The sequence below is a fragment of the Gymnogyps californianus genome, chromosome 1 (genome assembly GCF_018139145.2).
Source record: "Gymnogyps californianus isolate 813 chromosome 1, ASM1813914v2, whole genome shotgun sequence".
Classification (NCBI taxonomy): Eukaryota; Metazoa; Chordata; class Aves; order Accipitriformes; family Cathartidae; genus Gymnogyps; species Gymnogyps californianus.
In genome coordinates, this window is record NC_059471.1 from 125461177 (window position 1) to 125601292 (window position 140116).

The following is a 140116-nucleotide window of genomic DNA, read 5'->3' on the forward strand; positions in this document are numbered from 1 at the left end:
GCTATGCAGTACCTTTCAACATTTGGCTCTACATAACCCTTCTCCTTATTAGTCTGAATTCTTATTTTATTAGGAAAGAAAACGTGCTTCAACTTTAGAAAGAACAAAGAAGGCATAAGCATGTGCCCTCTCCAATCCATGGGAAATATTCCCATTGCACTAAACCAGCGGTCCCACAAACTAGTCAGGTTCTAAAAAATCATTACTGTGAGTATAAAACCAGCAATGCCATACACAGGTGAGCAATTCCACTCTGTTCATAGGATAGCTTCCTATGAAAGGATAGCTCAAGAAAATACATCTTTACTCCTATTCCAGCCATGCCTGGGCCTGTACAGGCCTTCACTCACACGACTCTGCAGTCTCAAGCAGCTGCATTGACGAAACCGGGTTATTTGATACCAGTACGCAGAAATGTTTTAGGGGCGCAAGGACAGCAGCCCCCTCTCCCAAAGCCGCACCGGACGGGCTGCAGCGCCCGAGCGCTCCCTCCACCGATGCCTCTCCCAGCCGCAGCTCCCACACCGGGCGGGCAGCCTGGCGCCAACCCAGCTCCGGGGGCACCCAGCCGAGAGGGTTACGGGGTGCTTACACCCTTACACCTACCCACGGCACCCAGCCGGGGCGAACTCTCCTGTGCAGAGACAGGCATATATCCACGTGTATCAACATATATTTATACAACGCGCGGAACGGCCCGGCCCCGCCCCGCCCCGCCCCGGCCCCCGCTCCGCCCGGCCCGGCCGCGGCCCGCCCCGCCGGCAGTGCGGCGCTGGTGCCCAGCATGGCGGCGGCCGCGCAGCTGCTCCGCGGGGTTGCCCGGGCCGCCTGCGGGCCGCCCGCTCTCGCCGCCGCGGCAGGGCGGCGGGCGCTGGGCTCCGCGCCGCCGCGGGGGGCGGCAGGCTGGGGGGGCGGCGGGCCCCGCTGGCGGCGGTGGGGGCGCTGGCCGGGCTGGGGCTGGGGCTGTGGCGGCGGCAGCAGCAGGCCGCGATGGCGGCGTCCGAGGAGGACGAGGAAGAGAAGGAGGAGGAGGAGCAGCGACAGCGGTTCATGGCGCCGCCGGTGAGCGGGCTGCGGGAGCTGCGGCGGCGGCGGCGGGAGCTGCGGAGCCGCATGGAGCTGCTCATCATGGAGACGCAAGGGGAGGTGTGCCGCGCCCTGGCCGCGCTGGACCCCGGCGCCACCTTCGCCGTCGACACCTGGGAGAGGAAGGAAGGTACGGGGGGCGGGGGGGGGCACGGGGGTCGCCCCGGGCACGGGCACCCCGGGCTCGGTCACCCCGGGGGGCGGCGGCCCCGGCGCGGGGTGACCCTGGCGTTGGCAGGCGGAGGCGGCATCAGCTGCGTGCTGCAGGACGGCGAGGTCTTCGAGAAGGCGGGTGTGAACGTGTCCGTCGTGTTCGGGCTCCTGTCCGAGGAAGCAGCGCGGCAGATGAGAAGCAGGGGGAAGTCTCTGAAGGCCAAAGACGGTAAGGTGTCCGGCGGGGAGGTGGGGTAGGTGACCGGGACACATTCACCCGAGTGTTCCCGTGCGGGTGCTCTGAAAGCAGTCTGGCCTTTGAGCAGAACGTGAGGAAGGCCGGACTGATCGACGCTCGAGGGAAGGTTTCATTTGTATCATGGTGGTTTCTAACCAGTAAGCCTGGCAGGTGGACTTTCATATCCCTAAAAAGCTAGGTATTGGAGTGCCTCTCCATCTGTCTTGCTGCTTTAAGCAATGTACTGTAGGTGCAGGTTGTTTCTCAGTAACGACGCTGTAGCTCAACAGGGAAACAGCACAGGAGTTATGTACCAAAGAGGTGGAGGGAGAGAACCAAAAAGACCTTAAGGCTTCAACCTTTGAAGAGAGATCCAATCCTAAGAGGATTCAACCCACGTTTGCGTAGCAAAGGGTAATTGTGAGGACTGGGGGTGGTGGACGGCCTTAGCAGTGCCTTACGTTTTAAGTGGTCTTCATCTAACGGGTGCTCTAACGTATTGTTGCATTTTAGGACAAATACAAGAAGCAAGCATTTAGTTAGGTGCACAGAAGTGCGTGGATGAGAAGTATATTGCACATTGATTAATAATTATGGTGATCCAACATGAGAAATTTTCTTGTAGTGGAACAGTAGCTTGGAACCTAAGGAAAACAGTGATGTTCCTTAAATGATAATAAATGAAGTTATTTGAAAAACTGAAGGTTTTTTTCTGTGCATCTTTTTATCTAGGGAAACTGCCTTTTTGCGCCATGGGTGTGAGCTCTGTTATCCATCCGAAGAACCCTCATGTTCCAACCATGCACTTCAACTACAGATACTTTGAAATTGAGGAAGCAGACGGTAAGAACTATAATCCAGTGAAGTCCATATGAAATGTATGACTCCGTACAAAGGAAGTGTGAACACATGGCTAGGGTGAGAGGCTGAGAACCGATCCAGGTTTGTTCCCAGCTGTGCCAAGAGTCTGTTGCGTAGCACTGGATCTCTTAATCTCTGGGCCTTTGTTTGTGCGTTTGTAAAATCGGTGTGATGTGTGCATCTGGTACAGTAAAGGTGTTTGCAGTTTACTTTTTGCAGCGTACACCAGGGCTTTCAGATTTAAGTTAAAATGTAGGAGGTTATAAATATACGTGGAACATATTCAAAGAAGCAATTCTAGAATTTAGCAGAAGAAAGGTCTGTGAAGGACTGATAAGCATTCTGGTCAGGATGTACCTTTGTCTCAGAAGCTGGGGGGACGTCCTGTCAGAAACTTCACTCTCTACGTGCACTGTGCCTTTTTTCCTCTGAGTTTCTGCAACTTGCCGCTGTCGGAAGTGGGACTCCAGGCTAGGTGGTCTAACACTGAGAGCCCGTCTGTACCTTGTGACAGTGTATGTACTGTCAGAAGCTCAAAGAGAGTTTTCTTTCAGTTATTTTGCCAGAGCATTATGGATCATTTCTAGTCAGTTACCTCCCTGGATTTAATAATGATGTTCCCTTTCTTTGGCATGGAGTAAAATGTTTCTGGATTCTTGAATAGGGGTTGCCAGCCCATCTTGTGAAATTGATGTCCTGTAGTCAGGGTCAGCGGTCCAAAATACTGAACAAATGGTTTTCACTGCTTTGAAATTTGTTTCACGTTTTCCTGAAGTCACTGGTCATCACACTACCTCAAACTCAAATTTTTCATGATTGAGGTTTAGGGACACGACTGAATAATGATTTTGTTTTGTATTGTAAAAGTAGTTGTTAGTTCTTGGTGAACCACTAGCAACATACTGCTGTTTGGAAGTTTAAAAGAAAAATGTTGCTGCTTGCCCCTCTCCTATAGGAACTAAACAGTGGTGGTTTGGTGGTGGGACTGACCTCACTCCAACTTACTTGAATGAAGAGGATGCCGTTCATTTTCACAAGACTCTGAAAGAAGCCTGTGACAAGCATGATCTGAAGCTGTATCCCAAGTACAAGAAATGGTATGTGGCGAGAGATGCGCTTGGGTTCCTTTTGTGGGAGCAGAAGGCGGCACTGGATATTGCCAGTTAAGTGTACTCTAGGAACAGTAAGTTCTGCTGCCTTTTGAAAAGTATCAGCAAACCCTCATGAAAATCAGCAGATGCGTATCAGGACAAAACGTAGTCTAAAACAATCTCTTATTTACAGAGGCCTGAGTTTTTCAGATGAGAAGGCTGACAACTAGGATCATAAGTCTAGAGCCCGAATAAAAACCAAGCTGACTCTACGACATTTTGTAAGCCACAGACTTCACTAGGCAACTTAAAAATTCCTTTTACCCTCTAGTGTTAAACTAGGACAAGACTTTAGCCCCGTGGACTTGCACAAATTCTGCTTGCAGTGAACTCTTGGTAAATGTGCATGACTTTAGTGTGAGCTCTTGGGCCAGCGCTGCAGTTTTGAAAATCCCACTCCAGTTTTTCTGCCTTCAGTCTGGCCTTCGTGACCTTTATTTTTCTTTTGCCAGGTAGGTAAAGGAGCTTGTCCTTAATGTAGAAGCTTCATAATTTTGATGGCGCTGTACTTTTTTTTTCCAGTGACACATTCACTGAGAGTTCAACAGCATATTCTCTAAAGATGCAAACTTTCAATGTTCTTGAGCTGAGAGATACAAGTGGTGGGATCCTTCACTGTTCAGCGGGGGCTTGCTGCTCTGTGTCTGATAATCCTATCTGCTACAAGCTGTGGTATCCAGGAAGGAGGGTTACCCTTTTGTAAGCTACCAGGTCTTGTCTGAGGACAGGAGATAAAGTGCGTGTTGCAGCTCGGGTGGCAACTACTTAGAAGAGAAGCACATCTTACAACCTTAAGACTACAGTCTTGTTCTCTGAGGAATTTTTGCATGGTAGTTCAGAGTGTCTGCCTTAATGGTCAGGTTGGTTGCAGAACAAGTAGGCTAGCAATGCCAGCTGCAGGGGGTCAGAGAGAATGACGCCTGTTCTTAGTCTGAGGGCAGCTAAAGGGAGGAGTAATTGTATCCCATGGACAAAGGCAGTTTTCTCAGTCCCAGCATGAGTGTTTCCTGTAAGCAGCAGCTGTGTAGGGGCGTGCGGTTCTCACTGCCGGAGCAGTGTGAATCTCCTCTGAGCTTCTACTAATTAGTGTTGCCCCTTTTCCCACCTTTCTCAAACATAAAAGCTCTTGTTAGTTTACCACACTGTCTTCCTGATCTAGCTTAAAGACTTTTGTCAGGCTTGTTCTCTTTTGCATTTCTGATTCAGCCTTTTTTCCTAACTCTTCCTGCTGCCTTAAAATAAAAAAGCTGATCATCCCAGTGAATAAAAAAATAGCTTAGGTTATCTGTTACATCTCCATGTCTCTCCTGCTATGGCCGTGCCATTTATATTGCTTGAGAACAGTGACTGTGGATGGATACATGTATGGAAAACTAGTCCTAAAGGAAGGCAAGGCTTACTTGCTGTTGATGGTTTCTGCTTCCTACTTCCCTTCCATTTCTCCCCCACGTGAAGATTTGCAGGGCGTTGGCTGCCCAAGCAAGCAACTATAAGCAAGACAGGGTGTGGATACAATGAATCAGCTAATTGATAGTAACTGCACACCTACATACTCCAGTAAATACAAAAGAGATTAATTGCCTCCCTATTGTAGGATAAGCTGCACTTACTCCTTCATAAACTTGAACGAGCCATGAAAAGCCACTGCTAGAATGACTCCATCTCCCAAGTTTATTAAAAAGCCTTTTTCCAAGGAAGGCTGCCTCACTTTTGATTTTTCCTCAAGTGACAGTGGCTTTCTTATCTGGTCTTGGGTTTTCAGATTCTTTTAGTTTTGATGCAGACAATCAATTCTTTTACTAGAATGGCAAAAAGAATAAAGAGATTCTCTTCCACATGTATTTTGAGTTCATCTGAAAGCTGTACAAATAATTTGGGATCTACATATAATTCTGGGAAGGAAATCTAGAAAGAGCTCTTAGGGTAAAGGTTTGAAACCAGATGTCCCTCCTCCGCGTAGGTAGAGGATATGGATTGGATCAGTCCACATGGAAGTATCTGCCATGTGGTGTTTGTGTTACATGTTCAGTGACTATGTGGTGATATGTAGCTTTGTAGAGACCATTTAATCAGAGCTTTTACCATACATGAACGCAGGAGTGCTTTCCAGATGGTGTTGTACCATCCTGGCTCTCGGCAGTCAGTGAAACAGCGGGACGCCCAGCGCTGCAGGAATGGACTTCTCGTCAATATTTCACTAGTGCCATCCTGTGCCACGTAACTGTTTGGAGTTCTGCTCATCTCTTTAAATATTGTGGACCATATTAATAATCATCTGCTGCTGCTTCTAGGTGCGATGACTACTTCTATATCAAGCACCGTGGCGAGCGAAGAGGGATTGGAGGCATATTCTTTGACGACGTGGACTCTCCCTCCAAGGAGGAAGTATTCCAGTTTGTGAAGAGTTGTGCCAAAGCTGTTGTGCCTTGTTACATTCCCATTGTGAAAAAGCACTGCCATGACTCCTTCACACCGGAGGAAAAGCTATGGCAGCAGCTTCGGAGAGGACGGTGAGTACTGAAGGAGCAAAAGAATACGCGGGAGGTGGATTACGCTGGCGAGAAAAAAATTAGCTAGTTCTTCATGGTTGCAGGTTTATGTCCTGTTGTGGTGTAGGCTAAGTTTGCGTGAGTGCTCTAAAGCTCACCAGAGAATTTCAAGTTTTGTGTGCACAGAACTAATTTTGAAATCCAACACTAGATTGCTGAGGAGGGTGCAAAGAAGGTACTAGCACACCCTCATTGTATCTCCCACTCTTCCATGTTGCAGCACAAGCAACCCATACAAAATGCCACAGTTTCTCTCCAGCTCCTTCAAAAACCAAGAGCAGCTGCTGCTTTGTAACAGGCAAAGGGGTGCGTGTGTTCTTGGAGTCCTGAATGCTGCCCACCCCTGCAGCCCAATGATAGGGGATATAGAACTGCCCTGTGACATGAGGAGCATAAGGGTGAGGGAGTCATGCTTCCCATTCAGTAATGAAGCTAAACCCCAGAAAGTCACGAAATAACTGTACCCAAGAGTACTTTCAGCTTCTTACATACATATTTTATTCCATCTGATCTTGGCATTGAAATGAGGATGCAGTGAACTCTTTGTAAAGCAATAAAGATACAGAGGGGTTTTGTTTTTCTGGCGTGGTCCAAAGTCACTGTAACTTAAGAGACTTTGAAGGATGCTTATTAAGGTGAACAACTGTTAATGCTGCAAAAGTTTAAGTACATTGGTAGATACAGTTGTACTCCTTTCTCTATGTCCTATGATTGTGTAAGCATATGGAGAAATGAGAATACATGCGCTTTGTGCAGAAGTAGGGAGTCTTTAGTTTCTGCCTCTTCTGCAGAGAAATCTGTGAGAGTGGCATAGAGAGGGTGTAAGCATTCAAGTTTAGATCGCTGGCCTGCAGCCGTTACTCACATCAGCATATATGCTTAATTTGGTGGGACTGTTCCTGGAGCATTGGGCTTTCAGGATCCAGTCTGTGGATGGGATTTAGCAAACCTGCTAAGGTTATAAGGGGGAATAGCTTCTTTAAGCTGCAGCCAGGACCAGCTCATGAGGCCTGCTTATTTCCCTGGATCTGTTTCCAGGTTATTGGGCTAGGTAAAGCTCTCCATTTCTGCAAATAGAGAAGAGCTCCTCCCTTCCTGTACCTCTGTTAAGTACTAATACCTCAGTACTGGTTATTAAGATAACCCCTGCTGAATTGTCACTGCTCTGTTCCTATGCTGGGGGCAGAAAACCATCTATTCCGGCACTTACAAGTCCAAGCCAGCACTCTGAAGCTGTCTGACTTCTGCTGCTTTCCAGATCTCCCCAAGAAACAGAAAATCTTGTTCTGACCTTGCTGCTTATGTGTCCTTCAGCATGGAGGACTGCACAGTAGAGTTTTTCCTGTGGTCATTTCCAGTTCCTTTAAGGTTCTTTTTAATGTCTGACATCACCACACAGGAGAGTACTAGCATAATCAAGCTAAACTTGGTGTCGAGCTTGCTAGCAGGGTTGAGGCCTCGGAGAAGTAAGCTAGTATAGCACCATGCAGAATGCTCTCCTTTGAATAGTTTGTCTGCTCTAGTCTGTTAGCTAAGGTCATTACTTCCTATGCTTTGTGGAGTGGCAAGGTCACACCTGCACTCCTATGCAGAGGATGCTAGAGAACAGTTGGCCCCAAAACAGGGTTCATTCTGACACCCAACACAGCAGAAAGACAGGCTGGTTTTGTTTGATGTCTGCTAGTTGAAGAAGGCACAACCAACTTCTGATAATAAACTTGTTTTTCTGTTGCATCTCTTCACTCCCCATAGGTATGTAGAGTTCAACTTGGTTTATGACAGAGGTACAAAGTTTGGCCTCCTGACACCAGGATCAAGAATTGAAAGCATTCTTATGTCTCTGCCACTGACTGCAAGGTAAGGGCATAGCTATGTGGAGTTGCAGGTAGGCACTGTTCTTATTAAAATACTTTATAGGATTAAATCAAAGGTCTGTCCTGGTGTCCACTCTCTTAGTAGTGGTTAGTTCATGCCTGATACAAGAACTGGCCAAATACATGCAGATGCTTCTCTGGTCTGCTACACTTGCCCCGTTGCCAGTAATGTGTGGCCTAGATATTTTCTGACAAAAAAAAAAAAGGTATTTTTTGTGCTTAGTACCTCTTGATAGATTTCCCCTCCTCGCTCCATGGGTTTTTGTTTAGTAGCTCTTTGAAATCATGTGAGCTTCTGGCAGTCCTGACAAGCCTGTGGCCAGCAGTTCCACAGTTTAACTATGTGTTGTATGAAAAAGTGCCTCTGTTTTCTACTTGCACCTGATGACTTCATTCGACTTTTCAGTGAGTAACCAGATTTTCTTCCTGTTCGTTTTTTCCATAACAGTTCTTATTTTATGGGCTTCTGGTTTTTTCATTGTCTGTTTTCCAGGCTGACCAGTCCTGCTCTTTTTAGTCTTTGTACAGCTGTTCCATACCTTTGATCACATTTGCCACTTTCTCTAGGCTTAAGTTTTCTATGCCCTTTCTGAACTGGGGATAAGGAACAGACAACATAAGCTACATATGTGTACCCAAGATGCAGGTGTGCTGCTGACTCCTACAGTGGTATAATGATGTCTTAGTTCATTATTCCTTTCATAATCCTAATATGCTGTTTGCTGGTTTTGACTGCTGCTAAGCATTGAGCTGGTTTTTTCATAGAATTGTTATGATGCCAAGATCTTTTCTGGGCAATAAAAGTTAACTCAGTCTCTCAATGTGTATGTAACTTTTTTTCTGTGTGCATCACTTCAGATCAGTCAACAGTGAATTTTGCCTACCATTTTATTGCTCAGTTGCTTGGCTCGATACTAACTCTTTTCAACTGCCTTTTTAGGTTTTAATCTATCTACCTTGCTTAATCTTGCAGTATCAGCAAACTCTGTCATTTACTGCTTACTGCCCTTTTTAGGTTGCTTTTAGATACACTGAGTAGCACAGGCCCTATCATAAATTTCATAAACTTCATTAGTGACCTCCCTCCACAAGGAAAACTGACCTTTGCCTGCTACCCCTTAACCGTGAAGGCAGTCCTGTTCTCACCATACAGCTTCATCCTGCTGCCAGCACTAGATGTGTTCCTGAGCTGGTGGTGTAGCACAGTCCTATCTTTTGATTTCATTGCTGGGATGATCTGGTTTTGCTTGTTTTTGTCAATGTAAATAGCTCGCTTCACAGCATGAATGGGTCCTTCCTGGGGAAAAAAAAATGGAAAAAGGTACCCATCCCTTTGTGACTGCTGACACTTCCTCTGTCATGCCTCTTTTAATTGCCTTTTCAATAAAAAGTGGTCTCTCATCACCTTTGTTTGTTAAACCAAGATTCAACAAGGACGTTGTAGGGCTTCCAGTCCAGCTTCTGGAAAAACTAGGTCTCGTGTCCTCACTGTCAAAATTGTCTGGGTTCCTTTTTTGCTTGTCTTCCTTGTGATACTAGTCTGTCACAAGAGACTGCTACAAGATCTTTGCAAATAAACCTGCATGCATTGTGGGGTAGGGGCCATTACTCTTTGCTTTTTCTTTGTTCTTCCAGCCTTTCCAGAAGTTGGGAAAAAGATCGAACTAACATTTCTCCTGTCTGTTCTGGTGGTGTTATTTGTTTTTACTGAACTTAATGATTTGTAGCCATATCTGTCACCTGATCTGAGAGTATCAACTGCGTATGCAGATATCACCTTTGCATCCTCAGAAAAGGCAACTCAAGTCCAAACACTGCCTCGTGCAGGAGAGGTGGCAGCCAGTTGGGCAGTCTGAGTGAATTTCCCCTCTCCCTGCAGGTGGGAGTACATGCACACCCCTCCAGAGAGCTCGAAAGAAGCAGAAATCCTGGAGGTTCTGCGCAATCCCAAAGACTGGGTGCACTGACACACATCGTGAACAAGATGGATTGCTTACACTGAGCCATTATGAAAGAACAGGAACGCCTGCAAACCAGCTGATTCAAACTGCTGTTGCATGGCGGTTTAGTATAGCTATTTATACTCTTACCTGGTGCCTTAATAATGCTGTAGACTTGTTATAACTTGCAAATATGTGAACTCATTCTTTAAGATTGATCAGCTAGTGTTATCACCCCTTATTGATGTTGCCTTGTAAAGGACTGGCGATACCCTCACAGGACTACTGTGCATGCTTAAGAACTTCCTCAACTGATTTGTTTGACTGCAAAATGGCAAACCACTGTGAACATTTCTCCCAGTGGAATGAAAGCATTATCTGTGCCTAAATAGCACTGCTTACTCTTAGAAGATGTTGGGATGTTCTAGAAATATTTTTTTAAAGAATAAAGGGAATATTTGGTATGATTTTAAACCTCAAACTCTGCTTTCAGTAAGTTGTGAAAAAGGTGGTACTTAATCACATGTATTTTGATGCTGTCCACATTGACTTGGGGGGGGGAAATGTTTAAAGATGTGCTGCAGTAGCATGACTCGACTGATCAGTAACTGGGAGATCCTGGGTTGGGGTCCCAGTCTCACCTGACGAGAGTGGAAGGCTGGCTGTCTGTTTTCAGGAGAAAATCTTTCAGCACTGTGCATCTCAGCTGTGATCAAGACAAGGCAGCAACCTGCCTCAGGCCAGCGCCTTTGCCAGGGAGGTCAGGGACAGCTCATGAAGCTGTTGGGTGTTGTCGCGAGGTCCTCCGGATAGCATTTCACGCTGCTCCTAGCCCCAGGCTGATTGTTCTTTCTTCCCCCGGCACGAACCCGTTGAGGAAAAAGCAAGGGGCGGTGTGTCCCGTTCCCCCCTGCGCGAGGAAAAGGCAGTGCTACCTCCCCGTCGGGGAATCGAACCCCGGTCTCCCGCGTGACAGGCGGGGATACTCACCACTATACTAACGAGGAGTGGGGTAACGTTGGGTCACCTTCCCGCCGTGACATGGTACGACATCACCGCTGGCACGTTTCCAGCCTGTGGGTGGCGGCTGCCTGCGCGGCCGCGCAGGGTCGGGAGAGGCACAACGCCAGGCCGGCTCACACTGGCTGCCCTCTGATCGCCGAAGTCAAGCTTCCCCTTGGGGGCTACCGTGTTAACTTCCGTGCTACACTTCCTCCTCTAAAAAAAGAAAAACAGAACATTCAAGTAAAAGCCGGCGATCTTCTCACCTATACGGGAAAAAGCAACTGGCCCGTACGGGGATCGAACCCGCGACCTTGGCGTTATTAGCACCACGCTCTAACCAACTGAGCTAACCGGCCGGTCCGTATGACGCCTTGCGCGTGCACGCAGCTCACGCGCTCCCACGGACCCGCCGCCGGTGGAACCGCTGCCGAGAGCTGCTGCCGCGGGCGCCGCACCCGCTCTTTTTAAAGACCGCGTCGGCGGGTCGTTTCAGGGAGTTCTGGCAGAGCAGCACGGGTATGAACCGGGGTGACGAGAATTGCTAAAATGGAGACTTTCAAAACTCTTTTTTCCCTGTGCCCCCCTCCTCCGGTCCGCGGGCGGCGTTTACCGGCGGCACGGAACGGCTGGACAGGGCGGCACACGGACAGGCGCCTCCGGGCGGGGGGCAGCCTCACCAAAACGAGCCGCCACTCCTTCCCCTTCCGCTCCCCAAGCGGCTCCCTGCCGCGGGAGCACGCACGCCGCCGCCACCGCTCCGGAGCAGTTCCCGACCGCCTCCCTCCTTCACGCCCTCGTCGCGGACTGGGCTCCGGCGAGAGGAGGAGGAGGAGGAGGAACGCTCCCCGGGGGTAAAAGAAGACGCCTCCTCCCCGTCGGGGAATCGAACCCCGGTCTCCCGCGTGACAGGCGGGGATACTCACCACTATACTAACGAGGAGCGGGGTGCAGGCAGTGCCCCCCCGCCGAGCCCCAAGAGCCGCCTGCGGGACCCCCGCCCGCCCTCGGGGCGATCGCGCTGTGAGCAGAGCGGGGATACAAGGCACTCGTTCGGGCCCCAGTACAAGCTAGAGGCTACGCGAGGGCGGTGAGGTGTCCCTCCGCCAAACCTGCTGCTCTGACCTGCCCAGGGAGCAGGCGGGAAGGACGTGCCGCAAGCCAGGGGAGTAGCCTGGGCCTGCGGCTGGCGGGTGTGCGTGCAGGCGCGCGTGCGCTGTGTGTGCGCACACGCTGTGGGGTGAACCCCAAGGCTCTCCCCGAAATTGCAGTAGCTAGTCTGAAGGAAAATGCAGCGCGAAGGGAAGACAGGCTCATTTCCTGAACCTATGATGAGTCCTGTTTTCTACGGTGGTGAAACCACCTGTCCTCAGAGGAAAGTGTGAACCCTTTTCCCCAGCTGGAAAGCAAATTAGATCACTTGTAAAATCAAGGCAGTATGTAAAAAAATGCAGAAAATACATAGGAATTAAATACCTCTGAGCCTGTGAAAAAGTTGTAAAGGAGGACATCATCGAAGTCCAAGTCCTTTGCTTCACAAACTGTCAGTGTGAGTGCTGAGTTCCTCGGTTATCTTCTCCTTTGCCATTTCATTTGCGACTAACACCACCTATCATAAAATACATTAATAAAAAGAACATATTGGGAAGCAAAAAAAAAAAAGGTAGCGGCTGCACAGAGAAGGCATACAAATGTGTCATGATAATGCAAGAGGTTTCTCCAAACCAGGCAACATTTAACACAGACATTCCTGCGCACTCTGCATAAAAGATCGCAAAGCTGTCACTAGAAGACTGACAAATGCATGGTATGAGGAGACGGTCATAGATCCGGTGTAAAAAAATCTGGAGTTAGTAAGGAACAGGACAGGAGACATCTGATGCAACAAAGAGCAGAAAGACCCAAACGTGCATGAAGAAGGAAGAAACAGAAACCCACACGATAAAGGCTTCTAAGTTGAAAAAGCATAATTTATCAGTGAGATACAGAGGCTTAAAAAAAATAATTGTGGGCAGTCCACATAATATAATTATTTAGTTTGTGGAAGAATCTGCAAAAAGCCATACACCTAAGAAAAGCAAACCTGACGTGCTCCAAATTCGATAGGCGGTGTTTTCCTTTTGTGGCCCCCCAGCAGCATTGCTAGGTCACTAACATGGTGGGACTCCAAGACTGTAGGTTTTCGTCCATCAAAGAGATCACAGTCCTCAGGAAGCCGATCAAAAGAGTCTGGGAAATACTACTGAAGAAATACAACCACTCCAGATGCCAGCTGAAGAGTACCTGTCATAAGCAGCATACAGATTTTAAACTCCAGTCTGTATCATGCTCTCTCGCAAACACCCTTCTAAAGGATTTTGTTAGAATTTTGAGATCAAGAAACATCATAACAAAAAATGCTAGTCAGGGAAGAGAGAAGCTGTAAGGTCTACTTTATGTTCTCCTATTGTGAGTAGACCTCATCTCCCTGTAAACTAATTTCAGAATAATGAATTAATTAAATTCAAAGCACAGAACAGCACAGCTCTACACTTTTGCATCCTTTTGTCCTGATGCTGACAGCCAAATAAGTTTGAACACTTGGAGTCATCACACTGAATTTTTTGTGCATATTCTGGTGGTTCTTGACTGCAAAACACAACAGTAAAAATAAGTGAAAGCACATTGTTCCAGTAATATCAGCTGCAGAAACAGGGAAGTGAACGAAGAGTGAGAGAGAGCAAAAATTGTATGTTAGCATCAAACACGTTTTTTTTCACAACAATTAAGTTCTGTGAAGGGGAGAAATGGGAAGCCACTGTACCTTTCAAAGACGAGAGCAGTGTCAGAAATCCCTGAGCCACGTCTTCCTTCAATACATTTTTATGATGTGCTCCATTTTCAAACCTGCAGAAGGGGCTGAACTGTTGAAGAACATCCAGGAGAGAATCTGTATCACCTATGCTTCCATTTTCCACTGGAAAAACATACACTCTTTACCATAGTACACTAGGCTGAAAATTGTAATAGTTCCCAAGTTGATCTGCATGCAGACAGGACACTGCTGCCTCGCAGTCAAACTGTTGCTCAGGATTTTTAGGGTAGATGACTAAGAACAGTAACATTTTCAGCATACAATTTTAATCAGATGCCCTGAGCTTGTCTGAATCCTCACTGACATTTAAGAAATACAGCCATAAAATAATTTGTCCTCTTAAAAACAGAAACAAAAAAACCCAAACAAAAACCCCCACACAAACCAACATGACACCCACAAGCTTAACAGACACTTAGAAAATTGACAATGGCAGATTTTAAATTATGTCGTAACAAATGCCCTTAAATGAAAACTGAAAGACTTAGCCTGACTTTCCCAAAAGCTTTGAGGAATTTAAGTACATCAAAGACCAAACAAAATAGTAGCTTTGCCCCTTAGTGCAGAGACAGACAGGGCTGGTCACCTTTTTAGGGACCAGGACTAATCGCAGACTTTTATCTGTAAAGCAGTGGCTTGTTCTCTAGCCTCTCTTAGTTTTGCACTAAGCCTGGAAAACTCTTGAGGGCTGTGCACTGAAAAAAAACTTGACCACAAAAGACATAGTGAGCTACCTGCAACACCAGCCAAGGCGAGTCCCACCACAGGGGGATCAGCATTAACACACTAACTGAGAACCGCTGGGATAAGACCTTCTCCACAGCAGGAGATCACTCAGTAAAGAAAGAGCAAATGGGAATTTGCATGCCAGGAGCCAGAAGACGCAACTGCAATGAAATGTAGTGCTTTCCAGTAATCTTATATGCCATATACACATGAAACCAAACACATAATCTAAAAGCTTTGCTTTTTGCTGAGTTTGATCTGCCTGTGCAGTCTTTCGCTCCATCTGTGCTCATCCTCATCTTCATCCTCGCTTATTGGCACACAAGAAGAAATGCCCATTATGTGGGCAATCATGATTCATGCATTAGCTTCCAGAATGGACAATTACAAAGAACAGATAAGTCAGAATCCTTTTGAGAACTGACAGGCTATTATAAAAAAAAGCAGACTGGAAACCAGATTATTACCTCAGTTCATGAAATTTCATGTTAGCACTGGGACAAATAAGACTTGTGTCTTTCTGCAAGACAATAGGTCCTTTGCAAACTGCCTAGGGATTTCAGCAGTAACTCGGAGTCTTTTTAAAATGCACTTTGGAATTTGCCCGTACTTTAAGAGTGTAAATAGCTTTTAGCCCTGTCCTGGTTTCAGCTGGGATAGAGTTAATTTTCTTCTTAGTAGCTGGTACAGTGCTGTGTTTTGGATTTAGTGTGAGAATAATGTTGATACCACACTGATGTTTTAGTTGCTGCTAAGTAGCGCTTATCTTAAGCCAAGGATTTTTCAGTTTCCCATGCTCTGCCAGCAAGCAGGTGCACAAGAAGCTGGGAGGGAGCATAGCTGGGGCAGCTGACCTGAACTAGCCAAAGGGGTATTCCATACCATAGAACATCATGCCCAGTACATAAACTGGAGGGAGTTGGCCAGGAGGTGTGGATTGCTGCCCAGGCAATCGGTCAGCGGGTGGTGAGCCACTGCATTGTGCATCACTGTTTTTTTTCTTTTTTTTTCTCTTCTTTTTTTGTTATATTCCTATTATTATTATTATTATTTCATTATTATTATATTTCATTATTATTATTGTTAGGATTATATTTTACTTTAGTTATTAAACCGTTCTTATCTCAACATACGAGTTTTACCTTTTTTCCCCATTCTTCTCCCCATCCCACTGGGAGCAGGTGGGAGTGAGGGAGCGGCTGCGTAGTGCTTAGCTGCTGGCTGGGCTTAAACCACGACAGGCCCTCATGTTTGGTTAGGAGAGGGTCTCTTGGCTTCAGTCCGATAGTCTACACTGCTACTCTTTTCCCTTGCCACATGCAGAGGTTAAAATTTTCCAAGCAATACAGGAGTTTTTGCTGCATATTGCCACACAGATCAAAGAAGTCTAAAACAAAGGTAAGGGAATATACGAAATTATGTGCTGTTTATAAAGAAACATTACTGAATTCAAGTGTCTTGGTTTTGCCACTGCATTTGTCTGTGAAAGCTTTTAATGACAATGTGCAATGATTTGATGTAGCTTTGGCATCAGAAAAACTTTCAGCTGACTAGCTTTGTGGTCTGCCTTTTGTGTCATCTGACTTGCTCTCAGAAGATCCTAGGAAGCCAGATTCCGTATCTGTCTTAATGGGATCCACTGTATTCAGCTGGCATGAGTTTAGGTGTCTTCCAAAGGGGCTCTTACCCTTTGCTGACAGTCTGCAAAGCTTAACCTCTATCTTTTTACACTGCCATATTATTATCCCTGATCCTTTTTTTTTAAAGTTCTTCCTAATTTATTGATCACTCAGTCCTTTGAAAATACCCTTTTCCAAGAAAATGATGAAATAATTACTTCAGTATTTAAAAAAAATGCAAGAAGCACAGTTTGTGTTGCTTCTATAATATATAGATATTGTGTGAATATAGTTAAAAATACATTTCTCTGTCTTTCAAGATGAGAAGGATGCCTAGGGAGAGGCATATATTCTTTTTGCTTTCTGGAGTAAGAAATTAGTTAAGTAACTGTCTTCTCAAATGTTGCTTGCTTCAGGAACCTACAGGTGAAAGATGGTGAATCTCTGATGACAGATATTTGTCTAAATACAATACTTAGAACTAAATATTTGAAATACATGTTGTCTTCTGCTTTCTCTAGAGTCAAATTTAATACCTTTGATCTCTTCCCTTTCTTTTTCCAGGAAAACCAATGTAACCTAACTTTGTAATATCACACATTCAGAAGAAGAACTTGGCCAAGGATGAAGAAGTAAAGGCTAAGATGAACCTTACTTTTCCCTTCTTAATTATGGTACCTTGCAGATAAGTGATCTTGTCCATATAACTAATTTTTGTACTTCAATTTAGCCACTAACTCTTCTGCCAGACTTGCAATCTTTGCAGTCTTAAGGTTGTCTCTAATTTTACATTATATTCTACTTAAAAGTTTTTTTAAAATTATTATTTACAGGGAGTCTGTCCTTTCAGACAAACGTATAGGTTTATAGGTTGGTTTTTGTCAACTACAAGAGTGATTTTTCATTTCCTTTGCAGTAATATACTCTGTTAGAAATTTTGTAGCTACTGCTGTAAGTTGTGATCCTGCCTGCTAGTTATTAGTATCACTGCTGGCTATTCACCAAGGTTTGCTATTGCTCCTTACATCAGGACAAATAATTAAATTTTAATACGCAATCTGTCAGAAATTCACTGTAGAATGCTAGTGCTTATCTTGTCAATATCACAACACTTTGCAGGATTGTGGACTGCACAGAATCGTATCAGAAAGAAATTCATACTTTTTAGATGAGTTACAATACGCAGAACTGTTTGCTCTGCAGGCCACAGACTGTATTTTATAATTAGATTACATGTGAAGGAAGAAGCTATAGATTTTAAAGGCTGAGAGGAGTGTGTTGATCATTAACAATAGTTTTGCCTCCTCCACTTTTACAAGCGAGCTCCTTTATATGAGCTTGCAGCGGTTGGTTTAGAGGACCCTCAAAGTTGCTGGTCAGAATAAGGTAGCCTGAAAGAATGCTGACTACATTGCTGATTTTCTGAAAAAGAAATGTTGGAAGATTATTTCAACCATGGATGAGGCTCAAGATTTAGTCCTAGGGCCGGGACAAACCCCAGCACCACCACAGGCAGACTCGCAGTGGGGTGTGCTGTCCTCTGGGCCAGGCAGCTACTGGCCAGCCCACACAGGGTTGGGGGAAAGGTAAATGGTGGTGGGTGGGAGGACACTCATGAGTTGCAAACTGCTGTGCTACAGTCCGCCATCTCAGACACGCTGTATAGACCCACGTCTGTAGATCAGGATGGGCGGCCACCAAGTCTCCTTGGCACAACAGGACCAACAAGCTCGGTGAGTTGTGGGACAGCTGCAGGGACCATCCTTTTCATAGAGCACGACATGGTGACCGTGCTGGTGGCCATCACAGTAGCTTTCTGATGTCACAACCTACCTCCCTGCCTCTTGTCCTGGTAGCGCCAGAGAGACTTGGAACAAGCAGGATCCAGACAAGCAGAGGTGAGTGGCTGCTGTCCTTTGGGTGGCATGCCAAAGAGGCCGTTCGCTGAACCGTGGACTGGACCATTGGGCTTGGCAGGAAAAGGCAGCGGATGAAGAAGAGGGACATCTGGGACATCATCTTTGGCATGTGAGTCATCATGTAAATGATGATGGATGGAGCAAAATGGCATATGTACATGTGAGAAACTAATTATAAATGTGCCCAAACATGCTGAAAAGTCTGTTAAGTGTGGTGGCAGATTGGTGGTGTGCACTCTTGTGCCATATAGCAAATGCCAGCTCCTTATCACACCTTTCTGCAGGTTCCTGATCCCCCACAGACTAACACTCCAGAAAATCATAAGTTATTTTAAATTGTTATGTTAATTTTTTCCCTTTTTGGTATTTGATGGAAAACCGATTACATAGTGCCAAGTTTGTGGCACAAACTGAAAAATACTTCTATTAAGGCTGAAACAGCATTTTTTCCCCTATAGTTAGGAGCCTTCAGCAACCTGACAGAGGTTAGCTGCCTTTGTAGCAGGGAAAACGCAAGCAGCTTTCCTTGAGAGATGTATTTTGAAGTTCTGAATGCAATAAGCCACCCACCAAACCACGCCCATGCCTTTCATGGATTACCAGATAGCAGTACCAAGGTAGTCAACAGGTTGCTGGGTTTGGGGGGTGGGTGTGGGTTTCCCTTTTAGCCGCACCATGCAAATCCGCTCCATGAAGCAGGGCTCACTTCAAACCTTATTTTGAAGCTCAGAGGAAAGCAAACCCGGCAGATCGCGGCCAGCAGGCAGCCACGCTTGCTGTGCCTATGGCGCCTCAGCTCAGCGCCGTTTCAAAGCCAGAAAACCTCGGCGGGACCGTTCTTCTTGCCCGCTCGGTCACGCCAGCACGGCGGGGCTCCGTGAGGCCGTCTGACTCACCCCGCCGCCATTTACCTCAGGCGCTTTCCCGCCGCTCTCGCCCTCCGGGCCGCCGCCAGGACACACTGCGCGCAGCTCGCTCCTCGTTAGTATAGTGGTGAGTATCCCCGCCTGTCACGCGGGAGACCGGGGTTCGATTCCCCGACGGGGAGGCGGCGGTGCCGTTTTGCTGCCCCGGTGCCGTCGCCGTCCTTTTCCCCGCTGGGGCGCCGCCCGCCGCCTCCCCGACGGCGGCAGGGGTGGAGGGGCGCGGCGGCAGACGGTGGCACCGTGCGCGGCGGTGGCGCCGGGCGCTGAGCGGCCGTGATCGTATAGTGGTCAGTACTCTGCGTTGTGGCCGCAGCAACCTCGGTTCGAATCCGAGTCACGGCAAGAACTCTTTTCTCCCCCCCCCCCCCCCCCCCTCGTTTTTTTTTTATTTTCCCCTTCCTGCTCCCGTCGCTGCCCGCGAGCGCCTTAGCGGCGACGGGGCGAGGTTGGTCCTCCCGGCCCGCCCCAGCCCCCGACCCCGGCCGCCTCAGGCGGCTGCTGCACCTGCCCGCGGGCGGGAGCTGGGTGTTAGGGCGAGGCCGGAGGGCAGCCCGCGGGCTGCCTGCAGTGCCCTGCCCCGCCCCGCCCGCTGCCGCGCTCCTCGGCCGCGGGGTGCGCCCGGGACACCTGCGCCGGCGCCACGCCCGGGACGTGATTTCTGACAGAAAACACTAAAAAGGGAGGAGAAAAAGAAACGCCCTAAAAGCTAGCTGGCCCGTACGGGGATCGAACCCGCGACCTTGGCGTTATTAGCACCACGCTCTAACCAACTGAGCTAACCGGCCTGCCGCGAACGTGTTTTCACGGCGTCGATCAACAGCCTATCAGCTGCCTCGCGCCCCCCCCCCCCCCCGCGCGTGGGGGCTGCCGCACGCCCCTCCCCCGGCGGGACTCCACGGCCGCTTCAGCCACCCGCGCGCATTGCCCCGCCCTCCACGGCAGCGGCGGCTCAGGGGCGGGGGGGGGCACGTGCCTGCCGCGGGGCGGCGCCGTGTTGGGAGCGCGCGCGGCGGCTTCGCTCGCGTGCGAACGCGCGAAAGGAAACGGCGGGAGGGGCGGAGCCGCTGCCGCCCGGGCGGTAAAAGGCGGGAAGCCAAAACAACCCAACAAGCAGTAGTCGTGGCCGAGTGGTTAAGGCGATGGACTAGAAATCCATTGGGGTCTCCCCGCGCAGGTTCGAATCCTGCCGACTACGGGGCGGTTGTTTTCCTGCTGCTGAACGCCCTCTCTCCCTGCAGCGCCCCACATCCGCTCCCTGCTTTTTTTCCCCCCCCCCACATCGTAAAAATTTTCACCAGTAATAAATACGGAAAACGAGAGAATTCCGAACCGCTCACCGAGAGTCCCAGCTCACATCGGGGGACGCTACCCACCTCCAAACTCCGTCTGTCCCGTCGGCAGGCAGCAGGTGAGCCCGGGAACCGGGCGCCCCCGGCAGCGCCCCCGCCTTTTTGGGCAGGGCGAGGCGGGGCTGGCCGCGGCCCGCCCGGCGCCGTGGCTTAGCTGGTTAAAGCGCCTGTCTAGTAAACAGGAGATCCTGGGTTCGAATCCCAGCGGTGCCTGGGTCCCACTTCTTTTGGGGGAGCCCGGGCGCCCGCAGGAGCCCGACCCCGGCTGAGGTAACACCGCCCGCGGCAGCCGCAGGTCTCTGGCTGGGCTCTCTCCCGCCTCCGGCCAGCTCTTCCTGTGCCCGGTGTCCCGCTGCCCGCAGCAGCCCAGCGCGGCCCGGGGAGCTCAGGTCTGCATGTGTGCCATAAGCAAGGCGAGGAGCCGCTCCTTTTCGCCATTTCTCTTGTTCCTCCCGCCGAGGCTGAGGGGTCCCCATGTAACCAACTGCCGCACCCCGGGAGCGTTTTCTAGCGCTAGACGGGCATCTCGGCCCATTTAGCTTCAGACAGGAAAACAGGCTGTCCCCTCCACCGGGGGACAATCCCTGAAGGGTACGCTCTTGGCAGCACCCCTCCTTTACCCCCTGATTCCCATCACTTTCTCACACTGGGCACCCTCCACCCCCAACAAACATTGCCGGCTTATCAAAACTACAACAGCAGCAGCTTTTTACCCTGCTTTGCTCTGTAGGTGAACCACGATAAACTGTGGGTGACTCCAAAAGGACAGTTTTAACCCCTCTGAGTTTTGTTCCCCTTCGCGTTTCAGACATTTCGGTGCTGTAGGAAGCGGCACTGTGACTTCCGCTCATCAGCGAAAAGGGGGGGGGGGGGGGGGGGCGAACACAACAAGCAGCCCCCAAAGCAAAAGACAGGCTCAAAAAAGGACAGCTGGCCCGTACGGGGATCGAACCCGCGACCTTGGCGTTATTAGCACCACGCTCTAACCAACTGAGCTAACCGGCCGCGCTGCACAGGGTTTTCCCAGCGCCCTTGATCGCGGACCCTACCCGGGACGGTGGCAGCCCCCGACCCGCCCGGCCGCGGCCCGATCCGCGACGCCAGCACCTGCGCCGAACAGGGACAACAAACGCGCGTGGACACCACGCGTGTCCCGGGAGCAACTTCCTCCTCCGCTAGCCCACTCTGCTGCGGTGCAGACATGGCGCCCCCCTCCGCGCCCACCCGCGTTCGGCGAGGCCCCACGCGGGCGCCCCGCCGCTACCCAGCCTCAAAACAGCGCCCCGGCGAGCGCAGGCAAAAAGCGAGTTGTCAGGAGTGGGATTCGAACCCACGCCTCCAGAGGAGACTGCGACCTGAACGCAGCGCCTTAGACCGCTCGGCCATCCTGACCGCTGGGCACCTCTCTCAGCCGGCCCGGTTCGGTTCTGCGGCGGAGCCGGCCCGCCCCGGCCCCGTGTATCCCGCCCGCCGGCTTGCTTTACAAGCAGGCGTGGAGCATACACGCTCTTTCCCGGCACCTGAACGAGAGAGGAAGCACCTTATGTAGGAGCCGCGGCAGAAGGGGGCAGACAGCAGAGGAAGCTGCTGCTGGAGGACAAGGGTTCGGGAAGGGCGGTGGCACACCTTCCCAGCTTTCCATTACAGCCGCCAGCGTTTGCTCTGCCTCCAGGCCCTTCAGTGTGTGAACCGCCCCATGGATACACCACCCTGTGGCGGGTTGACCCTGGCTAGATGCCAGGTGCCCACCAAAGCAGCTCGGTTCTCTCCCCCTGTCCAGTTGAGGAGGGGGAGTGAAAATAAAACGAAAGGCTTGTGGGTCGAGATAAGGACAGGGAGATCACTCACCAATTACCGTCACGGGCAAAACAGACTCGACTTGGGGAAAAATTAGTTTAATTTATTGCTAGTCAAATTAGAGCAGGATAATGAGAAATAAAACCAAATCTTAAAAACACCTTCCCCCCACCCCTCCCTTCTTCCCAGGCTTAACTCTACTCCTTATTTTCTCTACCTCCTCCCCCCTGAGCAGCACAGGGGGACGGGGAATGGGGGTTTGGGTCAGTTCATCACACGTTGTTTCTGCCGCTCCTTCCTCCTCAGGGGGAGTAGGACTCACACTCTTCCCCTGCTCCAGCGTGGGGTCCCTCCCACGGGAGACAGTCCTTCACGAACTTCTCCAATGTGAGTCCTTCCCACGGGCTACAGTTCTTCACGAAGTGCTCCAGCATGGGTCCCATCCACAGGGTGCAGTCCTTCAGGAACAGACTGCTCCAGCGTGGGTCCCCTGCGGGTCACAAGTCCTGCCAGCAAACCTGCTTCAGCGTGGGCTCCTCTCTCCACGGGTCCGCAGGTCCTGCCAGGAGCCTGCTCCAGCACGGGCTTCCCACGGGGTCACAGTGTCCTTTGGGCACCCACCTGCTCCGGCGTGGGGTCCTCCACGGGCTGCAGGTGGATATCTGCTCCACCGTAGACCTCCATGGGCTGCAGGGGGACAGCCTGCCTCACCATGGTCTTCACCACGGGCTGCAGGGGAATCTCTCTGCTCCAGCGCCTGGAGCACCTCCTCCCCCTCCTTCTTCACTGACCTCGGTGTCTGCAGAGCTGTTTCTCTCACATCTTCTCACTCCACTCTCTCTGGCTGCAACTGCTACTCCCCTGTAACTTCTTTTCCCTTTCTTAAATATGCTATCACAGAGGCACTACCACTGTTGCTGATGGGCTCAGCCTTGGCCAGCAGCGGGTCCGTCCTGGAACCCGCTGGCATTAACTTTATCAGACACAGGGGAAGCTTCTAGCAGCTTCTCACAGAAGCCACCCCTGTAGCCCCCCCCCCAAAAAAAACCTTGCCACACAAACCCAATACACACCCTTAAGCATCACTTGGCACTGTAGGACACTGTTCTGTCACACCACCAGTGACCATAGGTGAACGCTACTCTCAGGCCTCTCCAAGAGGCAGCAGGATGCTACTGAGGCTTACAGGAGACACCACGCACCGCACCACAGCCTTGCTAACTCCCACCCCTTAATTCTGAGGAGGTGGCAGTGGGGTTTGTTCTGCTTTACTTCTAATGAGTCTATAGAAGATTTCAGGACGGTCAGAGGCAAAGGGAGACCACTTTTTGACGAAGGAGTGGAAAAAGAACTGCTGATCTTCTTTATATTAAGTGTTACAGTGAAGTTTCTTTTTTGTAAAGAAACAAGGCCCTAATATTTTTGTGTTGCAGTGAGATGCAAATACCTGGTTACACATGGGCTAACATTATTTAGCAGTATTTTGAGATACATTTTTGCTCAGTTCTGAAGATAATAGTGCAAACCAAAGTCAAATCACTTCCCCCCACACTCCCCCCAAAATTCCTTTAAAAATTTGACCTTGAATACCAAAACCACATATTCTTCATTCACTTCTCTTAGCTGCATTAATTTGCTGTTTCAGAAGATGGTATCTAGAGGTACGTGCTAGACCTTCAGCTTCAGAATTTCTCTGAACTCAGCTGAAAGTCACTACATATCCCATTGATTATTTCAGTTTCCTAAGAAAGGCTGAAGCCCTTTCCTAGAGAGAATTTCATATAAATAGAAAAAGCAATTTATCGCCATAGCAATATGAGATACACCTAACGGTTATACTGCATTGAGACTACAGTTGCAATCAGCCAAAGGAAGACACACGGAATGAAAGGATAATGTGTAAGAGATCGATTTAAACTGTACTTAGTAACGCACCTTAAAGAGGGAAATTGGCTAGGCTAACAGTAGCTCCAAGGAAAGGGAGAGGAGCTCAGACCAGAGTGCACATGAACTCCAGAGAAGAAACTATAACCCAAGTTCTGCTCATGTAAACGTCCAAACCAAAATAAAGTAATTTCGAAAAGTTAGTCCATGGCTTCCTGTTTTGTGGAAGTGAACAGATGTTCTGGTATGTTTTCCAGAAAACCAGTGTAGCAAGGCAAATGAACAGCGTGCTACATTCCCCAAACTGAGATGATGGTTAAATTGCCCAAGTTGCACAGCCTTCCTTGGTTCTGAGAGCTGCTCAAGACGCTTCCACCATGGTTGAATTTATGGACATGTGCACACAAAAAATACAAATTACTATTTTTGTACCCCCTAGCCTGTTATCTGTGCAATAAATTGGAATAATTCCACAGCTTCACTTGCACATCATGTCAAGGCAGGTAAGAAAAATGACTAACACAGCCATATCATACTCCACCAGGACACTGTTGTACTAACAGAAACCACTGATCTGCAAATAGATCTCTCCTTCACTCAAAAGGCTACCAAATGCTATTATCTGATTCCATGGGGAATGACCACACAGAAACCAACATCTAGTTTCTTACCAGCAGTCGTAACTTGTCATGCTCTACCACTTAGCATTAGAAATAAACTCTTCAAAGGCCCTCGTTTGGTATGGAACTTACAGGAACTGTGCCAAATCCCAGAGAAATAGTGTAATCAACAGAAAACCAGAATATGCAGTGCATATGGCCAGGGACACAGCAGAGGGAGATGGAAGCAGGGAAGATGCACTACCAATAAAAAAATATTTGCCTAGAAACTTCACTCACCTGCACATACCACTTCTGATAGAAGAGAGAATACAAACCATTAACCAAGGACTTGCAACTCATCTACCATTAAAAAATGGAAGCATCTTCTAAGGAAGAATAGTCTATACATTAAAAGGTTTGCACCAAGGAAACCTTATACTATTTAATACTCAGAAGAAAAAAAAAAAACCCAACAGTCAGGAATTCAGGTTCTGTTTCATAGGAACGTAACAGAAATCTTCCCTGCTTGAATAAAGATTTTGAGCAGGGCAGAGAAATGCTTCTTCACTTAGATATAAAGAGTCCTCCTAAGGAACAAAAGAGAAAATGAAGTATTCCTCTAAGTCCTTCCTCAATTTTATTACTTATACATTATAAAGTTCATATAGTCTTCTTATAGCATTGTGCTCAAAAATTTTTTTTGCTTCCTTCATGCCCGCCCAACTTCACCACTCAACCTCTGAACTTTCCTACCTCACGCTTGTCTCTCTTGTTCTTGTTTCACTTATGCCTGTCCTTCTCCTGTCCTGAAAAGGAAAGTTCTCTAACTAAAAAGCATACGTAGGAAACCAAGAAACAAGCAAATGTTTGTTTTTAATATTTACTTAAAAGTGTTTTAAAACAACAGCTTAATTTATAACTTTATTAACCTTTGGATATACAATCTAATTTCAGTATTAAAAGAAATCCCTGAAGTTGGTAACTTCTCTTCCTGGAACAGTTACAAAAATGTAGTTATTTGTTCAAAATAAATGACCACCTTAAAACAGCAGTCCTTTGTTGAAGTCTGCACAGTTACTTCTAGGTATAAAATCACTTTTCATTGTGTACTGTAAAGGATAATTAGATGCCGAAGAGAATTTTGAGGTCAGCCAGAGTGAGCTTAGTGAAGGCCTCCCCTTTGCCTGACAGCACCTGCTGGGCGAGAACTTTCTTCCTCCTCTGGAGTTGTACAATCTTTTCTTCTACCGTTCCTTCACAGACAAACCTTAAAAAAAAAAAGCCACATCATCTCAACTGCTAGGAAAAAGTGTCAGCATTATATAAGCACTTCCCCAGTAAATTTCCAAAGACTTGTCTCACTTAAAAATTAACAGCCCATTATGTGACTGACAAAACATACCTGTGCACAGAAAACAGCTGTTCTCATATCCAGATATTATAACATTTCAAATAAAAGTCTGATGCACTTTAGGCCTCAACTTTGGTCATCTGAAGCAACAGTAATTCTGTGACAAAATCCTGTAATGATTGTTTGGTAACTGATGGCACCTATTATACTAAAAGCATCGTACACAAAATACTATTTTAGATTCCAGTTTCTTTGAATTTGCTGTGCATTTACAATAACTAAGCTAGCCTTTTAGTACTTACAATCACAGATGCTTTTTCTAAAAGCCAACTTTGCCACTTAGGAGAAGTGCTCTATATGTTTGTGTTAGTGATATTAGAAAGGTTCAGGCTTAGGGAGCAGCGTGAAAAATCTCCACTCAATAAGAGAAGAGAAATGGTTTGGTGCCTGAATTGTTCCCAGGAATGAACAGGACATTCCCACTAAACCACAGGTTGAAAAACAATAAACCACTGCTAGCTATCAGGGCAGCAACATGCAGGCAAGTGCCACATAGAAACATTTTCATGTGGCCTCTATCTCTGTGCCCAAATCCCAATCCCACCGTCAGATTTTGTGCCTAGCTTTAAGTAAAGAAACAAGCCTCAAACCAAGGCCTTGTCTCACCAAATAAAGCCAGACAGTACATGAGCAGCAACAGCCTCATTTACCGCTAAGGAAAATTCTGACCTGTGTATCACAACATCCTTCTGCTGCCCCACTCGGTAAATGCGGTCACATGCCTGGTCCTCAAGAGCAGGATTCCTGCAAGGTTAAAAAAAAAATAGCTTAAGGGCTTACGTTCAGGAATAATTAAAGTATCGAAGCCTCTGTGCTTGCCTCATTTGCCTGCTGCCAGAGCATCCTGTTTTCTTCCTCTGTAGAACTAAAACTGCTCCCAGGTTACCTTAGGTTTACTAGCTTGATCGCCAATATTCACCCTGACTGTATTTCCCTTTGCCCTTGGTAGAAGTATGCTACAACTCCACACAAAGTCAGCTGTATGAATTAGACCACTGCTCCATGTAGCCCCATATTTCTGGCCAATAGTACTCAGAGAAAGCTGAGTAGCTGGTGAGGAAAGAAGAGAGTGAAGCAGAAGGTAAACTCCATTGAAAGAGGCCTTCACTCAAGAATATTTACATAAGAAATGATTCTGTTTGACACATGGTTACAGGGAATACTTGTTGGCGTAACTTCCATATTGTAGAAACATCTCCTTAATGCTGCTACTCAGCAGCTGGTTTTGTACGGAAGCACATTAGTTTGCTTTGTAAGTTCCCATGAGCAACATTTAGTTAAAAAAAATTGTGATTCTGACTTTGATGAGAGACACCATAAATATTAGGAGCTCATATGCACTATTTTCATAGCCCTGTAAAACCTCAAGGTACACTAGCTATGCCTGATTACTGACAATGCTCAACACGATCGATTTGTTTCAAGACAAATTCCCTGTAGGTATTATGGTACCATTTTCATTACTGTAAGAAATTAAGCCAGGGACTGCCAAGTCCCCGGTATCCTTTTGTGATAGAGACTGCACACTTGCTTCTTTGGATTGCTGTTATCCTCCTCTATTTTTTTACCCCTACAGAACTGTATTTCATGGTGGTGAGCGCTGGATTGACAATCGGAGTGTCCTGGAAGAAGGCTGTAGTAAAAACACTTTTCCACAACTAATCACTAGCCCTTACTCTCAGGTAAACGCTTCCCTCCTGACCCAGCTGTATCAGACATCACAATACATGTGGTGAGAAAGCGAGCAGCATGCCCTACATATATCCTCCGAGATGGAACTTTTATTTCTCTTTACCAGTGCATGTCAAGGAGAAAGAGGTGGTTTCCTCCAGTCAAGTTCAGGCCAACACCTCCAGCCAGCAATGAGATCAACATTACCTTCAAAGGCCAAAAGAGAGTTAAGTTATGGAGCCTGCTTCTAGAAAATTAATGCTTCATATACTCCACATACTAATTTGAACCAAAGTATCTATCATATTTATATTACATGTGTATATTTATTATGTATTTGGGAGCTTGCCAGATGTTACTTGATGATGCACAGGAGCCTGGACATGGAAGTTATGGCTCAGATAGGCCAGCCTACCATTCCATATATATTACCCTGATACATTTTTACAGACTAGAGAAAGGACTGGAAAGTTCAGACTCTCTCCGTGTCCCACTCAAAAGACCAGCCTCTCTGATGACAGCCTGTTGCCAACAATGGGACCAATCGGCACCAACTCTGAATTAACAATTATGGTTACTTAAATACAGGCAACTGGACTGAAATGGCCTGCTAATCCTTTCACTTTGTTTCCACATAACCTAGTATTTAGAAAAAGATGAGTAGCTGGGGAGGAACGGGGATATAGCAGATGGTCAATTTAGAGATTTCTTGTACAGCAGGAAGAGACCTCAATTAAGAACAGAGACACTTGCTGTATATATTTATTAGTCAATTTCATGGTATGGTACCTTAAAACCCTGATCTTGTTTAAGGGGTCAGCTATTCATATAGCTGCCAGAAATCTTCCTTTGTTTAAGTTCAAACCTAGAAGGAGAAATATCTATTTTGTAGATAGCGGCTTGTTCAAGAAATCCAGCAAAGAAAACAAGCTAATGCACCACATTCTCCCCTTCCAGTCACAGATCCATCCACAGAGGAGACAGCCTGTACTGCCTCAATCACAGGAACATCAGTGTCCAGGTGAAAGTGTAATCGCTATGAACAATTCATTTGGATTCAGACGTCTTTAGTCACCTGGCAAGCTTCCTTCCATTGGCCAAAATTTCAGACTAGAAGCTATTTTCAAGAAGAGCCAACACACTGTAGTTCATCAGTATTTAAACACCCATACCCCCCACCTCCCCCCAACTCAAAAGTGAAAGAAGTCACAAGGTCACCTTATTTTGGATGCGTGCAAAACTATGACTTCTCTTGCCCCAGTCCCAATCTTCTTATCTTTATACCGGGGTGAGATATGCTCGTTAATTTTAGCCTCATTCACAGATTCAACTGTCATCCTCTCTTCTCAAAAAGATTAGCCTGGTAAAGAGTATCTGATGTGTTGGAAAACAGCCATAAAGTCTTACAGGCTCCTTGGCAAGCAGGTGATACACAGAAAGAAACATATTCCAATGCAGAAGCATGAGCTGGAAACAACCAACCTGCTCTGAGTAGAGCTAATTGGCCCCACATCTTCCACATTACTCTCTGTGGCAAAAACATCTTTGAGCACACTGAAGATTTGCACAACCTTTGAACTAGCTTTGGAGTCAGATGATCTCCGTACAGAAGGTTAACATCAAAAGGAGCTTTTTAGCAGCTGCCCCTGCCCATTATAAGATGTACATTTGTTTTTACAGCTACCTCTTTCCCTGCTTATCTTGGCACCTAGAGGTCCAAATGAAAGTGGTGCCAGTAAATGGAATCATGAAGTCAGCTATCACAGCTGCTCATAGCAGTGCTAGTAACTGTTTCCCTGCACTGATTGCATACCTGAGGCCCTTTGGGATTGTTATTGAACTCTTCTACCACATCCATTCTCTGTTTAGGATTGACAGAGCCATCCACTGTTGCATACTTCAGCCCTAGTCGCTGGAGGTGCACAGCCACAACTTTCAACATACTTGTCCACTGAGAGACAACAACACTGGAGAGAGAGAGAAAAGGGAGTTTAGAACAAGTTCTGTGTGTTCTGTAATAGTTTGGTTATTGCAGTGTCTCACCCAAGAGGAGACAATGATTCAGGCACTCTTCCCCACTGCAAACTGGAGCCAAGTCTCTTCCTAATTCAGAAACAGATTCAGCTGTAGGTGTAGTGGTAGAACCTGCTGTGGAAGGCTAATTAATTCTATAACTTTCACTTCTATTTTTGGATTTTACATTTACCCGCCAATCACAATTCTGAGCTTTTTCTGCAAAATTAATCAATAGCAACACCAAACTTGGATTCCCCTGGGCCTCTCACTCCCCACACTTTTTGAATAAACAGTTTGGGAAGCAATAATTTGTTCAACAGCTTTTTGGTAGGGAACAAAAGTAATGTTGGTGTTCCCATTCTTATGGTGGGAGTGCTTTTTGGAAAAGACTTTGGGAAAAAAAGCTTTCTACATACGGCACAACTCTGGAGTTGCCCAAGAACAGGACTTCCCCTTCCAACCCACCCCCAACATAACACCACAGGTGTAACTACTTTGCAGCCACACACTGTAAGTGCATTCTACATTGTTTAACAAAAACAAGCAGAAAACCCTGTAACACTGTAGTCTGGTGCAGAGCAAAGACAGACAGAACTTGCACAGTGAGAGCTGCAGGACTTCAGCAACACTTAAGTCCTCTGATCAATGCATTCCTTTATCTCAAACAGGTTCAGTTTTAACCGCTACTATATTCTCCCACTTTTTTGGGGTGGTGGGGTGGGTTGCAGAGCTGAGGGCAAGTATTTCTCAGCACAACCAAATTATTCCCAATTCTGTTTTTGGAGAAGAGTCCTCCTGGGCCTCCAGGCCTGAGATTCCTCACACATTCCCTTACATTTACGCTTACCTACACCTTAAAGTACCCTCTTTTGTCTTAGATTTTTGTTTCTCAAAATCCCTTTCAACTACTGCAGTACTGCCACCATTTTACCATACCAGGAGTTTTGTATTCAATTATTTTAAACTATTTCTGCTGCTGTCAAGAGACATGCTTCTCTCAATCACTATGACTAAAGAAAAGGACATGCTTACTAACCTTTTCTGAGACTCTGAGTGACTCTGAATAGTTTTCAGTTCAGCCAAGAGGTGAGCTATCTGCAGGGGGGGGGGAAAAAAAAGTTAGTCTGCTTGCTGTCATAACCCAGCTCATGCTTGGCTATTCTTCATTAAAATAGGAAGTGATCAAAATAACTCTTCAACTGAAATTTCTTTGATGCTCAGACTTCCAAGATATTTTAATAGTCATTAGTAAGAACACTCCCACCATGGAAAGCAGGGTTAAGAAATCAAATCATACAAGCATGCTTCACAGATTCCAACCTTCCTGTGAAAAGCCAAGTTATTGCCACCTCTCCTCTTGCTGCCATCCCATTTTTTCTAGCTCTTCACAAGCACTACGCTCTCACATGCACGCTTTTCTAAACTTCTGTGAATCAAGTGCTCAAGATTTTCACTGACAGTTTATCAGCACAGTCAGATTCTCACAGCTTTATTAGAAGTAGCCATCAACACCTGTTAAGTTGGAGCCTTCCCAGAAGGCGTTCAGCAGTGAGATCTACTCACCTGATTTCATCTAAATTGCCAGCTTCGCCTGATTTGCAATTACCAAGGTGTGACAATTCATTAACAATTTAAAAGGCAAAGTGCTGAAATCTAAGCTTCTCAAGGAAGGCAAGAAAGCCACAACCAGAATACCTTGGTGCTCTCCCTGGTGATTTCAAAGACATCTGTTTTAAAAGCTGTGCCATTGAGGTAGACTGTCGACTTGGAATCAGGAGTCTGGAGCTCAGACAGGGTCAAAGCACTAAGTTGTTCCTCAACGGAGAGGGAAAGGCCTTCACTGTTCAAATTAACTTGGTCCAGAGCCTGTGGGAAAGCAAGCAATATAATAAGGGATCAGTGTCAAGCCCGAGATCACATTCAGTACTGACACACAGTCTGCATGATGTCTGCTGAGGACAGTGGCTTTGAAGGAAGCTATGCAATATGAAGACAGAACGATTAAGAAACACTACTGGGTCAGACCAACAGTCCCTTTGGCCCTTTATTCTGCCCCAAGAAGGGGCAGCGTAGGGAAAGCATGTGAGCTCAGCCATTTTCTGTGGTCCAGCCTCCTCAGATTCCCCCTCCCATAGCACTTAATTGCAGGATTAAACATGTTACAAGATAAATCCCTGCCTGTTGCCTTAGTATCTGGATTTATTCTACAGCTGCTTTATATGACAGAGCAAAGAACTTCTGAAAGATTAGTCTACTTCATGCAAGGCAACTTCAGTCAAGGCACTTACAGAGCTCTCCAACACACAAGCCTTTGAAACAGGCTACACTTGTGGATTCGTGCACTTTTCAAGTCTAGGTTAAGATCAAGACTTCTTCTTTGCCATTAAAATTCTTTTTCTTTTTTATTATTTTTTTTTTAATCTAAATAAAGGTATTTCCAGAGACACAGCTGCCCACATAGGTCATGCTGGGGAACTCTTCAGTAGGAGGTATACCCATCTAAAACCTCTCAGGCTGTAAAACACACAGTCCTAGAAATGGCTCAGTTCATAGACCCCTAGCTAAGAGATGCAAGGGTGTTAAAGTCTGTTAACTTACACAAACACTTAAAAAAAAAAAATCACAACAAAAACCCCCACACCACTACAATACAATGCAATTACCACTTTCAGTAAGGAGAGATGGCAGCAGCACTGACGGAGCCTCAACAGCATGGACAAGACGTGGACAGTACTTGAGACCTGGGAGGCACTTTGGGAGCCTGCTAGAAATTCCTTTTGACTGACCCCAAACTCTTGTGCAACTGCCAAGGAAGGAAGACAAAACATCAAGCGCTCTTGGAGGCATTTCCAAGCACTGCCCAGCCACCTCCAGCAAGAGTTTCATCAATAAGAGACAAGAACCAACAGGCAAGCAAATACCTGATTTAACATAGGAACCCACCAAACCCCACTTAAAAAAAAAAAACAAACCCAACCCAACCAAAACAAAAAAACCCAAACACAAAAAAGAGACACCACCACAAATCAGAGTACCACATACATTATACTAATACTGACATCTCTTCTCTGAGCAATTAGACCTTTATTTCAGAAGGGAATTTTAGACTCTGGGAGGTTAAGAGATTTGCCCAGAGCTACAACAGTGAGAACAGACTTTTGGAATACTATGGTAGGATTCTTTGTAACATCAGGGTAGCATTTTCCAAAGAATTTTTAAGTCCTGACCCCATGTAGCCAGGTCTGTTCCCCCTCCTTAATTGTGCACTTAAGAGTCACTTCTACAAATGTTTTCAGGAGAGGGTGTGCTCAAACCTTTCTCAAACGGGTTACCACCAGCATACTCTCTGCCTTCATTTTTCTGCTCTTGTCTCTTTAGGTAGGATTGTAGTGTTGACCTGGAAAAACAAGACAAAGACTGTGGGATTTACAGCAGGAAAAAATCCAAGAGGGACCTGAGCTTAACAAGCAAGCTGATGACGCATTAAGGTAAGGATTAATCATTTAGTCACAAAACGATCACAAAAAAAACCCCAGTTTTGTTTAACTTGAATATGATCAAAACCAAGATCCTTTTTGGAAAACACAAGAGGAAGCAAGTCTGCTTATTGGAATACCTTGAGTATAACAGGAGCCAGGGCCCAATGGATAACATTGTTCATAACAAAAGGACATCTTTAAATGTATATTTAAAAGTAAGAAAGACTCCTTACAGCAACAGTGTTGAAAGAGACCCTAGGAGAACATAAAGTGACGCTGGCATTCATTACAGCCATCTGGAGAGGCCAGCATAATTTCCGATCGTATAAATATCACAGGGCAAAGAAGAGAAATTCTCTCCTTTACAGGTGCTGGCACATCATCATTTAAGAACTACTGTTGCAATTCCAAGTCTTCGGAGTCTTGAAATCAATGAGATTAAGTGTAAGGCTAGAATACAAAGCTCATACAAGGCACAAACATATGGGAGAAAAGAAATGAATCTGTTTCAACTATTACCACAACAAGCAATGTATTTTCAAACATGCTTGACAGATAGTCAGAAAGGGAAAAAATTAACAGGAATTTGTCCAAAAGCTCTTCTCATCTGAAGTGGATTTCTCTTTCTGATTTTTCATACCAGTAAGAAACAAAACCACAAAATACCCTATCTCTACCCACATTCATACCTGGATCTTGCAAAGAGCACGTTGTACACAGACTGCTCCTCTGCTGAAAGTTTTAACTGATGCAACTGCGTGCTACGCTGGGGCAGAGATACCTGAAGTCAAAATAGACAGGATCAGATGTATATAGTGCAAAAATCTTATACAGCATCACAAACACCAGCATTCCAAGATTTAACACAGTATTCTAAGTCTCAGAAGATAGCTGTTTCTTCATTAAAGTTATTTGTATTAATGCAACTGTGACACAGCATAGATACAGAACTCCAAGTAGCCTGGTTAACACTCAAGATAAAAATCTTTATTCCAAATCATCCAATAACAAAAGGCACAAGCAACTAAGCATGGACATGGAGGGATGCATTTATCGCATTGTAAAAGTAGCTTCTCAGTTCTCCATTCAGAATCAGACCGTACACTAAAACTACACATTGTAAAGTCTTACAGACATACCAATGACCTAATATTCAGTTTAACAGACTATTTGTAAAGAGTAATGCAGAAAGCCAATGCCCCAGCACGCACCAGGTCCATTTGGCATGCAGCATCTTTGATTCTCAAGAGATCTAGGCTAGCTCAGGCACCTAGGCTAACTTTCCACTAACTGGACATCTACTTGCAATTACTTGACATATTCTTGTCTGCATGTGATTTATAACTAAAAGATTTAATTATTCTGTATATTTCCGCTTTCTGGATAAGCAATCAAAGCATCCCACAGGCATTCTCTCCTTTTACTCAAGAGACTGCAGTGGACAGGAAAACCCACCCATTAACAAATTTATGCATGTATATAACTAACTGGCTGCTGCAAGGAAAACAACGGAATGATTATCTACTTGTGGAGGGTGAAGTTCTTACCAAGGGCTTGCCAGCTGAATCCAGCTGGTCCTTAGTTCTCCGTAATAAGAGGCTCCTGGTTAAGAGGCTTAGCCTCTCTCCTCCCTTCTTTGTGTTGTTATCTACCTGGTACTTCCACACTTTGTATTCATCAAAAGGAGAGCAACGTAGAAACCTATGACAGGGAGGAAGGAGACTTCATACCAAGGGAAGAAGAGTTCTTCAGTTACTATTGAGTGACCAGAGCCAAATTCCTTGCTATCCAAAACAAACCATTTCCAAATGCCGTAACTGCTAGGAGCAGTAAAACACTTCCAGTGTAATGGCGTCGATAACTTGTTTGCTCAAAAGTCTTACCATCACTAACACTATGAAAGCATCTTTCTGATTCTGTACCCATCACTTCATCTTAGCTCATTATGTCTCAAGCATCACAAGCAAATGAACGACATCAAGATGCAGAGGCACTTGCCAAAAAACTTATTCATTTGTTATTTCAAAATCCCATACCTCTTACTTGAAAATTAATTTCAATTATCCAAAATTAATTTCAAATGCAAGTTCTCACTGGTTCTCCAACACCCTTCATAATCTTTCCCCCCCTCAGCAATGAGGAGCACAGAGTTTAACCTGTTTATCATTTGTTTAGAGAAGCTGAAGTTTTCACCCTTTCCTTCAATGCCCTTGTAGCACAACACTCTTTAATAAGGTCCTCCCAGGCTGCCCTGGTAGGAACAGGGATTATTGCACAAAACTTCTGTTCGTTAAAACTGGTTTTGTGAATATTCATCTTGGAGCCATAGCAGATCTGAAGTAATTTCCCCTTTGTCCTCTATGGAAGCAGAACAGCTACACACAACAGTAGACACGTGGTCAGCCTTGCGCAATGCCTCAGCCACAGCCTTTGCAATCCAGTGCCTGAAGTGTTAATACAACTAGTCTCGCTACCCCACATATCTTAGAAACCTCTCAAGCTTAGAAACAACTTCAGCACTTCATCAGCAAAGAATTACTGGAATTGGGGCCCTGTCCATGTGTTCACGTGCAGCCAGCTCACCTCAGGAGAGAGTACATGTCCAGTAAGTTGTTCTGTATCGGCGTCCCAGTGACAGCCCATCTGGCACTGGCTCTCAGTTTGCACACAGCTATAGAGGTTTGAACCTTTGGGTTTTTAATATTGTGAGCTTCATCCAATATAACTCGAGCCCAAGCTACCCTGAGCAGGGGGGAACAGGGAGATGACCCACTCTGAAAGAAAAAGCAGACTATTTATAACCCAGAGCAATAACCTTGCTAGGCTCTCTAAAGAGCCACAAGCAAACATATTTTTCCAGCAAGAAGCCTTTTCCTGATATTAGTTGGCAGTAATCTGAGCTTTTACTGTCATGTAAGAGATGCTCTAAAAAAAAAAAAAGAAAAAAAAAAATCACCTCTTCAAAGCTTCCATGAAAGTTTATAAGCCGAAGAAGATAACATTTGCCTGTTCTTAATAACAATTTCTAATCTTCTGCTGTTTTTCTGGCTTTTGATATTTTATTGCCTCTTTCTTCCCAAGAGGCATTTCATATCAGCAGAATTTTGCTAGGCTGGGACCAAGGACCACATATAATTATTCTGATCTCTCTACAGTTTTATAGATGCCACCTTGAAGTTTCAGGAAATTCAAAGGCCTGTTTGCTTTAAGAGCTACAACACTATCCACCAGCAAGGGACTTCCTCTATACTGTGTAGCCAAGTTCAGTTAGCATTCAGCAATCACTTTATTATTTTCATAGGCTAGCAAATACACCGCTGTTTCTTCAAGAGTGCAGCATGTAAGCTGCCTCAGTCTCAGTTCAGACTGACCCAGAGCCTGAGCACGACAGGTTTCTGGTGGTTTAAAGTGACCTTAGTGCTTCAAGCAGCAAAGAACACCAAACAGGAGATTCTAGCGTTCCTTCACAGTCTCACCTTGAAAGGAGGGGTATGAGATTCATCATTGCACTCTTAAAATTACTTTTTAAGACATTTCAACTGTATTCAGTGTAGTGTATTCTACATTACTACAGAACAGGTTTATTGTGAATATTTTCCCCATTGTCTTTCTGCACTTCACAGCACTTTCTCTCATCACTGATTTTTACTGTGCCAAATCAACAGGGGACTTACAGGAAAAAAAAAAAATTTAACCTGCTGCTCACTGTAGCATACATAAGGTGCTACTTGAAACAATAATGGCTTGCAACACCTCAGAACAAAATGTTAAGGCAATCCTCTATCAACAATATGGCTTCTCACCCCCACATCATAGTCCTCAGCAGGGATTTCCCCCTCGTCTTTGCTTGTGGGAACCTCCTTGGAGAGAAGGCTGTAGGTTGTGACAACAACATCGTATCCAGAGAGCCTGCATAAAGGCAAAGTAGTAATCAGGAACAAGAACAAACGAGGAATTCATTTTGCAAGACAGACAAAATGCATGCTGAAGGTTTAAGAACAGCACAGTTGTACAAGCGCTGATATGCAGAGTTTTACAAAAAACTGAGCTTCATAGCAGTCAAACAGGAAGGACACATCGTCCCCATTTTATGGATACTGGGAGTAGCAAGCTCAAGAAGACAGTAACAGCCAGTGGTACAGAATGCACACCACAGGAGATGAACCCTACTTAGAATCTGGCACCTAGAAATACTGCTCAGCATGGCTTAAAGCGGTGTAGAAAATTTTCTGATCTATACATACAGCTGATAAAAAAAAAATACAACCACAAAGCACAAGCATGGAAGAAACTGCCACTGACAATCTCTGCAAGCAAGAGATGTTTTAGAGAACATACACCTTTTTTTGTTATCAGGAACAGCAACAGCCTGCACCAGAACCACTCAGCATGGGTACGGGCCATAAAGGTTTTGCTATATACACCTTCACAGCAGACATCAGCCTGACCTTCTGGATCCTCCACATTTCCGTACTTCAGGTTCTTTCATCATTCTAAAGCCACTGAATTTCAACTCAGATATACACAATCTCTTGCTAAGTAGTATTTTACTTTTCTTGGTCATATTTATGGTTTAGCACTTACACCTCTGCATGTTTATCTCTGTTTGGCCCATGGTACAAATAGACCCTCAGTTTGCCACAGCCCACACGTCTGTCAATCTCTTTCTTCCAGTGATGGATCAAGGATGCAGGACAAATTATTAAAGTGCTGTGGGAAGGGATAACAGTCGAATCTGCAGGGAAATATTGCAGACAGGTTTCAGTGTCTTCACATTAGACTACAACAAAGACAGAAGTTTTGGAAATTCACAACAATTAAGATTGGTCCACTTTTCCTGTAAGCACAGTTTGTGAAGTGGACATCTCTACGTTGCATTCTTGGGGACTATTAGTTCTGCGTGGAAAAAACTCTACTTAAACACTAATGCATCAATTCCTGTCCGCTCAGAGTTATGCTATGTATCTGTGCACTTCCTGTGGATAAGCTGGAAGGTTAGAATTCAGGAAATAACCATGATCTCTCCTGATAATACAGTACCAAATAAATTCTTCTTTCCTGTTCTAGAAGACTGAAATGTTATCATTTTGAACCACACAGGAAAAACAAACACACAGTCAGTAAACTTGGCAAGACAGGAAAAAATAGTCCAACTAGTTCCATGAGGATGGAGACAGCAACAGGTTGTGGACACAGAAACAATACTCTTCAAAAACTCTAACATCCCTTATGTCTATGGACAAGATAAAGGTAATCTTATGGGGGGGAAAAGAAAAAAAAAAAAATCAGTCACACAGAGGTGAGTAGTAATTAATTTAAGTCCTTATGCTATGAAAACTATGCATATGTTTGCATATGTTGAAAAAACTATGAAACTTTTTTCAAAACAGCATATGCTGGCTTTAACTAGTTCAGAAAGCTAATCAATAAAAAAAAAGAATCCCAAAACAATATAAAGTAATGAGCTGGGAAATCCTACACATCCAATGGAAGAACAAATGACACTATCAAGAGAAAGCCCTTGCAAGGGAGTGCAGTAAATATTAAGCCCAATGGAATTTTCCTACAGAAGGGAAGTGAGCACAGATAGAGTCTGTTGTTTAATGAGCCATTAACCTGTAATGCTTTAGGCATTTCAAATGGCACTGCATGATAATGTATGTACTGTATGATGGAAACAATTCTGTACCATTTTTGGATAGCCATATTTCTAACTTCTCCTTTCTTTTCTCTGTCTTCAGCTGCTTCTGGGCCAGAATGAGGGCAATCATGGTTAGAGTCTTCCCCAAGCCCATGTCATCCGCTGGAAAAAGACACACAGAAGTTGTGATGACCTGCAGAAACGAGCCCCCCTAGCTCAGATCTACACTGAGGTAAATACTGCAACAGAAATTGCCCTGGAGAACCCAGGAAATAAAAATACACATATGACCATTTCAGGGTATAATTTAGTAATGGGTTAATAGCTGTAATCGGTCAAAGGGCACAGAAAAACAAGCCCCTTCGACATGCCTACGAAATAACTAGTTATTGGCCTCCGAGTAAGTTACGTGCCAAATTGTTGCTGCCATAAATCCACCCCTGAAGATCCACTTTCCTGTTCTGTTGCTTACCCAGAATTCCTCCACATGGCCTCTGACTCTCTCTCCAGAGTAGCCATGCGAGCGCCTGTTTTTGGTGCAGCAGCAGTGGAACCTGAGAGGGCGAGACAGAGGATTTGAAGGAAATACCTTGCAAAGTTCAGACACTTCCGCTTCCTGTATCAAATTATCTAGTTCAACTGTCCTACTACAATCTCACTAAAAGGAGTTTGCCTACCTGTTCTTTTCCCACATGGATGGGGATACCCAAGATAAGCAACTCCTGCAGACAGGAGGGCGTCACTACCATAGATCAGTCTTGCTAATGCTTTATGCACAAACCAACCTAGTGCCTCACAGTGCTCTGAGAGCATGTAAAGGTGGCTGGTTCAGGTGGAAAATCCACCCAAGCCTACCTTGTTCACAACAGGCATCACTGTCAAGAAGAGGGATTAAGAACACTTCCCCTTGTCTCACCAAGTCTAAAACCCCTATAGACTCTTAAAAGACAAGAAGAGGGACTACGTACTATCATCATAAGACATTAAATGGCCTTCCCCAGCACTGAAAAGGTCCCAAGAGGATCTGACAAGTGACACAACATATATACATCAACACACCATCTTGTAGAGGCATGTGCCTTCCAATACCTTGCACAAAACCTCAACTATGGGTTCTGCACCACCTGATAGATAAAGAGCTGCTCTTTGGCAGATCAGAACAGACTACTCTGGAGTCCATTGGGTTGCATGAACTTGATCATCTGCAACACTTTCTAAAAACACTATTTCTTATAGCTCACTGGGAGACCTAACTGGGAGAAAAGAACAATAAGAAGGTTCTCAGTCTGTTCCTCACTAGAGAACTGCCTCTGTTCTGCTAGTCATGTTCAAACAAATGGTTGTGGGTTAGTTGCTTTGTCTGAGGCACTACTACTTCATTCAAGCACTAAATATTCTGAAGACACCACAGCAAGAGGGTAGAACATCAGTACTGGCAATCTGAAGCAACTCTCATGGATGGAAAGTAAGTAGAACATCTTCCAGCAGGACGAAAACTGCAAAGTACTTCGAAGTGTGAAAGGACAGGATGCTCTAGGGTATCACCCAGATGTTACACTTCATTCATCAGCGTGACATCCTCCATCCTTGCCAACTCACCTTCAATCCAGAGGGGTCTTCAGCTGCTCTCTGCTCTGTCGGACAGGATTCTAGAGATTTGTGAAGATGATTAATAGCCTCACTTGTGGCACTGTGTACAGCCCTGATTCGGTCTTCTGTCATTCTTCCTCCATATAGATTCCGCAGACCAGAGTTCACTGGAAAGATGCAGTATTATGCATGAGATGTGTGTACAAATCTAACTTTCCCAAGCAGATCTTTCATCTCAGAGATTGATCTCAGTGGCTACAGATGCCTGGGGGGCAGTATGCAGTTCACAGTAACAAAAAAGGTTTAGCAGTCCCACGTATATCCACAAGTTGCAGGATTATTTCAGAAATAGTCCTCACCAGTGTTCTCTTTAACAAAAAATAGTCTTTCTGTACTTACTTCCAAAACTGTGGCCGTAATATTCACTGGAACCCAAAGCAGCAGCAGCAGAGGGGTGACTGTGTAAGCCTGAAGAGGTCCTTGCAGTAGGATCCTGGAGCAGTAGCGGCGTTATCAACTTTGTACCACCTGGCCTACCAAATGGGTTAGGCAAAGATTTCTCATGGCAGCCACTGCTTGTGCTATCCTCCCCTTAAGAAGAAAGGAATTGCAGGTTGAAAAAGTTGCACAACAGACCTCAGAGCCTTGCGTTACAGTCCAGAGAAGGGCCTTTGTTTTGCCCAACCATCTGCTTGCAAAATATTATTAAGAGGTCACATGGATTTAACAGCAGGGTAGCAGGTTACCATATCACCTGAGCCACTGCAACTATGAACATGCATGCCCTTAGCCTGCTCCTACGCGACGGGCAATGCAGTTCAGCTCAAGCCTCAACATGTGGTTTATACCAACACAGTGAACTTTGCAACTGCGATCAGATTAGTGCAAACAGAAGGTCAATTCTGCACACTGTTCCCAGAGCATTTATTCCTTTTAAAGACACCTTTCTTGTCAATATTTTGGTCACAAAAACTATCAAAACATCCAAGAACAAATGGGCCAAGAACTTGTGAGCTTTTCTCTCCTTCCTGGAAAGGTCTGTCTTGCTTAAAACCAGATACGGTGTAAGACACTGGGACTGACTGTTGTGTGGTGGCCTGTGAGTTACTGCTTCCTTGCTAGAGATCTTCAGTTTCCAGAGTTGTCAAACTGGATCTTTTCATCAACACAATTGATATTATGATCACAAAGTAACTCTCTTGTTGAGGTGATTGTACAGGTAACTCAACAAAATGCCTCTCTTCCACAGGTGATTAATACTAGTTAATAGAATTAGGAAATCACTTCACAGGAATGGCACACTGGAAGCTGCTTATCTTGTATCTGGTAACTGAAACATTGAGACACAGCAGCCAAAACATGCATAAGCAGCAGGGTTCCATACTGCAACAAAGAGGAAGTTAACACTTCACTGGCAAGTTCTTAGAGAGACACCTGCCTCAATCATGTAGCCAAAGCTGGAAACAGAACTAGCCCTGGGTCCTAACCATGGGAGGAAACTCTCTTGGGAAGCCACCAAACTTCAGAGGAAATGTTTGAATTGTTCCATTCGTCCTCTCCCAGACACACACTTTGCAACTAACACGTTTAATCTTCAGTGAATCTCAGCAGACAAACTTTATATAGACCACATGCCATATATAAGTTTATGCTATTTTTCCTCAATATTAACAACTATAGTAAGCCAAACTGTTTTGCAAAGTTCTGTGGCAAAAAATTTAGCCCTACCTTTTTCAGTAGTATCTGCTGTCGAAATGTTAAGAGCACTGAGTGCAGCTTCCAAATCCTGCACTTGCTTTAACAACCGTTCCCCTTTATCTGGCAGCAGCTGAATGTTCACTGTAGCCAATGTACTCTGCAAAACAAAAAAGAATCCAAAACCTGAGTGTGCTTACCAAGCTCTCTGCCAACAGAGAACAATCAGGTCAGAAGTTTAAAACCACTAATCTTATGCCATAGTAATTTGTATTTTGATACTATCCTACAATCTCCAAAAGCATTTAAGTGCCATTGAGTGTGATTAAATGGTCTTTTAGCAGAAAATAAACTAACCATTAGTGTACTTCAGAAGAAATGGAAGGATGCAGGGCATCCTCCTTTTTATGAAACAGGATGAACAGGTAGTCAAGTGACTTGGACAATCTTAACATCTCTCAAAGCACCCCACATTCAACTGACTTGCATGTTTCTTTCTATACTAGCAGGAACGACAGTTCTGACTTTATTTCGAGGTTCTGTTCTGAGCTCTAGGCAAACACGGGTTTTTATAATAAAAACTACGGAACACAGTTATTGGCAATTATTAAAAAAAGCAAACAGACAGGTAGCTTATTTCATCTTAGTGTGAGCTTTCATGGCTAGATCACTCTTACTCCACAAGGCCAAGAGAGACCACCAGAAATAGCTACGTTATTTAAAAAGGTTAAGCTGGCTGTGCACTGTTCCATCTTATGCAAATTACTTTCTGGGTAAAGGACAGACACAACCTCAGGCAGGTCAAAACTGAGCACCCCCAAATGCAGAAGGTTGTATTACCTTAGGGGTAATTGTCTCATATGTGGCTTAAAACAACTAGCCTGTGCCTAAGCTGAATTCCCTCCCTTGCCCCATTTTCCTAAACCATCCAAATATTTTGAGTTTCTGCTGTGAGGGGATACCATATTCTGATGCGTCACGAGTAAGGGAAGTCACCCTGAACACAGAACGAAAAAAAAAAAGGAATAATAGGTGCAATAAATGACCTTCTTCTGCTTCAGCTGGACTACAAGACGGTTGTGAAGAGCTTTAGGGTCCTGGGGTCCTTCCACGTGATGCGATGCTGCAGCTCCTGGCAAAGATGTCCCCTGCATACTCTTTTCTGATTTTCCTGAAGGAATCTCTGTTGACTGCAAACCCTCAACTGATTTCTCAGGTTTACTTTTACCTGATGAGGAATAAACAAATCCTACTTCATCACTGTCACTGCCAGAGACTTCATCAGCAGGCTGTCCCAGCCCTGGCCTGATTTGTGTTTTGGGTGGCACTGCCTCTGCTCCTCCCTTCAGGGCAGGATGTTGCAATGCCGATTGTTGTACTGCTGGGGAAATGACATCTTCTTTAGACATGGGTTTAATTTCTCCATTCTTCTGACCAATGTATTCTTTCTCTCTGGTTTCTTTATCCCCACAGCTTTTTAAACTTTTCCCTCCAAGGTGCTCCTCCTCTGGAGGCTTGGTACTTGTACTTTGCTTTTCAAGACTTAGTGGAAAGAGCTTTGATCTCCCACCTGGCTCTTTCTCCACACACTCAGAAGACTTCTTGGATTCCTCGCCACTGCCACCATATTTCTCTTCCTCCCAAAGGGCGTTTTTCCCCTTCCAAGTCTCAGAAAGACCAAGTTTAGATTCAGACACTGTGCTCTCCTTAAGTTCTGGATCACTCCTATTTCCCGTGGACTGCTGCTTTTTAGTTTTTAGCCCTTCTAGGGGTTCTTCCTCTATGGAGGAATCAGAGGTTGATTTCTTTTCTTTACGTGACATCAGCACGCTCTCTTTCTCTGCTTTTACTCCTTTTGCTTTACTTTCCTCTCCATTTTCTTGCTTAATTTGTTTCCAGGATGATGGTTCACAATTCTTGTCTATCACTTTGAATGGATTTCTTTGGCTGCTTGGATTGAAGAGAGGTGCTGTTTGGGGCTGGGATTCTAAGGCTTTTGACACTTCGGTAGCTTTTGGATCCTGCAATATATACAAGTGAGTAAATGCTAACCTACAAATTATTAAAGCCTGCTAACTATACACACAACCTGATCATCTCAAGCAAGACTTCATTCTCTATGAACATCATCTTTCCTATCATTTTAACAGGATCAGGATAAACATTTTACAAGGAAAACAAAACAAATCAGAAACTGCTGGTTTTCTGCTTTCTTTGCCATTCCCATATTTTTGGGGATCAAGTCCCAACAGCATCATCCTCAAGAAAAGAGCACAGCCAGAGATCAAACCCAGGTTTCTTTTAAGACTGGAGAACAGTGATTACTTCACACAATTTAGGAGTAAGAGAAGTCTCATCTGGAGGACAGCAGGCTGATATGCTTTTCAGCTAGAAAATACAAACTCTCCCACTATGTAGTCTCAGAGGTGATTACAGTATACAGAATGAAAAGTCTTGCTGGAATAAGCTGATACTATAATACGAATGAAACATTCATACCTGCCATGGGACGCTTCCACACCATTTCTTCCCATTCAACTTACTTTTAAGGCATCGGTAAAACAACCTACCAAAGAATAAAACAAGATTTGAACTGCAGGAGCCAGTAAAGGAACTCTAAATGTTCTTTAAAAAGTACTTTGCACCAAAAACATCACAGACAAGTTCTCTTGACCTGCACTTTACATCTAGACTTCTGCACAGCAAAAGGTTATGAACATTGGCAACAAAGCTTTTTACAAAAGCATTGTTCTCTGGATAGATTCCTAGGGTTTTGGGTTGTTTGTTTTTTAATTTTAGCAATAAAAAAAGGTAACTGCTCAGGCAAAAATATTGTCTATGTTCAGAGCCTCAGAAGTGTCCTATGACTTCAGGGTGTAAGGAAACAGCTATTCTTTTAGTTACACTGCACAGGCCACCTCATCTTTAAAGCATCTCAGGAACAGAAAAGCTTTGGACGTGATTTTTTTTTTTAAACTGGCAGCCAGCCAGGACTGCTGTAAGAACTTTATCAGAATTAAAAATGGCGAATTCGATGCAACCATCATGAGTCTTGGATGAACCCAACCACAGAGCCACGCTCAATTCTGTTAAAAACAAACATTATCTGATCACTTAGGTTTATACCGCTGAATGTAATTGCTAATAAAAATAGCAAACATTCTGAAACATGCCAAGTGAAGGCCTCAAGGCTGGATGAGCCTTTTCAATTCTAGAAGGAAACTGCAAGTCAGCCGCCATGAAATAATTCCAAATATTCAAACCTGTACAACAAACCTTTGTTCCCACTTTGACGAACTTACTGGTATTCATCTCTGTCCTGCTGCTGAACCAGGACTTGCAGCTCCACCATGCATCCCTCATGGATCAAGCAGTGAGAAGCAGGAATACTGAAAAGAGGAGAGGAAAAGAAAAGAGGAAGAATAAAGACGAGATAAGCTGCCCAGGGAACAGCAACGGCAAAAACAATTACTTAGGACAAAATACTTGGAGAGTCTTCTCAAAGACGACGTGACTAAGAAAATAAAAGCTTACGACTGCTGACATAGCACTGAACTTCCCTCAAAACAGTCGTGTGTGTGTGTGTGTGTGTGTGTGTGTGTGTGTCCAGCCGCACAGCAGGGGGGAGGCCCTCCCGCCCCCCAGCCCTGCACCTACGGCGCCGGGAGGACGAAGCCGCAGGCCGCTGGGCCCTGCGCTCCGCACACGTAGAAGCTCTTCCCCTTGTTGGGGCCATCGCGGACGCCCGTCTTCAGGAAGCAGAAGGACCCTGCAGGGCGGAGAAGAGAGGAACTGGTCAGACCGGGACCGGGACCGGGACCGGGACCGGGACCGGGACATCCCCTACCCGCCGCCCCTCACCGTGCTCCGCGCACGGCACAGCCTCCATTGCCGGGCGGCAACCGCCACGCCCACTCTTGAAATCAGCCAATCCTACCCAGCGCCTGCGGGCTGTCCAATCAGGGCGGGGCAAGGGGGCGGTGGAGCCAATCGCCGCTGCCGCTGTGAATTCACTGTTCCCCACCCCCAGCTCCGCGCAGGTTCCGTTTCGAACGCCGGGGGAAAGGGCGGGAAGAGGAATGCGCGCTGCCATTGGCAGGCGCACGCCACGGGAGGGCGGTCGGCCCCAACTGGGCGTGGTCCCGGGACAGGGGGCGTGGCTTCGCCACGGCCCACCCGCCGGCGGCGCGGCGGGCTCCCCCAGTTCCCCGCTCCGCGGAGGGCTTGAGGCGGAACGTGATTAACACACGGCGCTGCTCCGGGGCCACAGCAGGTACAGCCGTGCACTGAAAGCCAGCCTGGTGGTGAGAGACCAGTGTTTCACCCAGGATGATGCCTCCCTGTACTGTGGAAACAGTTCCAGGTGCCACTGCTGCCAGGTTCATCCATTAAGTTCAATACACTTCTAAAAGTAAAATATGTTAAAATAAATTTAAGTTGAAATAACGGTAAACAAACACCACGGACCATGAGAAGCTGGAAATAGGTGTTTTTCTTTTGTATTTAAGATGGAGAATACAATTTTACAAAACGTGTGCATTTCTTAATTACTGCTTTTGTTAATGACAATTCAAGTGAGATAATGACTCTGGTAATAACAGAATTACGGAAAGGTTATAATATGTGTACAAAAATATTAACAACATTTACACTAAATAACAGATGAGTGAAATTAACGCTGACAGCCAAATTCAGTCATGGTGTAAACTGGTGCAACTCCACTGACCTGCCTGCAGGCTGAATTTGGCTCCGTACCTGTGTGAAAAACGTGCTTTTTACACAATACTAACAATTTTGTGCTTTCACATGTGCCTTGGAATTTTTCCTCCTCAGTATACACCGCTTTGGGCTAGCACCGACTTCACCACAATGCATTCATACTCACGTGTGCACTTTACACATTCAGCAACAACTCTGCTCAGCTTGTTTTGAAGCAGGAATATGAAATAAAAGAGATGCAGATAAAATACTTCAAGCCACGTGAGGCAAGTGTATACCTTAAGGAGTGCTGAGTACTATGAGCAACTGTGATTGTAATGATAATGATAGCAATAATGACCTCAGTGCAGGGTATTTCCTGGCAAATACTGGGATTTTTAATTTTTTTTATTTTTTAATGAGTGCCCACAGGTGCCAATTTATCTAACACACTAGAAACAAAAAATACAGGAATGAGGACCTCACTATTATTAGTTGTGTCATTCCTGCATCATGCAAAGAGCCGTCTTACTTGTGCTTAAGTGTTCTTGCTTTAACAGCCTGTTCTCAATCAGCAAACCGTGTACTGAATTTTAAGCATGCAGTTATATCTTACATGGAATGTAATGGGATTCAGGCTAGTTCATAAAGTCAAGCTGCTTTGTCCAGAGATGGACATAAGCTTGTGCTGAAATATATTTCTGAGTTGGGAACACACACAAATAGGATGTCTAAATACAGTACTGGACTGAGGCTCTGCCTCAAAACCAGCTTGCTTCTGTGCCTCCGAGTAAGTTGCACACAGACATAATTTAACAAGCGTACACCCATTTTTTGCCCAGATGGAAACACCCTGCCCCTGATTTCCAAACAATCCGCAGCAAACACTCATACAAACCCCTTCTGGGGAATGGTGAAGGCATGGGGGAGCAGACACAGAGCAAACAAATGCAAATCCTTGGTCCTTAAGTCCATTTGCTACTGACACCCCCCCCAAGAAATTATCCTGCTTAATTATGTCTCCCTCTCTTTGAAATAAGCAGTAAGGCAGGGCTGTAACCCCCACAAAGTAAGGAAGGGGCCAGCCCAGGAAGGCACAGAACGGTTCCTCAAGCTGGGCACGCTTGTATGATCCACCTCATCCCTCTTTTCGTAGCAAACCTTTCCACCTTTGCAGCTTGTTTCATTGCCAGCAGCTTGACTGTTGCTGAGTTCCCCTTCTTCGGCAAGCAGGGCTGATCAACCCTCTCACAAAGGCCTAACAAGGTAATGTCTCTACAGTGCTTAAGAACATGCAAAGTGCAATATAAGTGCCAAATGTTCTTATTTTAGAGATTAATGAATTAATACTCCAAGAAATACACACACTGAGGTAACTATAGCTTAAATACTATACTCCCTCATGATTAAAAAAAAAACCAAAAAACCCCCAAAAACTCATAGAACTTTTCTCTCTAGAAAAGATGAATCCTGAATATGAAGTGGTAATACCTTATTTATATTCTTTCAAGCTTACCACAGCCATAGAGTGCCCTTTTAGTAAAAGCGTAACTGGGGAAGTGAATTGAAGTTCTCAGAGAAACTAAGAACTCTGCATTGATGACTTCCTCAAATACCATCACTGTGGTATTTCCAGTACAGTTCTGCTCCCATCCATTACATCTAGAGAAGCTGGTGTCTCATAGCACAGAAGCAATCCACAATCCAGTTTCAGATCTAGCATTCTGATGGCTGAACAGCCAGAAATGTCCACTAGCAAGGGTAAGTAGGACCATAATCTGCATGAGCTCTCTGAAAAGTTAGGTTTTGCCCTTCGTGAAGTCCATGCTCCTCATTTGGGAGTCTGTGACAGTAAGGCTATATGTAGTATCTAATGCACAAGCGCCTATCAGAGCACTCCAGCTATCAAGTACAAACTGATTATCCTGGTGGCCAGAAAAGGATCAATGCACTAATGAATTAAACACTGCACATACTTTTCCTTTTTCATTCCTCTATCAGCTTTGGCCAATAACGGACCCAAGATTCAACAGACTAATGATCTGGCCGATGAAGCCAAACCCTGCATTCCTGTGCACTGTGTGATAGATTTAAGACATGGCACAAAAGAGTCAATAGCACCCTAAACAGTAAACAAATACTGCTGTAAAATGCTGACATAAGTACCAGAATTCAGCTGGTTTTCAAGTGTTGAAAAAACACTGACAACATCCAGACAAGGTATCCTGGTTCTGTTGAAACACTAACAGCTGTAGTAGGTCCCGCTTAGTGGTTTCATTCTGTTTTCTTAGTCCTGTTAAATATTCCCTTCATCGATGCTCTGCAACTTAAGTCTTTGGCTAGCATGGGGCCTGATACCACGCCGTGTGTTCATACTGCTTCCTGGCAGAGTCCGCACAGGGAACAGAGCTCCTGGTAAAGCATCTTCCCCAAACAAGCTGATTTTCACATCAGCTTCAATAGCTCTTGCTAAACTGGATGCATAACTGTCCAGAGATTTATGGACTTCGGCTTTTACATGAAGAACAGAGTTCTTTGCAGCTTCTGGGAGGGGAAAAAAAAAAAAAAAGTGCAACATATCAGAAAATTAACAATTGATCAGAACGGCTGCGCAAATGCTTGAAGACTAATATTGATCCTTTTGTAAAGATATGATCATGCCCTCTGCAAAATAACTACCCTGCAGAGCGCATTTACCAACAATACCCAGGGTTACTAAACCATTCTATGAACACAAAGCTTCAGAGTGACCTCGATAGGTCAAGCAGAGAAAGATTACCTCCAATTCAAGTGAAAAAAATAAGATCTGATGAAGCAAAGTGCTTATACATGTTTAACTTTGAATTAAGTGTATGTTGAATGACTTTCTGAATCTGAACCTGTGCATGCAGGATTTTATTGGTCTGAATTTGTACCCAACTGAAGTCAACGGCCTGATTTCTGCTTACTACCTAGAGTCCAGGATTAGGGACAATGGGAATTGTCTGGCATCAGGCAAGAATTCATGCAGAAGACAAGAACAGAACCCTCAATTTGTACTTCCTCTGCTGTAAGCAGGACTTACAGCCTTACAGGGATCCTCAGTGCATTTGGACTAAGATCTCACACTTCATTGACATGAACAGTGCAGTTTAAGAGCTATTTTACACCATGTTTTAAGCCCAAACACCAGACGTTGTGTTTATGGATTAACAGTCCCCCAATTCCAAGGGCTTCCTCCAAGTAGTGATTAAAATCAGCAGTCTGCTGTCCTTAGGCTTAAATTTGTTCCAGCCACACTGTGGGATCCACTTCCACTGCCAGTGGGGAAGTTGTAGAGCTCTCCATGCCAGGAGAGGGTGAAGACTGCAGTTGCACACAGTAGTATACTTCGTCCTAACCTTTTATTAGCTTGGATACACCTATTCTTCAGTGTTGATGTAGCTGCTTTTGTAGCATCTATATACCTCTCTACCACCAACATGTTGGGCAACACCGGTGTTCATCCTAAATATAATTCTTCAGTGAGGCTGCTGAAATAATTTAAAGTCTCAGAGATCCTGAAAACCCTGAGATATACCAGGGAGAATTGCTAAACCTGTGGGGAACTTTTTCACTAAGACCTCCCTCTTTCACTGAACTGCACAAAAAATTAGATGCCTGCCCCTACGTAATCACTCAGAAAGATAATAGGAAATGTATGGTAATGTATTTGTCCAAGGAAATAATCAGTTCATGCTGGGAACAGTGCAAGAGTGAATTTTGCCAAGATGTTTGAAAAATTCCACAGAAAGAGTCTTCTCATTATTTCAGAATCATAAAAATCAGTCAGGTTTTATTATTACTTGATTCTTAAAGGCATTCTGCTCATTTTTGTACTGTCCCCAATCATTTATTGTTTAGTAAATTCAGTTGTTATTATCAAGTCTTCCAGACCATATTATTGTAACTATCAGCTTAAACTAACTTTGCCATATTTTACAGATGATCACAGCAACTTTGCTAGCACAGAATCAAGTGAGTTGACTGAAAAAAAAAGTGCATGTGGTTCATCTACTTTCACCCATCTCTGCTCAGAAACATACTCAGTAAAGTAAGTGAAGTAAAAATTAAGTAAAAAACCTGAAACAGAATGAAATTGTATTCAGACCATTAAAGTCTGTAAATGGAAGAATTTCAAGTCTGTGAATGACAAAGTTGAGAGGAGGCAGCAAATGAGAAACACTGGGATAATGGCATCAAAGTATGAGGGCAGGAAAATGTATTCCCTGAGAAACACAAAACAGACTGCAACAGCCACCAGATGAGCAGAGTTGCAGAGAGGATACTGCTGTGCAACATAAATGATATGTATGCAGGGAATCCCGGCTTCTAACTCTTGTCCTTGTCTGTTGCTACTTGAGAACTGGAAGAAAGACCTGATCTTACTTCCTGTTATACCTGCATGAATGGTCAGGTCTGTCAAGGTGAACAGTGGTCAGATATGTTTTAAGGCAATTCTGAAGGTCCTGGGAGGCTTCCTGAGCAGGCAATATAGTTGGTTCTGAGCATTTCCACACTTACCCCTAAACCCACCTTTAATTTGCTCTACTTCATCTTCAAACGTCACTGAACTCCTCCTTCGAGGAGGACAGATGCAATGTGGGGCATGAGGGCCATCTGAGCTATAATCTTCAAGAAGCATTGCATCTGTTCCTGAAACAAAGCAAGAGTTCTCAAGCAAAACAGAGTAACACTGGGATACAATATTTAAGTGGTGGCAAAAAGTTTTCAGCCTATAGCAGTTCCTTCAAAAGGTGTCTAAACCCAGCTTTTGTGAGTAAATTTCAGCTTGAATTAAACACTGCACAGAAAAAGAATGAGGTCAGAGTTTTCATTCAAAGGATTTGGAAATCTTTTCTCATTAGCCATCTAAAACCTCAAGCAGCTCCAAAATGCTCAGCTGCAGAGCTTATAAAGTCAATAGGACAGCAGACAAAGGTGAAACCTTACCTTCAGTAAATAAAGGGTAAAGTTGAGGGCAACTTCCCCCATTTCCTGATGAAGACAAGAGGCTAACAATGGCTACCTGAGAGGCAGACGACCATAGCTGCCAAATGTCATGCTTGTAATCAGACCTGGATGGAAATCTGAACTAGAGAATTTTTCTGTTCAATTTAGTTTGTCTCTAATCGCCTATTTTGACTTTCTTGAAGTGTATATTAAGGGGAAAAATCCCTTGCTGCTTGGGAATGATTTTTGTCTGATGAGTCTTTTTGCCAGTTTAGGAGTCTTTTTTTATTTCACCTCCCTGCATTTGCTTTGCACCTTTCCAATATAAACTAGAGTTTGCAAGCACAAGGAAATTCATCTTGGCATCCCTGCGATGCTTTCACACAAAGGGCAAGACCGCAGCCTAGACCTCCCTTGCAATGCTGGTCTCTCTGCTGTGTAAGGGAGAAGAGGAGCAAGCATTTCGGGGAGATGCTAGGACAGTGCTGAGTGAGCAGTCCTCAGGGAAGCTGCTGTTGGAAGACACAGCTTGCACACATTCAATGTGTGACACTTTACTATCAGTCCATTTACTCCTGTGATGGTGACAAGAGGCCTAGGACAAAGAGCCTTCACAGGTTTCATAACTCCTCCAGATGGTGGCTTCACATCCCCCTTCACCCACTTGACTGCTTTTGATCCCCAAATTTATTCTTTTTGCAATAAGGAGGTGTTCCAGCACCCATTTTACAGAAAGTGAAAGACACCACTGGGGGTGTACCTCTAGACAACACACTGCTCCATAGGTCTAGTCTTTGCTGACAATTCATTGTGATACAGCAAAGTGATAAGCTTTTTAAGGTGAAACTTGTGTGTTATGTCATACGTCTCCCTCCAGCACACAAGGAAGAGAACAAGCTGCTGCCCTAATACACAGTCCCAAATAAGCTAACAACTTTCTGTGCTGTTCTGTGGATCAGCTGGGTTTGAGGCTGTCTACTGAAAACAGTAGACTCTTACTGATCTCCAAGGGTACCAGATCCTCCTCAGAAATGTAGTGTGCAATGGAAGGGTGGCACTAGGAAGAAAGAGACACTTTCTTCCATGGAGCAGAATTTTAGCGCGTTTTTTCAAACGCACTAGTTCAGTGCATTCTTTTTTCAAATTTTTTTCTTATTCTTACAGAGTGGATCTTCATCCCTGGAATAGCTGATCTTAAGGGAGCATTTCTAGCAATTGGGACTCAGGTCTCACTTCACATTTTGTGTACAGCTGGCACCACTTGGCTTTTTTTCCTTTCCTACTACTTCATCTGTTTTTCACAACATGAAAAGCCCAGCTTCTGTTTACCAGGGCAGATAAAGACGCAACTGCATCGCAGGCCACAGGATCATGTACTGCAGCAGGCAGCATTGAAGAGGGAGTAAGACTTCTTCCTGCTCTTTAGTTCCTAACAGTAAAGGCATCCAGTGAAACAGTATTTCACAGTGGACCACTGTATATCCATTCCCAGGCTATGGAGTGTACCCCCTCCATAACAAACAGTGGCACTTCTAACAGCATTCGGTATGTATTTAGTTTGTTCATTTGTTTAAACCGTTCAGTACCATTCCTCAAAAGATGATAACATAACATTCTCTTAACTGAGGCAGGTTTACCAGGATGCTATTACAGGTGCAGAATACCCACAACAGGCATAAAACTACCAGCGTAAAACAACTACCAAAATAAACCTCCATAAACTTCCTTTACAAATTAAGAAACAAACCTCTAACACCAAGCAAATGTTAGAAGATCACCCTCTGGTGTCTCTAGAGCAGAAATACTCTTTAAAATAACTGTAGTGCAGTTAAGGAGTGGTAGCTGAAATAACTGCCAGAAAAATCTAGCTACAGTTCTGGATAGAAAATTACCAGCAGAACTCTTTTTCCCTTTTCCAAACCACCTTCAATTGAGAGATCTTAAGTAGTGACGAAATCATAAGCTGAAACCATCCGAAGTCTTTATGTTTACACTGCAGGATGAACAAGACAAGGTCTCTTACAAACTAGGAAACAGAGAAGCACATTCTCCACAGCACTTTGCTGCTTTGTTCCTTGTGTATACAGGGAAAGTCCCTGAAGAATGACAGAAACTAAAGGAGAAGGGCACAAAAGCAGCAAGTCCTGTTCCCAGGACACATTATCAAGGGAGGGTCATCATTGCTTAGAGTAAACAGTATTTTGCAAGTAAATATATTGAGAGCAAGGAAGGAAAAAAGCAACTGCAGCAGTTTTGTTGTAACAGCTGGAACAGATGCTTCATGTCATCCATCCACCAAGAGACATCTGTGTGTGTGTGTAAATACAGACTATCGCAGAGTTCTGCCAAGTTACAAGTGCAATCTTCTGCCCAAGAAAAAAGAGCAAGAGACTTTTAGTTACCTGAATCCTGTGAGCAGCTGAAACCTGTGTCTCCTGTGCTGCTGCTGTTTCCTAATGGCCGCCCACCTGCCATGAGGGCAGTGAGATGAGGAGATAGTCCCAAATCTGCAAGAGAGTTTTGTTCTTGTTACACAATGAATGCTTAAGGGGTCTGCAATAGTAAAAACCTCTTCCAGCAATACCCACTCTACTGCCTTAGTTATTATTCTACATATAAAACTTACCTTGCTGATCCAGAGTGCACAGCATCTGGACTTCCCATCTTAGAAATCCAGCCAGCAGCTTTCAGGTATCCTTGGAGTCTTTCCACATGGCAAGCCTCCTTTCTACTTGCACCATCTCCCTCCCACTCTTTTTGCAATTGCATGTGTTTTATCAGCCAGACAGGCTGAACACAGAGGATATGCGCTCAGAGAGATGGGGATATTTGCCAGACATGTTCTAGGCAGGTAGCCACCAGCAGCTGTGACAGGCCATTAGTGTGGCAGGAAGCTCACGAGCAAGGCTGGGGCACTGAGATGCCTGGCTTCTTTCAAATCCCCAAAACAAGAAGGGAGGAGCTTCTAGGATTCTTACAAAGGTGCTGTCTTTGGATCCCACGTCAAGATTTTGTTGTGGGTTTGGTTGGGGTTTTTTTCCTCCTCCCTATCAGCCTCCAGTTAATACACCTGATAAAATTGAAGCTGTCAGCTTCTTATCGCTTGCAAAGAGAAAAATTTCCTGTCTTTTCCCTCCCACCTCAGTTCCCAATGTATTCACCCATAGCATCTCCTGGATACAGATTTGCCAAAGCTCCTGCAGCTTGTGATGTGGCTGCAGCTGCAGAACTCTTTCATTTAGATGGGAGTCTCTCCCATTGATCCCAGGTTGCAGAAAAGATAATGGATGCCTTGCTGCTCTCCCCTTCCTTCTGCATTTTAGATCTTCCTTCCCAATTAAATAACTTCAGTTCCTGCCTCTGCATTAAATGTCCCAAGGGATCCCATGAAGATGTCCTATTTTTGGAAGCTTTTGAACAGGACCAGGGAAATGATCAAAAATGAGAATTTCGTTGCATTGCTACTTTAAAAAAAAAAAAGGCAAAAAAACCAACAAACTGAGCAACTGAAGCGCTCAGCCTGCAACTTGGGGAGACTTCAAATAGTTTTACTCTTTTACATAGTTTTACTTTGTTTATGATCTTTTCTTCACAACCATTAAGCCTAAAAACCGAACTTACAGAAATAGTAACACCAGTGTAACTTTAGTGGATCTCAAAGAGTTGTAGCACAAACCCAGGAATCAAAGAACAAGTGCTGCAAAATGTACTATTGGTAGTGCTCAAATCTGGACAACACAAAACGGTAGGCACACGAAAGGAAATGCTTGAGAGAGAAGTAAATAAATTATTTTTATTAACCTCATCACTATGTCTTCTCTGGCAGAGAAAATTTTACTAGAGTAGGAGAAAGAGGTTAACTCCCACAAAAAAAAATTCTCTTTTGAAGTGTCTATGATAACCTGAACAAAAGACTGCTGAAACCTCCAGAAACATCCCACTTTGTTTACAGAGCCCTGAAACATGCCAAGCACACGCAGACATTAAGCTTTGCTCTCACTGGTATTAAGGAAGAGCGTCTTTTGCGGCCACGCACCTTACCTGTGATCCTATTGGAAATGCTGAATAACCTTGATGTCCTATGCCGCTGAACAAAGGACTCGCGATAATACCGATCCCCAAAGCACATTCCTAGTAGTTCCTTGCGCACTGTCTTGTTCCACAGCCCATAAATTAGTGGATGGCAAATGGCACTGGAAAAGGACAACCACGTAGCTAATGTCTCCAACGCAGGGGAAATACTATTTTTTCCCCAAAGTGCCTCTGATGTAATTACTACCATGTAAGGCCCCCACGTAATTACAAAAGCGCCGATGACAACCAAGATGGTTATGAAAGCTTTGCACTGGTTGGCTGAGTAGACAACCCCTTGAAAAGCGTTCCTTCGGCTGCCAGAAGAGGAAGTGGAGGTGCTGGAATTCTTCCTCCCGTTCCTCTGGGAGTCCTCCTCCACAATGACAACGCTACCACAGTGGATTTTGCGGGCCTTAATCCTTGCCACACGGAAAATGAATCCATAGCAGATCATCATGACCACGAAAGGCAGCAACGCACACCAGATCTGCCAAAAGGCAGTGTAGCCAGCCTCTTTATGCCAGGCCGCCACACACATCCACTTGAATTGGTCAAACTCCAAAGATGACCAGCCGAAAAGGGGAGGGAGGCAGCCAATAAGGGAATGTAGCCACACATACACGAGAGCTACCACTGCTCTGTTGCCTGTTATCTTCATCGGGTAAACCATTGGGTACAGGACAGCATAGTACCTGGTGGACAAGAAAAGAAAGAGTCAACAGGAGCACAAAAGACATATAATAAAAAAAGAACATATTTTAATGATGTTGATATCTAGTTCTCTTTTCTCCAAACGTCGAAGCGGGCTCAGGGGCGCTGTTTATAAAAATAATTACATGTAAAAATCCATATCGTTGCAGTCAAGATTGTAAAACTTGGCTGAAGGCACACATGCAGCTATTAAATCTGTCCCTACATGTGAATGCATGCTTAGGGTATAATCTGGAATTTTAAGTCATTACTTCTTGTTTCTCAAGTAGTATGTTATTATACCATCAATAGCTTTAAAAAACTCTAGATGCATGTCCGCATTTTGCGTTATTGATGACATCACTTTCTTCTGTTCTGTATCAAAATTTCACAAGGAGCTGAAGGAAAAATGACACTACAACGGTACACAGCATTATCCACTGCAGTACTTCTCAACTCTACGAACAGCCGAGTCACTCTATGGAATGACTAGGCAATTTGTTACGATTCATTAGAAAAGAGCTGCTTACCGGTCTATAGCTATGAGTCCAAGAGTAAGCATGCTGGCTGAGCTGATCAGCATGTAGAGCAGGGCTGAGAAGTTGCACCAAACAACTCCGAAGATCCATTCTCGCCTGATGGAGCTGGTGACAACAAAAGGTAGCACCAGTACAGAGAGTAGAAAGTTGGAGAGGGTGAGGCTGAATACAAACTTGTTGCTCAACGTGAGAAGGTAAGACTTCCGATATAGGGTGACGACAATCACCAGGTTGCCCAAACAGATGAAAATAGCAATGACGATTATAGCAATGGACTCAGTGACTCTGACAGCCCCGTCTTCCTGCGTGGTGAGGTTCCTCAGGCCCTTCACATTGCTGAGGGAGGAATTGCTGCTCATGGTCAGAGCGTGCAGAGCTGGAGCAGCCAAGACATGCTGAGCAGCTAGAAGCAGAACAACGCTCAGAAACATTCAGGCAAGATTTCTTCAAACTCTCTGCAAAGACTGGAGGCCCTTTTGCCTGCGTTAATTAAAATTTACCTGTAGGATGCAGGAAACCATTTTAGATGGGAAAGTGAAGGGGCATGAAATTGCCTATGGATGCACCAAAGAGGTCAATGACAGCGCCAAGCCTAGAACAGGGAAGAAACTGAAAGACAAAAAGACGTGGAGGGGAGAAACAAGGAAGAAAATTAGCACATTTTACTTTAAAATTTTCTGAGGATCTTACTTGTTTCTAAGCCATACTTACCAGCTGTGCATCTCACTCAGTCCCTTCATCTAGGCTGTGAAGAAACAAGAATGTCACCATCAGTCTTTGTTTCTCTCACTTTAAAAAAAAGTAACTTTTTTTAAAAAATTCTGCCTGTTTATCGTGATTGTTAGCTTGTATTCTGCCTATGCAGCATTTGCTGGTGGTCTGTGGATGCCTGGCTAGTCATACCCTGCTGACTCTTTCTTAACAGTTGCTAAGTAACATTCAAAGACTCAGGGATCATTGCACGTGCTCTCCTAAAGTCACTTCTCCATGTTCATTATCACCTTAGCTACAGCGGTAATTCTATTTTACTGCTGCTACCAAAGGACTGGGGGAACTGGCTTTCTGTACATGAGGTTCAAAAGACGCTTCCTTGCATTAAGCCAAGGTCCACCCTACAGAAATGTTTGAGAACCTTTAACCCTTGACTTCTCAGTGTTAGCATCCATCCCACTGACTCACAACCTCGTTTTGTGAAACCTCAGTATTTCTCCCAATTCCTTAGCAGCCTTCTCCCCGCTGCCTCCAATAGGCGCTCCTACCTACTTCATTCAATCCTTCACCCATCTGCAGGCCAGCATACTGAAGAAAAAATACCACTAAAAAATGCAAATATGCAAACCAGAAAACTGAAGAGTCCACCAATTAATATAAAGTTGATATTAGCATTTCTTGGAAAGCAGGGACTCAGGGAGAGTTATCTCAGCTAACTCTGTGGCTGTGCCCACCCATTGCTCCCAAACGGCCAGGAATACTCACAGAAACGCTTCCGTCTGCACGGCTGCTGTGGCCTTAGGCAGCAATGTCAGGCTGGAGAGCCACGTTTTTTCCATTTTTATCTGTGCTTTCCTAAGAGCATAATTAAAGACATTACTGGGCCACGCTTTGTAAAACATAACTTCGCTCTTCTCTAGCGAAGCTGTCTGCTGACTGTTTGCAAAAGTGCTTCTCCTCACGTCTCTCTCTAAACATGCCTCCACCACCTCTGTGAGCCTTTCCAACACTTTTTGACTGGTGCAGGTTTTGGAACGGCGGCTACCCCCGATGGGCTGCGGCCGCTCCCTCCACTAGCGACGCCCGGGCCATCTGCTGCTCCCCGTCCCCTCACGGCCCTGCTGCACCCCGGGGGGAGGAGGCGGCCTCCGGGAGAGGTGGCCCGCCCAGGGCAGGGCAGCCGGGGGCGAGGGGAGCATCCTATTCCTGCCTGGCTGCGGGCAGCCCGGCCAGCCGTGCCGGCACACACAAAGCCAGCGGTGTCGAGTTGGAGATACGGTGGGGAGGGAGGGGGGTCGCCATTTTGGCCCCGCGCTCCCTCCGAGAGCGAACAAAGGGCGGTGGCAGGGTCCTCCGCCCCGGGCATCCATCGATCCCCCCCGGCGGCGAGCGGGTCCCGCCGCCGCCCGCCCCGCCTCTGTTCCCCGCCCCGCCACGGCCGCCGGTGCCGGCACCGCACTCACCGCCCGCCGCCACCGCCGCCGGAGCGGGAGGTTTCGTGTTACAGCGCCCCGGACCTCCCACAGCCGCCGCCGCCGGCAGAGAGGCCCTGAGCCGCGGGCCGACCCTCTCCCGCCATGGCTGTGCCCCTGCCCCCTCCCCGCCGGCCCGCCCCACCGTCTCATCCCGCCGCGCCCCCTCCCCGGCCTCGCCGCCCGCCATTTTCTCTGCGGCCGCCCCCCAGCGGGCGGGCGGCCGGGCTCCCCCGCCACCCCGAGGCGGTCTCGGCCTGCGACGCGAGGGGGGTGAGCGGAGCCTCCAGAACAGCCCCGTCCCGGGCAGAGGGCTCCGCCGGCCCCGCCGCTCCACCGCCGGGGAAGAGTCCAGCCGTGCCCCGGTTGAAGGGGGGCACCGCATCTACCCCGCGGGCCCGCCCCGAGGCACAGCCGCCACTCCCCGAGACCGCAGGGCTCCTCACAGCCCTCCTTCGCTGAAAACGCAGGAATCCAGTTGAAAGGGGGGAATCCATTTTACACAGATCGGGTGAAGTGACTTGCCCCGGCACGTAGCGCAAGTCAGTCGCAGAGAGGGGCAGATCCTAATTGCTAGACTTCCTCGACCCTGAAATGCTATTAAAAATAACACAGAGCAGATTTTGGGAGGAGTTCTTCCCCCCCACCTGAAACAAGACACGGGTGAGCACAGTATAAAGGGTGAACGATAATCAAATGCCGCGCTTGTGCATCCCTGATTCCCGGCTTCCCCATATCCTGGCAAGGCCCTTGAGTGCAGAGGATGACTGCTCTGACTTGAGCTTCGCTGTGTTTTGATTGCTCTGTGGCTTGGAAGAGATGGAGTTTTTCACAACACGGGTGCCACACTCCCATGGCTGCTGTCTCAGCTTGCCCTGGTGCTGTGGCCTGTCCAACAGAAGGAGCCTCACCACGCGTCATGCCCCCATGCTAAGGGTAGTTCCTGGGGAGTTAGTCTGTCCTGTCAATGATGCAGAAAAGCAGCACAACCACCCGGCCATCAGTGCTGGAATAGTAAATTATGTGTCATTCTCAACCAGTTCCACCACTGCTTTTTTACAGGACTTTAAGCTTACCATGCCATCGCATTCTGACATTTTTAAAAGACCATCTTTGGACAGCATTCAAGAAGACATCCAACCAGCACAGGAGATTCCACGTGTATGTGTGCACCCACATGTGTAATATCTAAAACAGCGTACGGTGTCTGCATGTTGGAGCGAGGTGATGCTTGCTGAACGTGAGCATGGCCAGGGAGAACGGCCCGGGACCATCAGGGCTTTAGAGCGCCCCATGACCGCTCTTACGCATCCGTTAGCAGCACCGCCACAGGAATCCTGCGTCAGCGCACAACCGTGCCGCCCAGCGAGCTCTGCGCCTGCACCCCGTGGCAGGGCCAGAGCCGCCCTGCCGCTCTCGGGCTGGGCTCGGCGAGGTGCCACTGGGGATGCGGCTGGAGGGACGAATGCCCGCCGGGCACACCCACGTGCTGCACCGGCTGCTGCGGCCGCTGCAGCCCGGTTCCCCGGGAACAGCGGGCTCAGGTGAGCTCGCTGCCTCTTCGCGCCCAGCTGCCCACCGCGGCACCGCCGGGGAGAGGAGACCGGAGACACCCCTCTCCCGCGGCGGGCGGGAAGAGGTACGCAGCTCCCTCCTGCGCTCTCACCCCGCAGCACGACGGCTCCGGGGCGCAGAGGAGCCCGGAGCCCGCCGCCATCGCCCCCCGCTGAGCCGCGCCGCGGTCACCTCCCGGGCGGCAGCGCCGCCCGCCCCGCCGCGCGTCACCCCCTGCTGCCGCACGGCTTCCGGGCTGCGCGCGCAGGGGCGCGCCGCCGGAAGCGGAAGCCCCTTGAGGCGGCGGTTCCGGCGGCGCCGTTGTTGCTGTGAGGGGCGTGCGGGCTGCGGCGGAGAGGCGAGGCGGGGCGGGGTCCGCCGCTGCCGCCCCTTCCAGCCCCTCGCCTTCTCCTCGGCGGGGCCTTCTCCTTTGCCTCCGCCATGCACCCCGTTTTCCAGAGCAGCCGGCGCGACTTCACCTTCGGGCCGTGGAAGCTGAGCGCCGCCCGGACGCACATCATGAAGTCAGCGCAGGCCGAGAGGTGGGGCGGGCTTGGGGCCGGCCGGGGGGGGGGGGCGGCGGGGACGACACACGACGAGACGACGGTACGCCCGCGGCTCGCTGCCCCTCCCCAGGGCGCGCCGGGGCTGGGGCGCGGCGGGGAGGAGCCTCCGCGGGGCTGGGACCTCATCCCTGACAGCGAGGGGTTTGGGGCGCCTTGTCGCCTTGCACAAGAAATAGATAACGTTCCCTGGGCGAGGGAGACGCTGTTTAGTCCAGTAGCTCGGGGAGGGTTTGTTCCCTTTCTTTTTGCGAGGGTAAGCTTGACTCTTTGGCTTGAGAAACTGGGATGATTTGGGTTACAGATGGTTTCCAGAATTTTTTTTTTAATGATTGCTAACGGTTTTGGAGATCTGGACCTCTGTGAACTGAAGCCTTCTAATTAGAAGCCTGTTTTTTGTAATTACTTTTTAATGGTGATTAAGGTTCTTTTAAATGTGGTCCACAGACTCTTGTAAGCTATTTCGTGGTAATGGCTATTTTAAGATAGTGGTTTTCATTAAAAATTTATTATTTGCTCTCTCCTTGTAGTAGTAATTTCCACTGCTGTCAAACTGTTGGAGAAAATGCTCCTGTGTCAGCATCAAGTACTTAGGTCAGATTTGCTAATGTGGAACTGAACAGTTCAGCTGTGTAGGGCCATAGCTGACCTTGGTGGCAGTTGAATTTGACAGATACTTCTTGGTTTCAATTTCTGGAATACATACATGGAAATCTTGTTAGTTTTGTTAAATGTATCTTTGTTCATGTTGCTTTTAACTTTTCTGAGGCTAGTTTGTTTGATAAAGTCCCATGTCTTTAAATGTTATGCTTTTTTTATTGTAGTAAACTATGTAAATGCTAAATTTTTTAACATAACAGCATAATACTGATTTTTTTTTTAAACTGGGTATCTGCCTTAAACCAGGTAAAAACTATGTTCCTTCCTCTGTCTTTATCCTATGTTCCATGCCTAAAATAATCTTCTCAAACTGCTGACTAATGGTCCTTTAGTTTTTGCAGTTACATGTAAGAAAACCTGAATCCTGTGATGTAGTCATTTTCCAGTAATGAGGATGCAACATCCAGCTAAGCTGTACCTGTGTCCTGCAGGGGAAGGAGGGCTGTTATTAAAGTATCCCATTTTTATGGCACGTTTGTGAAGAGTTATTTTGTAGGATGCTACCTCTTAAAAATGAAGATCTTTATCCTTAAGATGAGGAGGATGTTAACTCTCTTCATTATCTGTGAACAAGAGAGAGACTTGAAGTGCCAGTCTAGAAGCCAAATTGCCTGATGTACTCATCTTCTGATCTATTCAATTTCTTTAACTAGCTATTTTAAAATAAAGTCACCTCTGTAATTTTCAGAAATTACCTTTATCTGTTTAGCTGTTTTTGAGGGACACACAGTTTTTCAGAACTTGTGGAAAAAGGCTGAGAAGTGAAGTAGCAAGAGCCACAACACAAGCTGAAAGAACACAGAGGATTTTGCAGGGTAGGGAAGAGAAGTCTAAAATTAGCTGTTTACCTGTAGGTCTTGGTACCTAGCAGGAGATCCCCAAAACAATTTCTCCACTTCAAATTTGAAGAGTCAAGAACTATCCAGTTGCAGTGCTTTTAGTCAACTTCCTTTTATAATGTATTTTCTCTTGGCATTTTGCCTTTTTTATTGCTTGGGGAACATCATTAGTATCTGCAGGAGTTTTATTTCTGGCAAACATATATCACAAAAATCCCTCGGCAACCTCTGTGGAAAGGTGAAGGATTAAATGTGCCATAGCCAAGAACTCCTTTCTGTGCTGGAGTTGGTCTTTGCAGGTCAAGGGACCTACATTTGATGAAATGGAAAAGTTCATAATGTTATTCTGCCTTCTGCAGGAAAGACATAGGATCTTATTCTCCAGGTCTACGAATTCGCTATTTTTGTTTCAGTTTGGTTAGCATAATATTCTTTTGTATGCAGGGTTACAGAAATAACCACTTTTGTTCAGGAATGCCTTATTATCAATGTGAAAGTTACGATTAGGACCCTTTTTTTTCTCCCCTCCTTACAATTAGTGTATTTCCTAAAGTTTTCTTCTATCTAGATGTCATGTATTTCTTTTTGATCTTGATCAGTAAAGTAGGTAGTGGTAGGGAGGAAAAGAAGTATATGAAACATTTTGGTAAATAAGGTCATTATGTATATATAGTGTGTGTATATATGCACATGTGTATAAATAAGTAAAAAGATTGATGTAAACCAAAATGTGAAATAGGATGGTTTGAGATTTTCTGCAGGGATCATGCTTATTTGGTTCATGCAGTACTTTGTTCATTTGGGTCTGTGGCCATGGCTGTGGCTCTCATGATTAAGGTTACAAATACTGGTATGTATTCTCTACCAGCTTGGGAAAGTAGTAGAGCGCAGTAGTGTCTTCTGCACTTTTCACATACTCTGCCAGGGTTGTTTTCAGCCCCTTTTTGTAGGCTTCTAAATTTGGAGGTATGGACCACTGTGTAGTGAATTTAAACTTGCTGACAATGAGTGCTTGTTCCTAAAACTTCCTATTGGGCACCTGCTGAAGTAGTTCATGGACTATCCAGGGATTTGCTACAACAGGTTGAAAGCCGCTACTTCATGCTTATCAGGTATTTTTCTGATTCCTCACATGTGAGACTTTTGTACGAGCCTGATGGAGAAGGAATGTTTTAGGAATACTTCTGTGGTGGAAAAGTTACTTCGGATCAATGACTCTGCAATTCACGTCAAATGATTAAACTGGGAAAACAACAGAGTTTTGCAGAACATATTGATGATGTGTCTTCTAAATTACCATGGTCTAAAGAATACTTATTCCAAAACAAGGACTGCTTTCACTGAACTGTAGCTGACTGATCTCTCTTCATGGGACTTTTATTTTTCTTTGCAGATTGGCTGATGAATTACACATGCCTTCCCTGCCAGAGATGATGTTTGGAGACAATATCCTAAGAATACAGCATGATCGTGGTTTTGGAATTGAGTTCAATGCAACAGATGCTTTAAAATGTGTCAATAATTGTCAAGGTATGATCAAAGTGGCTTGTGCAGAGGAGTGGCAAGAGAGCAGGTACAGTATTTTATCACCAGTGGGCAAGTACTGGTGTGTTGTATGTGAAACTGTCATAAAGTAGTTAAAAGAACAGACTGAACTCTTGAAGACCATGTTGCATTTGGTTCTACCGTAGATACAGTGTATGATCACAGAAGTCACTTAGCTTTTCTTTGCCGTGATCATCCTATCTGTTAAATTGGGTCAACTGTATTTTTCAGTTGCGTCTTGGCTTTCTTAAACTACAAGTTTAACATGGCTTAGCGCTGTTTCTGTTTATTCAAACTCATAGGGCCTCAAGCATTACAAGATTGTATTGTGTGGCATTTCAAAGTGCAAAATGCTGTACGTGTTCAAAATCTTAGCCTTAGGAATATAGCAGAACAATTACCATGCATGAGAACTAATTGTACTGCTTAGCATTTACCAAATTAGTTGCAGAGCACCTAGAAATAAAGCACAGAGAGAAATCAGAGCTGTCATGAAAACTAAGGCAAATAGCAGTGTTAATGATTGCTGTGTGTTATCAGCAGATTGCTTTCTGTCTACTTACAGAAAAAATGATCTTGAAATACAAATTTTTCAACAACATTGAACTAAAATCTTTGTTTTGACTCATAGGCCTGAGATAGTGTTAGCACAGGAATTCTGGTAACAGTTTTCTAATTTATTATGGAAACAGATGTTGTGAAAGAAGCAATACTGTATGATTAAGTCTTGACATTGTCATCGCAGCACAGACAATGCTGATGTTTTTCTTCTTGAAGAGTGTGGGAATCGTAATACGTAATCTTATGTGAGGTTGTAATTTTTTAAGAATTACTACAAAGCATGCTGTTTTCTCTTCTTGAGGAGTGAGACTGAGCACACTAAGGAAGTTGTCAAGCCATATGATTGGACTTACACAACAGACTACAAAGGAACATTGCTGGGAGATACTGCAACATTAAAGGTAACCATTTTCTCCTTGTTAAATGCTAATTGCATATTGTTTCAGTCAAACACACTTTTTTTTTTTTAAAAGCTATCATTTACCTTTCAATAGGCTTCTGTAAAATCTTTCATAGTTTCTGACTTCCAGGTATAGTTTGGGCTTTTCATGTCTCTCAGCATGTTATCCTAATCAAATCACGGCTTATTTTAATAATGGAGGGGTTTTTTTTAAAGCATTTTAGGATTACATGAAAGGGTGCCATTGTGTCCCTTAGTGAAGACTTACTCAGAGAGTAAAGCACATGGGAATCTTGTGAAGCCCTGAGCTCCCCACTCACAACAGAACTATCAACTGTGTAATTCTCTAGTATCTTTACTCTCTGTTGCTTGCCCATTTGTCTAAGCCGATATGTAGATCTGGCTGCTTTCAATGGCTTTGTGTTTTTCTGCAACAGTAACTCCTCATATTTAAACTCACAGGCCCTCCCTTGTCTTTATTTACTTTAAAATAAGGCTGAAGTTCCCAGAACTTCTCATTCATTTGTATGTTAAACATGAGGCTTCTTCAAATGTTTTGAAATACAGAAAGTGAGCAGAATTGTTTGTAGCTGAAACCCCACTGAGCTTGTACCCAGAGGGAAGTTTATTCAGAATTTTCCACTCTTGGTTTTTGCTTTGATCGATGTTTCCTCTTGGAAACTTTGGTTTTAATTTTAACTTTTTCTTTCAGAAATTTGGGATGTTTTAAGCTTAGTGCCCTAAAAGCTTTTTTCCTTTCTAAAGCTAGCAATTGTGGGATTTAAAAGATCAGGACAAACTTTATGTAGCTTGGCAACAAATTAATATGCTTACTGTTCTTTAGGTTGTTCCTACAACAGAACACATAAATACAGAGAAATTGAAAGCCAGGGAACAAATTATGTTTTTTGAAGAAGTACTTCTGTTTGAAGACGAACTTCATGATCATGGAGTATCAAGTTTGAGTGTAAAAATAGTGAGTACTGAGAGGTGTATACAAGATGCTTGGTGACTCGGCTAATATGTGCAAAATGCAGTCACTTTTTGTGTGTTGTTCCTTCTGGGATTTAAAGTTTAAAATGCGAAGTTCTTTATCCTCGCTCTTAGAAATATAATCTTACTGGAAACTATGTTGTCTTGAAATCTTTCTGTCAGTTGCTTCAGGGAACAATCTTTTCCCTCTTTCTGCATCCTGCCTAAGAATCTTTTGAGACACTGTCTGCCCTGCTGTCCAAAGATAGCTGTAGCGTATCAACAGCCCAAATTTTGACTGTACTACTAAAAGCTCCTCGTACTTATCTTTTGTTGTGAATATCTGATGTAGATAAGTTCATACTTCAAGTAAAACTTTGTAATATGCTGAATGGAACATCTTTATTTTTGCAGAGAGTTATGCCTTCCAGCTTTTTTGTGCTGTTGAGGTTTTTCTTGCGAGTTGATGGGGTACTTATCAGGATGAATGATACAAGGCTTCATCATGAGGTAAACCCTTATGCGCCATCATGAATATTTTACAGATGCTCCCTTGCCATGTTACTTTCAGAGAAGACCTGCTGATATTCCTGTAATTTAATACTGATGTTTGGGGGCATAGAGGTTACCTGAACTGAACTTCCAAGTGTATTTTATTGTTGTGGTGGTACTGAAGTAGCAGCCAAGTGCTGGATGCCATGGGGCTAGGTATTGTATGAGCAGAGTAGGCCACTCCTCATGTGCAGTAATCATTTAAATATATTTGACAGATGCAGATTAGAAAGGAAGTACAAGAGGAAAAATAGGCAACAGTAAATGGTGTCATATTGTTCTTATCCTCGTCTCCAAGTAAATGTTTTTTGGCTTGTCTAATATATGACTGCAAGTTTTAACTTGCAACTAACTGTCCATACTACATTGAGTTCTAGTATCTCATAAATAATACAGAATGTAACAGTTGTGGTTTGCTTATTCTGTCTAGCTGTATTCGTACTGATGTAGGAGTTCTAGCTGAGTAAAGATTAACAAGCATATTCAGTCACAGAAATTTTTTTTTCATGCACGCAGAAAGGTGATTTTTGGTAAAGAGAACATTGCTAAACATCTTTCTCTGTCTTTGTGAATTTGAACATACTTTTCTGCTCCCAGGTGAAAATCTGTGGTCAACCAAATTCAAATGCTTACTAAATTCAATGTATTTAAAATGCTCATTTTGCACTGATACTAGATGATAATTTTGTAATTAATTTTTGCCATTTTTTTCCCATTAGGCTGACAAGGCCTACATGTTGCGAGAATATACATCCAGAGAAAGCAAAATATCAAGTTTAAAGGTATTGCATTTTTTTTAATTTTTTTTTTCTGTCTGCTTTTTGAAATTGTTTTATGGTCAGCATAGAAAATACTGTGTCTCTAAGTCATTCTTTGTTAAGTTTGGAATTGATACAGAGGAAAAACCTTTCTGCTTATGCAACATTTATTTTGGTGATTTCAGGGCAGATTTGCATTTGTAAATGCTCAGATCACATGAGAAGATATGGGATTGGGTTACTTTTTGTACTTTTGAGTTAACAAGATTTTTTTATTATTTTATTTTTTCATAGAACTGTTCAGCCACAAAAATCAGGTAGTCCATGTCCCATGATGCTAAATTTCAGGGCTGGTTATATGCTTGCAAGTAGTATTATGGGGTTTAGATCTGTTTGGTAATAGACTCATTCAGTGTTTCTCAAATAAGTTTAATAGCCCACCTTTAAAACTCTAGCAATGGCTCAGAATAATTTGTGGCACATTTGGAGTTGCAGCTGTTGATTTTTATTCTTGACCCAAAATCTGGTCTTGGGTATTCTTGTTACTTTCCTTCTCCCTTATTTTTCCTTCACCTGTAAAAAGTGACTAATGTGTTACTAACCTTCTGAGGGAAGATTTTTGCAAAATGCTTTTCTTTTTCAGGAAAGGGGCACTGTATCATTTCTTAACAATACATGATCCCTATAAACAGGACTAAATCCAGACATGAGCTTTTTGATAGTTTCGTGGTTTTTGAAATATAAATTGGTGATCTAGGTTTTACTTCACTTCATGTTTAAAAATTATCATCTATGCCATTAAATAATTTTTACTGCCTGTTGTAACAGAGAGAAAATGCATATGGCTTTTCAGTTCCCTAGATCAGCTTGCATAGGTAAAGCAAAAAAGACTCCTGCTTCACTAAGGTTTGAAATAATTGAAACAGCAGTATGAGTCCTTGCATGTTAGGGGTAACCAAAATACAAGTTACATTTGAATAGCTCTGGATACACTTCTTAAAGAATGTTGTTAGAAAGTTTGAAGGTATTCTGCTCAGTATTTCCCCCCCCCATCAAATGTCTTGTATGTGGTGAAGTTAAGTTGTCTACAGGAATCTCCAGAAAAAGATATGGATTAATTTAATGAAACTACCTAATTTCTTCAAATATTAAATTAAAATCCAATGAGTTTTAGTATTTCATTTAAATGTCTGTGGTGGACTTCGTGAAACTAAGATACATGTTGAGGTATATCAGTTATCAATAGCTAAATCTGAGCAACTCCAGTGAATATATTGCAATGACTAGAAGACATTAGGCATGGGATCCCGTGTGGCCATCCTAGTCTCATCTAGAACTAGAACATCAAAAAGACTGTTTGTTATGTTCAAATGATAAATATATTTTTTAAAACATTGTAGCTGTTCATGAATGTCTCTGACTTTCTTGTGCTCTTATAATCTGCTTCTTAAAAACATTAAATACCTTTCCTTAGCCTTTTGATCCACACAAGGAGTAAAAGACTGTATGTACATTTGAAGTTATAAGGTAAATTTTAATAATCATACCTGACTTCAGGTGTTTAAATCAGGTAAATTATAGATTAATTGTCTGTAAAAGTTTGGTTTTGGCATACCTTTCCCTCCCCCCTCCTTTCACTCACTTGTTTCATGTGAAATTTTTGCTTCTTAGCATGTTCCACCTTCCCTGTTCACGGAACCTAATGAGATCTCTCAGTATCTACCCATAAAGGAGACAATCTGTGAAAAACTAGAATTCCCAGAGAAGCCGGAGCCTAAACCAGAAGCATCACTGGAAACCATGTGTGTTAAGTCTAAATAAATGTGACTTTATATGGACTTGAAGTAGACTGGAGATAATGTGATCATGTAACCATTGCCATGGGGGGCGGTTTCACTACTAGTGGAATAAAGAATTTGGCTAATTTTTCTGTAGCCCTGAGAGAAAACATTTCAAGCAGGTTTTGCTAATGGTGTTTTTTGTTTGTTTTTTTTTAACCTGTATCTGGAGTTAATGATAGACTGGTGGTGAGTTACAGGTTTCAACGGCATTGGAGAAAGACTCTCACGATTAAGAGTATGGATTCTGTTTAGTTCACCGGTTAGGCAGGAGTATTGTGTGGACCCTCCACCACAAACACTTCTATGAAGATTTTGTTATTGCTGCTTCAGATACTAAGAGACTACTGGAGTCGTAAAGTTGGCATGATTTTATTTTTATTGAGAAATCATCCACAGTAAAAAAAAAAAAAAAACCAACAGATTTTCCTCTGGATTTATTTGGGGCTGTCAGTCCTAAACTACACATTTTGCTTGGCTTCCCCTACTGTGAGCTGATAACCAACTAAGTTACTTTTTGGCGCCTCTGATCCAGACTCTAACTTAAGAATATTAATTTAATCTGAGTATAGGTTTAAGGAGGGGAAAAAAAAAAATTGCATTTGTTTGACACTATATAAAGGTAAAATTACCTTATTTGTGAGGCGTTAACTCCAGAGCAGTAGAAAAGCTGGAGGTTAACAGAGACACACACTGGTAAGTCTCTTCACAAATACTAGTTTAATCTGATGTCAGCCAGATTTCTCTAGGCAGTTCTGGAGACTGTGACTTGGGGTCTGTATGCTGCTACAGTCATGTACTATATTGGAAATGCATTGTACTGTATTGACCTTCTGTTGGACATATCGGATGGTGCCCACATATGACGGTTATACTGCCCTGACAGTCAGCTTGCTAAATTGCAGAGTGGCTTAAGGCTGGGGAAGAGAGGATGTTTAGTCTAGTCTCTAATCTCTAAAGGATGCTACTATTTGCAGTTTGAGAAACAAGATCCTATATAGCCTTAAAAGGATGCCAACATGTGTTCCAGATAGATCATTTTGGTTTATTTTTAAAATTCTTTAAGTTCTGATATTAATAGAAGTGTGATCACATGTATAGTCATGGTTTTAACTCGACACTTTGTAGATTAAATTTTAAATATTTGTATTGCTTTTGGAAATCCTAAATTATGTTAATGTGGTTTGGCCTAAGAATGGGCGAGCTAAACAGACTTGTCTAGTTTTAGTGCTCACACTCAATGAAGTGCAAGAAGCAAATGACTGTAGCAAAAAGCAGGCCTTGTGGTTTAAGGTGATGGCAGGTAAGAATGTGTACACATTCTGATGTCTTGGAGCTTTTGTTTAAAAATCTTCATATTCTACACTGTATGGCTTAATAGAAACAACCCACCTCAAAACCTGGTATTTAACCAGGTCTTTTGAGAAATAGTTTTCACTTAGAGAAGACCCTGAAGTTTTTAGAAAAAAGTCTACTGCCATCTAAGTGACTGTTTTCTTAATAAAAACAAACAACACACTTTGTTTTACTTTTATTTGAGGCAGCCTGGTCTAATGAATTGATCATAAGGTCAAAAGGCAGGAACTAACTGCAGTTTTTCCTGTGTCACTGATTTACTCTAACCAGGGGGAAGTCACTTCTCTGTGCCTCAGTTCCCTGTATGTAAAAATGAGAGTTAATACATGCCTACCTCACTGAAGATCTGTGAGGATTATTTTGTAAAAAGTTATTGACTAGAATTTTTTTTTTTTTTCCTGAATACACCTTCAGCCTTATCTTTGGAATCCTTTGGAAAGGATTACTGCAAAAAATCTTATGATCCATAGGATAAAATGAGTGAACTGAAATTAATCAGTCTCTGAAAGAAATTATTATCAGCCTGACATGATCTGGATGAGTGAGTTTATGGCCACTTCGAAATAGAGGTGAGGTCCTCTATATTCCCCATTAGAGTCCTAAATTCTGTTGGCTTTTTTCATCTTCCTGCACTTGTTTCCTAAAGATTTTAGTGTCAGGATGAAGAAGGAGCTGCAAATGAATGCAGCATGGAAGTGATCAAAATTAATTTGGTAATAGAAGATTATTTAGGTCTACTCCAGTGATAGAGGGATTTGGGCAGAGAGTGAAAAGGAAGGGAACAACAAATGGGGGTGAAGAGATATTTTGCTGGTAGAAGTAAATCACGGCACTTCTTTTACTCTAAGCATATATTATTTTACATGCCTTAAAGGCTTATAAAACCACACTTTAAAGCTGGTAGTGACTGAGAGGAGAGCTGATCAGTGCTAGCATGAAGGAAACTATATCTGCATTCGTTAATTAAAGTTGTGATTTGGGTTTGGTCAGTGATGCTAACATTAAGCTTCATTGGGCTAAAGTGTAGTGGGGGGGGGAACCCACAGAATCGACACCTAGCGTTGAAAAGGGTGCTCTGCATGTTTAGCTTATACTGTGTATTTTATCTTGTCCATCATACATACTAATTTGTGACCTGTTGATACAGTTGTCTTGAATGGACTTGAATCCTGACTATATAGATACGTGATATCCATCTATTTTGGGTGATGTGCATTTAAGTTGAACACATGTGTTGGGGAAATCACAAGAACAAGTTTAGGAAGTTACAGTTACTACAAAGTGAAACTTGGAGTGCTTTGTGACTCTCTTACACCACACAGATTATCAAGAAGCAGCAGTATAAGCTCTCTGGTACAAATTTTCCACAGAAAAGTACCACTTTGGGTACATAATTTTAGGGGGACGGAGAGGGGTGATTCTCCAGCTGTTTTGTGGCAAGTTTAATGTGTCATTTTATATTCTTTCTTGTATGTCGCTAAATAAAATGTACCAAACATTTTTATAGTTCTGTTTTTATCTGAGCAAAATAAACTGAAATAACTACTTGTGATGCTGAATTTTGCATGCTAGTAAGCTGTTGCATCCATGTGCCTCTGCCTGTCATCAGATTATTCCGGCTAGTTATGAAAATAAGGTGAGACTTTTTCAGAACAGGGGAAAAGCCACAGTAGTGGGAGCAAAATGAAATCTATATTACTATTTCTATGAGCTTCAGTATTGCCAAGTAATGGATTCAAAAGTGGTGGGAGGAGATAGGATACAACTAGAGAAGTAGAACTGGCAGAGAGTGTGGACTCTCTGAAGTCTGGAAAACGCTAGGACAGGTTAGATGTCAGCTATCGTACGCTTGGGAGAGTAAGAAATGCCTGACTCTTAGGGAAAGTGGGAGTGTTTGCTGTCTCTTAAAAAACCCAAACCAAACCTATAAATTACTATGAAGATAATCTCTCTGCCACATGAACCTGGGAATCGGCGCTAGGCTGGTCTTTCTTAATCTCACGGATTTGGAAGGGTTGCAGTACGGAAGTTCGTGCAGCGGCTCCAGGAGAGCTGTCACAGGACGGCGGGAGTGTCCGGGGGGGAGCACAGGACCAGCTACACCATTTCCAGGACCTTTCTCCCCTGAGCGTCTCTCACCCGACCCCCCGTGACGGCGGGGCACCGTCTCAGGAGATGGAGGTGCCCCGGCGGGCTGTGGCTCCGAGCGTAGGGCTCGCCGGCACAGCGCTGCTCGGGGCGCCTCCAGCCCTCCCCCCCCGCCGGGCCCCGCTGCCCCAGGCGGACTCACCGGCGCTTCGCCGCTCGTCAAGTCCGGGAGGCGTTTCTCCCCCTCACCGCGGGATGCGGTCCCGCCTTCCCCGCCCGGCGGACTACATCCCCCGGCAGCCTCCGCGCCGTCGCCGCCGGCCTTCATCTACCTGCGGCGTGCAGGTAGCCCGCGGCGGCGCGGTGCATGCCGGAGCTGGTAGTCCCTGAGGAGGGGAAGGGCAGTCCGGCCGTGCGTGGGGCAGAGCCGCTCGGGAGCGGGCCGAGGCGGGCGGCATGGACAAGCTCAAGCGGGTGCTGAGCGGCCGCGATGCGGAGGAGCCAAGCGGCCTGGCCGAGGTAACGCTCCGCTTCCCCCTGCACCTGCCTCCCTTCCGGGGGGCGGGGGGGGGGCTGAGTGCCGGGGCCCGGGCAGCGAGCGGCGGTTGGCGGGAGCGCAGCGGCGGGGGCAGGGGAACCCTGGGCCGCCCCTCAGCGCCGCCGCGGCCCCTCGGCGCGGGTCGGTCGGTCGGTCGGCGGGACTGGCCTGTGCCGCCTCAGCCCGTCGTTGGGCCTCCGGCTCCCCGGGGCGGTAGCCGGCCGGGGGCTGCCGGAGACGGCGGTTCGTCTGGAGCCGGCGTCTGGACCTTTCACTTGCACTTAAAATCCGCCGTGTTGTACCCCGCGAGCAGCCGCTGCCGGGGGTGCCGCTGCCTGGGAAAGGGGCCCTGGCTTCTGGTTTTTGTGAGAGAGGGTGACTCGGTCTCCTGGATAAACCTGGGCCGGCCGGGCACGGGAAGACTGGTTGCAGCGAGCCCGAAAATAAAGCGGGGGAACGAGAATGTGCCCGTGCGCTTGCTTGGTGTGGGCAGGGAACAGAACCACTCAAACGAACAAGCCCCCGCCTGTTTGTTTGGAGAGCTGGCGGAACAGCGAAAGTGAAAAAGTTGCCGGTCCCGGCAGTGCCGGCGAGCGTGGCGGGGGTAGGCAGTCCCGCGTGGGTACACGCCGGCGGGAGGCAGTGCGCCCTCCTGCAGGAACTCCCCGTCGCCGCTCCCTAACGGGGCTGTCCCTTAGCAGCACCCGCGCTTCCTAGGGGCGATTGAAGAGGGTGCTTAAAAACTGAGGCTCCCTTTTGTGCTAGGACACAGTTTAGCATCTTAGAGGAAATCTATACGCTTGATATGTGGCAAGACCTATTAGTAAATAATAACTTGCAATCTTCTTTTTCTCCTCGTTTCTAGGTTATTGATGCAACTTCATTAGGTTGGGGCACCAGAGTGAAAGGCTTCATTGCTTGTTTTGCAATAGGATGCCTGTGCTCTCTCTTGGTAAGGACTTTTTGCCAGATCTCCCTGATATTTGAGTTTCAGGAGCCCAAATAATTACAGCCTTGCTGTATGCTGTTGCTTGATTTTTTTTTTTTTTTGAGTCTCTGGGAAGACGTCTGTCGGACTCAGTTCCAATTAGATGCAATGCAGTAACTCTTAACAAGAATGCCAATAAATGCAATTTACTTTTGTGTGTGTGTGATTCTGTAGTTCGGGTTTAAGTTTTTCTAAGACTTGTTTTGTGTTGTAACATTTCTTGGATATATTTCTTTTGCAATTTAAAAACAATATTAATTTTTTTCCCCCTCTCTCTCTCTAAATGTTCCTTTTTAGGGTAGTTGTCTGCTATGGGTACCAAAGAAAGGGCTGATGCTCTTTGCAGTGTTTTATACACTGGGGAATATTGCATCTATTGGGAGGTAACAATCTTTATATATTAGTTCCCTAATAAAGATGAGAAACTAAAGCAGAATGATAGGTGAAGGTGCATAACTGGTAGAAACTGTTGCATTTGTGTGAGAAGATTTGCTTATGTAGATCATTCTCTTGTTGCTGAATTTTAAAGAACAGCGTTTCCCCAGTAGTGCCCTGAAATGGTAAAGAAAACTTTTATTTTGTTTATTGGTATTAGCAATGCATTCAAGGTAAAAGTTACTCATCAGTAAAGAAAAATCAAACTCATGCTTTGAGCATTGAGGTTTTTTGATTTTTGTTGGTTTTTCTCCCCTCAAGATAAAAATAATTCTTTGCCATTTTGCATTTGGTAATGTTCTGTGTGTTTTGGTGAATATATTGGGGGCAGTCTGTCTGTCAGGGTAGGCCTGTTTGGTAAGCTTTCATGGCCATTGAGGTTCCTGAAGCATAGCCCCACTGACTTTGTGACAGACACAACCTTCTGTGATTGAGGAAACTTAACAAGATGTTAGGAAGCACAAGGAACAGAATTGGAAATAATATAGTAATGAGGCAGAATAATATAGTATATGAGGCAGAAATACCACCTTAGATAAAACTTTCACCTTGTATAATTCATGCAGTATCAATCACCAGGGCTCTAAATGAGGGCTGCAGATCTGGTAAGGGATCAGAGAATGGATCCGGGCCTGAAAACAGCCCTTTATGTAGAGGAATTGAGCTGGATTACCTTACAATCCATGCAGAGCCTCTGTGGCTGGTGTTTTTGAAGAGCAGCTGTGGTGGTTTAACCCCAGCCAGCAACTAAGTACCACACGGCTGCTCCCTCACTCCTCCCCCCTCCCAGTGGGATGGGGAGGAGGATCGGGGAAAAAAAGTAAAACTTGTGGGTTGAGATAAGAACAGTTTAGTCACTAAAGTAAAATAAAATACTAACAATAATAATAATAAAATAATAGTTGTAATGAAAAGGAATATAACAAAAAAAAAGAGAAATAAAACACAAGAAAAGTGATGCACAATGCAATTGCTTACCACCTGCTGACTGATGCCTGAGCAGTGATCTGCCCCTCCCGGCCAACTCCCCCCTGTTTATATACTGAGCATGACGTTCTATGGTATGGAATATCCCTTTGGCTAGTTCAGGTCAGCCGTCCTGGCTATGCTCCCTCCCAGCTTCTTGTACACCTGCTTGCTGGCAGAGCATGGGAAACAGAAAAATCCTTAACTTAGAATAAGCACTACTTAGCAACAACTAAAACATCAGTGTGTTATCAACATTATTCTCACACTAAATCCAAAACACACTGTACCAGCTACTAGGAAGAAAATTAACTCTGTCCCAGCCGAAACCAGGACAGCAGGTTAAAAAAGCGTCTGTCAAGAATGAACTAATTGAAGCTGACCTTGACCTATGCTTCTAGCTTGATAGTTCTGCTCATGTTAATTGTAACTGAACAAGTGTGAATAAAATTATAGAATAAATACCTTGCACAAAGAAAAGCAGGAACGGATTTTGTCTCATTGTATATCCTGTTTCTTTTGTTACGCAGCACTGATTACTATAACAGCATAGTGTATTGATGCCCCATATGACAGCAGACAATTTAACAAAATAATTCCCCTTAATGAGGAACCTTACCTAGCTTCACTTTTGCCTTTCTACCTCTATGTTCATCTTGTTTTGTTTTTCACAGCACTCTTTTTCTTATGGGACCAATGAAACAATTGAAAAGGATGTTTGAGCCTACACGTTTGATTGCTACTATTGTTATGCTAGTAAGTATCAAAGGAATGAGTTTAACTCATGCTAACCTGTAGACAATTTTCATTGTAAAGTCCTTTTGTATACATTGATCTAAGTACCTCTCAAGATGTGCTTGTGGGTGGTTTTTTGGTTTTGTTTTTATGGTTTTTTTTCTTACAACATCAAACATCCTGCACTTCTGCTATAGTGGAAAGGTATGAGTAGCACCAGAAACCACCTTCCTATTATGAAAGACTGAGCTGAAGCCAGGTTGTTATGCTAAATGAGCGTTCAGGGTCTGTGGCTGGCCTGTGTGAACCATGCACGTGCTTTTTTTAGGGTGCTTGAGGTCAGAACATCATATTTTCATGTTGCTTAAAAGATGAAAGATGGGAAACTAGTTTTTAAAAAATTATGCTATGGAAGTTGTTATACATTCTATTTTGCATAGTTTTCTCTTTTTATATTCTATCTGATTTGCTTTAAAGAGCTGTGTAGGTGTTTCTACCTTGATAAAATCATCATTTCCTGACAAAGCAACTGGGGAATCTCTATGCCCATCTTGCATTAAAAATACAGAAATCATTCCACCTGGGTGATAGCTTCAGGTTTTGAAAATTGTATGACACAATGAAATCGCAAATTCAACATTCAACTGAAGTCAGCCCTTGGAATTATTTTTATCTTCAGAAGATGGGAATTGTGGCCAACCTTCTACTGGGGGGGGTGGTGTGAAAATTGCTGCTAATTTTCAGACTCTCTCTTGTTTAAAGTGCGTGTGCTCTTTTGTCTCTTCAACTTTCCCGTTTTTTCTTGGAGAGTCTGAAGTCTAGAAGGTGGTTTAAGTTGCATGAAACTGTCCTCCCATTTTCAGTGTGAATGTCTTCAGAGCGTTCGCTTGGCATCAGCGCTTCCTGTTTTCTCTTTAAACATCCAGAGAGGCTGCAGGCAACTGATAGAGCTTGAGAAATTGACTGTGTATGCTTGCAGATCAGCAGCAGGCAAGAAGACTACTGCATGGTGTGTTTGTTTTGTATGCATTTAGGATGCCTGGAGTCAGGAGAATGCCTGGAATGTTGTTCACTGGAATACTGCCAGTTGTTAGATGTAGTATTTAGATCAATATACAAATCACCACCTTAATACCATTGGAAAAACTACATTTAATATCAATGATCGTGGTTGAGGTGAAGTGTATGATTTCTCTGGCAATGCATGTGTTACTGTCTTGAATATGCAGTACTAAATCTCTTCCCGCCCTCCCCCCGCCCCAAGCAGAAAAATGCACATTATAATCTCTAGTAGCACAGTGGTACATGTGTATCAAAAGGCTGTTAGATGTTAATGAAGGAAGATCAAGTATCAGTATCTGTCATAGCTAAATGAGCTGTCGTCTTAAATGGAAAATGAAAACTTGAACTGAAAGGAAGCTCCTGTTAAAACTGAGGGTTAAAACAGAAAATAATCCAAAATGGCCTACTACCCCCCCAAGATTTTAACTGTAGTAAAGACACAGTGCAACTCTGAAAAAAGAAAAACAGGAGAGCTACTAAGCAGTAGCGGAAAGTTCTTGAAAGTGTATTGTAGTTTTAATTGGTAAGAATTAAGTAATGACATAACTTCAACCCCATGGTAACCTTGAGGATCAACAGGAAATGTGGCATGTACAGAAGCAGAAAGACTAGAGTTGTAACTGAAAAGTCTTACGTATGCAAAACAATGAAGTGTGGTGTATACCTATGACACCGAGAAGTGTGTGGGATGAAGTAGGGACCTGCTGATGTTGCAAAAGAGCTGTAGGAACCTCTTCCTCTTGTTCCTTTGCAGCCATAAAATTATTTTCTGGAGATATCAGGCTGGTATTTCCTCATTGCTTTAATTCACTTCAGAAATATAATAGTGAGAGCATTTTAAATAAGGGGAACTCTTATGCACGATTGGATAAAACTATGAAATGATGTAATCTGTTTCTGTCTCTGTGAAGGAACCCATTATGGTGTTACAATATCTATAAAAACTGGAGTTGTTTCTATGTTTAACAGAAATTTTTTGTTTTCTTCTAGTTGTGTCTCATACTAACACTGTGTTCTGCTTTCTGGGTGAGTACTTGAGTTCTATATGTATATATAACTGGAGTATATTTTAAAAATAAGATTCTTACACTGTTGTCTCTGTCTGCGGTGTTTCTTCCCCGCTTCCCCCTTCTCTCCTTCAGTGGCGTAAGGAAGGACTCGCGCTCCTTTTCTGCATCTTACAGTTTTTTGCCTTGGCATGGTAAGTGATTTCTTCCCCACACGCTCTATTTTCTATTGCACCTAACATCAGCAGCTGAATTGTGAGTGGATTTTGACCTTGCATGAGTTAGAGGGAAGGAGAATTTTTACCTCACCGTTCCCCTAGATGCAAGACAGTGCGTCAATGAGGAGCTGAGTTGTTCCCACTTCTTGGTGTCTCACACCACTTCAGAGGCTTTGGAGATGGAGCTTAGGGCTCCATTTGTGGGGGGAGTTCCTTTGAACGTGTTTAATTTCGATGCGCTTGAAGTAAAACTTTTTTTTTCTTTCCCTTTTAAATCAATTTGTTGCTTACTGTCTGGTATTCCTCTTTTACAGTCTCCTGAATCGGTCTTGTTAAAAGACCCAGATATGCCAATCAAATTAAGTGTCAGTGTTCTTTAAGTTAACATATGCTCTGTGTAACATCACGGAAGTAGTACAGAAACTGATATGAACATCTAGCCAGCCCTCAAGACTAATCTTACCTGCCTGTAGGTGTTGGAGCATGAAGAATATTGGGTGTTTAAAATGCTTCTACAATATGCCCCCTGATTTTGCCATAGTGTTTCACAACCCGACTGGGCTAAGGTGACTTGCAAGGATACTTATTCCTCTTGCTCACAAACTCAAAGCTGCATTTTGGTTGTGTATCTTGTAGTTACCTGTTTAGAACATCAGAGGTGTTGTTCTTCTTGTTTGTGACTCTAATAAAATCTGACACGAAGAGTAACTTTAAAAATCTTTCTTCTTAGGTACAGCATTTCCTTCATACCATTTGCAAGGTAAGCTTCCCTACTTCCTTACTTTTTGTCATTTTGAGGTTTAATGATACAGAAGATTAGTTTACAGAAGCATTGTAATGTATAGCTTTAGAAGTTTTTCCATGGTGGTGTTTTAGGGCGAGGAAATATGTGTAGTTAAACCTGAAAATGAAACTAAGCATCTTCTCTAGCGGGAGAACACAAATATAACAAAATGAGAGGACTTCCTATAAAAATATGTAAGTGTGCTGACCACATGCTAAACTTAAGGCTTGCCTTTGGAATGCCTAAATGTTGGTCCAAAATGCTACCAGGCAAGTGTATTCTTCTGTGTACCTTTTTTCCCCTGTTCTCCCCCATGAGCACTATTCTGTGTTTGAGCACACAGGTCTCTCTCCTGCTCCATCAGCCCCACCCTTCTTCAGTGCACCGCCTCAATACAGGCTTACAGTGTCATTTCCATTGTAGTTGGGCAGGTGGACTGTGAGCAGACCCGCTTGTCTCTGATGCATTCATGTAGTCATGCAAATTATGTAAGCGCAATTAATACATGGTCAGCTGATCTTTAAAGTCATCAGTGTGATAGCAGCATGGAATGAGTCTCATCAAGCAGCATAACTGAGGTGACTCTTTTTTTATTTTTTTTCTTTCTCCTGCCTGTAGGGATGCTGTGAAGAAATGTGTTTCGGTCTGTCTGTCCTAACAGGAATACTGGATGTTTCACGAAGTTCTAGGAAGTATAGCAGAACTATGTTAAGATCACTGTGTATGTCTTTTCCTACTTCTGTCTTAAACATGTGCCTTTCAGCTTGTTGTTAGAAGCTCCTTGTGTTAAATCCGGTGTATGCAATTGCTTGGTTTTGTAAGCAATGGTGTCTGTAGGACAGGGTGCTCGTGATCAAATGAAGTTCAGTCTGGCAGAAGAACTGGGCAGAGATCCAGAATTTATGATAATTCTTATGTAAAATCATGTATTTGTTTGGTTTTGCAAAAGTAACAAAGTAATACGTGAAGTCTGTAAAATGGAGACCTCAACTCTGCTGGGACTATGCCAGTCTAGAGGATTTCTTTGTCAAGAAAAAGAAATCAGTTGCCAACTGATTTCTTACTGACAACTTGGGTTTTTTTAAATAGCCTTATGTCACTTAATCTTTGCACTGTTTGCCTTGGATAATGGAATATTGGTGTTCTTTCTTTTCCTGCCTCTCTTGCAAAATTTTAGGTTTATGAGACTTCTAAAAGATTTAATTCTAAATGAAAAGACTGTTTTGGAGTAAGTATGAAATGTTTGCATCTTTAATGAAGTATTTAATTTTCGGTCTAGACTGGCAGTGTTTCCTTAAAATAGATGAAAGGGACATTTTCATCTGTAAAAACTTGTTCCCGTAGGAAAAGCACTGGCAAAATAAGGTTAATAGAATTTTTCAGCTGCTAGGAACCTGAGTTCTTTGCCTTGCCTACAGCTAATGGCAATACATACAAGGTAGGAAACTGAAATTTTTCACGTGAAGCAAGGTGCTTCTTTTCTTCCCCGGCTGTAGCATAGGAGCAGTGCAAAGCTGAAGGCATGATAGGTAAGCAAAGAGAGAATTTATGTATGTCCTTTCTCAAAGGACAAACTGTTGATAAGGTGGAAGTGGGCTATTGTTTAAGCAGTCTGGGCTAGGGAGAAGACATTTTCTTCTAAACTTGTAAGTAAGTTAAAACTCCAACATTTCTTCTTTTTGCAAGTGGGATCAGTTTCGTTTCTCCTAAAGCTCTTGCACGCACTAGTGAACTGCTTTGAGGAGAAAGTACAATTTTCTATTGCCTGTCTAAGCAAAGAAAGCGTGTAACAATCTAACTGCCAGCTCCAAACAAATGCTGAACAGTCGGTTTCCAAATTCCAAGGCCACTCTACATTCTCTTTATCTTCTGAGCTATGTATAATCATTTACTCCCAAACCATTGCAGTGGTCAGTTGTTTAATATCTGAGCGCAGATTCCTGCCTCTGCTGTGTGAGATACTGTTTAACTGCTTTCACCTTTCCTCTTACCAAACTGTCTTGCTGGAGTCAGTGTCTATGAAGATGATTATCCAGTGGACTTTAGCATGAACTGAAGCCTGTCTTCCTCCATCTACCAAGAGTTTAGTCATTTAACAGCATTGTGTTTGCATGGCAAGTGTATCCCTGACTTGTATCAAAAAATTTTAATGTAGGAAAAACCTAGGTCTACTTGGCAACAAAGCATAAGCCCACAGTGAAGCCAAATAATTCTATGGCTTCCAGAAAGTTACTAGAAACTGAGTTAATACAAAATCTTAAACTAAGTGTCCTTCTAATAATTTATAAAGCACAGTACCATCTTGCTGTTAGGATCCTCTAAAAAAAAAATATTCCCTTTTAAGGATGGTATGAAAGGGAGATTTTAACAGGCTTTCTGTGGATTCCAGCTGGCTAGAGTTACTGTTACAAAGGCATTTGAGTGGAAAATGCTGCCTTGAAAACATGGCACTGATGTTGGGATGAAGCAATTATACAGGATGATGTTCAAGTCCTATGTCCTGGTGCCTTTTTTCCCCCCTAGGATTTGGAAGTTAGTGTTGAAATAACTAGGTTGACTATTACGTTTCTTGAAAGGAAAAATTAGTTAATGCCCAAGAGAGACCAGGAATTAAAGAATACTGGTAATTCTTTTCCCTGACTGATCTACAACAAGTATCTAAACTGTTGTGTGTCTTTTTTTTTTATCAGGGAGTAGGTTCAAACCTAATTTACATGTCAAAGGACCCATGTTAGTCTTTTATTAGGACTTTGATAATGTTTACAGAATTCCTTTGTATAAGGGCAATTGAAATGCAACCCTAACGCCTTTTACATTCCAATATTTTTTTAGTTTTAACATCTCTGGGTGTTCCTGGAAAACGCTACGAGTATAGCATACATTATTTCTCCTTCCCCTCTCCAGGAAAGTTATGTTAATTCAGATCATCATTCCAGGCTCATCAGCAGTCAACATAATGGAATTTGACTTCTGGGGTTCTTTTTTTGAATACTTCAGATTAGAAGGAGTAAAAGCCTTTTGCTTATTCCTTGACTAGCTTGTGCAGGATTGTGGCATCCTGACTCTCTAGCAGTTCCTCTAGAAGAACACTAGAATTGGGTATGCTGAATATTAGTTTTTCAACTTGCATACTAGCTAACTGGAACCTTTTAGCTGACTGTTGTAAGCACAACCACTTAAAAGTAGGAAATTTAGGAAACTACCAATAGATAGCTGGTAAACTTAAATGGATTTTTTTCTCTCCCCCCTCCCCCGCTGTAATTCCAGCTCCACAGCCTTTTATTCAGTAAGAGAGAAGAACAGATCTTCACTTGACTGCATAGCACATGAGGCTAAGTAATCGTGCCCTTAAAGGAAGGGAACCCAAGGGGAGATGGCAAAGACATAAGAATCACCAGAGTGTCGCTAGGGTTTATGTTGCCCTTTGGTGTTGTATTCTGTTCCTATGAAGGTCAGACAGTAGGAGAGACTCACCATATTCTTGCCAATATGTGAAACATACTCAGGGTTTGTCACTTCATCTACAAGCAGTTTTGACTTAAAATAACTCTTCTCTATCAGAACAAAACTCTTCAGATTCTTACTCACTTAGAAGTAGTTGTGTTCAGGCTATTGCCAAGGTTAGCAGCAAAAGATTTTTCCACTTTGTTAAAATACTTTATTTTATATGATTTTACATAATCAGGGAATAAACTAGTATATGAATGTTCCCTCTTGACCAGTTTCAATCTGAATTAGATTATACCATTATACCTTCTTTTTTTTGTCATTGAAACTACTTTGTGTTAAGTTTTGATATCATCAGCTTTGGTTATCCGCTTCGCAGGAAGCACGGTGGACACTTCTGAAGCCCTCTCTAGCTTTCCATCTTAATGTCCTTCAAGGCAGGAATGTTTGCTGTGTGTGCTCTACTGCAAATAGAGATGTTTGTGTTTTAAATCACAAAGCTCCTTCCTTCTCAAAGTCCTTGCTTAGTTGCCTACAGCACTTAACTCCAGGCTGACTTTCCTAAAGAAACTTGTATGATGTTGGATGCCCATCTTGGTAGGATTTGGTGTTCTACCAGAAAGTGCTTTTTGCCCCGCCTCACTGTTCGTCAACTTGCCTATCCACTTTTTTTACTTTTTGCAGTACACATAACACAATCTTAACCAAGCAGCCTTAGCATACAGTTCTAGCATGAAATGTGCATATCTGGGGTCAGCTGACTTTCCAGATATAGTAGAAATGGAAATGGGGAGGGTGGTAGTCATCTGTTCCCAAAGTACCGAGATTCTATACATTAAAATGTGGGAATTTTTTTCATTACTTCAAAGTTTTGCTCTGTCTTATGTGATGAAGTCCATTGTGAATACTGGTACTATCTAAGATGGTTCTACAGTGATGATGTGAACAATTTCATCTTGTTTAGTATTTACAGTAATAAGATAGCTCATGAGCTGTTACAAAAACCAAGGAAGAAATTTCTGCACCAATTCGAAATTCTTTTAAGAAATCATGTTTTAAAAAAGAAAGCGTGTTAGGCTTTATGTGTGAATACTTACTATGCAAGTTTGGGGGAGGGCAGAGACTCTGCTATGGGATGGCTTCCAGCTAGGTGCAGGATGACAGGCTTGAATCGATCGTAACTTGTGGGTAGATTGCAGCTGGCGTTCAATGCATTTGGAGGCTCACGGCATTGTTGCTTATGTGCAGTCTGAAACTCTTGTTCTGGGAACTGCCTTGTGGAGCAGTGTGGGCACTTGAAGCACATCCCCTTTTGCTGTGTGCTAAGAGACTGAAAGAGCCTCTGAGTTTCTGAGAACAGTTCTTGCTTAGTTTTGGTACTGAATCATGTTAATGAAAGTAAGATCACTGTTGTTATTGTAGACTCTCAAAACTGAGGAGGATGACAACGTTTAACACGTTTGTCTTAAATACTGATGTTTACAACCATAGCAGATAGTGACCATGTAGGACAGAAAGCACAGAAGTGGTATATTTTCTTAAATCCACGCGCCTCACTGTAATGTGACAACACTAAACTTTTTTAACAGCTGTGGAAATGTTTTGTAAAATAAAAACCAAACTCTCAGAAATTATCCACAATGTTTTATACTGTTACTGATTCTGTTTGCTGTTGTGCTTTTTCTATGTATTTACACTGTTTGATTTCTACTTTGATAAACATCTTTTTTCCTAACTTACAACTTTCTCTGTAATGAAGTGAAATCTTTACTTACAAGTGCTAATTTTTTTCCTTCAATAAAGTTGTCATTGCATTAAATGAATTGCTGTTATGGTTAATACGGAGTTTTTAATGATGCTTATTCTCCAGATGATGCTGGAATTGCTGTGGGTTGTTTTTTGGTTTATTTGTTTGTTTTTAAAAAAAGTGATTGTCTTGTCCTCACTGCCTTTGCTGTGTACACAACATGTACTGCTGAGGAGAGTTTCTGTGTCACCACTGCTGTGCAGCTGCCTATGTCTAGACAGCATATGTCTAGCTCAACCAAATTCTTATTGGCATAGCTGCGTGCACCTAGACAACTGGTTGGTACAACTAGAGTTGTTCAGGTGGGGATGATATTTTTATTACTTCTTATTTATTTACCTCAAGAGTAAACCTAGATGTGCCAACAAACTATTGGCTTAGTCCGTGCTACAAAGCAAATAATTCCTGATGCTATTCTGTCAGCAAAGGCTAGAGTTATGAAGCAACATGCCTCTGGCTCCTCTTTGTGGAATAAATACGCTCTGAATACTGATGTACACTGGAAGTAAAAAGCCAATGATTTATGAATGTGTGTTAAAAGTAGAGTTAGAGGCAATGATTTTATTTTTTTTGTGTGTGTGTTAAACTTTCAGAAAGCATGTCTGTTTAAGTTCATGCCTAATACACACCCAAACACTTGCTGTGGCTTTAATATTCCTTGACAGTGTTAACAGGGCTGTGCATTGGGCTGTTCAGAGTACATTAAACTTTCTTCTGATTGTCAGGGCAAACCAAAACAGTTGCTTTTTTTTTTTTTTTTTTTTTTTTTTTTTTTTGCAAGGGTGGTGGTGAGACTTGTGTGCTGTGGGAGACTGTGTTGTTTTCAGTTACTTTTTTTTTTTCCAGATTGTTCTTTTAAGCAAGCTCTGTCTCAAAGCTGACTAAACTGAAACTTCTGTCGTACAGGAAACTCCAAAGTTTTGTTTGAAATAGAAGCAGCAGCCTGTCTTCCTGTAATATAGAAACCTAGGGGTTTGTACTTTATCTTTTTGAAAAGGTTAGAGCTTCCAAGGGCTGTCAGGAGAGCTTGATATATCTATTTTATATCAAGACAGCTATGAATCCGAGTCCTAAAAGGGCAATAAATCCTTTCTGTATTTAGTAGCTTAGAAAGAGCTGTTTTGCTTGCCTAGTTCAAGCTCCTGCATAACAACAAAGCTGTTGAACTTTGTCACATCGTTCTCATGCTGAGGTCTCAAACCTGAATGATTTAAAAAAATAAATAAAATTAAGTCTTCATTTGAAACCTCTAAACAATGGATGATTAGCTGCCATCTAGAAAAAGTGTATTCTGTAGATGACTTTGCTCCTTAGAAATACTCTGAAAGGGTTTATCACTTGTACTACAGCATCTAGTCCCCGAATCCCATTTATAAATATTGGGGCAGAGTCATCAGCACCACAAGACTTGGAAGGCTACAGTTCTCATAATGTCTGCCCCTTTCCCTTCTCCTTCCACAAGGTCTGATTTGCAGGAGAGGGTATTTCGTGGATGCAAGAAGTTCAAAGTCAGGGGTTGATATCTATTTCCTTCCGTTGCTTGTACCTTTCCTGGTGAGTTCAGGTTGCAGTATCAGTGCAGGTACAGGCTTGTAACTGCCCAGCCATGAAGAGCTGGAGATGCCTAAAGGGAACAAAATCCTCTGTTTTCTCACTTCCCTGAAGAAAGCTGCTGATGAATTAGAGATGGAATAATATGTCTAAGCTGGCAATCTTTGGGATTGGTATTTTAAGTTAGCTTATTTGAAACCCTTTTAAGTTTTTCTTGGGTTCCCTTGTGCCATCTCTAAGACTATTCCTCAGAGTTTGTGCTTTAAAATCTCTGCAGAACCAAGTGTGGAGTAACAGTGGCGTAGTGGAAAAATGGTATATTGAAAGTATCGGCTGGCCAACATGATTTCATCGCAGCTCTGAAGGGCTGTCGCTTCCAAATATGTGGAGTGAAAACAAATTATTTTATCATGGGCATGTACTCCTGTGTCTTCTAGTTGTGTGTAACAGGATGTGTCAGGCTCACCACTTTTGAGAGAATCAAATGCTTCAACCGAGTTATACTTGCAACTTGTTAACTCTCATAGTTAACAAAAAGCTTTAACTTACACATCCAAGTCAAAAGTGCATGTTTGATTTCCCTAATATAAACACTGAACCGATTACTTTTGTTCTGAGATGTTATAAATAGAATTTAAAAGTTTGTTTAGAATCTCTTAAATTCTTTATTTTCATTATTTTCTGATCTTAAAAATGGGGACAATAATAGTTTCTTGCTCTAGGTGCTCATCCATGTCTGGAGACAGCACTGAAGATCTTGTAAGTAGGGAAAAGTATAATTATTGTTTAAAACAAACTAACTTACATTTGTCACCAGCCTGACTACATCAGGATTTTTTTTTTTTTTCTTTCTTCTTTTTTAAAAAGAAGAAAGGTTGCTCTGGAAAGCCTCCCATGCTTTCTGGGCTCAGAATTAATCCCAGTTATAATCTCAATTACACCAGCAGGCAGGGAGGTACTACTTGAACAAGCTGCCTGCCTCACTGCTAAAAACATACCTGGTGGAAGTTATTGAAACTGTCCCCTCACGCCCCGACATTAATGAAAAGGCTAATCTTCTCTAAGTCTCTTCTGGCCTAGCAATCTCTTAAGGGGCTGGATCCATGATTAAAAAATGGAGGGAAAGCAGCTGTCTTTTTATCCTCTCTTAATTATTCCTTGGTAGTTGATAGGTGTTGATTTCCTGGGAGTGTCGTGGTGATGGAGGTTACATTTCCCTGTGTTGCTGGGACTAAATGTTCAGAGGGGCGTTAGTTGTTTGAATGGTTCAGTGGGAGCTTTGGAGATGGAAAGAGTGAGTCTTGTTCTCTGCGATTTCATCTGATCACAAAGGGCTGCCTTTTATTTGGAAACATGCACCTAAAGGCCAAAAAACAGCTATCCAATGTCAAGGCAAGGAAGGCCTCTTTAATTACCTTTTTTCTTTTTCTGTTTTTTCTTTCTGCTGTATCTCACCAGCTGGTGGGCAGGAGGGTTTTAGAATGAGTTTGATTAGAAAGTCAAAAATAACACCTTGCTTTTTCCTGCTGTAACTTAAACTCCAGTAAGTGTTGCAGGATTGTTCTTTTACTGGTCTCCCCGGTCCTCATTGCTTCATTTAAAAATATGAGTCACTAAATTCTTATTAATAAATCCTGGACATGGCTGGAGATGATTATGAGTGTTGTACTCGCACTTTTAACTAGTAGGGGTTAGTTCTGACTGGCTATGAGCCACGAGGTGTCTGATCCCTGCTTGGAAGTGCCCAGCTCTCCCAGCTGGGTTTCTGGGAAAGTTTACAACATTGCAGGTTTTGTATGAGTATCTTCTGCTCCCTCCAATGCCCCTACTGATTTGCTTGTTTAATTAAACAGGGGCAAGTGCAAGAGGGGTAATAGTCTTCTGTCCTTCAGCCCTGCTCTGTCCCACTTGCAGTGGCAATGATTGTCAGTCATCTTGTACTGTGTTAACTCTGTAAGTGCAGCTACCTTTTCTTCAAATGTCAAGTTCAGGGAGATTCAACTTCCAGCCCAAAAAATAACCCACCTGACGTCTGAGAATGGGTTATTCTCAGTGCCCCAGCAATACCTACGTCCAGTGACATTAATCTGTTTGTGCCTCAGTTTCAGCATCTGTAGACTTGGAAAAATTAATCTTGCAAGAAAGTAGGAGAGAGAAGGGATGTTTGGGAAGTATTCAAAGTAGTTATTTAGGTGAACAGAGGTACATAAGATTAGAGGATGTCTCTTACTTCTAAAACAGGCTAAATATTCAAAGTAAAGACTTCCACCCTTCATATTTTTTTTTAAATGAAAAGCCAACAATAAGCAAATAATTTGACTATGAATCTGTTTGGTTTTTCTTCTGCAGCCTTCTCCCCTGGCAGCTGTGTGAAGCAGAGACAATGTACGATGTGAGGAAGCCTGATGTGTGGGATGGATTCATATGGGTCTGGATGTATATTTTAAAGTAAAATCTCAGGCCCAAGTGCATTCAGCTGATCGTTTGCTTGCATGCCTGCAAACTTGTTATTTCTTTGGCTAACTTTTCTGGGTGAGAAAGATATGTCAGTGGTGAGCTGTGCCTTCTGGATATGTTGCTACATACATCGCAAATTGCTCTTAGTCTTAAGTCTTACAGCTGAAATACCCATCCCCACACTGAAAATAGGAATTGGGCTATTCCCACTAGCCAACCACAGGTAACTACTCTCATTTTGGAAAATATTGTGGTTGCAGGCATCCTGAGCTATGGTAACACAGTTATAAAATTAAAATTCAAACTGTGTGAAAGTCAGGTATTTTAAGAGATTAGATTTGTGGGTTTTTTTTTCCTCTGGGACACAAGACTTTCAAGCATCATGCACCTTGTGTGAGTGATAACCGTAAGCACCCAAGTGTAACTTACTTTTACTATCTGAAAGTGCATTTTATTATTGTGCAGGATGCAAATTTTAGCGTGATACTCCAAAGCAAATGCCTTCACGCTTCTCCTTTAGGGACGCTAGCTGTAAAACAAATCCAGTCTTATTGATGGAAAAACTTGCTTCCCAGCCCCATTACTGGAATGGGTCCGTTATCCATTCCTTCCATATATCCTTCCTTGTCCACAGCTCTGTCTCAGGAGTGCTTTGGGCAAGCAATGCACTCAAGGCAGGATCTCCCTTTCTTTTGCTTTGTGGCTGCCTCCATTTCCAATCCATCTTTGCTGAGCATATTCTTTACCTCTAGCAATTCAGCAGTGTCTGCTGGTGAGACAGTGTTTCACTTCTTCATTTTGAAACCCTTCCACCAACATGAACTGTTGTCGCTTTTGTGCATGCTTTTGATTTCCTTTAAGCTCTAAGCATCTTGAGGAAGGCAGATTGGATCTGATTTTTTGGAGGCTCTAATCTGGTATCACTCCACTTGAAGCCCTGTGGGAGAGATGGGCAATCAGTACTCCTGAAAACCAAGTTGCTTCCCTTTTTATTTGTCTATAGAAAGAATGGTGTGTAACTACTGAAATATTACTACTTTTATGAGCTATTGTCTCTTTACTTGCCTCAACTTTGAATCTCCTGATTTCTAAGCAACTAATTCTAAAAAAAGCTGTGTGGAAATAGGGCTTCAACTAAAAAAAAAAAAAAATCCAAAATAACACAGATGTATTTGTTCTAGAGCTGTCTGAAAAACTGAAGTTGTTGAATTGAAATACACAGTACTTCAACCAGCTCTGATTTCTGTGTTTATTTACATTTATAATATAATGAAACTAAAAACTGTCTCACATAGTCTCCTATGCATTTGCTATGCCATTTGATCACATGCAGGGAAAAATTACAGTAGTAGCTTCTCTCTCCTCTTTGAGCATTTGGAAAGGAGAACCCAAACATACACATATTCCATGTTACACAAACATACTACTTGAGATGCAATTATTTTTCCAAATGCGAAGTGGCACACTTCCAAGTACCTAAATATCCTATAGATTTTAAAGTACATTCTTCAGTTGTTCAACAGTGAAAGTGGGCTGGATATTAACTAAAAGTTGCTATGTGACACCTAGTGTAACTCACAAGGTGAGGTGGCTGATAGAGTAATCTAGGTAATTTTATTGTGAGTTGACAATTAAAAAAAATGTATGTAAAGGCTGAAAAGAAGAGAAGGAAGATGTGTTAAGAGTATGAAGTTTGAAAGTAGCACGATTGGGATTACCCAGATGTAAAGATACCTCAGACCTGTTTGGCTTGCACCTTCCGATGGTGCTGATTGCTGGGAATTGAGGGTTCTCTCCTAAAGTCTGCCGTTCTGCAGAACATCACATTGCTGCACACCTGCAGCTGTGCAGTTTTGAGGATTTGCAGCCAGTATCCTTACTCCATGTAGGGCTTGAGGGATTAGTAGGACTGTTGCCAAATAAGGTGCCATACAACACAAGTAAGATCAACAAGCTCCGGCCCTTGCTGCTTAGGTAGATGGTATCTCTCAGGGTTTTTTAACTGCAAGATCTGTTGAGCCTTGTCAAATGATGGATTTAACTTAAATCCTGTTTTACAAAGTTTGCCAGACTCCTTCTTGTCTTTATAAATCCCACCAGTGATCCACCAAGTCATTTCATCTTTTAGAAAGAACTGGAAGCACAGGAATTCAACAGGGGCTATTGAATTAAATGAATGCAAAGTTCTCAATAAGTAGCCAGAGAATACATTTCTCTAAAAACGACTTCCAACAGTATGTTTTCATCATCAAGTCCCTGACTATGTCATGTCCAACAGACCAGAAATTTCAGAGACCCTATCGGAGCTAGATGCATCAGGAGAAATGAGGCACTCAAATGCCTTATTATGTGCCAAAGTCCAGTGTTTACGGGTCACCAGTATTCACATGGCCTCCGCTTAACCCTTTAGCATGGAACTGAACCCAGGTCTCTCATATCCTTGGCTGAGTGCCGAAATTGTTGGACTTCTCAGTAGAATGGTGGCTTCTTTGTGGAGGGTATGTGCGGTTGGATTAGGCTTGCCACAGAAGGTCTCAGCCTGAGGTGACAGGTAGTGCCTGTTTTAGGGATGCCGAGGGAGCTTTTGTATGAGATGGACCTTAAGCAGGTCAGCAATGCCAGGCCTCAGGCAGTTAGGCTCACATCCAGCCCCAGAAGCATGGGGTCTATCCCTGGAAATGCAGTCAGAGGGGAGTTCAGCTGCTTGTCAGGTGCAGCAGGGGTTTTGTGAATGACAGTGGGACCAAGGGACGGACACAGTAGGCATCAATGGTGGAGTGCAGGGATGCTACCTTCTCCTTGCGCATTGAAACCTCAGTGCAGAAGGGTCGCTTACTATTACATTTTGATTTAGGAGCATAGAGGAACAACATTAATGCGTTTATTCAACATGCCTGGTGAAAATACTTTAAGACTACCTTCTCTGTGTAACTATCTTGACTGTTACCAGCTCCTTCAGTTAGAGTCTGCATCAGTGTGAACGCAATTGCCATGCATTGTTTCAGTCTGGAAATGAAACAATTTTCATTAATGGAAACCTGTTTCTCAAGCAGAACAATTAGACCCACTTCAGGTTGAAAAAAGATAAAAGCATGCTAATTTGGATGGAGGACTCTTCTTTCAAGGCAGCCAATTGAGTCATCAGCCTGCCACCCACCTGACCGTCTGACAGGTAATTAGGAGATAGTCCTCTTTTTGTGTGGAGTGTGTGCGTAAACCTCCACACGCTGGTGTCACTGCCCATTGGGACTTCCAGAGGAAAGCGCTAGTCAGTGGCAAAAGAGTGAGGAGAGCACGTTTGTCAGACGGCGCCCAATGAACTGACTTGTTTTTTGATTTAGCTCATTATTTTTGTCTTTTAACAGCTACCTGAAGTTTCTGGCAGTAAAGCCGTCATGGCAGACCTGGGCTGCAAAAAACCCAGCGACTGCACTGTCTCCAGGCTACTCAGCGTAGTGGAGAGCGAACTCCGGGCTGGGAGAGACAAAGGCGACCCCACTGAGAAACAGCTCCAAGTTGTCTTAGAGGATGCGACGCTCTGGCAGAGATTCAGGGAAGTCACTAATGAGATGATCGTGACCAAGAACGGCAGGTGAGTGATCTGCTCAGCACTGTGGGCTAAGTGTAGATGACAGCCAGGGGGGTTAAGTGGTATAATAATAAACTGTGTGTGCAGACTCGAAAGAACTGCAATAAGCACATAACAGTTTTATCCCTGCAGCCTCGCAGTCCCATAAAACCAGCGTATGAACAGAATGGGGTGTCCCTCCTCCTTTTTGGTCACTGCTAAACCGTTCTTGCCACTCTTTATTCCTGCTTGTGAAACATGCTGGAGAAATATATTGACTGACTTAAGGTTGCACAAAAAGGGAACTTTTGCAAGGGAATAGATGGTACCTCTCAAAACCTTTTGAATGACTTCTTGTACTAATAATCATCAGCTTTTATTAGCAAGTCTTTACCTGTAGACCTCAAATTACTGTACAGAAGCAGATTGGTGTTGTTATCCCCAGCTGCAGTTCCTGTCTCTCTGGCCTTGGGTATTAACAGCTTGTACAAGCAGTCTGTACTAGAACAGGGTACAATAAAACTGTGCCCTATGTGGCGTGTAGGTACAGTCCGGATTGCGTGGTCCCACAGTGGTATTGCTCCATAGTTGTTGCTGGTGCCCTTAGAAACAAGTGCAGAATATTGGTTAACACACACAGTTTAAGAAAGACAAAATGTGTGATGTAAATCGATCACGTATCTTACTGTTTGGGGAACACAGAAAGGCATAGGAAAAGAGTGCAAAACTGGTAAGAAGGATACTAATTCTGAATCAAACACTGGCTTGAAGGAGGCTCTGCTCTGAACTGGGCTGACAGCAGAGTCCAGCCCACAACAGACAGGCAGCTACTAGAATAAGGTTCACCGGTACAGTGGTACTAAGGTTTTTATTTAATGTACCCTCACCACCCCTCTGTTGGCCCCCAGCCTTCTCCCCCCGCCCCCCGCAACATGCACCTGTTCCTTTTGCAAGACCTCTCAGGAGATCTGCATAGGGAGAGAGGAATTAAGAGATGGAGAGAAAGATTTACTCATGTGGTGTGACTTTTATTAATTTTGCAGACTTTGATTTAGCAGAATTTGTGGATGATATTACTGTTGACTGCAGCTTGACAAGGGATATAGGTGAAACCAGTTAAAAGGAAAAATCTACTCTGTTGGCTCAGCAAGGTTACTCTGTTGAGAGAACAGCTACCTTCCCAAAATGTCAGCTCTTGGTGTAACACTGCCTATTGTCATTCTGATTCCTCCTAATAACCTATAGGGATAGAAATCTTCTGCTGAGGTTCTCTTTACACCGAGAAGCTGCTTTTGCCTGATTTAAATTGCTTTAAAAACTGCTGTTAGGCTACAGCAAACTTCTGAGTGGACTTTCACTTAGTGTACGGTAGCTTAAACTGACTCCTGAGCAGTGTAAGTGACCAAAAATGAGGTAAGATAGGTTTGCCTCAAATTAATTAAATTGGTACAAAGAATCACACCTTACCAACAGGGTTTTTTCAGTTTGCTTCCTCTCAGCTAATGTAACTCATGATTGCATGGTGATATCAGTTCTCTCTAAAATGTCTAGGTGAGTGCATAGATAAAATCTTTTGATGATGATGATAGGGGAATCTTTCGTTATTTGAATTTGCCTGGTTACTTTTTATTTCATTGTGTAAGCTGCCTTATTTTTCTTTACTCTAACTTACACACTCCTTATCATCTTGATCCTGTTTTTCCTAAAGCCAGTGACAGCTCTAATAATGTCAGTGGGGACAGGAATAGGTTCTTTATGATCAAATTACAGCAATCTCAAAATAAAAAATTATAAAATTATGTCACACTGTCAACTGCATAAATCCTTTTAACAAAGTTACTGTAGCATCAGGGACTATGAAAAAGGATCTCTTGCATTTCTGAAAGTATCTTCCATAACAAACACATCAGTGCACCAAAAAAAGGAAATACAGACAGTGGCCTGCAGCAAAGCTCTCTGAACAACTCCATGCTATTCAAAAGGAGACAAACTCGAGACAGTTTCCTATGAGTGCTGAGTTTTTTTCAGGTTCAGGATTCTTCAGTGATTGTCTCCAGAGGGATTCTCAATAGAAAAAATATTGATCTAATTCTGCTGCTGCTTAAATCAGTAGAACTAACTCAGTCATTCTTGCTGAAGGGTATATGAACGCTTTTGAAAACCGTGTTCTACAGTTAACGAGAAGAGCCAGTCTGAACTTCTGCGTGTGAAAACTAAGACAGTTTGTGTGGACACATTGTTAGCAAAATTCAGAAATTAAACCGAAACCTGATACAGGAGCATCCCAGAGAATGAAAGGCTGATTGATTAGTGATCCTCAAGTGTCAAATTCTAGCATGCACAATTCTATCTGCTGTGGTTGAGTCATCTCTAATTGGTACCAAGGGTCCCAAAATGTCATAATTAGATGAACCAACTTCAATGTTAATACATAGATATGTGTCCGTTGCTGTATCTTACTTCATTATAATAATCACCTGCTATAGCAGTATGCCTAGGTACACAGGGAAGACAGATATATTCTGAACAGGATAGACATCAGTGAAATTAAACCACATGCTATATCACAAAATACATCCCAATGGGTGCAGTTGATATGGTGGGAATCAGTCTCCTATTTTACTCAGATTTATTGTATTCAATTGGCATTTCAATATCAAACACTCTGTTTTCTGATTGAGCAGGTTGTATCTCTCAGTGTTTATACCAGTATCCTGAGACTTTGCAATCCACATTATTGCCTGAAGGCAGGAAGGTGCCACTGTTCCTCTCTGCATATAGGGAGAATCCACAGAGGATCAATGCAGGCAAATGTGAGTGGGGGGAAAGAAGCCCTTTCCAGGCTTAAATGCTAAAGCAACTTTACTGGTTACTACACATTCAAGTTTGATATCCAACATCTTCCCACTCAAATTCTGTACTGTGGAGTAACTGTAGCCGTTAGAGCAGATCTGCTCTAAATAAATTGAAGATGCTGAGGTGCTCAGCTATTGCAGTAATGGAGGTCACGTGTATACGTACCTGATCACTGAAGCAAACATTCTGACTGAAACAAATTTGGAGAAATCATCATTTGCCATGGTAAAAGACAGACAAATGTGATTTTAACAGTAAAGCCACTTAATCAGAACAAGTGAGGTGGTAAGTTTTCTATCGTTAGAATCTGTACAGTCAAGACATGCTGGTCCAAGTGAGGCGGGGATTAACTGTGTGTGAAGCAGGTTAATGCAGGAAAGTGCTATAATCTCTGTGATACAGGAGGTTAGAGTTGATGATGACTGTATTCTCTTCTGGCACTAGTCTTAGGTCTTTTGGGGATAAACTCAAGCCTCTCAAGTAGAAAGGCAGAGAAGTCTGCATTGTGGGCAGAGAAATTAACAATCTGTATGTAACACAAATAGTTCTGAGAAATCTAGTGAAATTAAATTTTCATGTGGATGAATTTTCCCCTCCACTTCAATTTCAGCTAAATATCTAAGTGTGTTACTTTGAAGACTGACTGTAGGGAGTCTGGGGGGTGCAGGGAGCAATGCTTCCATACTTTTTATCACATTCCAGTTTGATAGCTGGTGCATCCTGGTCAGAAAGACACATTAAATGTAGCATATAAATCCTTGGCTAAGCTTCTATTTAGTTAGAAAGATCACGGTTCAATATATCTTTCTCAATGTTGCACTGGCCCTACATCACCAAGTATTTATATTAGACGAAAAACCTCAAATTTCTCAAATCCTGTCTTTTCCTGTCAGCACAAGGTGCTGAATGTATACAGCGAGAACTATATAAAGGTGTCCAGAAAGGTCGGTGGTGAGTGGGATGTCATAGGAGATTGTTAGCAATCTGCAATTGGGTGTCCCTGGAGAGTATGGCTGCAGGGGCAGAGACTTTTGGTGTCCCTTGAGAGAGCATCGAGTTTCAGTTCCCTTCTTGTGTATTTTGGATGTCTTGCACTGCTACCTAACTAAGCCTAGAGAGCTACCTTACCTTAGCCTCATGGGCACAGACCTCAGGAAATTGCTGTGGTTTCTTGGTGTAACAGTCTCTCTGTACACGTAGAGAAAAGGAGCTTGAAGATTCATTGGCCTGTGCATAAAAATGTGGCATGGCAAAATAGCAGTTGCCAGGAGAGGTCAGTACAGAGGTGTCTGGGGCAGGGAGGCCTCTTACTCCTACAAGAAGAATGTAGGAGGTGATACTTAACAGCTAGAATAATCCTCCACAGTGATGATGTGTATTCCTTGACAAGCTAAGAAACTTAATGAATAGGATACCTTTGTTGGGAGACTCCTCTCTTCTGCTGACCACAAATTTTTCCCAGTTCCTGAAACTGTTGGAGCCCTACTAACTCTATTGCCGCAGACTTTCAAGCACTGAGATGCCAATTCAAAGTTGTGTGGTATGGATCACAAGCACTGGGACAGACCAAAAACTGCTGAAATTCTAGCTGTGAGCTGCTGCAAATCTCCTTTACGAAAGAAAAAATAATAATTAAAAGATTGAGATTGAGAAAAGGTGGCATTGGACCTTTAAGTACAAAAGGAGCATTTTCCCAAAACTAAACAAAGGCAGGACTTCGTTTTAAATGCACAAGATGGTGGGAAGGCTGGATGATAGATGTTTAGAGCTTAGTAAAGGACAACATTGCATCTAAGGTGGAACTAAAAGCAGAAGAACCTGATCAAGCTGATGAGGTCAGGGAATATGGAAGGATGGGACCAAATTACTGGAAGAACTGCCAAATGCAAGGTCTAATGGCAAGGATTTTAACCAGAGTTCTCAAACTGGGGATTTATGTAATGGTAGTGGGACAGTCTGTGAATACTTGCACTTAAGAAAGGGAGAAAACACTTTTCAGCTAACTACAGACTTTTTAATATATCCCTGTAATAAGAATTCAGGATGTATTTTGAAGGAGAGAGTAATGAAATATGTGGAAGACAATGGAAAATGAGATAAAAAAGCATTTTATTAAATTTAAGTCATGCCAGACTAACCTGACACAACCCTGATAACGTAAAGAAGTATTTTTAGACAAGGAAAATGTAGCAGACTTATGAGGGCATTTAGAATAGCGCTACCTGGAAACCATTACTCAAGTGGGAGATGTTGGGGATTAACACAGAACCACAGGAAATGACAGAGAAGTGACTGACTTTGCTCACAAAGATTATAGAATATGACTGTCCCTTCAAAGGAAGGGAGAAAAACCTTTTGTATAGAGTAGCGTGGTTAATAAATCTAACTGGAGTCTGATAAGTACCTGGCTGGGATTATGTCCTGATTGCTGGAGATCGCAGGATGATTTCAGAAGATATATCCAGAGTCAGACAAAGTGGGACTTGGCCACTGGACAGAGTACAGGAGCATGTGTCGGGGGAATCTAAGCATCAAAGAAGTGCACTTTATAATAGGATTCTGCAGTTAATGCAGTGAATCTGTGGTCCAACTCCACCTTCTCAGCCATTTTTCAGCTCTGTTCCATCCTGTTCATGCCTTCTTGTTCCACACCTAGGGATGTATTTAGCATGTCCAGATCCCATGGACTCTGCTGATGCTATACACAGTTCATTATGTTCATAACTCTTGGCATGATCAAGACCTTAGTGCCCTGCTTTAGAGACAACATGTTTTTTTCCAAATGATTGAAATAAAATAAAAATAAAATGAAGGATTAACCTTTAAGAGACTTCTTCAGCTAGAAGGAGGGAGGGAGGATGTTTTTTACATTGACCTAATCTGTGAGCATCTAGTCACAAACATACTGAGGAGAGTCTTTCAAAACCAGTTTCCAGTGGTGTCTCCCTTTTTTGTTTTCTGGCCAGGCGGATGTTCCCTGTTTTGAAGATCAGCGTGTCAGGCTTGGACCCAAACGCCATGTATTCCTTCCTGTTGGACTTCGCCCCGACTGATGGCCACCGCTGGAAATACGTCAATGGAGAATGGGTGCCGGCTGGGAAACCAGAGCCGCCAAACCACAGCTGCGTCTACATCCACCCAGACTCTCCCAACTTTGGGGCCCATTGGATGAAAGCTGCCATTTCCTTCAGCAAAGTCAAACTTACCAACAAGCTCAATGGGAGTGGGCAGGTATGGCCTGATGTTTCCCCATACACCTCTTGGCTTCAATTGCAAGCACCTACCAATCAAGAAATATCAAGGGTGCATTTATGTAATTATAGAGGCCCTTACAGGCCTCTTCACCCACAGATGCCAATTATTCTCTGGAGGCCAAATGTAAACAGGAATAAACAGGCCTTAATTGGCGCTTTCAGATTTTAATGGACTTCTTGATGTTAAGAGAGACAGAGTGCTGTGGTTTACTTAATCATCAGGGGGCTTTTCAGAGTTGGTCTTGTGTGCTGGGGATTTTTACATAGGACTTCAGAGAAGGGGGAAAAAATGGTCACGGGTATTAGGTTTTTGTTGTGTTCCCCCATGTTGTTTGGTGTAAGTGGAATGTTGGCAGGAGTCAGATAGCAGAATAAAAGGCTGCTCCTAAATGAAATAATTACTATGTCTGCTTCTGCATCATGATAATTATCAATATTCTATTGAATCAGCTTTGGCCTTTGGAAAGAAACCACATGTACCAGAAATAAGTGACTTTCTCTTTGAACCCCTTAAAAATGCAAACAGGAAAATTAGTTTTGTTTTGTATTTTATTTTTGATGATGCATCTAAAGGTAAAATGTTGCACAAGGCCTTTTGTTTGCTTGTTTGTTTTGTACAAAACTCCTACATTGGATGATACTTGTCAGCCCAGAATCAATTTCTTTCATGTAAATACTATATGTTCTCTATCTGTTATTTCCATTAGGTTTGTGAGGTACCTCCATAAGCCTAGTACCCTAATTAGGTAGGAAATTATCTCAATTTTTACAGACTGGAGAACAGAAAGATGACCTGACTTTTCCTAAGTCACACGTGGAATCAGCACACAAGATTTATTGTGGAGCATAGAACAGGATCTGAATTTGCAAATTCTTGTCCTGCATCCAGGACCTCAGAAAAATCAAAGGCCTCAGAAAAGTATGCACAGGGGTAACAAAGCTACAGGAAACCAACTTGGAGGGTCAAAGAGACCCTGGGGAAAAAACAGGGGAACACAATCTGTATATATGGTGGAGAGGAAAAAAGTAGAAAGCAGGGGAGAAAAAGCCATATGAGAAACAGAGCCCAAACAAAAGTTGCTAAATAGAAGTCACTAAATAACAAACGACTGAAGCTCCCCTTGTTTTCTTTTGAAATCTTGACAACAGTGTTAAGGTAAGCCATGTCCCCACTCTGTGCTTCAGTTTCCCCTTCTGTGGTGTTATTAGAAAGTAATAGCTGACTAGGAGTGCTTTATGCTAACAGCTGCATTCTTCCATGTGTATATATATGCATGCACACAGCACTTTCCAAAGTACAGATTTTTTTTAAAAATACCTTTTTCTTGCAGTAGAGAGAATTAAGCAATACAATAGACTTCCTGAGGAAGGTGTATTGTGGAATTAACGCTATTCACAGCTTTTAATGCCAGGTTAGAGACATTTGCCAAGACTTGTTTAGATGCACTTCATCTTGCCCAGAAAGATGACTAGACGACTGCCTCGGCTCCCTCCTGGCCCTGATTTCTGTGATGGTGATTTTGAGTCTTTCAGATAGCAGAAGCAGGACAGGGATTGCCCCTTAACTGTTTCAACAGCCTCTAGTGCACTGGAAGCCAAATGGTTTGAAGGCCGTAACTGCTAACACAAATATTCACTAATGCTGCTGTATCAAAAGCTTTAAATCCAAGTCCAGTGAAGTCTCATTCTGTTCAGCCCTGTGGTTCATCAGAAGGGAGGAAGGCACGTCCCCTTCTGCTCTCAGTAATCACTGACTGGGGAGGTTTAGCAGTGACATCTGGTCTGTTACAGAGCCAGAGAGAAAGAGCAGCTGTGGGATACCAGAGTGGCATTGGGGTCTGTCTCTCTGTTTTGTTTTCTGCAGATAATGTTGAACTCCCTGCATAAATATGAGCCCCAGGTACATATAGTTCGCGTAGGAGGCCCCCACCGGATGGTGATGAACTGCTCCTTCCCTGAGACGCAGTTCATAGCTGTGACTGCCTATCAAAATGAAGAGGTAGGCGGATGCCACACTGTGCTCTTGGTCACCATTGATGAGATATATTAAAAGCTTATTAACTACAAGATCAGCATGGACAGACTGGTCCTTTTCTTGTTTCCCCACCGCTCCCATGCAGTCTAATCTCTGTCTTCTCTCTGCAGTAGAACATTGTCTAATCTAGTGTCTGGCTGCAGTACTAAGCCAGATTTAGCTTAATATCCTGCCACGGCTATTCCAGACTGGTCCATCTGTCCTGGCATTCCAATTTCTTACTGGAAGAAAACCCTACAGTCAGGTCCAATATCTTTCCCCAGCAATGACAGATAGTTATAATGATAATCATCTCTCTCACCGCTCCTTATAATACATACAATTGCAGAACAGTGCAATGTGCCATGGGAAAATTTCTTCCCAACCTCAAAACTGTAATTGAGGGATGCTTTGGATTGTGACAATTGCGAACTCATGTGCCACATCCCTTAGCTAGTGTTGCTGCAGATTTGATTAATACTTGGTAGGAATTTAGTGTTTAAACTCTCTTGAAAGGGTCCGCCATCCCACAGGATTTGCCAGACTGGACCATGCCATTAGGCTGCCCCGACTGGTGTTCTGCCTGTGGCACTGATCAGTACACAGCACTCTGCAACGAGCAAAGCTCTCTCCTAACCAGCCCTGGAAAACATCATGTGTGGGGATATATTTTGTTAGGCTAACCAAGGCAGTTCCACTTAGATTACTCTGGAAGATGTTTTGTCAAGTTTGTATTCCAAGTTGCCTTCACTAACATGCCTTGTTTTCTGTAAACTCAAGATAACAGCTCTCAAAATCAAGTATAATCCCTTTGCCAAAGCCTTCCTGGATGCGAAAGAAAGGTGAGTTCATCTTTTTTTGCTCCAGTAGCATTTTGCTGCTGATACAGTTAAAACTGTGGCATCGCAATGTGAAAGATAAATTATATAACTTAATCTTGTTTCTGCTGTCTTAAAGCCAGAGTCACTCCACTGATATTAGTGGGGAGGCTCTCTATATAATTATTACAATAGGGTCTGAAGTGGGTGAATATCCTCTTGGGGATCCTAGGACTTAGCACTGTCTACACAGGAAGCCTGAAATGAGATGGTGTGAACTTCCCCAGTAATGTTATACGCTGCGTATGTTCACTACATTGTACTTGCACTCCAATGAATCCCATAATTTAATAGCTCAGGGAGAATAAAAGTTAACTGCAGATGTTGAAAAGCATAACTAAAGTGAAATTGCACTGTAACTGTAACATAACTACACTGCTATTATTAAATCTGTGTGATAATGTATGATGTGTTTATTAAAAGTAACCTGTAGGTGCTACTCTGTAAGATCTTAGAGATGCTTCCATTGGAAATAAATTATGGTTTATCTTTCAAGGTTTTACTTGCATCATCCATGCTAATGCAGTGGGGCATCCAAATGGCGCATGCCAGTCCATAAATGCTAATAAATTTTGTTTGGACCTGGTATGTCTTCTGATACGTGAAGTGTCCCATGTGCCTGCAGGAGAATCTGTATTTCTTTCCATTCCTCTCACCACTTAAGAAGCTGCTCTGTCTCAGCATCAGGGTTTCCAGCCGCAGAGGAGGAATGCTGCCTTTGGCTTGCCTGGCTGAGCAGGAGGCAGAGCTCTGCCTTGGTCTGGGCAGGAGGCCAGGCTGAGGCTGTTGATGCAAGCAGGAACAGTGCTCACAGGTAGATTTAGAATTCCAGGTTCAGCCCCCAAGTTTGGCAAAAACTTAGGAACATTTTTATGTATGCCATGAAACATAAATTCCTGTTTTCTTTATGGCAGACTGCAGAAAAGTCTACTGCTGCCTAGCAAGTGGTTAAAGATGGATTTTCCTCCTTTTTAACTTACTTTTCCATTTTTTTTTAGTGAATAGTTCTGTTTTTAACTTTCTTTTGTAATTTCTCAATGAGAAGTTTTACCACTAAGTATTTTGCTTTTCAGAAACCATCCCAGGGATGCTCCAGAAACAGTCTCTGAAGGTCAACATATGACATATTCCCACTGTAAGGTTTTTATTCATGTCAGCTGGAAGTTTTGTGTGCTATGATAGGTGCTGGGAACATGGGACTTGCTTAACTGGATCATACCAGTCATTCACAGAGTCCTGAATTGTGTTCATAGAAAGGGACAGTTTAAAAAAAAAGATTGAAGAAACCTCACAGTAGGAAATAAAGCGACAGTTTCTGCAGAGGGATCATTTTTCTTATGATCCAGTTTTTCAATATTAAAAGGAATCTAGAATCAAGATGATGTATGACATTTTTAGGGCTTTCTCCCCCTTTTTTTTTTTATTTGTAACTGTGAATGTTTTTGTCACCTATAAAATTACCTTTCATTGGTGAACAGGTGAAAAAAAATGGGGGGAGCAGAGGTTGTGCTTCTTTTAATGATAGTCTGTTTTTCTTTCATTTGTTCTTTGATGTTTGTGACATTTTCTGTTAGTTGTTTTCAGGGCTGGTGGTTTTGGGGGGTTTTGGGGGTTGGTGGTTTTTTGGGTTTTTTTGTTTGGTTTTTTTTAATTGTCAGTTGTTCCATAAACCAGTGTCTTGGAATCTGCTTAGTATTTCTGAGGCACAGCTGATTCTGCAAGAGGCTGGTTACTTTCTTTATTGTATTGCAGTGTTTTAGTGCAATAATAGTTTTCTTCTCTCTTTCCCCTCAAAGTGGGTGGCTGGTTGATTTCCAATGCAGATACGATGTGTGCATCAGGAAGCTCTAATTATCAGTACACTGGACCTTTGCCTCTGCCAGCTCCACACACTCCCCACAGCTGTGAGCGATACTCAGCACTGCGAGGGCATCGGGCTGCTCCGTACCCACCTTCCTACATGCAGACAAATCATTCACCTACAGGTACAACTGTAATGCTGCTTTGCTTCAAGGGAACAGACACTCTCTGCCTGCCTGACCCTTGCTTTAGGTTAGCATAAGCATTAAAACAAGCAAGAGCTGAGGCTAGGAAAGAGCATGATGAGTCTCTGCAACAATCTGCCCTGAGCCCTGCATGCACGGAGTATGTTTAAGGCAGCAAAACAAGAGGTACAAAGAGCTGGGTGCACTGTCACTGTTAATTATAAATGAGGGTGAGTGATCTTGCTTAAAGTACAGCTCCCAATTATACAAAAAGAGCATTGCAAGCCTTCTTTCAATGTCATGCCATGAAGCAGTTGCGCTCTCAAGTCGAAGCAGCCCTTAGGAACATGGTAGGAGCTGAACTGAGATGAGGGCGTTTTGGTATTGCCAGAATGTCTTTTGAGTCCCTTTCACTCTCTAGATCGGGGTGCAGAGTTCCAGAAATTGATTGTACTTTGATCAGAGGAAATTGGCCAGAAACAAGAGTAAGGATAAAGTAATCTGCTTGCTAACTATAATTTAGCAAGGCATCCTGTTTAACAGAAACATTTAAGCTCAAGTCATAAGGAAATCTGTATCGAAACATTGTCAGTCATATGGCAATTATCCTTAATGAAAAGACTATTAGTCAGACTTGCAAAAATGCATATCATATGTCTATCATGCTGTACCTTCTCATATATCATACCTGGAATTACAATGGCACCTTGCAACTCTCTTAATAAACACATGAATTTTGTCCTTTTACCCATAGTTAGGAATCTCATGATCAGATTGCTTCCTCAGGCCTACCCATGTTCTGTTGCCTTAAGACAATATCTCTGCAATAGTCACTGAGGATTTGTTTATTGCTTTTTTCCCCCCCTCCCTCAAAGTTAATTTGTTGGAGAGTTCCAGCAATAACCTTCAGGTATTCTCAGGACATGACAGCTGGACTTTGCCATCCTCTCCACATGCTAATTTGCTCTCAGTGCCACACACGAAGGGAGCTGCCAGCCCTGCACCCAGGTAAGGTTATGGGAAAACTGCTGATATTAGGAGCAGTGAGGCTTGTAGGACTGCCCTGGTGATTCACACTTTGTTCCAAGCTTTAATTGGCCTTCAGGATTTGAAACATATCCTAAGCGCCCAACTTGAGATTCCTGGACAGATCTTTCTGACAAGCTAATTATCTCCTGCTCTGAAATCAATGGGAGCTTCGTTTTTCCCCAGCACTGCTTAAAACCAGGATCTTGGAACAGCCACAGAGAACTCTGGTATCTACAATCTGTGAGCGTTTTAAAGCCAAATTATTTTTCTCTGTATATTCCTCACTATTCCCCTGCATGAAATGAGGATCCTATTCCCATGCAGGGATGTAACAATCTCATTCATGTTCTATTATAAAAATATTGTTAATAGGGTAGTAAGCAGTTCTCGGAATGGCTGGAATTTAGACCTAGAGAGTCAATTAATTATCAAGTATTTACCCTTCTTTTCCCAAAATAAATGCACAAATTTCTTCTCTAATTTAGGTGCCAGGAAAATCAGCTGCAATTCTTTAAAATTCATAAGCATTCACGAAAAAGACCTTTAAATCTTGAAACCTCACATGTATTTGTACATTTCTCTCCATGCCTCTCTCCGAGGTCACCGGGTCTGATGGTTGCTGGTGGTTTTTCACTTAAGATTTGCAAAGCTGATCTAGTTCAGTAACTCGATTCAGATAGCTGCCTTTTAGCAGATAATGCACTTGACTTTACTGTGGTAGGTCTTGTGCAGGGGAAAATGCTTTGAAATAAGTCATTCAATTTGTACTGCCTTTTTTCCAGCCACTACCCTTGCCTGTGGACAGTGAGCAACAGCGCTGTAAATGTTGCCAACCCAGGAAGCGAGGTCAACAGCAGCCCTTCAAGCATGTTTCTAAGGGGTAATGTCCCCTTATCCACTGCATCATCAGTCCAAATCCCTCTGCAGGGAATGGTGTCTGGCAGCATGGAAACGCAAGGGGAAACTGCTCTAGCCAGACTAGCCGACTCTGCGTGGACATCCTCACACTCCTTTTAATGGACAGGCAGCTCACGAGGGAAGCTCAGCCAAACAAGACTGACACAAATGGCAAATGATCCCCTAGAATTGCAGCTCAGAGCAGGGATGTATATGCAGAAAACTGACTTCATCAAACGTCACTTTCCATAATGTACCTCTTGTGTGCCAGCGAAGTCAAAATGCATAATGCAAAGGCAGGAAATGCTATGGGAACCAGCTTATTACTGCAACCTTTACGCGTCATTCAGGATGATGTCCAGAAAGAATCTTTATCGTTAGTTTTGCTTCTATATCACATAAAAAATGGTCAGAGACATGGGACTGAGTGAAGCAGACATGGCAGCTGGATATTCACATGTCATTTTAAAAGTCCTTTGTGTAACTAATGGCCGAGTCCAGGGGAAATTGTAAGCAAGTTCGCAACTGGCAATTTGAAGGGACAGCACTGCTTTAAAGACTTTCTGAATCTGTCACATGAAGGTTTTCACAATACCTGAAACTAAACCCTTCAGGGGATGAAATTAGTCCAACACTGTAATGCCACCTGCATACAGTATTCTCTGTCCCCTTCCCTTCTCCAGCTCCTGTTTGCTGTTTGTGTACTATAGGGATAATGGACACACTCAAGCTGAGAAAGTGACTGCATTGTAGCAGCAGGATGAAGGGCATCTAGTTTAGCATTTATAGTCTGATGTGACTGTCTTTGAAATGAAAAGTTCCAATGTTTTCTATATGTGCTATTTTCAAAAGGGTGGAGGGAAAAGAATTAAAGAAAAAAGATTCAGCTTGCATTTCCACTTTGCTTCAGGTATAGAGTACAAATAAATTATGAATAAATGGTGTATTATCTCCTCAGTGCCTTTCCAAGGTGTAAACACACACAGTCTTTTTCACCTAACAGCCTCTGAGCAATTTAAAGCAGTTCTGCCAGAAGCAAGTTAACAGGACAGGAATTTTCTATTCCTTGGCCAGTGACTGGCTGTATGCTCTTGGGCATGGTATTTCATGTCTTTGTACCTGTTTCCCGTCTCACCTTTTGTTTGTTTCAGCTTCCTTTTTCAGGCTACAGCTTTTCCTACCCTGTGTGAGTGTATAACATCTAGCATAGTGGAGGCCTGATCCTGTCTGGGATTTCTAACCACTAGTGTGATGCAGATAGTAACAGTCATCCCCCAATCTTCCTTGTCCTCTTGTGTACCTCCTCAGGCAAGCCCTATCAACTTCTCAGAGAAGAGTGCTGCCATTTGATCTCTTGTATGGGTAAAGAAAAAATTGCAAGCTAAATCATGTAGATATGTCTCTGTATAATGAAATGCCCAGCAGCAATTCAGTTCTGTTTACAGTCATGAGCATGGATAGGGGCTGGATAGATAGCCCTCGAAGAGGAAATCCTCAGCACAGGTATAGAAGAGGATTCTCCAAAGCTCCTGCAGCTGTTGTCTCTACAGAGGTGTTTCTGCTTCTGCCAGGTATGGCAACATTCCCTTTGTGAATACTCATTTATTGCATACAGGCTCTGGGAGCAGCATTTTATTTCGGGTAGACATTAGGGGCAGCAGCAAGGAGAACATTTTCATTCAGGCCATCAAATGTGCATCTGTCTGGTGAACTCAGCAAGCTCCTGTTTCTATTACCTCAGCCCTGAACCATCCCCTTAAGGTGCTCTCAGTGTTATGCATTTTCATGACTTTCCCATCTGGCCTTTCAGATTTGCTGCAGGCAAGACAATGTGCCAGGATGCACTCAGTAACACTGTTAGTTTTACTGACTTGTGCTGCTGTCTCCTAAAAGCAAAGTAATGAAGTTGCTTTGGATGTGCATTTTTATTAATAGAGGCATTGGTCAAACAGGAGCTAATAGAGTGCAAAAAGCTCTGTGGCCTGCTATCAGTCTAATCCTTGTCAGTTCTGACTGTAAATCTGCCTTTCCACATTCTGCCAAAAGTTTGGTGATGAGTTTCTCAATATTATGTTTCTCTACCTTGCAGCCAGAAATATAAATAGGTGTTTCTCTCAAAAATAGCTCTGCTTTACAGATGAGGTTTATTAACTAACTTATGCTTCCCTCTTCTGGCTGTTCACCTCCCCACATACACACCACACGCTGAGTCTATATAAGATGGCTATAGATGGTAAAAAAAGGCAAGTGGTGACTTCTCAATGTTCCAGGACTTGCTATGCTTTCTTCATGGTTAACGAGTTGGATAATTTCTTAGTTTTCCCATATACTGCATTACAGTAACAGAAGAGTGATTATAAGGTGTTACACAAACTGCATTTTTATTTCACAAATAAACAGTCTAGGAGAAGATCCAGTTAGCTTTCCTGATAGTCCCATAGGATTGAAAGGATTAAAAAAGGATCAAAATGAACAGGCAATTTTTCTTTCTTATCACTGTAAGAGCAGCGATGACTTGTGTCACAGGAGGCAAAAAGTTCTGAGATCTCAGAAACAAGCTAAGTTTTTGTCATTGCAGACAATCTGATTTAGCCAAAGCCTGAGAAATAACATGGAGGGACAGAAATGCTCCAGGCTTGCTCACCACCTTGACGTTTTGCTACTTTGGTAAAGGCTTTGAGAATTGGTGTCTGGCTTGGACAGACCAGTTCTAAGGAGCAGCGGGAGCACTGGAGGAAGCTTTTGCCACTTGCTCACAAGAAAAGCTGCTGTTTTAACTTTGCAGATCTCCCTTCCCAGCGCAGTGGAGTTCCCCACAGCGCAGTAACAGGCCGGGATGCTGGCTGCACCGTTCTCCCGTGGGAGGCAGATTCCCTTAAACTGTGTATAAACCGTTCGCCTCCTGATAAACCATTATTGTGGATCTGGTTTTGCAACTATAGTGCCCTTGTTCCTCAATAGATTTCTCCTTGCCATTAAAAACCATACAATAATAATTTCTGACTATTTCACTGGTTGCTATAAGCAGTAACTGAAATTGCAGCAAGAGAAGAAAGCAACCCCCCCCCCCCCCAGTTTTTATATGTTTTGACAAAGTCAGTTCTTGATTTTGTGGAAGAGAAATATACCAAGAGACTGGAAGAGCACTTTTGAGGTCTCCAGGGTAAATATACTACCTGGTATTAATGACAGTTCTTATTTTTTAACTTAACTAGATTATGGAGTCTCTTGGCCCCATGAAACACAGTAGGTTTTGTCCCGACTGAGAAGCAATGCTGGGCGCACGGGCTGCAAGGCAGCCCTGCCGTACCTGTAAGGCCTCTCACCCGGACAGCCAGAGGGCAAGGACTTGGGGGCACATCTCCATACAAATCTTCATGTAAATAGATGGAGGAACCATTTGTTTTCAATTTCTGCACGGCTTTAGCACTGTACCCAGCTACTAAATGTGAGGTTGCAAGGTGGTTCGTGTGACCTCATTTAAGTGTATCAAAAAAAAGGGGGGGGGGAGGGGTAGTAAAACAGAAGATCTAAAGGGTAAAAAATAAAACTTGAAGAAAAGCTGTTTTGCCTCCGATGCCACAGTTTCTGCTCCGTGGTCTGCAGCTGTAACAGGGCCCGCAGGGCCGTCTTGCCTTCGGTGTCCCTGCTCCCGGGAGCGGCGCAGGGCAGCCTCGCAAGGCGAGCCGGCCGGGCCGGGAGGGACGCTGCCCTTGGCGGCAGCTGCCCTTTAATCCTTTCTGTGGCCTTCAGCGGCCGCTGAACCGGGGCTTCTCCTCAGCTTTCCCGCGCCCTCCCGGCACCACCCGGCCGTGGCGCGACGACGTTCCTACGGCCGCAGCGCTTCTGCCGCGGGGGCGGCGCCATTTTGGGCGACGTGTCGGCCCGGTGGGGATGGCGGCAGCGGCCCCCTCGGCGGGTACCATGCGCCCTGCCCGGCATTCGGGGCCGGTGGCCGGGTTGCTTCTGTGCAGCGTGGAGCGGTCAGCAGCCCTTCCCTGGGGCAGCAGCGGGCTCCCGTGGGAACACACAAAGCCGCAGCAGTCGCTGAGAGCCCCAGGCCCAGTCTGAGGCAGGTGCCTTTTGTCTCAGGCTTTTCCCTCGGGGTTTATTTTCCTGGAACCGGGGCAGGTGTCCTCCCAGGGAGGCGAGGTGGAGCCTCTGGCTATGCCTGTGGAAGTGCAGAGAAGTTTTTCCCTCAGGGGGTGGCCCACAGCTCCCCAGGTAGCTCCCATTTTAAGCCTGCAAGAAAGGCTGATGCCTGTCCACCCCTGCGTGGCGTGGTGGGTGCGCTCAGCAGCCTGGGTGGCCTCAGACCAAAAAGTCACACCTCCTGTGCTTTGCTCTATGCTTGCTGGGTGTCCTTCAACGACGGGTTGTTCCAGCCCACGCGCCTCACCTCAGGCACCTGTATGTACGCCAACAGAGGGGCTAGATGGCTTCAAATGTTCCCATCTGTGGCTGTGGAGTTTTAAGGGAACGTCCCTTCGCTCCCTGACATGCAGAAAACCAGAGAGCAGATTGGCATCCTGAAGTCCCCAGCACCAGCCCAGATGCTTCTTGGCGAGCCAGCCCTGGGCGCCCATCAACACAGACATCTTGTGCTTCTGTTGCCGATGGAGAACAAGCAGCAGGTAACCTCCTCAGAAGCAACTTTCCCCCTTCACACCCTTGTACAGCCCTGTTCCCCCCGAGTGGGCTGTAACCTGTCCTCCCCAGGAAATCCTGCCTCTGTGCTGGCACTGGACCCCATGTCATTGGTCACCACCCCTGCAGGTCTGCCTGCTTCATCTCTCAGAGCAGACTTGACTGGGGTATTTCTGAGTTCTCAGATCATTAAGAGCTCTCAAAGGGCTTACAAATTTTCAGGTGTTTTGGGGATTGTTCAGTGAGGATGTCCTGCCTGCTGTGGAAATGCTTTAGGATGACTGCCCAGTTTTTCTTAGTATGTACTGATGCAAAGAACACAGGCATTTTGAGAAGGCTGGGTGTTTGACTAGGCACAGGCTAAACCCCCTACTGTGTGGTACAGTTCAGCCAGGTTTGTAGTGAACAGAATAAATGAAAATGCCACAGCCTGGTTCCCAAAACATTTCCTAGGCAAGGGCGCATCTGTTGGTAAAGGCCACTTTTGCCAGCAAAACTCTGCAGTGCCTTCTGTACTCAGCTGGGGCATTGGCTCAGCACCGACTGAGCCAGAAGGGTGCTCCATAGTGAATCTCCAGTATGACCGCTGGGAGGATCTTACTTTCTTGTCCTCTCTGTGACTCACTCTGAACTGGTTTGCTTGCCTCAGTCTGTTATGCTCACACGTATTAGCCATAACACTGAGGGAATTCAGGCAGTCAGCAGTACTGCTGGTGAACCAGCCATCCATCCACCTCTTTTCCTGTCAGAGAGACGGCTCACGAAGGGCACGCTGTATGCCATACTCTTTGTAAGTTCTGGCCTTGATCTTTTGTTTTTCAAGGTGTCTTTTTAAAAATCAGTTCATGTTAGTACATACTATCCTCTAGGAGGACAGTTGTATATTGCAGTTGAGAGATACATTGTTATAATTGTGTTTGTTCATCCTTGCTTTTCTCCTGCTTTTCTCTTGCTTTCCCAGTGCGGGCTCTCCACAGTAGTTTAACAGTCCCATTAAGACACCCTGGACTGAGATCTGGATTTGATTTTTTTGCGTGCCACATTTCTGGAGTATCTACAACTTTGTGTTCAATACAGACATGAACTATTTTTGTAAAATATGGATCATTGTTTGAGTCTGAAATGCCATGCGGTTTGCAGGGTAAGCAGAGGAAATTTGCTTCTGTATTTGGATTCAATCAACCACTGGAGCAATCACAAATTTTCTTAGGAGACAGCAATTTTCCGAGTGCTAGATCAGTTTCCGCAGTCTTAGCTGTTTAAGAAATCTGTGTCACATCTTCTAATTCTGTAAAAAAGACTTGGTAGTGTCCAGAAAACTAGGCCTAGCTGCCAATATTTCCATTTTCTCCTGTTTTTTTGACCTCTTCTGCCATTAAATGTCAATTCTCTGACCCTTTGTTGGCTGGAATTTAGCAAATGCAGAAACAGGGAAAGACCTGCTGATAGTAAAGTTAACAACACTTTAAAACTCAGAAGAATCTGGAATTTTGTGCTATTAGGAAATATTTGTGTCAGTTTAAACTTAACTGCTATGGTTTGTCCACGCTGAGGTGCAACGCTGGGTGCTCAGTTCAGTGCTTAGGTGTAGTTTTGTCCTGAAGCTGGTTCTGGGTTCTTGTCCTCGAGCAGATCCTCTGCACAGCTCATCTGGGTTCTGTGTTTGTTTGCTCTTAAAATGAGCACAATAACAACTGATAATATTTAACCATTTTTATATTTTAGACATACATACTGGTTATACAAGTAAGTAGGTTAAAAATAATCCTTCTAAATATAACACACTGGTGCAAAACCATTGTTTCCACCTAATGGCTGTAGCTATAGTGTGTCACAGTCTGCTAGGCCTACAGCAACAATAAATAACAGTCCTTACCACAGAGATGCTAATGCTTACTATATGGTTTAAAAGTCTCTCATTTAAGATGTTATTGAAACATAAAGTATGAGTGATTTTTATGGTGAGCTGAAGGATACGCTCAATTTTTAAATGAAGAATTGATGGGGAAAGAGTGAACTAGGGGAGGATGTGGATTATCTGGACTGAATGCCTATAGTTTTCATAGACCTTCTGTAGGACTTTGCATAAATGACTTACAGCCTCGCAGGTCAAGTACCTGAGCATCTTTTTTGTCTCAGGGGGCAGTGTTGCATCAGACATCTCAGTTTCTCATCTGAAAACTGGGCATTTTGCCTTTCTCTCAACCTCTGTAATGGGAGATCTGTGGGGTAGGAGTTCCTCTTACTGCACGTACGTACAGCACCGGCACAATGAGGCCTTGTCTTGCTGGGGCCTTTTGGCGTACTCTTACGCATAAAAATTACAGAGCCTTGAGTGTTTGTACGTGTATCACCAGTGGAGGCAGCAGTCAGTAGCACTGTGGTCCTAGCACTCTAAAACCTGTGAGCAGAGTTCTGAATAAGACATTGTTGGTGCTCCCAAAACACAACCTGACTCCTAGAAGAGAGACATCCATTTAAGTAATCTGCAGTGTTGGATGGTGCCACAGAAAATCTTTTAAAATGTTTTAGAAATCTGTTTGCCAGGCTGTACGTTTGCAGTGAAATCGAGGTAAAGCTGTCTTCTGTCTTTCTAGGTTTCTCTGTGAAAAATCAGGAAAGTTCCCATGTAATTCACCTCACCTTTACTTTTGTGACAAACTTGAAACTCAGGCCAGATTTAGACCTGGACCAGGACAGACTTGTGGGCTTTGTGGATTGCACCAGATCTCACTCAGGAGCACCAAACACTGGGAGGACAGGCAGGACTGGAGCCTGTGTCCCCATGTCACTGGGATCTCTGCAGCTGTAGCTGGTGCATCACTCCTAGCAAAGGAGTGAAGAGTTAAAATTCCCCAGGCACAGGGTGCTTGCTGGCTGCTATAGCCTGTACCTCCTGTATTTTATATTCCAGCAGCTAGATTGCTTTTCAGAGAGGATATAGTAAAAACCAAATATAAAAACATAACTTCTGGTGATGAGACATTAACAAGGCACCTCATTTAAACCACAAAAATAGACTGTAACCCTTAGTTTTGTCAGAGCCCTGAGTGCACTAATGAGCCTCAATTGCCCTGACCAGCCTCACCTGGGGCCTCCACCCAAATCCCTGCCCTTGGGCCCAGGAGCCTCATTTAAGCTTAGCCTGAGGGCCCCAGTATTTGTCTGGGCTGTGTTAGGGGAGTGTGTGCTCTGACTCTCTTCCTGAGTTGGTGTTTGGCTTTCTTGGACCTGGCTTCTTGCCTTGCCTGATGTTCACTGGGCTGTTGCTAGGATGTGTTTCCATCACAGCCCTGTTCTGCTTGCTGGGCTCAGCTGCAGTGGGCTTGTGCCCTGCTGATGAGAGCCCTGCTTGCACTGTGGCAGCCCTTCCCTCCCCATCCTTTGGAGTCCAGCTCTGCTTTTGCTGTCCCTGGTGGGTTTGTAGCTGTTTAATTTCTGTCTCCCTTTATGTGATCCCTTCTGGTGAATGAGGAGCTCAAGAAGGCAGTCTTGATGCTGTCCTGACCAGCTTCAAATGTGTGTGGCTTTGTCTCTATTATGGGTACGACACTTGAACCTTCAGAAGGGTGATACTTAAAACGTCCCTGATCGTGGGGTGTTGGCTGAAGGTCAGGCTTGTGTGGTATATGCAGCTGAAACTTTGAAGAGAGAGGGTCATCCCTAGGAAAGAGCTGTTTTACTGTCCAAATCTATACTCTGCTTGCTGAAGAGGGGTTGTTCCTCACTTGCCTGGTGGCATCTGTTGAGTGTCGATGTAGTCTGAGAGGCAGGTCTCCAGGGGAGCACATGAGAAATAGGGATAAACCTATTTAACACCCGTGTTTTGCCTCTGCTTATTTGTCCTGTCTGTTCAGGCTGTGAACTCTTCCGTAACAGGACAGTCTCTCCCTCTGTTTTTTCTTTGGTTCCTTCTTGCTTTTTGGGGAAAACAGTTAGGGCTTTTAGTCACAAATGTAATGATAAAAAACTGCAGTGGCTTAAAAATTGCATTTACTGATAATATCACAAATTAGGTGTGTATGTATGCAAAGAGGTGAGGGTTTTCATGGCCAATATTTATTGTTGCTACTACTATAAAATGCTAGTTTTGTAAAAATCAGAATTTTCTTTTCAGGGAAGGCCCATTTTCATTGATATTTTAAAAATGTTTTGGAGAGATCAAAGTGTTGCTTAAAATGTTCAGAAGGGTGATTGAATGGTAGTATTTCAGCTTAAACTGACTTTCACTTTGAAATTCAGAATTGTTATGGCTTAAAAAAATTAAACAATAAAAACTTATTTTGAGGGTACTGAACTCCTCAAGTTGAGATGTTTACTATAATTTCTCTCCAGATTTATGTCTTGCGCTCTCTCTCAATTTGGAATATGGAGACTTCCAGATCATTCTTTTTGGGCAGGAAATACATAAACATATGCTAGATCTGCTAGAACTGTATGATCTGGTAAGAATAAAGTAGGATTGTACTTCTGAAGAGTGTTATTTTTCCAACTAACTACACACTATAATTATAAAGGACAAAAATCTGTGGATTATAGGGTTTCTAGAACATAATTCTTCCAAAAACTCCTAAGTGGGCAAATTTGAAAGAAAGACTTAAGTGTATATGCACATTTGAAAGTACTTATGCATGAAGCTTACTCTTTCTTCCAGCAAAGTCAGTAAGAACAGTTTAAAAATTATTGCACTAATTCTTCAGCAAGTCATTTCGTATAAAGCCAAAGCACATATTTATGCTTGGTTTGAAAAAAAAAAAAAAAAACAACAACAAACCAACCACCACCAAAAAAAACGAAACAAAAAATCCAAGTCAACAAAACAAAACTTTTTCAAAAGCTCTGCCCTTCTCCTGCTGTTTCTATATGCCATTGCACAACAGTTACGACTTTTTGCTTTTCAGAGGCTGTATCTCTCAATGTCTTTTGCTCTCCTCTATTCACTTGTTGTTCCAGAGGACAGTATACAATACAGAAGGTGCAGGCTGTGTCTTACTTCCAGAGGAGTAAGATGTTATCAGAGCAGAAGTGTGGCAGTTTAACCAAGGGGGAGAGTGAGTGTGAAGCAGGTATAAAATAAGCATATGGGCACATGGTGAGATGAGGTAAGCTGAAGGTAGCTCTCATGCTGAGACAAATGTTCTTGCTGGTGCAAACCATCTTCCCTTGGACAAGCTGACTTTGTACTGGCTGGTGGTGTAGCCCACAGTGCACAGCCTGGATAAAAGCGTGGGCCATCCTTGGCCTTCACTTGCCCACTGTTTGTGTAGGTACTCCTCCCTGAGGCTCATCCCGGTCTGCCAGTGCCAGTGGGGGCACTCATCCAACACCCAGTCAGCCACGGCAGGAGCCTGGGCTGGGCACTGTGCGTACAGTACGTGTGGTGTTCAGGGGGAAATGTGGTGTTTGCTGTACAAACACAGTAAAGTGGGAATCCCTGCACGTGAGCAGGGGCAAGGCTGTACAAGGCACTGCTTTTACTGAAGCTACCCACAGGCTCTAGGGAGCCACATGGTCATAGGGTGGTGGTACTTCTCTCCTAGTTGCCTAAATGCATGGGAGTCAGCTTGCTCATTAATGAAGAAGTTCAGGAGAGTACTCAAGTCTAATGGAATGCTGGTCTTGGACAGGTCCTGCTGTATATGAAGAAACTGTGTAACTTGGCAGACTGAAGTGCTGAGCTGACTCTACTGGGGGATCAGGGAACCAAGTTGTTCTGGGGCAGGCTTTCAGCTACTGTGAAATTCCACTGTGCCAGTGGAATGTGTTTCACTAGCTGAGCATCTTCCTTGCAAACCCTGAAGTCTCCAGACTAACCAGTTTTAGCCCTAGGACAAGCTGTGTGCATGTGTCTGCATGTGTGCCCATGGATAGTCTGTATTTGTAACTCTTCCCATAACAGTAGCTGACAGACAGGAAACTGGCCATCTTTTCTATCTGATGTGTTTGAATGTCCTCTGGTCCTTGCTGTCCCCTGCTATAAAACTTCCTCTCCGCACAAGTAAATACGCAGGCAAGAAATCAATTTCTGTAACATATGTTGGTCAATTGAACCAATTTGCCGTGAAAAGTCAAATGTTCAAAAGGGACACATCACTTTTGATCTATTCTCTCAGCATGCAATAAAATGCTTTGTCCAGATTTATTTGAATCTTTGGTTTGAGTCACCTAGAGCAGATTTTTTTTTTTTTTTTTGACATTGCTTATAGCAAGAAATCTAGTTTCTGGAGCCTTTAAATGTTTTCAATAATTTCTCTATTAGAAGGGTTGATATAAATAGACAATCAACCTTGGAATGTAGGATTGGCAGGGAGCTCCAGGAGCATGCTCTATTCCCCTGCCATTGGAAGGAAAACATCGTTCATTTTATAAAGTGATCAAGATTTCTTGGAATATTAATTGAGGCTTAGAACCCAGTAGCCCAGTGAGAAGGCTGACATTTAGAAAGCTTATTTCCAGCCTAAATTCATTTATGGTTAACTTATAAACATTACTTCTTGGGCTGGCGTTGTCCCTTAGCTGAAATTATTAATTTCCTTTTTTGTTTGTTTGTTTGTTTTTTGTTTGGTTGTGTGGTTTTGGGTTTTTTGTGGTTTGGTTTTTTTTTTTTGAACTGGTGTACTTAGCAGCACTTCATAAATTGACCTTTTAAGACAGTTTTACATTATGCCTCATTTGATCTTGCTTCTGCTGAAAGAGGAGATGCTTGCTTTCTCTCAGCTGCACATTGCTGCTGCTTCCTTTGTCCAGCATGGCCATGCCGCAGCAGCAGAGCGAGCTGTATTGGCTTGTGATCTCATTCACTCAGTGCAAGGGAGACAGTGGGACTGGGGCAAGCAGGAGTGCCATTCTGATGGCAAGCTGCTGTTAGATCAGATTAAACATATTTTGAAACTGCAATCCCAGCCTTAATTTTGCTGGCTAACCAAGCAAAGGTTTGGTTTTATTTCACCCTCCTTTCAGGTATTTGGTTTTCTGTTGCTGTATTCATCCTAGAGCCCTTTTCTGTGCTGACTCAGTTGAAATTCATCCTTCCCAAACTTGGTGAGCAGAGCTGTCTGCAGTATTTCAGAGGCAGTCTTACCAGTGTCTTGTACAGTGCCACAAAAACTGCCCTCTTTCTCCTGGGAATACTTCGACAAATTCATCCTATGATCATACTTGCCTGTATCACAGAAGGTAAGCTTCCATTTTGGGCAGCTTCCCCTTACTGCTATGGGGATCCTATGATTCAGGGCTCCTTGTAGCTTTTACAACATTATCTGAATCAGCCTGCTTACTGCTGTGAGATTTGCTTTGCTAAAATATTGGTGCTTCCAGAAAAGCTGGAGCAGAGGAAAACCTTGAATAAGGGAGCAGATGCATTGTTAGCTACACAGCATAAAATCCTGGCAGTACTTTGACTCACTTAATAGGATAAGGAGTTAATAAAGATAATTTGTCCTTTCACACAATGTCTGGCTCACTAAATCAGGACCTTACATAAAATCTGATGTCTAATAACTGTTGAACATGTGATTCGCTCATTTCAGTATGAAAATAGGAAAACAGTGGGGAGAGAAAAGGAGTGGGAAGTAGGAAACACACAACCTCCACAGTGTGTTTTATACCTGATATAATTTCAGCCAGGCCTGTGTTTCACATTGATGAAAGAAAAAGCTTAACCACTGCATCCTGTGTTGTAAAGAGCTAGGTGATGTGTGAAATAAATTTGACCTGGAGAAACAAGAAAGGGGGTGCAGTCTCCTGCCATAAATAACTAATTAAAAGCTATCATCTTGCATCTGACAGCAGTGGCAGCTTCCTAATTGGATGTTAAAAATAGCCCTGCCAGCCTTTGAGAAGTACATGTTTGCATGGTGGTGAGATAACTGGTACTTTGGCCTTTGTACGGGATGCAAGAAACCAAGGGCTAATGTCTGAGCTAATGTCTGAATGTGTAATGGCTGCTTCCTCTCACTGCACAGGCTCCGCATCTACAGCTTCTGACTCATGCTGAGGTCCTGGATTTTCAACAGAAAGCCAGCTCATTTCTGCACTCCTCCTTCAGAATTATATCCTGACTTTGCAGAAGGCTTGTTTTCAGGGTAGCTTCTTTTTCTGGTGTTACTTTCTTTTTATTTAATCAGGAAGGGGTAAAGCTGGTCTACAGATCAGTGGTGATGTTGAAGCATAATTGCATGGCACAGCCCCCTGTACAATTTGCACAATCCAGAGCAGAGGACTTTTTGTCTTTGTGATTGCCTGTTAGTGGCAGCAGCCCAGATTTGCCTTTCAAAAAGAGGAAAGAAAACAGAAGTAAGCTGTGGGGGAGGACGGAGGACCCAGTCAAAGCCAAGCCACAGACACCTTAATGGTTTTTTTTCTTCCTTTCTGCCCGGCAGTAAGTTGCTGGTATAATTTTTTTTTCTTCACAATCCAGCAGATGGTGTTAGATGGCTATTTAATGACTCGCATGGGACTGAAAGAAGATCTTCTTGGCGATAGAGCTAAAAGGATGCAAGAAAAAACAGTTTTGCAGGGATGTTCAGTGAATCTGAAAGCTGTGATAGGCTCCTGTTTTAAGCATCTGTGCGTATGCTTTCAGCTTACTACTAGTAGGGGGTGGGGAGCTTCATAGCTGTAGTACTCGATTTAAATTGAGGCTTCTGTGACATCTATCATACTTCCTCCAAGGGTTTAGGTGTGTTTGAGTCCAATGGAGCAGAATGAATATAACAACCAAGCCCCTCTGAACACTTTGGGGTTGGGAGATGTATAAATTATTTTTGGTACTTATTTTTTAATTGCATTTCCTCCTTGCATGCACCTGAAGAGGGAGAGTGAAGCAGTACAAATTCTCTGCAGTGCACTGCTGTGACAGAAGTATTTCCTAAATCATACGGTCTATACAAAGGAAATAAGTAAGGTTGAATGAATAAAATGTTGAGCTCAGCAGGTTTTATGCTGTCCAGCCAGGCTAAAATATGACATCAGTTTCTGACTGCTTTCCATTAGCTGGTGTGATGAATACATTGGGTCTTGGTCAAGCTCCTAGAGAACAAGTGTCTGTCTACACTGCTGACCTGGATATGTTACAGAGGATAATATTACCTGTGGAAACTGTTAAGTGTGAAGTGATGAGTGCCTCTGGGTCGGGGGGAAAAAAAGATCAGCTTGAATAGAGAGAGATATATATACACACACACACATGGGCTGTAACCTACTACCACTTAGGAAGGATCTTGGGGTCATTGTGGATATTTCATAGACTGTCTGGTGAGCACACAGCGGTTATAGAATCATAGAATGGTTTGGGTTGGAAGGGACCTTAAAGATCATCTAGTTCCAACCGCCCTGCCATGGACAGGGACACCTTCCACTAGATCGGCTTGCTCAAAAGCCCCATCCAACCTGGCCTTGAACACTTCCAAGGAGGGGGCATCCACAGCTTCTCTGGGCAACCTGTTCCAGTGCATCACCACCCTCACAGTAAAGAACTTCTTCCTTACATCTAATCTAAATCTACCCTCTTCCAGTTTAAAGCCATTACCGCTTTGTCCTATCACTACATGCCCTTGTAAAAAAATCCCTCTCCAGCTTTCTTGTAGGCCCCCTTTAGGTACTGGAAGGCTGCTATAAGGTGTCCGCGGAGCCTTCTCTTCTCCAGGCTGAACAACCCCAACTCTCTCAGCCTGTCCTCACAGGAGGGGTGCTCCAGCCCTCTGATCGTCTTCGTGGCCCTCCTCTGGCCTCGCTCCAACAGGTCCATGTCCTGTTAGAAAGTTAGGAATTGTAGGGAAAGACAGATAGTTAAGCATCCATTCTGTTACCATATAAGTCAATGGTGTAACCCACATCTTGAATACTGTAGCCAATTCTAAGAACTCTGCCTCAAAAAGTTTATAGAAGAGCTAGAAAAAATATGGAAATTGACTATTCTTGTTGCCTAAGGCATGGACTCACTACTATGTGAAGAGGGCATAAGTGGTTTGATTCTTCACCCTGGAAGAGAAGGGACTGGGGTAGGATATGGGGGAGTGCCGTAAATGATACGGTAAAGATGAACAGGGAAAGACTATTGCTATTTCTTGTAATGCAATTGGAGGCAGTGCCCTAGAAGTTTGGGTGTTGTGGTTTGTTTTTTTTTTTAAGCCTGCTGGTTCCTGTAGTGCATAATGAAATTGTGGAGCTCGTTGTCATCTGATTTTTCTTTTTTCTTTCACTTTTTTGTGGAAGTTGGAGAAATAAATGGGTCCAAAATAGGTTGGACAAACTCAGAAAACCCATTGCTGGCTGTAAAGCATGACTGTATGAATGGAGGCTTTGGCAATATAACATGAGAAGGGTCAGCCTACACATTCCCTTTTCAGTCTTTTGCCAAGCTTAGTCTTTGCTGTCAGTTCCTGGTAGGTCACCTGTAGGTCTGTTCAGTGGTCCCTCTAGGTGGCTACTGGAAATGGGCTTACAGACTTGTGAAGGTCTTCTTTTCCTGTGAGATAATGATATCTATTTAAGTGGTGGAATTCTATAGGTATGCTACTGTACCCTGTCATTCAGAGAGCTGCTTATAAAACTCAGTCTAAATCTGCAGCTGCCTTTTAAGCAGCCTTCATTCTGGACCCCAGGGCTGGGTTCAAGTATGCTGGTAAGATTGACCGTAACATCAAACGGTTAACAGACTGACATGGAAAATCATGAGCAAAACAGGACTGACATGCCAGTCAAGGGCATAATTTATACAATCCCAGGAAATTTGTTTTATAAAGTGGCAGCTTTTAGTGATGGGATAATGTATTCTACTTGGTAGACTTGTTCCTGAGCAGTCACTAAAAATAGCAAGCGCTAGGGTATACAAATGTCCTGGGTAGAGCCACGGAAAATGAGAGAAAGGTAGAGCAGCGTGACTTGTCTGCTAACAGACTGCAGGACTAGTGTTTTTTGGGAACGTTTTTTGTGGGGTTTTTTTTTGGTTTTGGTTTGTTTTTGTTTTTTTTAAGAGTTATTCCTCTGACAGGACAGGGGGCTGGTTTCTATCCTGTAGTCCATGAGAAGCAGTGCATAAATCCACACCCACTAATGAGAATAATTTATACTATGATATTTTCCCGCTCCGTTCTCTCCCCCTCCACTCCATTGTCTCCCCCTCCACTCTCGTGAGACCCCACCTGTAGTACTGTGTTCAGCTCTGGGGCCCCCAGTGTAAGAAAGACGTGGACCTGCTGCTTGAGCAGGCCCAGAGGAGGGCCACGAAGACGATCAGGGGGCTGGAGCACCTCCCCTATGAGGGCAAGCTGAGAGAGTTGGGGTTGTTCAGCCTGGAGAAGAGAAGGCTCCGCGGACACCTTATAGCAGCCTTCCAGTACCTAAAGGGGGCCTACAGGAAAGATGGGGAGGCACTCTTTATCAGGGAGTGTAGTGATAGGATGAGGGGTAATATTTTTAAACTGAAAGAGGGTAGATTTAGATTAGATATTAGGAAGAAATTTTTTACTGTGAGGGTGGGTAAGGCACTGGAACAGGTTGCCCAGAGAGGTTGTGGATGCCCCATCCCTGGAAGTGTTCAAGGCCAGGTTGGATGGGGCTTTTGAGCAAGCCGATCTAGTGGAAGGTGTCCCTGTCCATGGCAGGGCGGTTGGAACTAGATGATCTTTAAGGTCCCTTCCAACCCAAACCATTCTATGATTTTATGCTTTAATCTTAGAGTATCCCAAAGCAATTTACAGACTACTAACCACAAAGGCAGCCTTATCAATATCTGATCTGGGAAGCTGAGTCATCCCTAAGTGTGACCAGCCCTTCGATAGGATGCCAGTTGGAAATCACGTGTCCATTCTGGCCTGTTGAGGGGAAAAACCGCTGCAAAACCAAAACAAACAACACCCACCCCCCAGGAAGGCCTACTTCCTATTTTCTGGTATTCCTGGCCAGCTTGCAGTATACTTTAGAGGAGGGAGGGCTGTGATTGTGCCTCATGCCCTGAGCTTTCAGAGGGGATTTGCTTTCCGCCATGTCCTTCCTTTTGTTGGATTGCTCAAGAGAAAGTAAAGGAAAAAAGCGTGTAAGGAAAGGCTTCTTGTTAGTGCATCTCAAAGCCCTTGCTGGTTTGAAGGGGGATGTTGTGGCTGGTAGTACTGCTTTGATGTCTGATATATGTGCAATTCTGCATTTCAGATCTGATGCAGATGAGCTGACTGAGTATGTAATGTACTGTGCTTGGGCATTAAAGCGATCTCCTTAGGCTTGCTTAGCTCTCAGTTACTTTTTAAAAATCTCTTCACTGCTTTCATGCCTTCTAGTTCATGTCCACAGATGCAGTCCTTGGTGGAAATGGACTCATACTCACATTTGCAGTACAATAATTCTCTTAAGATACTGGGGTTTGGTTGTTTTTTTTCATTCTGCTAGTGTCAGTTTAGGTTATCAGCTTCTGAGGCAGCTGTATGTGTCCCCATCCTACGTGGGCTGACGGGGAGCAGAGGTTTTCAAAATGGTCCTTGGCAGCCAAGAAGGTGCACGTTCATAAATAACTGTTGCTGTGGTAACACATCAGCACTGTCCCTGGGCTGAGTTTTCACTGGTAGGTGCTAACACTTGAAATTATTAACCTGGACTGGGAGCTGTGTTGGTGGTACAGGACTGCAAAATGGGATTAACCACTTGAGGTGTGTTAAGCAAAAATATTCAGTACTTCCCCAGATGGCTCTGAAGATTGGTGAAGGGATAATACAGCATTTAAGGTTTTTTTGGCTCTTCAGTGGTCCAGACAGAAAGTGTGGGTATACGAGTGCAACAGTGGATGAAGTTCACAGGCTTTCCTTTGCCTTCTTATTGACAGTCTTAGCAAAAAGTCCAAGGACTGATAGAAGAAATTGGCATGCTTCAGATATGTTCAAAATCTTCCTTTCCTTGCCAATGACCACTAACCAGACAGTGTTGCGAACCTGCACTGGTAGTGTCCATACTGAGGCCGAGTTGTCAAAATCTTCAGGACGGTTTTAACACAAGTTCAGTGTTAGTGAAAGATTGCAAATGGAAGTGTTGCTCAGGAATCTAAATATCTTCCTCTCTTCTCCCAGTTATGCTTCTTAAAAACAACTTGTTCTATATTTAGAGGCTATCTAGTAAGATTAAAAATGTTATTTCATGTATAAATATTCTTGCTGGACTGGAAGAACAGCATGCATTATTCAGCTGGCCTGTATGCTGTATGTTTGTTTGTGTTTTGGTGTTCATTCTCGAATAAAACTGAGTTAGATTAACTTCATTGTATTTGCATTCAATTTGACTTTCTGGTGCCCATGCACTAATTCCCTGCCCTTATGTCATCTTCCTGGGATGAAGAAAGGTTTATTTCACCAATTTTTTTCCTGTGTTTTTTTTTTTTTTTTTTCCTTTTTAGTGTGAAAATATGTTTGTTACTTCTGTTCATATAGCAGCTGTGGAGCTTGAGAGGTCTATTTTTTTTCTAAAAGATTTCCTGTTTTCAGAATGAATTAAATCATATATCCTTCTGTTTCTATATGAAATATCTTTTTTTTTTTTTTTCCTGGTGATAGCTTTGGATTTCATGGGTTATAAGCTTGGATTTAAAAAAAAAGTCTTTCTTTTAACAACCTATTTTCTCACTGCTACTCCATCCTTTCTTGCACAAAGTATGTTTTGTTACTATAAAACATGATTTCTTCTGGACTTCTTGATTATGTCTTAAGATATTTACTCTTCTTGTACTGTGCATGCAATATCACATTAATGCACCTTAAATGGCCAGATTTTGCCTCATGACTTGGTACAGGGCTTTCAGAAGTTCCAGCTATGGCAATTGCTATATGACATTGGATCCTATTCTATTTTTATGAACTGTTGATCTGTGAACTTCTGGCACCAGCAGTTTTTGCTTGAAGAATTTTACTCTCTTCCCCCCACCCCGTATCTCCTTATGATACATGTCTCGAACTTAACCTAACCTCTTGTTTTCCATAGTAAAGCGGTGTTCCTATCTGTTTTCAGTGATGCAGGAAACTGCTTGTCTGCCAAAGGTATAAAATAACTACAATACCTCAGTAGCTTCATAGTGATTTGGTGTCTGAGAACTGACTGCTGGTGGTGATTGTTTGCAAACATGGGCCGTGTTAAGCCTGCAGAGCTCCTGTATGATCATTACTGAAGAATACATACATTTTGGAGGTGCATTTGGGTCAGAATGTGGTCTCACAACATAGTTCTTAAATTGTTTAGTTCCATAGTTGAGACAAATGCTGATCTGGAAAGATTGGAGCAGGTGGGGATTACCTTTCCTGCAAGTCTATGATGGAGCCTGCCTGTTCTGCAAAACTTTCTGAACTTTGACCAGATCAGAAAACCTGTTATGATAATTTGCTTGTGGCTACCTTCAAAGGTAAGCATCAGCTGATAGATCTTCTCATGCTGTTGAGGACTGAGTGAAAGGAGCTAATAACCATTTTTACCTATGCTACAGGAAGCTGAAGTATTTCTCCCTACTTCCTTCATCTGAGGCAAAAGGATGCAGCTTCATTCTAGAAATTGGTAAGGTAGCTAACATGATAAGGAAAGCTTCTCACCGCTGAAATCATGTCCCTGTGGCAAGGGTGTGTAAGGTTCAGTCTTTGAGACTTCAGCTTTGCAGTCTTCCTTCAGTTCTGCCCTCAGGCCTGGAGTTATCTGGCAACATGTTAAGGGAATTTAAAGCATGATATGAAATTTGGGTGAATGGGAAAATGCCTGATGAATTCAAGAAGGGAGCCAGCATTCACTTTGTCCTTCCCTGATCTCTTCTCACAAATAAGAAAGTACTGTTGACGACTAGAGATTGTTCTAGTGTGAGTGTAATGTCCCATACTCCTCCCTCCTCTCTCTCCCCCCAACACTGGAAGAGAATACCGCGGAACAAACTGAATTTGCAGATAGCTAACTAGTTCCCTACTCTTCCTTTTGCACCTGTTGGGAGGCCTGTGGTAAGGAGCCCACAGGGCCATGCGAATTGCTGTTCCTTGCAGGGAAGATTTCACCCAGGGACTTGGGTAAATGGCTTCCGTTTCATTTAGCTGGGGTTTTTTCTGCCCAGGTAGACTGAAACAAGGGAGACTCAGAGTGGATATAAGGAAGAACCTTTTTCCTGAGAGAACAATCAGGCAGAGTAGCAGGTTGCCCAACAGGGCTGTGGTGGCTCCATCCTTGGAGGTTTTGATGACCTGACTGGATAAAGCCCTGAGCATCCTTGTCCGACCTCAAAGCAGATTGTGCCTTGAGCAGCAGATTGGAATAGGAACCTCCTAAAGTCTCTTCCAACCTGCATTATCCTATGAACACAAACTTCCCCTAAGCCCCAGGCAGTGCAGTCATGTTGGGTGCCAGCCTGTATGAACAAACAAGATCCCAAATTCTCAGCATTGCTCACCCATACAAGTTCCGTGAAGGTTTTAGATCATCTCCTCCTAGGATGAATTCTTACTGCTGTAAAGTAATAAAGGTACTGCAGGGTGTATTTTGGTGTTTTTTTTTTTTTTTTAAATCCCATGGGAATAGCTGGAGTGCATCAGCATGCACTCGGTCTAGAAGGAGCTATTCTTAGTGTTTTCCTGATCCTCACCAGTAGCTCTTTCTTGCCTCTGACAGACTTTCAGTTTTTGTATACTTCCTAGCAGGATAGTAGCACTCTAATTAGAGTGTTAGAATTTGTACCAGTCTTACTGTAATTCCCTGTGTGGACATTCAAAGCAACATAAATGACATCAGAAAAAAGTGCATGTACTGAAGACTAAGTTTGTGTGCACAAGGAGCTAACATCAGTAATAATATTAAAACCATACCAGTGTAGTTCTGCTGGAAATCTCCCCTTCGTAGGGGAGCCTGATGACTATCATACTGCTGAGTTCGATCTGAAAGGGCCCATTAGGCTTAAGCTATCTGTGGTCAGCAAAATAGTCCAGCACCTTCATATGAGATCCAAAAAGCTCAGAAGCTCATGTTATCTCTTCAGCTGTTCATGCCCAAGTGCTGGACATGAAAGACCAAATTATGTTTCATGTTTTGCAAGTCTTTCGCAGTCACTTCTGCTTTCTTTTTGCTATGACCCCCTTGCTGGGTGGCTGAAGGATCTGCTGCCATTCCCACCCCCTGCTGACTGCTCTAGCTCAGGGATACTCAACCTTTCACATATCACAGCCATCTTTTCACATGTTCACCTTCCCAGACCTGCAGGTACTATCTGCCCTTTGCTGACAGGACCCTCAGAGGACAGTTTTTCACCGTTGTGGCTTCTCTGCTCTGTCTGTGGGACAGGCAGCTACAATGAGGCTTAAGCCATGGCTCTTTACGAAAGTAGCCACTTTCCTTGACTTCCAACAGTGTATTCCTTATGCTCTGCTGGTAGGAAACCTCAGAGCAGATTGATTTTTGTTCTGAAAGTGTCACTGAGCTTGTGTATAAGATGGGCTGGAATGCTTTGCTGAAAGCATTTTCATGGTGGGAATGCAGAAATTTTAATCCTTCCTGTTGCCGTTTCTTGTCTTGCTGCTCTGCGTGGCTTGTTTTCATAATTTGATTACTGCATGATGCTGGAGAAGGAAAGAAACAGAACACTGTTCCTATTAGAGTTGCAATAGTTGGGAGATGGTCAGCAAGCAAGTCACAGTCTACATGGTCAAAACCAAAAACTTTTTGAAAGATGATAGCAAAGATTGTTTTTGAAGCTATGGCTTCTCTGCACAAAAACAATTTTAAATAAAATGAGTCATGGTCTTGTTCTTACACAATGAGATGATATCCACAGGTAAAGAACAGAAATAAAAAGAACATCCTACCATTCCCAAAAACAAATGCATAGGAGAAAAGAACAGCTCACCCCCTCCACCCTTTCACAAACAAATGCCTAAACATTGTGCCTACACTGCTGCTTGAAGATCAAGGCCAGTCTGGGAGGTAAACTGCAAGGCAAACTGCCTCCTGCTGAAAAGGCAGGCATTGTCTACTGGATTGCTTTAAAGATTTAAAAAAAAAAAGGGGGGGGATGGGGGGGGAAGCCTTTTATGTCTTAGCTTCCAGTTGCTATCAGATTGCTGTTGTGCTCTAAGTTAGCCTATTGTGTCAGTGCAGAAGTTCCTGTTCTAGAGAACGAACTTGCACTTGGATGCAAGGTGATTGTCCTTGCTTCAGATGATAGATTTGGAAGAAAACCTGGTAGGTAAGTGATTTGTAAGTCATTCAGGCCTTTATATGCCTATGTGACTTCTTCTCTTCTTCCCCTCTAGGGAAACTGAGTCAAAAGAGGAGTTTCTAGAGAGGGAGACCACTACACCAGTGTTCTCCATTCAGTCCCTGAATGGCCCTAAAAAGTAGCACCTCAAGTGCGTTGAAGGCTCCAGCTGATGTAAATGGATAACAGAAATGAGAACTACGTGGGAGGTCTAAGGTCTAATGTTCTCGGTTCAAGTGTGTCCACTATCTGAGCACACAGTGGTTAGGGATCAACATTATAAATTAGCATGGCAAACATTAGCTTTGTCTCTTTGCTTGCGGCACAAATGCTGCCCTGGCTGACTTTCCTTTTTTGTCTCACTGGGAGGATTGCCTTATCCGTAGCTTTCACATTCCTGTAGCTAATCTCAGACAAGTGGATGTCGGGGTGTCGTGGTTTGACCCCAGCCAGCAACTAAGCACCACACAGCCACTCACCCCTCCCTGCTCCCAGTGGGATGGGGAGGAGGATCGGGAAAAAAAAGTAAAACTCGTGGGTTGAGATAAGAACAGTTTAATAACTAAAGTAACACCAAATATACTACTACTACTACTAAAAATATAATAAAAATAGTAATGAAAAGGAATATAGCAAAAAAAAAGAGATAAATAAAACCCAAGAAAAGACAAGTGATGCACAATGCAATTGCTCACCACCCGCTGACCAATGCCTGAGCAGCGGTCCGCCCCTCCCGGCCAACTGCCCCCTGTTTATATACTGGGCATGATGTCCTATGGTATGGAATATCCCTTTGGCTAGTTTGGGTCAGCTGTCCTGGGTATGCTCCCTCCCAGCTTCTTGCACACCTGCTTGCTGGCAGAGCATGGGAAATGGAAAAATCCTTAACTTAGGATAAGCGCTACTTAGCAACAACTAAAACCTCAGAGTGTAATCAACATTATTCTCACACTAAATCCAAAACACAGCACTGTACCAGCTACTAAGAACATTAACTCTATCCCAGCTGAAACCAGGACATGGGGACATTCATTTCATTCACCCAACAGCGTCAGGCTCCTACCAGCAGCCATTTTAAGCTGCCTTCAGGGCATAAGTTAATTAACTCATGACATAAAAAGGAGGAGAGGTGAAAACAAAGGATATCAGACTAACTTTATTGGAAGTATTGAGTGGGATCTATGATAGCCACATACAGAGTAGACAAAGACTCAGACTTTCTTGTCTCATCTGTGCTGGTTTTGGCTGGGATAGAGTTAATTTTCTTCACAGTAGCTAGTATGAGGCTATGTTTTGGATTTGTGCTGAAAACAGTTGATATTGCAGAGATGTTTTAGTTACTGCTGAGCAGTGCTTACACAGAGTCAAAGCCTTTTCTTCCTCTCACACCACCCCATCAGTGAGTAGGCTGGGGGTGCACAAGAAATTGGGAGGGGACACAGCTGGGACAGCTGACCCCAACTGACCAAAGGGGTATTCCATACCATATGACATTATGCTCAGCATATAAAGCTGGGGGAAGAGGAAGGAAAGAGGGGGATGTTCGGTGTGATGGCATTTGTCTTCCCAAGTCACCGTTATGCGTGATGGAGCCTTGCTTTCCTGGAGATGGCTGAACACCTGCCTGCTGATGGGAAGTAGTGAATGAATTCCTTGTTTTTCTTTGCTTGCACGCGTGGCTTTTGCTTTACTTATTAAACTGTCTTTATCTCAACCCATGAGTTTTCTCACTTTTACTCTTCCAATTCTCTCCCCCATCCTACCGAGTTGGGGGGGGGGGAGTGAGCGAGCAGCTGTGTGGGGCTTAGTTGCCAGCTGGGGTTAAACCACAACACATCAGAGGTAATCTAACATCCACTGCATTTACCCCAGAAGGATGGTGGAGAAGGGTTAACTTTGATGGGTGTTGTTTCAGGACTTTAGTATTGCTTAGCAACAACATTTCAGCTCTCTTCAACCCTATCTTTGCACTTGAAAGGTGGTGAATAGGGTATTTCCAAGATGAAATGACTTGCCTGGGGTCATTCTGTCAAGGTTGGAGGTAAGGGTAGGGCCTAGAAACCTTAACTCTTTGGCCAGCTCTGGATCTGTGCACTGGGCTGTGCAAGCCCCTGCTTTAGAGCGTGGATTTAAATTATGGAGCATCTGACATTGATGTTGAACATCGTAGGTTAATGTCTAGGACAGAATATTATGTTTTATGTATAGGCATTGCTTAGTGGAAATGGTAGCAGGGTTTTTTGTTAACCACGCCTGTCTGGAAGCAGTATGCAGGTTGAATAAAACCAAGTGTTTGCTGTCTCTGCCCTTCTGCCCCAAGTGCTTTATTTCTCCTCTAAGTCCCGAGACTAGCACATTCAAAACGCAAATGCTCGTTGATAGGAGTTTCTGTGACTTTGTTGCATTATCTGTGCAGCTCCTGGTTTCTGGGGACCTTCACACAGACAAAATTGATCAGCAGCAGGAGGAGGAAAATAGCCGTTGCCACGGCAACCGGTGATGACTCATCCCGGGTAGCAGGCAGCAAAAGCTGTGAGGCTGCAGTAATTTTCCAGATGCTTAATCCAGCTCTCGATTCTTTATTTCTCTGGCTGACAGGCAGAAATCCTCCTCTGCCTTTCTTTGCTCAGAGACCCACGCAGCCTGCAGCCGTACGTGATGCAGAGTAGTCCTTTGTGGTGCTTACCCAGAATGGTGTCACAGAGACGTGTCTGAGTAATGCAGACGAGCTACTGCAACTCCACGGATTGAACTGTAGCCCCCAAAGGTAGTAAAAATAGAACTGTAAACTGCCCGTCTGCAAAAATACCCCAGTGTGTCATTGGCTGCACTCAATTCCTATCTACCAACTAGCATCACGTTTACTGTAACTCGAGCTATGATATATTAAATCAGTTCATCTTGTTCCTTTTCAGCAGTGAGGCTGTGCCTGTGCTGCATACAGGATGTGCTAAGAGGAGAAAAGTGAACTGCATTCAGCACATGCATTTCCATGAATTAGCTTCTCTTTTCTATGACCTACTAATTTTTGTGCATGAGTTTCAGTCTGCATGTGATGAAATAGAGCAGGTTAAGAGGATTATCTAGGAAAAGGGCAGCAAAAGGAGCAACACTTTCCATCTCACTCAGGGGATGCCTACCTTGCAGTTTTCCTGCAATGACTGCATTGTAATACAGGCACCACCACATTTTGGGCACTGTTATAAATGTCCAGGTAGTTATTTACCTGCTCTGGTGGCGACGTGATTGCAGTATGATGCTGAAAAATCCAAATGTAACTAGATTAAAGGTAGCTTCAGCTTATTTATATGAGGAAGGTACACATTCCCCTCTTAAGCGGGAGGAGCAATTAGCACAGGGTGACAGTGGAATTTGGTTTCCTTGTTCAGGTGACTTCATCTAGCTGTAGGGGATGCGAACCTGCTCTGCATGGGGAGAAGGAAGAGCTTGTGGGGGAAATAGGAAAAACAGCAACAGAGCCCTGCGGTTTTTTTGGGAGGGGGGGGGAAAAAGTCCTGATGCTGCCAGCTGCTGTCTCCTGCAGTCCCTGGAAGGCAGATGGCTTTCTGTTGGTGAATCAAGTGAGACCATTGGCTCATTTTCCCACAAGGCAGCCTCTTGCTTGCAAGTCCTCATTAAAGTTTTGGCAGGGTAAGCAGCTGAAATGAGCTGCTGCATTGCTGACAGGCTCTGCAGTGAGTTGCTGGCTGAAGCCAAGTCCATGTAAAGCCACCAAGTGTGTGGGGCATGAGGAAGCTGTATGTGATGTTTGTTTTCCACTTCTTGTTGTGGTCAAGTCATCTGCTAATAGACACATGAACCATATTACATGAGTATGTATTGCCTTGAATCTTTGTCTCCTGTCAGTAGGTGGGATGTGTTAGCATTTAATGAATGTGCTGTGGCTGCTCTTCGGGGAAACCAGTTTTAAAGGGCAACAGTAGAGGCTCATCTTGTTACTGTGAGATCCTGAGCTCTTTCTTGGTGTGCAGCTGTTCCTAACTGTGGCCAAGTTTTTGGATACCCAAAGGGAGAAATGTTCCATGATCAATGTCTGATACTGCAACCTTGTTCATGGCTTAGGACACTAACCCTATTTCACTTCATATCCTTGCATGAGAACTAACGTTACTATGCAACAGGTTGATATATGCGGTGAATTTGCTAGAAAGTTGTCCTTTCTAGAAGCACACATGTTGTGGTTTAACCCCAGTCAGCAACTAAGCACCACGCAGCCGTTTCCCCCTCCCCCTCCCAGTGGGGTGAGGAGGAGGAAAGCAAAGGAAAAAAAAATAAAACTCGTGGGTTGAGATAAGAACAGTTTAATAACTAAAGTAAAATATAATACTAACAATAGTAATAATGAAATATAATAATAATAGTAATGAAAAGGAATATAACAAAAAAAAGGAGGGGGGGGAAGGAAAAAAACCAGTGATGCACAATGCAATTGCTCACCACCCGCTGACCAATGCCCAGTTAGTTCCCGATCCGCGCCTCCCGGCCAACTTCCCCCTGTTTATATACTGGGCATGACGTTCCATGGTATGGAATACACCTTTGGCTAGTTCAGGTCAGCTGCCCCGGCTCTGCTCCCTCCCAGCTTCTTGCACACCTGCTTGCTGGCAGAGCATGGGAAACTGAAAAGTCCTTGGCTTAAGATAAGCGCTACTTAGCAACAACTAAAACATCAGAGTGTTATCAACATCATTCTCACACTAAATCCAAAACACAGCACTGTACCAGCTACTAAAAAGAAAGTTAACTCTATCCCAGCCGAAACCAGGACAACACAGTTTTGGAAATGTAACAAAATGAAAGCCAAGTATGAGATTTTGATCCATTCATCTCGCCCCCCAAGACAGGAATCATTTGCTACCTGGGTAGCATGACATACGTGATAATAAAAATGCTGCTAGTCAGATCATCTGCAATTTCAGCAGCAATTATTGCAGGCCTGCATAGTCATGCTAGTTTTATTATAACATATATAGCTAATTAGCACCAAAAGTTCTGCAGTCCTAGCAAACTCCTTATGTGAAATCATCAAATATCATCAATTGCATTAAGCTCATATATATTTTGTGGGTCCTAGAAAAGATGCTGGCTTCTCTGTCTTTTTGGAAAAGAAAAAAGAAGTTTAAACCCACGTGTTTAATGCTGTAATCTTCACTATTAATAAGGATCTATTGACTTGCTAGTGTATTTTGTGATCAGTTAGACTTAAGTAGGTTGCCTGAAACCTTGTGGAAATGCATCTGCTATGCTGACTGTAGATAACAGTATTTGTAATTAGTTGCATGCTGGTTTCTTGGTTAGTTTGCAGAAGGCACATTCTGGACAGAAGCTGGCTAAGGCCACTGTATCCAGTGAAGGTCCCCAAGGACTCTGTGGCCTATGGAACGATTTAAGGAGGGATAAAAGCCTGACTCCTTCTCAAGGTAACAGTATACTTCCAGATGCCACTTTGCTTTTGGAAGACATAATTACTAATAAATGTGACTGGATAAAACTTTTAATAATCAGGGCAGCCTTGGGACACTTGGAGTTAATGCACAAATCATACACTATTAGCCTTGCTGCTTCTCAAAATATGTAAAATTGCATATTTCAAGTTTTTCTCCTTCTGGATCTTTTCTTTCTGAAGGCCTTTTTTCACCGGGGGTACACTCTTCCGAGTCCACTTGCTGGGCATGCTGCACTATGGGAGCCTTATAATGTAGAAACGGTGGTTCCCATCTCCCTTTCAAAGCCGTTCAGTGCAGTGCCAGCATCAGCCAGGGAGGAGCACTGCTGAAGCTAACACAGACATCTCATCTCCCCTCTCTAACACGTGCTATGGATGAGGTAAGCCATCTAGCCTTGCATGCAAGTGAAGGATCCAGCCTGCATGTCAAAATCTGCCATGGACTCCCTCCTCATTAGTCGCCAACTGTGCAACACCTAGGCTTTCAGTGTATTGCAGAAACAAATATGAATAGACTTGGAAATCAAAACAAGCTTTGCAGATCACCAAAGTCTCTTTGTGGGGCTACAGTAAGAGAGGTGTGAAGAAGGTGTGTTCAGTGGAGATGCACTGAATGGTGCAGTTCAGCATGTGTATGATTTCTGAGCCAGCTGGCAGCCTGGAGGCTGCTGGAGCAGGAGCACTATCCATCATTGCTGTTAGCTAAGGTGACATCCCACTGAGCCAGTCAACTCTGCAGCTAGAAGAGGGGCTGGCATTGCATCTTTGTGGGAAGGGAGCAAAATCAGTAGCTGCCCTTGACTTCACAAAGCTCTGGGCTCGTTTATCTCCTTGGAAAAGCTGTACAAATAGGTTTTATTTTTGCTTATCTTAAACTAACATAAAGCAAAATGTCTGTTACAGGAAAAAAATATTCAAGCCGTAGGAGCAGCTTGAACTAAATCCCAGGTTCTAAATGCTGAGCATAGCTTTTCATTCGGATTTTGAAACTGCCCGTTCTCCTTATAACATGCTCTTTAAATCCCTCTGATCCAAGCTATTGTTTACAGAAAATAGGAATCTTACGTCTTTGGGATATGAGGCCCTGGGGAAGCTTAAAATCCAGGTATAACATATTTCATGCTGCCCTATACCAACAAGGGAGAGGAGAGCTTGGTTCTCATCTCGATCAGTGCTTGGCACCTCTGTATGGAAATTCCCAATCAGAAGCCATTTGCTACTAATCTAGTTTTGGCATTTGGATGACTGTCCTTTGAAAACAATATCGTAGGCTGTTGAAGAGAGAGCATAGTCATCCCACTAATGAGATTTATAAATTGACTTGTTCACCTTCATTTTCCTCCATAATATTTCCTGGTAGGAAGATGTATTACTTTAATAGTTTTGCAGGGGAAGCAGTAGAAGCCCTACTTTCTGAAACCTTAAAACCCGTAGCTACTGAGAGTTTTTGGGAGAGGTGCTAGATCTCCTCAAGTAGGTGGTGTACAGTGTCTGGCATGGCAAGGTCCTAGTGGATATGGCTGTTGCGTTACCCCTGAATAGCATTGACACTCATCACAGTGCTATGAAGTTATGCTCTAATTGCATAGTATTTTCTAATACCAGGATGATGAGTGAGAAAGTGGATCCAGCATTACTGGATGAAGGCAGAGAAAATCAAAGTCCTGTTGCATTCCTGTGCTCCTTGTTCATGGCATTTATTTTTCTCCTTTGTGCTCTTTTAAAGATGCCTACCTGAATTTCCCATGTCTAGGGATGCATGGAGCTGTCTGTTAGTATATCTTCTGTAAAGGAGACACAGAAGAAGCTGCTTGTAGTCAAGGTCCTGTGATACTAAAGTTCCTGAAGTCATTAAGAAAGAAGAATCCAATGCTTTGGATCATTTGTTATTGCACTCTAATTTAGTCTTATTTTTTGTGGAAGTGAAGCCGAGCATAATACTTAAACCTCTGGCCTGCCTGCACTTTACACAGGATAGAAGTCTCCTTTCTTAGCCTCATGAAGCATTTGCAGTTCAGTCTAGGAGAGCTCTGGCTTTTTTTTTTTCCTGCTGCGTTACATAGCCAATTCCATTTATCTCTCCATGGTATGTCACAAATATCTATGCCACTCCTGGGCACTGATTCAGAATTGAGTGCCATCTCCTATCTACTGTGTCTTTCCCTGGGGTGTGGTGAGATTTCTCTGCAGATCTGTCTCTGAAGTTTGGGCCAAGTCTGCTCTGCTTAGATAAGAACTGTCAGTGGTGAATGCAGTTGTCTTTAACAGTGACCAAAGTTATCTTTAGCTTTCCATTCCTGTGCTGGCTACTCACACATTTTCACCCATGAGCACTGCAGAATTTCCTCTGCTCAGCAGCAGTGTGTCAGCTCTGAAGCTTAATTAGTACCAGTGTGGCTAGGTGGTTTGCTGCTGAGCACAGGTTTAAAGTCAGCGAAGAAACTCCAGGGAGGTTGCTTGATTCTCCCCCCTGCCCTTTTCTTTTTTTCTCCTCTCTTCATTATTACTGCATTTGTGTCAGTGACTGCTTTGGCTTTGCAGGTAAGAACCCTTAAGACCTCTCCTATCCATCTCTTGCACAGCACAAGAGGTGACTTGAATGACCTGTCATTGCAAAGAAGTTGGGTGAAGACCACTGTATTTTAATAACAGCCCTTTCTTCTAAATTCCCCTGAAACAGGTCGCCTATGTATATAATCACCTCTTTCGTGCATTGTGTAACAACACTATGTCATATACCTGTCATTCATTGGTCTGAGGCTTTTGTTGCCAAATAGAGTATTCGGCACCTTTTGCTAGCACTATATTCTCCACAATACCTTCTTTATTTTAAGCAGCATTTACGTTTCCCAGACTGACAACCACCACCTTGGGATTCCCGGGAGCATCAGTAGAGACAAAGAATTTTCTTCCCCCACAGAATCCAATTTCTGATTTTTCTTTACCTTTTTTTTTTTCTATAATGTGCCATCTGAAGACACTGGTTCTAAACCCCTTTATTTCAGGGGAAAAAAAAAGGTAGAAATAAGCTCTGAAAAGTAGGTTTGCACTTTGCAGTGCTCATCTAATGATGGGGATGAATATTTCTAAGGATAGTCCATTAATTAATTTCTACAATACTATGTTGTAGAAATACACTACACTGTCCTCCTGCACAATCCTTCAATGCCTCCATTTTACTTGGAAGTCAACTGAGGGCCAGAGAGCCTTTGCTACCCTGAAGTAGGGTATTAAACTAGCCCTTGAAGTCTTTGTTTTCAGTTTAGAGGAGCCCAGCCTGAGGCTGCATCCCCATTTACCTTGTGTTCTTCCAAGTTCCGCAGCCCCTTGGCAAACTGGGAATGCACGGTGTCTGATCACACAGGAGCTTCTCTCTTGCCCAGTAACTGGGGTCAGTCTAAAACTTCCCTGTGCACATAATCATTTCGCTATTATCTGAAGGCCACTGCCCTTCAGCTTGCTGGGAGAATAGATTATTACACAGGCACTGGTATAATGAAGCGTGAGCTCACTTTTTCATTTAGCTTTACTAATACAGTTCTTCAGCTTTATTAAACATTCTTGAGATTGCTATCTATGGTACTTGTAACTCATTTTTTTTATGACGTTGGGGTGGCAGTGTCTTTTTAATAAGAATTTATGCCTTTATCTGACATGTTGCATGTAAGTATAATAAAAAAATAATTGAAGTTTAAAACAATAAAGTCAAATCACTCTTATTTGAAGAGCCAGCATCACATAGCTTCCAGAGCTTTCTGCTCTTGCATGGAAGTTTTATATGCATCTAGCAGAGCTGGCCAGGATTTAACCAATATCTGTTACCACAAAGTTAGCATGATGGTTTCCTCCTTGAGCACAAAGCCTAACCCAGGGGGATTTAGACCTAATTCTGCATGGTAAGGGATGGCAAAATGTTTGTTGTTTTTTAAATGATAACCTCTTTATTCCTGCACATGTTGCAATTATGGCAAATAATGCACATAGAGTGTACTAGCCAATGTTTCTTCACTTGCCAGGTAAAACTGTGTGACCATACCCAGAATATGGGCATGTATGAGCTCAACAAGCCGTCTGCAGGGTAGGTGAGGAAAAGTGCAAGTCAGATACCTTAAGGAACAGCACTCGGATGCAGAATGATCCATTCCCTGTACTTGGTAGTAGAGGAAAGCCCATACAGTTATCTCCTTGAGAGGACTGCACCCAAGACTGCTACAAGGGTTTTGATGAGGCAAGAAAAATAATTTTCCCCAGGGCGTCTTACTCTGAGGTTCCAGCTTTTCATGTGATGATGCGTCCTTGTACAGGGAGGGTCACGAGGCTAGGTTTTGCTTTGGGCTTTCCCCGCTGCTGTGGCATTGTGTGTTCCCCAGGAGGGATTCTAGCTGATGTGACCCAGGAGGCTGTTGGGTACTCCTGCTTCCAAATGGGTGGGCACCTCCAGCCTCCCCTTACAGCTGCCTCTTGCTTGTACAAAGGTAATGATCTAAGCTGAAGTGAAAGGCTTAGAGGCTTGCTAATGGATGCTGAAGCATTTTAACCATTCAGTGTGTTGGTTCAGCCCACCGGTTTCACCTGTCAGGCTTTTCTGCTCTATTCTAAAAGAGTAAGCAAGGCCTTGATACCATTTTCACTCCCCTTCTGAAAGGTGCCTTTAATTATGAGCTGCCAGAGCTCATAAATCTGGCAGATGTCATCAAGGGCAGACTCTGAACACAGGCCACCTAATCACATTCTCACTGCTAACAAAGCAGAGGGAACCATCAACTCCTATCTTTTTTGTTGGTTAACAACTAATTAGTCTCTCTCTTGAATGAAAATCGAATGAATTCACTCTGTTGGGAGCAAAGTGTTCAAGGACAATCCTTGATAAAAAATTCCCAGACTCCAGTTGGAAATGCAAATAGTAGTTAATTCCACTGCAGTTTCCTGGAGCCCACAAAAAGGAAAATTGTGCCAGAAGCAGATGCAACTTAGGAACTTCAGTGAAAGGGCTATTCTTTATATGTATTTTATTTGGTGTATTATTACTTTGATCACAGATGCAGGGTTTGGATTACTCTGTAGTGTGAGAGATTTAATATAGACCTTCAGGAAAAATGTTCCAGTATGAGGCCAAGCAACGTAAGGAAGTTATAGATTGCTTGATATTGGAGATGCTTTAGAACTGATCATACTAACATGTTGGGGATTATCAGGGTAAACTTGATCTTATTTCAGAGGAAACAGATGGACTAGATGACTTGGAGAGCTCTCCTTTAGCTGCATTTCTGGAATAGGCAGTCTCCCTTTGTTGACATAAATCTGACTGTAATGGTGTGCTACCACTAGTACCTGATAAGCACAGAAATGGCTTTAAATAGCCAGGAAAAGGGAGCTGGGAGGCCTAGGTTCTATTCCTGCTCTGATAAATGGCTGTGGATAAATCTTCTTGCTTTCCAAGCAAACCATCTTCACCTTATCCCTGTCTTGTCTCTCTGATTGTAGATTCATTGGTGCAGGGCTGATTCTCAGCATGTGTTTGCGGAGCACTGAGCACAGCACAGCTCCAGTCCTCCTTGGGGCTGCAAAATGGTAATAATGTTGATTTCTAATTTCATTTACAGATGAAGGAAGCGTAAAAGACAGAAGTGTGAACACTTGAAGTGTTCTTAATAAGCTAGGTCACTCATTATTAACAGGGGATGTTTTAAAACATTGGGAACTGCTTCTGAGAGCAGGTCATGCATGAAGAGGTGGAGCCAGCAAGAAGGGCAAATATTGACCTTGTAAAGTGGATATATTTGCCAGTTGATTCATCTCTTGTGGGGGCTGATGGATGTTCTAGTGCTGGCAAATGGTTAGTAAGTAATCAAGATCTAGAACCAAAACCATAAGTTTCTAAAGTTACTAGCTGGAACTCAGCCTGCAGGTTTGGGTCCTGAGTTGTGCTGGTTTTGTCTTTTGTGCCTTTTCTCCAGCCTACCGACTATATCTGGATTTTTATTTTCAGTTAAGAGGGGAAATAATCACTTTTAACTTTGCTTCCGACATTTGTTTAGTGAGGAAGGTAGTCACATAGAGCTTCCTGCCCTCCCTCTGCTTTTGCCTGGTGTTCCTCATTTGCTCCTCACAATTAACAGGTTGGGTAGTGTGGAGGGAGATGTGAACAGAGTAGCCCTCTTCCTTAAAACAGCTCCACTATTTGTTCTTCTCATTTCTTGTGTCTTTGCTCCTCTGAGCACACATGCATGAATTGTGTTCCAGGTGCTATGAACATGGTGTACAATCACACCACAAAATTGGCATTTGAGTGTTTGGGGTTTTTTTCAGCAGCAGTTTCTACTTTATAATATATGCCAGCAGAAAGCAGTTCAATGAGTGTTTTGATTTTGTCGCCATAATGCCTGACATTCAATCCCTTGTTAGTTTTCTTTCTCTTCCTCAGGTGCGTACTGCTGCATTGATACAAGCCTGTACCTTGCTTCAGTCCTGAAACACAAGTGCTGTACAAAGGAGGGGGTAAATCAAAAAGGTTTCCCTGGTTCTGCCTGCCAATGCAGAGGCTGGAGCAAAATACCTTACATCTCTATAGGGGAACAACTGGGATTAATTAGCACTGTTTCCCAAGGAGGTAGGTTCAGCTTTACGGCACCAGGTGGTTGAATACAGCCCAGCAATAGGAAGCATTTTTTCTGGCAGCAGGGTGCAAGCTGAAGGCCTGACTGTGAGAGGGCTTAAAGTACTCAGGCATTTGTCTGTTGTCCGTTGTAGGCGTTTGGTACGGCTTTGCCTCCTAGCTCTCTGCTTATGGCCATGTTGGGGTATGAGCAGTCGGTGTGGGAGAGAAAGGTATTTCCCAGGGGAAGGAGGAGATGCTGTTTGTTGCTCTGCTTAGAAACTTCTGCCTGGCTTTTTATTTATATCTAATTGCGTATAAAGTCAAATACCCTAAATAAGCATAGATAAATAAATTTAAGCATATACTAACATGCTTTTGCTCAAGTGCTTTCCTGAAAAGGTGGTACATTTCTGAACTGGAATCTTACTGGGTTTTATTGGTTCTAATGTTAAATGAGATCTTTATTCTCAGTATGAATGTCACATTTCCTTTTTAGAGAATATTTTCTTTTAAAACACATTGTGCTATGGAGTCTCTGAGAACTGAGATGCATCAATGAAGTATTCAGAGACCTACGAATGCATCTTTTTTGAAGGTCACTTAAATCTCTCGGAATATTAATATTCCCCACCTGGCTTGGATGATTTAAATACTGAGTGTAGATACTTGTGGTTTGATTTAATGTTGACATTTTCTTGTAAGACCACCTTTAACTGTAGCTTCTTTAGCAATGACATGGCTACACTGGGATGCCAGAACATGATAGAGAAGTGGGATGGGACAAGAAGATGCCTTTTAAAGTCAAGGAAGCACATGTAAACCTCAGCCACAAATGACAGTAGAACTGCACAATTTATGACAGA

At 43.7% G+C, this 140116-nt stretch overlaps 6 protein-coding genes and 10 non-coding genes across 19 annotated transcripts; 8 read left to right on the forward strand and 8 right to left on the reverse strand.

Moving 5' to 3' along the window:
- The first annotated feature begins 784 nt into the window (after positions 1-784).
- Positions 785-10407, forward strand: CPOX (coproporphyrinogen oxidase). The gene is given in 8 exon segments (XM_050907502.1): positions 785-899; positions 902-1216; positions 1325-1468; positions 2210-2320; positions 3294-3435; positions 5781-5999; positions 7791-7895; positions 9792-10407. Coding segments are annotated over 8 exon segments (1239 nt in total). The 3' UTR covers positions 9880-10407.
- Positions 10408-10787: 380 nt separating this feature from the next.
- Positions 10788-10859, reverse strand: TRNAD-GUC (transfer RNA aspartic acid (anticodon GUC)). The gene has a single exon. It is a non-coding gene; the product is annotated as a tRNA-Asp (tRNA).
- A 280-nt stretch (positions 10860-11139) lies between these two features.
- Positions 11140-11213, reverse strand: TRNAI-AAU (transfer RNA isoleucine (anticodon AAU)). The gene has a single exon. It is a non-coding gene; the product is annotated as a tRNA-Ile (tRNA).
- A 512-nt stretch (positions 11214-11725) lies between these two features.
- TRNAD-GUC (transfer RNA aspartic acid (anticodon GUC)) lies at positions 11726-11797 on the reverse strand. Its single transcript has one exon. It is a non-coding gene; the product is annotated as a tRNA-Asp (tRNA).
- A 7151-nt stretch (positions 11798-18948) lies between these two features.
- On the forward strand, positions 18949-19020 carry TRNAD-GUC (transfer RNA aspartic acid (anticodon GUC)). Its single transcript has one exon. It is a non-coding gene; the product is annotated as a tRNA-Asp (tRNA).
- A 148-nt stretch (positions 19021-19168) lies between these two features.
- Positions 19169-19240, forward strand: TRNAH-GUG (transfer RNA histidin (anticodon GUG)). Its single transcript has one exon. It is a non-coding gene; the product is annotated as a tRNA-His (tRNA).
- A 369-nt stretch (positions 19241-19609) lies between these two features.
- On the reverse strand, positions 19610-19683 carry TRNAI-AAU (transfer RNA isoleucine (anticodon AAU)). Its single transcript has one exon. It is a non-coding gene; the product is annotated as a tRNA-Ile (tRNA).
- Positions 19684-20011: 328 nt separating this feature from the next.
- TRNAS-AGA (transfer RNA serine (anticodon AGA)) lies at positions 20012-20093 on the forward strand. The gene has a single exon. It is a non-coding gene; the product is annotated as a tRNA-Ser (tRNA).
- Positions 20094-20386: 293 nt separating this feature from the next.
- Positions 20387-20460, forward strand: TRNAT-AGU (transfer RNA threonine (anticodon AGU)). The gene has a single exon. It is a non-coding gene; the product is annotated as a tRNA-Thr (tRNA).
- Positions 20461-21178: 718 nt separating this feature from the next.
- On the reverse strand, positions 21179-21252 carry TRNAI-AAU (transfer RNA isoleucine (anticodon AAU)). Its single transcript has one exon. It is a non-coding gene; the product is annotated as a tRNA-Ile (tRNA).
- Positions 21253-21556: 304 nt separating this feature from the next.
- On the reverse strand, positions 21557-21639 carry TRNAL-CAG (transfer RNA leucine (anticodon CAG)). The gene has a single exon. It is a non-coding gene; the product is annotated as a tRNA-Leu (tRNA).
- A 3745-nt stretch (positions 21640-25384) lies between these two features.
- TTF2 (transcription termination factor 2) lies at positions 25385-45922 on the reverse strand. Of its 3 annotated transcripts, XM_050910209.1 has the most exons (23): positions 45895-45922; positions 45691-45802; positions 45336-45422; positions 44533-44599; positions 43080-44054; positions 42067-42193; positions 40738-40929; positions 40348-40505; positions 39221-39302; positions 38797-38910; positions 37692-37842; positions 36911-37016; positions 35691-35881; positions 34655-34808; positions 33797-33888; positions 32943-33025; positions 32292-32431; positions 31324-31494; positions 30665-30723; positions 29426-29579; positions 27737-27819; positions 26611-26685; positions 25385-25797 (listed from the first exon to the last, which is right to left on the reverse strand). In XM_050910209.1, the coding sequence occupies exons 1-23, from the start codon at positions 45920-45922 to the stop codon at positions 25653-25655; spliced, it is 3546 nt and encodes a 1181-aa protein (XP_050766166.1). In that variant the 3' UTR covers positions 25385-25652. The 3 variants fall into 3 exon arrangements, 1 of the variants encoding a protein (XP_050766166.1); XR_007767649.1 differs by lacking the exons at positions 25385-25797; positions 26611-26685 and adding an exon at positions 28831-29079 and having other exon boundaries at positions 27762-27819; XR_007767651.1 differs by lacking the exons at positions 25385-25797; positions 26611-26685 and adding an exon at positions 28402-28477 and having other exon boundaries at positions 27768-27819.
- A 3031-nt stretch (positions 45923-48953) lies between these two features.
- Positions 48954-59225, reverse strand: GPR161 (G protein-coupled receptor 161). Its single transcript, XM_050907757.1, has 9 exons — positions 59180-59225; positions 58482-58571; positions 57717-57750; positions 57506-57614; positions 56997-57408; positions 55744-56468; positions 54105-54209; positions 51286-51405; positions 48954-49275 (listed from the first exon to the last, which is right to left on the reverse strand). Exons 5-9 carry the CDS (start codon positions 57362-57364, stop codon positions 49028-49030), a joined length of 1566 nt encoding a protein of 521 aa, XP_050763714.1. The 5' UTR covers positions 57365-57408; positions 57506-57614; positions 57717-57750; positions 58482-58571; positions 59180-59225; the 3' UTR covers positions 48954-49027.
- A 1905-nt stretch (positions 59226-61130) lies between these two features.
- TIPRL (TOR signaling pathway regulator) lies at positions 61131-72336 on the forward strand. Of its 2 annotated transcripts, none has more exons than XM_050913771.1 (7): positions 61131-61284; positions 64198-64377; positions 65212-65311; positions 66155-66286; positions 66697-66792; positions 67554-67616; positions 69264-72336. In XM_050913771.1, exons 1-7 carry the CDS (start codon positions 61184-61186, stop codon positions 69411-69413), a joined length of 822 nt encoding a protein of 273 aa, XP_050769728.1. In that variant the 5' UTR covers positions 61131-61183; the 3' UTR covers positions 69414-72336. The 2 variants fall into 2 exon arrangements, with proteins under 2 accessions (XP_050769728.1, XP_050769736.1); XM_050913779.1 differs by lacking the exon at positions 61131-61284 and adding an exon at positions 61514-61561.
- A 974-nt stretch (positions 72337-73310) lies between these two features.
- On the forward strand, positions 73311-80499 carry SFT2D2 (SFT2 domain containing 2). The gene is made up of 8 exons (XM_050915142.1): positions 73311-73393; positions 74278-74364; positions 74698-74783; positions 76476-76557; positions 78589-78624; positions 78741-78799; positions 79554-79583; positions 80226-80499. The coding sequence occupies exons 1-8, from the start codon at positions 73331-73333 to the stop codon at positions 80263-80265; spliced, it is 483 nt and encodes a 160-aa protein (XP_050771099.1). The 5' UTR covers positions 73311-73330; the 3' UTR covers positions 80266-80499.
- Positions 80500-92249: 11750 nt separating this feature from the next.
- On the forward strand, positions 92250-105470 carry TBX19 (T-box transcription factor 19). The gene is made up of 8 exons (XM_050914393.1): positions 92250-92461; positions 98260-98524; positions 100412-100546; positions 101342-101403; positions 102513-102574; positions 103236-103424; positions 104300-104432; positions 105236-105470. Exons 1-8 carry the CDS (start codon positions 92265-92267, stop codon positions 105468-105470), a joined length of 1278 nt encoding a protein of 425 aa, XP_050770350.1. The 5' UTR covers positions 92250-92264.
- Positions 105471-140116: the final 34646 nt, after the last annotated feature.

Bases quoted from the DNA above. Each gene is read 5' to 3' on its own strand.
- TTF2 (XM_050910209.1), bottom strand. From the start codon at position 45,922: ATGGAGGCTGTGCCGTGCGCGGAGCACG. The intron at 37,843-38,796 runs GTACAGAATTGT...ATTTCCCTGCAG, and splicing joins AATATGGCTATCCAAAAATG to ATTCGACTGTTATCCCTTCC. The intron at 37,017-37,691 runs GTAAGTGCTAAA...GCCTTTATGCAG, and splicing joins AGAGATAAACATGCAGAGGT to GCTCTCTGGATACGATGTTG.
- GPR161 (XM_050907757.1), bottom strand. From the start codon at position 57,364: ATGAGCAGCAATTCCTCCCTCAGCAATGTGAAGGGCCTGAGGAACCTC. The intron at 56,469-56,996 runs GTAAGCAGCTCT...CTTGTCCACCAG, and splicing joins GGACTCATAGCTATAGACCG to GTACTATGCTGTCCTGTACC. The intron at 54,210-55,743 runs GTAAGGTGCGTG...ACTCTCTTGCAG, and splicing joins CATTTCCAATAGGATCACAG to ATTTGGGACTATCTCCTCAT.
- TIPRL (XM_050913771.1), top strand. From the start codon at position 61,184: ATGCACCCCGTTTTCCAGAGCAGCCGGCGCGACTTCACCTTCGGGCCG. The intron at 65,312-66,154 runs GTAACCATTTTC...ACTGTTCTTTAG, and splicing joins GAGATACTGCAACATTAAAG to GTTGTTCCTACAACAGAACA. The intron at 67,617-69,263 runs GTATTGCATTTT...TTTGCTTCTTAG, and splicing joins GCAAAATATCAAGTTTAAAG to CATGTTCCACCTTCCCTGTT.
- SFT2D2 (XM_050915142.1), top strand. From the start codon at position 73,331: ATGGACAAGCTCAAGCGGGTGCTGAGCGGCCGCGATGCGGAGGAGCCA. The intron at 76,558-78,588 runs GTAAGTATCAAA...GTTTTCTTCTAG, and splicing joins TTGCTACTATTGTTATGCTA to TTGTGTCTCATACTAACACT. The intron at 79,584-80,225 runs GTAAGCTTCCCT...TCCTGCCTGTAG, and splicing joins TCCTTCATACCATTTGCAAG to GGATGCTGTGAAGAAATGTG.
- TBX19 (XM_050914393.1), top strand. From the start codon at position 92,265: ATGGCAGACCTGGGCTGCAAAAAACCCAGCGACTGCACTGTCTCCAGG. The intron at 102,575-103,235 runs GTAAGGTTTTTA...TTCCCCTCAAAG, and splicing joins ACATATGACATATTCCCACT to TGGGTGGCTGGTTGATTTCC. The intron at 104,433-105,235 runs GTAAGGTTATGG...CCTTTTTTCCAG, and splicing joins GCTGCCAGCCCTGCACCCAG to CCACTACCCTTGCCTGTGGA.